This window comes from Homalodisca vitripennis, chromosome 2 (genome assembly GCF_021130785.1).
Source record: "Homalodisca vitripennis isolate AUS2020 chromosome 2, UT_GWSS_2.1, whole genome shotgun sequence".
Classification (NCBI taxonomy): Eukaryota; Metazoa; Arthropoda; class Insecta; order Hemiptera; family Cicadellidae; genus Homalodisca; species Homalodisca vitripennis.
In genome coordinates, this window is record NC_060208.1 from 84,055,520 (window position 1) to 84,199,698 (window position 144,179).

The 144,179-nt window shown below is 32.3% G+C and overlaps 2 protein-coding genes across 2 annotated transcripts; one reads left to right on the forward strand and one right to left on the reverse strand.

The window, feature by feature from the left end:
- Window positions 1-3,698: 3,698 nt before the first annotated feature.
- Window positions 3,699-102,816, reverse strand: LOC124355707 (neurogenic locus notch homolog protein 1-like). Its single transcript, XM_046806866.1, has 7 exons — window positions 102,751-102,816; window positions 98,946-99,134; window positions 98,005-98,203; window positions 97,518-97,700; window positions 96,246-96,434; window positions 95,509-95,697; window positions 3,699-3,937 (listed from the first exon to the last, which is right to left on the reverse strand). The coding sequence occupies exons 1-7, from the start codon at window positions 102,814-102,816 to the stop codon at window positions 3,699-3,701; spliced, it is 1,254 nt and encodes a 417-aa protein (XP_046662822.1).
- A 19,962-nt stretch (window positions 102,817-122,778) lies between these two features.
- LOC124356289 lies at window positions 122,779-131,286 on the forward strand. The gene is made up of 6 exons (XM_046807472.1): window positions 122,779-122,888; window positions 123,707-123,868; window positions 126,514-126,702; window positions 127,514-127,596; window positions 130,302-130,410; window positions 131,016-131,286. Exons 2-6 carry the CDS (start codon window positions 123,775-123,777, stop codon window positions 131,111-131,113), a joined length of 573 nt encoding a protein of 190 aa, XP_046663428.1. The 5' UTR covers window positions 122,779-122,888; window positions 123,707-123,774; the 3' UTR covers window positions 131,114-131,286.
- The last annotated feature ends 12,893 nt before the right edge of the window (window positions 131,287-144,179 follow it).

Consider the following 144,179-nt stretch of genomic DNA (forward strand, 5'->3'; position numbering starts at 1 on the left):
ATCAAATAATTTCATTCTGTAGTTCAGAAATAGATAATGCTTATTTATAAATTAAATCTGCTGCATATATTTCTTTTTATGCAGTCAAAGCGTTGTTGTGAATGTTGTAATACATCCAATCAAAAGAGCTGAACATGGAAGGCGAGTGCAAACAAAAGAGTTGGGGCAACTGTTGCTGCGATTGGTAGTGTGCCAACAAGTAGCCTAAGTAAAGAGATATTTTCATCTGCCCCTTGTACGGATTCATCCTCACAAAGTAAAATATAACTTTGATATTATGTGTTTCTCAAAAACATTATTTATGCTACAGCCGTATATAAGTTATGGTTCTATATATGAATAAAAACCAACACATATATATATATATATATATATATATATATATATATATATATATATATATATATATGTGTGTGTGTGTGTGTGTGTGTGTGTGAGTATTACCTATTATTGAGGTAGTATATATTATCCTCAATAGACGTAACAAATTTCTCTCAATTAAGATCTTTAAAATTATATTATAATATAGAATTCATAATTTTATCAAATAATCTGTAACTCAAAATTTACATTTTTAAGGTGAGAGCAGTTAATCGAGTGTTACGAGTCATTAGACAATTTGGTCTAAGTTTAATGAAAATCACACAACTAGAGTTTTCACCGTACTCAATCACCCTAAAATTCATTTAATTGATATTTTAGTAATCATTCCCATTACAATATTACAGCATATAATATTTATAAAACTAATGAATATTTATTCTATAATTGATTAAACTTTGTTTATTTGTTAAAGAAGTTTGTTCAATTCTATCTGGCTTAATAAAGCTACAAATATCCTTTAAACTTAATTATAATGGTTTTCAAGCAAATGTACATCCATTAAATTGTCATGAATGTATTAAGACCGTTGGCAGTGCAAATATCGTTATTATCCGAACCGAAATCAAGATGGCGACGACATGTGGGTGGCTCATTAACACAATACGAACCACCCCCACCCCTACTCACCCTCACACGTGCCGTACATCCGTATCTGTCTGGTAAGTAGGTATTAACCAAAATTCCACATTCTTACTTAAAATATGCAAGGGTTGTTTGTCGTAACCCGTAAAGCAAGAATTAAAATTTACTACAAATTGTATTAGAATTATTAGTTTCAATAATACTTCATATTAAAAGGTTAAGCATGAATTAAAAAGGAATATTATATTTTATAAATAAACCTACCCTCTATACTTTACAAGAGGGCAGATTGAATTGATATTAAATATTATATATATATATGTATATATATATATATATAATAATAATAAAATAATGTATTTTAGAAATAAATGTACTCTCTAATTTTTATATACTTTATCAATTTTGAAAACTTAATGTTCAAAACTATGAAAAATTGAGTTATTACACAATAAATAAGAAGACGGAACACTAACCTACTCATAACTAAAATCTGTAGACCAATATTACGAATTTTATGTATAATTTGTAATTTTATAGCATCAAAATCTGTTTTACTTTATATTTTACACAATATAAATACATCCAAAACAGGTACCGGTAACTTTTATTTTTTATTTCACCATGAATGGCATTACGAGTAAATTATTAATGGAACAATTTTATTTGATATTTGTTCTAAAATGTTTAGGAAATTAAAGAATTTGAGATACAACGATATTTTTTAGTCGATTATTTTACAGTCATAAAACATTCCCCTATACGTACGAGGGGATAGTAAAATTAGATAGAACGTACATTCGTGTTGGATAAAAGTACAGTATTGTATTCAAAAGCCGAAAAAGCTGTCATAGTGCCAGATGAGGTATGTTCAGAGGAAATTGGAGAGCATAAGTAAGTTATACCAGTAAATTGGGACTACGTAGATAAATGTGCTGTCAGGCAGTGAAAGCTTCATGTTTCCATACAATCATACTTGGTGATTTATTATTCTTGGTCTTGACGTACACCATCAGCGTTCCGTATTTACACTGTAATGGAATTTTCGGAATAATAGTAATATAATATATTTACATTACTACAAGTAGTTGATGTCACTAATTCACATAGTATGGTACAATTCCCAAATCCTTTAGGCTCATGTACATCGTACGAATTAACCACATACAGGTAATTATGTTAACATACATCACGCACTTGTTATGACGTGTATCATTCTCAGAACAATCCTTCATCTTCTCTGACAGCTTTAAGATATTTGTGTTCTTTTCTTACTTATTATGTTCAACTTCTCAAACAATTCAATAATAAAACCTATCTTCGACGGAAAGTACTTACGCATAAATTTACCGGCAATGACATGGTTTTTATCCTTCTGGTAAACATATATTTCGTGTCTCAGCTCAAACACCCTAGAAAGGGGGTTATCAAGAGACAACAAACATGAACATTAGAGATAGTAGAATAAAACATTAGAGATCAGATCCTATATTCTTGCACTATTTGTTCAAAAATTCCTACATTTTATTATGTTTTTAATACACTTGATTTGACTGATAACAATTTTAAGTATATCGTACAGTTCCTTAATAAGATGTGTAGTGGCTAATGCTTCACTAAGTGTGGAGTTAAAATGGAATAATATGATATGAAACGTATTAATTAATCTAACTATTGTATATAAATTGACGGGTTAGTAACGTCCTCGCTTTATTAAATTCTAAACTTTATAATAACTCCTATGAGAATTCCATAATAATGTAAGAGAATGAATAATTTGCTCGGTATGCACTGCAGTTAAAACTATTGTAACTGTGGATTAAAAGAGATTAGGCAGAATTTAACTGTGCTGAGAAAATCGAAGCCATTTAAGGTTAATCTTTTGAAAGAAGAAAGGAACACCCTCCGTTTAAAAGAAGACGATTCTAGAATAATTCTACCAGCACACGAATAAAATGTGACTGTAGTTATGGGGATATGTACTGGGTGCTTCAAAACAATGTATACACACTTTGAACTTCCATAGAAAATTTATTTACCGTTCTAAAAAGTAAACTTTCAGGAAATTAGAAAGCTTAAAGTCCAATGTAAAATGAAACGTAAATAACAAATGTTAATACTGTTCAAATTGGTGACCTGCAGCATCAACACAATTCCGAGTACGAAGTCACCACTGATTCTGTACATCGTATCAAAACGTCCAATGAGATTTCTCTACACACCGCTTGAATCTCATTCCAAAGAATGTCTAGGTTATGTGGTTTACGTTTGTACACCTCATCTTTTACTGTGCCCCATAAGAATAAATCCAGTGGTGTAAGGTCTGGAGAGCGTGCTGGAAAACTCGATTGGCCCCCTGCGTCCTATCCACTGGCCCGGCAAATTTTGATCCAGGTAAGCTCGTACGTCCCTGTGATAGTGCGGCGGGGCACCATCTTGTTGAAAATAAAAATTATCATTACCGTATAATGCACGAATGGCAGGAAATATGGAATCAGCAAGCATTGTTAGGTAATTAATACCAGATACAGTACCTTCAAATCGAAAAGGCCCAATGAGTCCCCTTGAAGACAAACCGCACCACACATTTACACCAGGCAAATATACAGCTTTTTCAATTGTAATGTGAGGATTGTCTTCAGCCCAGTAAACACAATTGTGCCTATTAACAGTTCCATTAAGTTTGAATTGGGCTTCATCCGACCAAATGATACTACCCATAAAATTCCGGTTCACGTATCACCATCTCCTCCACAAAATTGCAACCTTCGATCTGGATCGTCGTCACTTAGCTGTTGCACCAGCCTTGGAATGTAAACACGATACTTGCCTCTCATCAGAATGCGTAGCACGCTGCTAGAATTTACATCACTTTCACGTGCCCCTTGCCTCGAAGATTTGTTAGGAGAGCGTTGAAACAGTTCCAAGACTGCCGTTGAAGACTCATCAATTGTAGCTGTTCGAGGTCGACCTGAATGACCTTTATGCACATCACACACTGTTCCATGAACTTCGAATTTGTCTCGTATGGCGTGTAATTGTTAATCTTGAAGGTGGTTCTGTATCATAATCCCTTCTCCACTGTCTTTGAACTTCATTTACATTCTCAAACTTCCAGTACCACTTAATAACCTGCTTAAGTTCTTCAAAAACTCAAACGTACGTCCGCCATGTTGATATTACAAATTCCAACTAACAATATAACATAAAGGGATGATTATGCTGCCACCTGGCGAAGAAATATAACATTAGCCTTGTAGAGCGGGAAAACTACGATAGTTTAAAGTGCCTATACATTTTTTTGAAGCACCTGGTATTTACTAGTATTAATTAACCAAATTATTTAATATCTCTCTTAGACACCTAACGAACCGTATTATATCATTAATAAACGAACCGATCGGTTCCACTCAGAGATAGAAGTTACGGTTGTGATAAAGAAAATTTCGGTTAATTCTGAGCGAAAACCGCATCATCACACTGCTATTTGGGTTGCTTAATGTGCAATGTGCTTTTAATTAAGTCATCCAATCACACCTTCTGTTAGCTCTTTGGTTTATTAATATATAATGCTGGCAAATCCTTTTCCAAATTTTTCAGGTGCATTAAAATTATTAAAACTGTAAATGCGACGGAAATTATTTACTTGTCTCTTCTAACGTGAATCGCTTTTAAACGAATTGCCACCTCCGGAAACAATTCAAATATTAAGGAAACGACATTGGAATAAAGAGCGGAATTTAACTTATATAGGCCATTAATCAATTTATTTCTGTTTCTACTGTATTTTCTACTAGCGAACGGACAAAGCCACAAGAGGTTACCATTGTTACTTAAAATAGCATAATTATATAAGGAAAACTTTGAGAAGATGCTTCTGGAAGAAGCGCATAAGGAATTTACATAAGTGGTTCTCTAAGTAAGCTATGTATGGTCCGTTAGCCGTACGGTAAGATTTAACAAAGATGCAGAAGTTTGAAAAATAGGCTATTGCCATTATTAGGTCTAATGAAAACGAAGAATCTACACGTGTGGTTAAAATGGGTATAAAGGAAACCAAAATACGCTGTTAACTATATGAATACCCAATACCACGTTCATGACTCAGAACAAAAGATTGGATTTTAAATACGTCCATTAAACGTGTTATATTCCATAAAGGCAACTGAAATGAAGAGATGGAGATATAAAACAAGATAGGGCAGAATAATTGGTAGACCTGAACTACATGTATCAATAAAGCCTTTAAAATGAAAAAGGAAAGAGAAGTGTCAGAATGTAGTAAAGTTTATTAAGTTTAAACCAACATGAAAAAAGTTGTCTAGTTTCTTTAAACCTAAGGAAAACTGATTAATTAGGTAGGATATTATGAAGAGATAATATTTAAACCTTATTCAAAGCTACTCAACAATCAATACAAGTTTGAAGGTATAAGCAACAGAAATTATTATATTGCATTTACCAGAAGCATATATGATAATGTGTTCTAAATATATTTTATTCTTCAATTAGATTTTAAAATACTTTACATCATTTAGACTATGTCAGACTCTTTACGTTAAGATGAAGCAGAAAATTCTGTGTTTGTTTAGTTTAGTATTACTTTAAAAATGATAGACAATGAAGTTCATATAAATTTCAAACTGCATACCCAGTGATTGAACATCCTTTATATTAAAAAGAGCTGTTACTTGAAACTGAAATGCTCAGAAAAGTTTAGTCATCAACCACCTGACTCAAAAGAGGCTGAACATGCTTTTGCTGCTATTCTAAAATCTCCTAGCAAACCAAAATCGACTTGAAAAGTATCCTTGTGGACTATTGTACCTAATATAGTGCATAGAATAACCAAGAAGCATCATCTGAACTTTAACAACCAGAGTCCATACAGTACTTCTAGATAGCCCACACAGAATATTGGAGTTTTGTTCCATAGCGATTACGAAACTGAAAATGGCATCTTTGTTTAGAACTTCCAGTCAAGTCTACGTCTTGTAATGGTTCAGTAAATAGACAAAATATTAACTACTACAATACTGAAATCATGAGAGAACTTTACAGATTGGGTAGCTCTGCCTGCTAATGAAGTTCTGAGAGGACAATAACTGGACTTAGGTGCCATGAAGTGTTGTGCGTTTGCATTAATCCACATTTAACACTTTATGAAATGCAGACTTGCATATTTCAGCAGGATCGGACCGTTCCACACTATACTATAGAAGTAATAAATAATGTAATAAATACTCACTTAGTTGAACGTTGAATTAGAAGAAGAAACTAGTGTATGAATTGGCCATCTAAATCACCAGATATTTCGTGACTTTTTTATGAGGTTATCTAAAATAAAAAGTTTATTGCCACAAAATATAAACCGATGATAAACGAATTTCAAATTGAATAAATTATATTTGTAGGGAATGAAACGTTTATATCATAAAGCAGATTTCATAAGCCATTACTTCTATATTTTACTGAGGAAACTACAAAATAAAAATATTTATTAAAACCCCTAAAACTAAACTATTGCGGATCTCAACGTATATATTTTTAAACCAACCTTTGAATATGTTTCCAACGTTATTACACACTTACTGGGGTATATTCATTGTTTGCCTGTTCACAAAATGTCAACGTCTTATGGAACAGTATATGCTTTAACATTGGTCATTTATACTGTATATAAATTTATGAAGATGGCTATCACTTATACGATGTGTAAAACTGTCGTTATCTATTACTTCAAAAGTAAATTTTGGTAGTTTAGATGCTGCATTACACAGCATATACTAATATAGAACATAAAAATAAATAAGACGTATTTTGGAACGTGAATTTGCAGCCAGTATAATTTGGACGTTCTCATGTAAAAGTGAAACCACCAACTAACGTCTTAGAATGACGTTTTAGAATGAGTTTTCGTTTGGATAACTATAACTAAATAAATTAGATGTAAACAAATGTTTTCTGCTACAATTAGTAATAAGACCTAATGTATAGCATTCAGTGCCTACTCACGAGACGTAAAAGATGGAGACAACGGCCAGACTGTATCTTTGTGTGTCATTTCTTTTATAAAGTTGATGGACGACGAATGTTCTGAAGGGATAACAGGATTTCAAAATTTTTCCATTTTTATATGTTACAAAAATGCTCAGTGTTTCATAGCAATGGAAGACTTTCAAGGGATAACGGAATGAATCAACGTGTTTAGGATTCTAAAAATTTCGTAATTTAAACCGATGTTCGGTATTGAAATATAAGTAATATATTGTATTTATTACCGCTCTCCTGTACATATGGCGTTCTCAACACGCGTAGTAATGTATGTCCATAAAGACATGTCACACTTTTAATTGATTATAGCTACTCTACTACTGATCACAGATCTATGAAACATATATAAATTAAAATTCGTGTTTATAAAGTTTTTTTTTATCATATGAGTTATCCACTGATCTCATCTGTGGATAACATTTCATACAAAAACACCATAATGGCAACTTTGTAAAGAAAAGTTCAGTATATTTTGTTCAGCAAAGTTTTATACTGTGATTTCAGTTTAGTGCGAGTATCGTCGAATGTTTCATGAAATTCCCTTTGACAGACGCAGCATTTAGTAATGGGATGACGCTAGGGAACAGGCGGCTTATTAAACAAAACGTGGACAGGAAGCTATAAACAGAAGATCATACCGTATAAAACATTCAAATCCGTTTTGTAAGAAGCCAAAAAAAGTTTGAGAGGTAACGTGGACGTGTGTTGAATGTCCGTAAGTATATATGTCACAAAGTGTTCAAGACAATACTTATATTGAATTATTGTTACAAACCTCAGCTATAGCTTGCTTAGAGGGCAGATGACAAATTAAAGAGAAACTTTAGACATTGGTGTTATTATTCAGTATGAAAACGGACTGGATCCACATTATATAAACCGAATTGTTTTTAGTATTGAGGCTACATTTCACTTCACTGGAAATGTGCTTCGTCATAACGTTCGTATATTGAACACTTAAAGAACGAATCAGAGCTGCGATTGGATCAGTTATCCTAGATGTCCTGATCAAAATATGGAAGGAGAGTTCACTTGGACGTCTCCAGGACGATTCATGGTGCTCATTCTGAACTCAGATAAACGGACTTAAAACTGTTTAAAGTACTCTTTAATCGTATGTTATTCATTCTTGTGCTGTATATACTTTTGTAAATAAAGTTATTTATAAATGTGCACACTGTATTATATACTATTATATAACCAAATACTGATTTTATACGGCAAAGCATCTAGCAGACTGACTGTAAGCCTTTCAGAAAGTTTCCTATCTTGGATTCTTTGATCTTCCCTTTCATTTTCCAGCTACTAACCACCACCATTATTCAACACTGTTCACTTCAACGGCACACAACAGTCCTTTAAGCCGCCGGAAATAAGCTGCCTCTTTAACAATGACTCTCAATGGTATTTATATTACTGAAGAAATCTGAACTTTCGTAATAGTCAGTCGTTATGTAATTTAAGGTGGCGTCAACTAAGCCAGTTACTGCAATATTGTCAACAATGTTAGATCCGAAAGTTCTAGAAACATTAGACTTTGTTAATATAATCGAGTTATTCATGTGTACATTTATATCAATCTCACCTGCTGCAATATGAATACTTTTTAAGGTCTGCGTAACAATGACTTTTGTGCGTCCTAAATAGCTTAATTTGGCAGCTTAGACTTACCGTTGTTCTTTGAATGATCTATGCAAACCAGTCAACTTAAACTCATACCAGGCTCGAATGATGATCCTTGCTGGTGATTGTCAACCAAAGTGTATTCTAAACCTTACTTGCATTACAATTCCTAATTTTGTTTCATTGTACCATTCAACATATTGTGCATTCATAGTCGCTGCTTTATTGTATGTTATATTTTGAAGTTGAGGAGGTTTGAGGAACACCAATGTAACAGCTGATCTTTTCAATAAACACTAAAACCCTTTACAGAGACTACTGTAAAAATTTTTACGATTAAAATTATATAAAATTAACAGTCTAAAACACGGATGTTTTTAGTCACTGAAGCTGTTTAGGTTTTTATACCACGTTGTACTAGATTGATTTTATACTTTGTGATATCATTAATTTTATGTATGCTTGTTGCCAGTATTCTTTCTATTTCACTGTATTATAGTGACAACGTAAGTCCAGGATCAGAGGTATGATTTCTAAGTTGTACGAGCAAAAGTCGCAACATGCATGAACAACTTTGTAACATTATGTTTTCATTTCTTAATGTTCTATAAAAGTACGATCTTTTGTATTTGTTTTGAGCATTTTTCATTTACCTACTCATAAAAGTTATCAGATGGTTTTAAACATAGTTAAAAACTAAGAAGGACTGGCATAAGCTGAAGTCAATCATAATAAAATGTTTCTTTTAGTTTAAATAATGATAGGCTGATACTTTGTCTGGGCAGTTGTGTATCAATGGAGGTCCCGAGACTTTCTGGTGCACAGAAAAATCTCAAAATAGAATCTCCTCCTGTTCACAAGCCAAGTCCATGTTTACTTTAGGGTATATCAAATGGTAATAACATTGAGGCTACAAATATGTATATTTTAATGACTCCAAAGAATGTAAAGAAGTCTAAATCAAAATATCTTGGAATTGATTGATAGGTATAAATAATTAATTAAAATTATATTATCATATTTTTTACTTATGGTATTAGTTAGATTGATGATGAAACCTTTGGTTTTGAAAGGCCTCATCCAAAAAATAAACAATTTGGAAAAAATATTGTTTTCATTAACATTTAGCAATATTTAAAGAATGTTCCAATTGCTCCAAGAGGCTTAAAATTAGTTAAATTGGTTGCACTGCCTTTTACATTTCAAGAATTGGAAAAATAAAATAAAATGTTCCATATCATTTAACCTTGAGTATTTTTCTGTGTATCGAATATTGAAGTGGTTTTAGATCTTGAAGTCCCAATCCGGCTTAGATCGGGGTAGAGTGTGGTTTACCCTAGTAGTGAATACTAGGTTCCCTCGTAGTTGGAAGTAGGTCACACCAACTTCCACCCCGCAACCTACACTTTGGGACAACTGTATGTTAATATCAACTCCCTGCTGATGAACTCTGATGTGGTTTGCCTTCATGAATCATGGATCAATCATGAATGAACAGTTGTTGCTCACACTAGAATATTACAAGCTGATTCTTCCTTCAATACATTATATACAGCACAATTGTATTTTAGATCACACAAACATAAAAGCTGCAAAAGTTTGGTGCTAAATAAATTCATAGAAGAAGTTAAAAGGAGATAAGTTCAATAATTAACGGTTGGAATAAATACAAGATAAATACAATTTCCAATAGTTTTTCACGTAAAAAGTGTTTAAGCTAAAGCTTAAAACACTTACTCTCAGTACTGTAACGAAATTTAAAAAAAAAAACTATATTTATCAGTGGAAATGTTACTCCAAGAGGTAGGAAGTCATACGAAACTTCATAAACTTTCTGTAATTAACATGGATACCCAAAATCGTTTAATAAAACACTCATTCCATAGAAACCAATTGATTAGATCATAACACATAAAAAAACTCATATTTAGGTAAGATATTTTAATATAAAATTATACAAAACAATACATTTAATAACAAACTTCCTTATTTATTGTTAACTTAAGCTCTACACTTTAATTATTTAAAGACTTAAAGAATAGAGTATTTTTCCAAATTTATTCTGACAAATATATTTGTCAACCTTGACAATGAAAATCATAAATTCGTTAGAATGTACAATAGAACTTATAGAATTTATATTGCTTCTTAGAAACATTTGTATTTTGTAAAGAATCGTAAAGTTTTGAGAAAGATACTAAACTTTTCATGCATGGAAAATAAAAGAAACATGTAAGGTGAGGTTGATATGGACTTGTGCGAGATGTTCTTAAAACCCGTGGAATCAGTTTTTAAGAGGTGATGCATCTATTATCATTCATGACAAAAACTATAAAACATTTTTAATATTTATTTTATACATAAATATTCTTTGCTCAAAGTTTACTAAGGTGGATTGTTTGAAAGGATAGGAGGATTTAGGACATTTTCCATTGTTTTGTTACAAAAAATATAACACTTTAAAAAGTTTTTATGATTGAAATCCACAACTGTCAGAATCTAATACCAATAGGCTGAAAGTGGATTGCACATATAACTTAAGAAGTAAAAACCATGGCAATGGAATGCCACTCGAAGAACTACGTAATACCTGACTGGTACACCAAAAGCATGAACAGAATGAATAAGCTGGAGAGAATAAATTCAAGCGATGTCACTACACATGAGCAAGAGCACAATCTAAGAGTCACACACACAGAGGAAGACGGGTCTATTTTACACCTGAAGCAGTGGGTAAATTTCAATCCTCGAAACGGAATGTTATATTTTTTAACATTCAACGTTGGCAGATATCCATATTTTCATTTTAACAAGTTACAACATTTTTTTCCAAAATCCAAAATTTCCAAAGCTATTTATGAGACAACTTTAGTATCCAATTATTCGTTTTAAGTTTTATGAAGGAGGACCAAGCTTTCAGTCCTGAGGCAAACAATGGCCCCCAACGAAATTAACTTGAAGATTCTTTAAGAGCAATTAGGCCACCCAATAAATCAAGCCTGTTACTCAGTTAATGGATTCTGGAGTGGGTGACTAATTATGAAAAATGTATTTGCTTAGAGTTAAATTTTATTGAGTTAGTTTTATAATATTTGTAATAAAAGCACTATGGTAATGTGTAGTTGTATTACTATTTTTATAATATTAGATACTCGGTAGTATATACTGTATGTGAAATTTTGTTCTTTTAAAGCTACAAAAATAAATGAAGCGAAATTAAATCTTTCTAAATCTACAAATAAAGTAAATAAGATGTAATTACATTTTATGCTGGAAAAAATCCAGGTTTGAAGTTTAAGTAGATTACGTAAGTGGGAATTTGATCGAGAAGCTTATAATTACCAGGACTTGTGTCTTCGAAGCCGATCTTGACTCGCGATCAAGAATTGTTTGTCTAACAGATATTCGAAAGTCTGATGTGGCCGCCATGTAATTTAATAAAAAAATCGATAGCTAAAAATAATTCCGCGAACACAGCACGTGACTGCTAACATGTAAATAAATAAAAATTAACATATTTACACTTAGGGGTAATTAAAAATAGTCCCTAGATCCCGGAATTTGCAGAACAGATCTCCGATTTTTATGTTGTTAAAACATATTGTAGTAGTATTAAACCAATTTTGCAGCTTCAAAATCCTTTAGATTAACTTTTAAGTGCCAATAAACGCAAACATTTAGATATAATTTGTTTGGGTTTTTTGACGTGCTTTGCATGCTATGAAATGCACTATTGTTTTATGTTGTTTATCTTTAGTATAGTAGTTTTATCTGTAATATGACTGACAAGATCTGATGCATGTTTATGTCCTTGGTTATTAATAACCAATAATAAATAATAAAGTTATTCTATTCTATTCTATTCTAACATTTTCTGACTTTTTCTGTATTCGTTTTATGCTCATAGCTCGTAAAGGGTGGGTCTTTACGAAAAATTACTCATTTTAAAAGAAAATATGTATGAGAAAAATGTTTTCGTGTTCTAACCGCAACACCAAGCATAAAATTCAATTAGCTGACGATCAATTACTTTCTTAGGAAAAAATCCTTTACCTATTTAAAAACACCAGGTTGTATGCTTTTAGAGTCCATTTGGATTAAAATTATTCAAGATAAACTTAATGTTAGGGAACTAAAATAAAAGGTATCCCTCACTAGAAAGTGTATTTAAAGTGGTCACTTTAGGTTATTTTTGGCCAGGCCCAAAAGAAAGTGCTATGATATTTCTAGCAGTATGCATATCATTTTGCTTAAAGGATTGACATGTTTTAAAAAGAAACGTTACTTTAGGAAATTACACTTTTTATGTGAAGAGCATGGCATTCCTTTCAGCCGTATTTCGTATACAAACAGCGCACAATACATATTCTTACTTTCAGCCAACAAAACATTGCACTGCCTTCAAGATGGCTGAAATTAAACCTACAAAAGCAGTCTCAATGGAGTATATATAGATATTATGGGGCTTTCGATCAAAGTATTACACCAATTATAGTACTTTAAAACTATTGTGTGTTCGGCCTCTTATTTTACGTTTTCAGACCTTGAATTTCTTTAAGATATTGTTCTGTTAGGATACTGATCGATTGGAAAGATGTTGTCATGCATGAGAATGTCATAAATCGATCAAATAAAGCAGGGATTTAAAATAAGGTAGCCATTTGTACACTATTTCTAATAACAGTAAACCGCAGTTGAAAGTGACAGGCAAAATGTTATTGCAACTAGAATTGATGATCCTGGCGTTGTAAATACCAGCTACGATCCCACTGTTACAGACCTGCTATTGAAAGTCACGGGGGAGACATAGATTGCTGGCACCCTTATCAATATTCATCATCTGAATCAAGTTTCATTCGATTATTCTGTTTCACTATTGTTGCGTTTATTTTAAAACCACTCTCCATTCATTCAACAGATCCCTAGGGGATGTGAATAAATATTGCATCAAAAACTAGTCAAGACAACCTTTACTAACCACTGCCACGTAAATCTAATTGGATTAAATGTGCTAAGTCCCTAAATAAAGTGTACAATACAAAATATTGATTAACTTTTGTACCAAATGTTTGCTTTTTATTCAATTCGAATTAATGAGGAAATATCCAGGTATTATGGTACGTTGGTTCATCGAATTTACTGCATATTTTAATCCACATAGGGTTGAAACAAAGGTCCACCCGGATGACTCAGGCTTTAGCGGGTAAAAAATAGAATATCCGGAGTGTATATAGATCATGTAACACCACAGTGTACACAGTGTTTAAATAATCTAAATATTGGATATTATTTGGGTCATATACAATAATACAGCAATTTCCACTGACTATACTCCATTATAACTGTATTAAACTCAAAACCAACTAGTAATGACATCAGAAAAATGTAAGCAGAACACAATATTTCATCGAAAAATTTCTAGTATAAGTAGACATTAAATTGAATAAAAATATATATAAAACTTTTGACTCAGCCGCAATATTAAGTTATATTTCAGTCGTGGCTCAAAAGAGACCTACCGTTTAGAATCTTATCGGATAACGAACCAAACCTGCGAAATCTGTGGGCTTTGAGTGTACAACAAACAACCTCTTGGGCAAGCTAACCTCTACTTCCAATTTATATCGTGCAGCTATTATTCTATGTAGCCTCACGGAAGCCTTCAGTCTTTAGGAATATTTATGTATGTATTTAGGTGGTCTCTGCCCTTGAGAAAACTGGCCATATACTTGTGTTCAACCCACCAAACCTCTTCACCATCTTACTTAAGGTCTGTGATAACTTTCGGGCCTCAATGGTTCTCGACCACTCTCAAAAGAGTTCTCAGTCTCAGGAAACGTCCGAACTTCTGAAAGTTATTGCAATTCATCTTCGGAAGCAGTTCGGTCTGTGGAAACTTACAACTTCTTGGGGTTTTTAGCGTGTGCCCTTCCCAGTCACTAGAATCTCCCGCAGCATTCCAGCTTATATCCTCGGAGCTTCAAACTTTGGAAATTTTCACGCCCTAAGGCTTTTCCATATGAAAAAATTAAAGCCCTTTGAATTGAATATGTACGGCAATTTTTATTATCGAACTATTCATCCTTAACACACTTTTAGGAGAGTTGCATAAGAGAACATTTCTGAATCTGAAGCTCCTCGAAGAACAGGCCTTATAAAAACTCTAATTGATAAAACCCTTGTATTTTTTTTTTTAAACATTTACTTTCAAATCTAAAAAAATATGTTTATAAATCTATTTCAAAAAAATTTTTTCTTCATTTGAAGCAAGAATTAAATTTTAGATGTCAGAAAGGTTGTCGAATATTTTTCAATATTTAGAAAAAAAAACTATAGAAACATAAAACTCTCACTAATTATAAAAGCAACATCCAAAAACATTTCTGTTTAGCCATAAAGCAGTAACTATATGACTGATTATCTACTGCATTAAGTAATGTTAGTGTGGGGGCAAGGACGTATCGTTTTAGACGTATATTTTCAAGAGAAGGAACATTTAAATATATCTATACTAGCGGGCCCGGCGCGCTTTGCTGCGCATTTCAATAATTTTTTGCAAAAGTTGCCCGCGGCTTCGCACGCAATTTCCCGTTGAAAACAGTACACTATATTTACTTATTCTTTTTCTATCACATTCTAAACATTGCTGAGATAATTGATAGTCGTTCCATCGTGAGCCTCTTGGGCGTATTATGAAGGTATGTACCATATTCCTGCCTCTATCTAGCTGTTACCACGGCTTCGCACGCAAATCTTAAGAACCGAAGTCCTTATATTACTTAGTTTTTTTTTTTTTTTTACTATAATAAATTTTAGATTAAATTAGTTATATCTCCGATGCCACGATTGAGCTTGCTTTGTTGTCTCGATCGAGAGAATATGTACACACGGAGTTTTGAGAACCATACTTCTGTCAAAAAAAACAACTAAGGTTGATTTTATAACATTCTTTATATTTGTAGCCAACGTAAGATAGTAATTATGATATCTGCATTACTCTTCTGATCAAGCATGAGCATAAATAAATATTGCAGTTAAAGGTGAATTTTTACGTCAAATTTGAATTGTATTATCTGGATAGTAAAGTCTATGTTTAACAGTGATTGCAAAAACAGTTTAAAACAAAATTTGTCGTTTCTCTTAAGCTTACTCTATGCTTTAAAACTATAAGTGTAATATATGTTTACAAAGAACAGCTGATTAAAAATTTGAAAAGACGTTAACATATGTTTGCTGCAATGCATTTCTTATGGGTATTTCTGTAACCAGTGGGGCGGAATCCTGAATCGGGAAAGGGATGGGCATAGCTTATAAACCTTCTCCGTGGAAAAATACATATACGTACAAATTTTCATCATGATCGGTCCAATAGTTCACGATTCCATAAAGGACAAACATACAAACATTCATTTTTATATATATATAGATTAAAATATATATATATATATATATATATATATATATATATTTGCAAAATTAAAAAGCATTTTAATGCTGTAGAATGGTTGTGATTTTCGTCGTAACTTGAATCTTCAATATCAAGTTATGTGAATATAGACTTAGGGGTAAGTAATAAATGCCAAACGTTAAAATTACTGGGTATATTACATTATTCAGTACAAATTATTCATATTTTACTATACTAGGTCAAACATATAGGGCTTGCAAAAAGGATCTTTCAGACACAATTACTAGAGAGAAGAGAAGGAACATTTCGTAGGGATATAAATCGTTTATTGGCAATATCTGCAGAAAGGAAAGGCAATCTAATCGAGATAAATATCGTCATATTGTGCGATGATATATGGTTGCAAGAGGTTGTGCGTTTTGTCCAAATTTCAATCCTTAATATCAATTTGTTGTGCTATTATTTAATCATTAAATGGCTAACGTTAAATTTACAATACTTATAGAGTATCATTTTACTACATAAAGTAAGACATGGAGGGCTGGGGGCCAGATCGTTTCAGATACACTTTCCAAGAGATTTCACAGGATATATAACGTTTATTGGCAATATCTGCAGGAAGGAAAGGGTATCTAATCGAGATAAATGTTGTCAAATAGTGCTGTCGCAAGCTGCAAGATGGTTGTGCTTTCGTGCAAACTTGACGCTTCAATATCTCTATTTTCGAATACATGCTGAAGATTAAACAATAAATTGTAACAACAATCGGCATATTTTGGAAAGTGAATTATTCTACTACTTTTAATTTTAAAAATACTTTACTTATTTTACAGTCTGCTTCCAATATGCATTATCATTAATTAATAAACTGTTGTAATTGTCAAACTTCACTGAAACTTCATTGCCAACGTTTATCTATGCAGTGGCCAATATTGGGATTGAGATTGGCCCTTTGTAATTGACTGATTGGAACTGATTCCACCTGTCTGGTTTATACGTAATCAAATTTTGCTATGTAACTTTATTTAGAAAATCAGTAATTTCTTTGTAGAGTTTGTTTGGCTAAAACAAAATTTAATTTATACACACTCGCATATTGTAACCATATTTTGTATGAGGCAGGTTTGGTAAAAATTGAAAATCAAGTATATATGAGAAACTGGTTTTGAATTATTAGTGTATAGCTAAGTGTTTCATATGGATTCTAATATTAATTCACTTACAGATCCATATCAAGTTATGTGTTTTTAATATAATTAAGAGAATTTTAAAAATAATTTACGTAGTGCAGTATTAGAATGTGTTAGAAGAAATAATTTTTATTTTTAATTAAAGTTCAAATTTAAAAAATACAAAAATATTTTGGTGAGCTCTTTCTGTTTCCATTAACTATGCCGTTTATTACAGTAAATTTCTAATATTGGTTGTAAGGGTTTTAAGATATTTTATTACTAAATGTAGAATAAACCAAATCCTAAACTATGTTTATACTCATTTTTTATAACTCTAAAGTTTTATCCACACTTAAATATTTTAACTCTAGTATAAACGTGTTGGAAACTGCTGTGAATATATGATTAGGAAAACTTATTCATAAAAAGTATTACAATTTTTTTGGCAGCAGCATATCTTTAGCTGAAAACACATGATGTATTCACTCATATAGTTTGTTAGTGTGTTTAAATTTCAAATTAGGATAATATATTTTTCTATTTATACAAATGAAAGAGAGAGAAGATAATTTTAGTTGGAAAGGATTAGAAATACTTTTTCTTAAGAATTCTCTACCACTAAGGCTTGATAATACATGAAGAAAACTTTCTTATTTTCAAATATAATTTGAATTAATATGATACTAATGCTATTTTTATAATTTTAACTCAATGATAGGAAGCTCATATTTCAGTGAGTCATATTAAATTTACTCAAAAGCATTTGTTACTTTTTAATGTCTTAAAATGACATTGTGTTATTAGGTAAGGTTTTTATTCGTAGTTTATATTAGGGTATATCACTTTGAAATTATGGACTTAGAGCAACTTTAGAACTATTAAGTGAAGCTCCCAGTTACGTTGAAAGAAGTAGGCAGATTTTGTGATAGCTGAATTTTTATTTATTCCTTATGGGATTTACATGTAATCGATATCTTGAACATCGTTAGACAAACAGTTTAAGAATTATTAGCGAGCTGGCCAACTAACTAACTGTGCCAAAATATTGATAAGACAGTTTTTTACTTTTCAAATTATATGGGCTTTTGAGGAGGGTTGGTTTTGGTCTCTGAGGACCATGTTTGGTGAGGTTATGAAATTTTCGTTAATTGCTACCACGAGGACAGCTACAATAGGCTGATTCTGTATACAAAACTTATCTAACAATTCTATTCAACACATTCTGGATTTCTTAAAAGAGAAAGAAATTTTTAATGTTTAGCTTGTGAGAGTATTTTTAGCATAAATTATTTTCTAAACCAGGCAAATACAATTTTAAACTGCTAAAACCTTGAATTTTGCACATTTTAAAACCAATGGATACTAAACACAGACTCCAGATATTAAGATATCCATGGCAAATCTACATATAACAGGATGGTAGTATGGGCAGACTTGGCCTTTTTAGGCAGGCAGACGATTTATAAATTTTCTTCCAATATCATCTCCAACTGTTCAAGAGCTCTTGGCATTCAAGTCTCGCCTAAAAACTGTTTTACCTACTCAAGCGTTCTACGGTGTTGGAGAGTTCTTAACATATTTTTGAGGGTAGCCATTCCAACCAATGAATTTGAATTAGAGAGATATATATTGAATATAAACACTGTATTTTCGAATGTTAGTATGAAAGTTTACTTTATTTATCTTCAATGTGTTATTTATCAACGAAATTCATGTAATTTTCTGTTTTAATAAAACAATTATTTTCATTGTGTTTATTATCATTGTTATTTTTGTTGTTGTTGTATATGCATCAGACTACGAACAGCTACCTGCTCCTGTTATACGATCTAAAATACTTTAAAGACAATATGGCGTTTACATTTATGCTTAAACCATACACTGATGACGTTTCCATTCAAAATAGATTTCTTCAACCCATAAGTATTCCACCGTTGTTGGATGGTAGCAAAACAGTCAAGACGTTACTAGCAGTTATTCTTTTCAGTAGCCAATTTCTGTGGAAGGAAAAGGGCTAATCTTCTCTCTACAGTCTCCCCACCCCCTTTTCGATTACCTAGGGTATGTCTCTTTCGTCCCAGCCTCTCCAATCTCGGATACTGTGATTTTACGACTGATATCGACATTCCATAGTAACATTCAATGGGCTATATTTATATTTAACCTAGTAAAAACAAGTTTCTTAATTCCGTTAAGAATGTGTGATAAAGAAATAATATTTTGTACTTTCCTCAAAATTTATTTTGCTCTTCGATCAAAAAGTTTAGACATCAGTTTGAAAGTTAACCACAAACTAACAAGTTGATTTAATTTACAAAATCTGCTGAATTGAATTGATAGTAAAAATAATGTTTATAATAAATGTGTTTTACAAAATTACGCACCCAAGATAATTATGTACTTTAAGAACTGCATAATGTGACTAACGCATATGTTGAAACACCCACTCGATCAAGCATAGAATTTAACATAATTAAATAACTTTTTTTATATAAATCTAAAATATGAAAATTTCATATTCCGAAACAGTAAAAGTGTAGAAATTTTGTACAAAATTTGATCTTGATCAGATTACAATTTTCGGAGTCAATGATTCTTTCAAAGTTAAAGTTTAGTGAAAAAGTGTAAAAACCAACACCTGCTGTCGTGTTATCTACCAAAAACTGAAAGCTGGTTTTAAATGTTCGAACATATAAATTAACAAAATGACTTTTAATATAATCCCGTTATGAAGCTTCGCTGTTTAGTTTGTCGTGGACGTTCAATTTATTTTAATCCGAGAATAAAACTTAGAGAAACACAGAATGTACAGATTAAGAACAAATTGCATTACATTCTGAACAGTACCTTCCGTCGCATAGTCCAACAAAACTTGGTAGGGTGTACAGTTTTGTGTTTATGTTTGAAATTGCCCTTATATAACATTATAAAGCGATATACGAGTACACAAGACTTCCCCTCAACTCCTATGAATAGCCATTAAAAGATGCCACAAACTCAGTAAAGATGATACTAGCAGTAACTCGTTGGAGTCTGAGTAACCAATTAACGTCACGCTGTGGATGGAAAAGAGCTAATCTCCTCTCTCCAGTCACTCACTCCACCCCCACCCCCAGCGTCCCCATCCTTGTATCTATCATCTCCAGCCTCTCAAAGTTCAAATACTGCGTTCCTACGCCCGCTTCAGATATCGACATACTCCAGAAAATGTTTAGAGACGAATAAAAGTGAAGTTTAATTATAACAAGAGAAAAAAATAATAAAATATAACGTAGTTTAGGAGTTAGAGTCAATTCACATTGCATAAATACACAATCTGGGTTTTCTTGAATCGATAGAGTTATTTATCAGTAAGTGATCGTCTGCCAGCCGTACTAGCTTAGGGGAACCTCCAAATAAGAGGGAGTGAGGAGGTTAAAAATGTGAAATAATAACTTTGTCACAAATCATAAATTTCTTAATTTCACATACCTAATTAAAACCAACGTTGAAGCTACCAATTATCAAGTACCAAGGCATTGAAAGTTGCGTTTTTCAGTCTGTAGTAGGTGTCTGTTGGTTATATAGCTAATATAATTCTCTGACTGTTCAAGATAAGAAACGTATAATTTGAGAAAAATTCTCGTTTTATATTTTTAACCCTTTTGATACCCTCATATTTAGACTTCCACAAAACAAAGTACGGCCGACGATAAATTTCTTTCTAAAGATGAATTCCTCTATCGATTTAAAAAACCAAGGTTTGTTTATACGATTTAGACTAAATTGGCCCTCAACTCTCGGAGTATTATTACTTGCTAACATTAACTGTTTCTTATCTTGTAATTGATCATCCGTGTTTGATTACGGTAAAGAAGCTCCAACGTACAAATGGGACATTCAAGCAAAGGATATTCCGTTAACTTATTACTTCATCCAAAGTTCATTTATTCACCTCTGAAAGTATCCATGGTTACTGCGGATCAGTGTAGTTAGTACGGAAATTTTCATTTCTCATTTATCGTTCAGGATCCAATGCACATCAAACCTCTAAATCCGACAACGAAATATTAAGGGAAATCCTAATGAAATGTGCAAAGATTTAATATTACGAATATAAATAATAAGAATAAGAAATATTTTATTCCAAACTTTGTACAAATTTACAATAAATGAAATGGTGGAAATACTAGCCATCTGGACAAGTAGCGATGGCTAGTGCAAAAAGAAAACTTAACTAAGTGTTTTACACTGACAGTCAGTCCTACATAGCTATCTTCTTGTGTACCTGGTCGACACCACAGCACTCGCAATCTATGCTTGCTATTTCTAAAATAACTCTTTATACAAAAATAATATATACTTTAAAAACATAATAAACGTAAAATTAATTAAAGTATTACACCACAGAATTGTTTCATCTAAGTGAAAAAAAAGATTTTTACATACAAAATAAAGTGTGGAAAATAACTCAATCTAATGATACCTGTTTCTATCTATTCTATATCTATATCTATTCTACCTGTTTTTTTAATTGCAGCTTACGATAAAATCGTAAATAAATAACTTATGTCATCTTTAGCCAGTAACCATTTTCTAACTTTAGCCAAAAATTGTTTGCAGTTTTTATTGTTTATTTTAACGAAATTTGGCAATTGATTGTAAATTTTGGGGCCCAAAAAAATGAAACTCTTTTTAAAAAATCGATTTTTTTACTATTTAGGATGAGTGTAGAGCCCGCGAGCTACACTTCTAGTATTGTTATAGGCTCTGTCAATACCATAATTTCCACTTCTATTAAAAAAATATTTTTAAAACTTTGTAGACAAATAAATGACTTAAGGGAAGAATCTTTAAGTGGTTGTATAATGGAGGAGCAGAGGCACGTTTTTGGTTGGAAGGTAATTATACGCACAAAATAATTTTGCGTTACTATTAATGGATTAATGGACACTTTGTCTGTCCCTCCCCAGTTTTCAATTCCATAGTTTAGTCTTGACTCTATAAGTGAAAGATAAAGGTCCGCATAAGATTTAAATTTACAATATTTCTTAAAAAATAAAATTTCCTTATGTTTTTCCTGAGTTTTTATCTGTAATTGTGAAGTATGAGTTTTTCCATGAAAGTTTATCGTCTATGTAAACACCAAGATATTTTAATTGATTAACTTGCTCAATTTTAACACAATCGCAAGGTTGGATGCACTCATTAACGACGTGAAAATGTAAATCCGTATCGAAAGAAAACCCTCTAAGGTCAAAATTCACAATTTTGGTCTTGGAAACGTTAATTACCATTTTATTATTGTTGCACCAATTTCGAAGTGATTTGAGATCCTCAGTTATTTTGTGTCCAAATGGGAGCCCAATGTTTATTTGTGTAACGAAGTGAGACGTCGTCAGCAAAAGCACTGATTTTTTCCGTACATTGGGATATTTAATAGGCTGTTTATAAACACTAAGAATAAAGAGGCAGAGAGCACGGACCCCTGAGGTACGCCTTTTGTTATTATTTTTGGTGGACTTAAATTTTGCTGAATACGTACTTGCTGTGAGCGGCCAAATAGGTAGCTTCTGAACCACATCAAGGGAATGCCTCTTATCCCAGCTATTTCTAATTTTCTAAGTAAAATTTCGTGATCGACAAGGTCGAAGGCTTTAGAGAAGTCTACTGCTATTTACCATTGCAGTTTTAATATAATGACACGTCATTTATTTTCAGATAAACCTATTTCTGTTTCTAAAGCTCCTGTTTGTAAATATGATCATCTTTTTGGTATGACTCTTGTAGACCCCACAATAGCAGTGCCTTGTCATGTATATGATTAAAGTCCACCAAAGCTGTTGAAATTATAAACAGACCTGAAGCACTGGTTAATTGATAATGAAGCGGACGTTTTTTTAATTTCAATTGTGATGTCATTTTTTGTAAAAAAAGTACAAACTGATTATGTTTGTTATCAATTACTCTAGCAGTACGCAGAGTGAAAGATAGTAGAATTGCGTAATATCAAGACTTCCAATATCAAGACTAATTGAGTAACGTCCACTCACTCTCATTGTTTACTCGTGTTCGCAGATTCCTCGAGATTCTAAGTAACAATATATTGTACATGTCACTCTCAGGAATTGACAGCTATTAATCAACCATTCATGATTGGGATACACAATTGATAAATATCAATGTCTTTATTGATAAAAAGTACGTAATATCACTGTTGCTCTGGCCGATCAACTAATATAAGTTTTATAGTTATCCCTAAATGAACTATGTTATTCACTCAATAGCATTAATGATATCGAGTTTCTTTGCAAACTTTACAGATGAAGTTTGGAGTTCATAGAAGTTCCACCGTTGCTATAACATGACAACCTTACATTACGCCACGCCAAGTGTCACGTTTTTTGAGGTTTGCTTCTTTCTCCCATAAACTAAATTGATAATTCAAGTCTATATCCCATTGCAATCTTGAGATGTCCTGCGGCCATACAGACAGACGACAAACATACATAAAAGAAATGTTTTCATCCCTCCGGCAGACAAAAGAGAAATTGTGTCAGACTACTGAGATATAGGCTTCAATAACTCATTCTGGCCTGTGTAAAAAAAGTTTCGTGTTAAATTTAATGTCTACATATGCAATTTGTCTGAAGATACCCTTAAACGTGATACATTCATATTTTCTTCAATACTTTAGGTTCCACAGCAGTGTTTAATTAAATAATAAAAGTATACTCATTACGTCATTAAGTAATAATGTAACTGTTAGGGGTAATTAGCCTACATGACTTTTGTGTTCCTAGATAACACGTTAAAATTTCATGTAATTGTGCTTAGTTTGTTTATAAATGTATTTATTCTGCAATTTCCTCGTTTACATCATGGTTACCATAAGGCCAATATAAAGGTATGAGCTAACGCTCAGCCTAATCCCCTGGAGCGGCATTTACCATCATCAAATTTGGTGTTTCCTACATGGAAATGAACCTTCATGAAAAATTTATTTCAAGTCGAGTGTGGACAGGCACACAGACACAAAAAATACAGAAATGATTTTTTTTTCTTCCCTAACGCTCAGCCAATAATATTCAGGATTATTCAAATACCAGCAGAGCTATTGTCGAAAATGTGTGGATACCGAAGGAGCTGAGCCAGATGGACTGAAAGACGATTGGCTGGCGAAAATCGAACCTTTTCGTAGTGAAACGACTTGAAGTCTTGCAGGCAAACGCGAGAACAAAAATGGCTACCTACAAGCTGTAGTGGAATTGAATTCCATTTCTGAGGGTAACGCCTTTAAGACATGATGTAGGCGAAAGAGTTTATTATATTCATAAGATCATCCTTACCTTAGTGGCTACCGGATCAGACAAATCATGTACGGAAATATCTTAGCACATTTTTCCAAAGTGACAGGATGTTCAGGATTGTTTGGATTAAGGGGGTGCCGTCTATCTAATGATAAATCCACATTGAGGGCAATATACGAGGCACTGACCAATATATTGTCCATGTCACCCTGGAAGAAGGTATGACTAGTTTTGTCCAGCATGTTCCAGGAAGGGCGAAATTCCATAATTTTTAGGCTTTCAAACACATTTAATACTAACGGAGCCCCATCTACTTCCAGCAGTAAACTAACCCCATAAATAAATCCTCTTAGACCAATATATTGAAATTTGTAGTTATAGACGTACCACTCTTGGACATCCATGAGGTTTCCAAGTGGTTATCGGTTTTTTGGTGTAACCAGTGTAGATTCTGCAAGCAGGTATTAATTCTTCTGGAGTAATGCTACACGTTATTCTGTCTCCAATGTATCTACATAATCTCAAGGTCACTAATACACAACCATTAATAGTTTTCCCTCATTTTTCCATTAATAGTTAACTCAGAAAAACGCCAGTCTTTCTTCCCAGAGAGGAAATTTTAATTCAGAAAATAATAATTAAAATTAATCGTTGACGCGAATACAAGTATGCCTCGAACATTTGAGACTACACTTTATTTTCCAATACCCCATTCTGCATTTTATTTCTCCCATTAATATTCAACGGCATATGCGTAGTTGGTTAATTATTTAGTATGGTGATTTTCCTGAAAGAATCCCGAGATAGCTGGTATACAACCTGGCCATTAATAGTTAATCAACCATTCACAATTCAATGAGTGTTCGTGGTTTCCGTTTTGTGCTGAGAGAGAGTTTGTGCTGAATAAACAAGTTGGCGTGTGCCTCCCCCGGCTCTATAGGCAAGTTGAATTGTTACTGCATTTACCTGCACAAAACACCATTGTTTTGGCGTAGAAAATCATCAAGAATTAAATACAATATCTTGCTGTAGTATTCCACAATATTGTCTTGATAATAGCGGAACTTTTAAAAGATTGTTCATTATCTGTAAACAATCTTTCTTATTCATTTAAGTCTACTAACATAAAAATTAAAGGGTGTCGCGCTAACAAATATCCTTATTAAATATAAATTAGTGCAGATTGTAAAGGGTTTTACGAGGTAAAAGCAGCCTTAATTCTACAGCTTTATCATTTACATGTTTTCATCATCGAAATACTAATATAATGCATACACAAATCTGTTTATTGGCCTCGGAGAAATTTATTGACTTATAATAATCACTTTTCCTACCCCTACCTCTACTGAAGGTACTTCTTAACTTCCTTCCTCGTCCGATTCTCTGCTACACGGTGGTAACCCTAGCGTTATTGATCTAACAGAAGAATATTAGACACAACGCTGTGGTATACTATACTTAATTTCGTGATTATTAATAAGAGCAATTAATTACTTATTGACTAAGCGTTAGCAAAATTTATCACTCGAGGAGCTGGAAAAATTTCATTTCTGTCTGTCTCTCTGTCCGTACAAAATCTCTTAAAGGAGCATACCTCTTACCTTTCATATGACTTAACATGATGCAGGAAACTTCATTTCTATATTATCTATACTGATATTTGTTTCGTGATATTTGATATTTACCGCTAGCTTATATGTTTACATTGTTCTTATGGACAACCGACAACGATAAATAACGTGTGAAATTTTTAGAGTGTAAACTCAATGTTAAAAGTCAATAACAAGATTTCACTTAAGCGCACTCTTGCGTTATAATAACCTCCCTAGCTCTCCCGAACTTGTATTCAATGTTTAAAAGTCCGATAACAAGATTTCACTTAAGCGCACTCTTGCGTTATAATAACCTCCCTAGCTTTCTCCCGAACTTGTATTCAATGTTTAAAAGTCGATAAACCAGATTTCACTTAAGCGCACTCTTGCGTTATAATAACCTCCCTAGCTCTCCCGAACTTGTATTCAATGTTTTTAAAAGTCGATAACAAGATTTCACTTAAGCGCACTCTTGCGTTATAATAACCTCCCTAGCTCTCCCGAACTTGTATTCAATGTTTAAAAGTCGATAACAAGATTTCACTTAAGCGTACTCTTGCGTTATAATAACCTCCCTAGCTCTCCCGAACTTGTATTTAATGTTAAAAGTCGATAAACAAGATTTCACTTAAGCGCACTCTTGCGTTATAATAACCTCCCTAGCTCTCCCCGAACTTGTATTCAATGTTTAAAAGTCGATAATAAGATTTCACTTAAGCGCACTCTTGCGTTATAATAACCTCCCTAGCTCTCCGAACTTGTATTCAATGTTTAAAAAAGTCGATAACAAGATTTCACTTAAGCGTAAACTCTTGCGTTATAATAACCCCCCTAGCTCTCCCGAACTTGTATTCAATGTTTAAAAGTCGATAATAAGATTTCACTTAAGCGCACTCTTGCGTTATAATAAACCATCCCTAGCTCTCCCGAACTTGCATTCAATGTTTAAAAGTCGATAACAAGATTTCACTTAAGCGTACTCTTGCGTTATAATAACCCCCCTAGCTCTCCCGAACTTGTATTCAATGTTTTAAAAGTCGATAATAAGATTTCACCTTAAGCCGCAACTCTTGCGTTATAATAACCTCCCTAGCTCTCCCGAACTTGTATTCAATGTTTAAAAAGTCGATAACAAGATTTCACTTAAGCGCACTCTTGTGTTATAATAACCTCCCTAGCTCTCCCGAACTTGTATTCAATGTTTTAAAAGTCGATAACAAGATTTCACTTAAGCGCCACTCTTGCGTTATTAATAACCTCCCTAGCTCTCCCGAACTTGTATTCAATGTTTAAAAGTCGATAACCAAGATTTCACTTAAGCGCACTCTTGCGTTATAATAACCTCCCTAGCTCTCCCGAACTTGTATTCAATGTTTAAAAGTCGATAATAAGATTTCACTTAAGCGCACTTTGCGTTATAATAACCTCCCTAGCTCTCCCGAACTTGTATTTAATGTTTAAAAGTCGATAAATAAGATTTCACTTAAGCGCACTCTTGCGTTATAATAACCTCCCTAGCTCTCCCGAACTTGTATTCAATGTTTAAAAGTCGATAACCAAGATTTCACTTAAGCGCAACTCTTGTGTTATAATAACCTACCTAGCTCTCCCGAACTTGCATTTCAATGTTTAAAAGTCGATACACAAGATTTCACTTAAAGCGCACTCTTGCGTTATAATAATACCTCCCTAGCTCTCCCGATACTTGTATTCAATGTTTAAAAGTCGATAAACAAGATTTCACTTAAGCGCACATCTTGTGTTATAATAACCTCCCTAGCTCTCCCGAACTTGTATTCAATGTTTAAAAGTCGATAACAAATTTCACTACTTGCCCGTATTTCACTTAACGCACTCTTGCGTTATAATAACCTCCCTAGCTCTCCCGAACTTGTATGTATTATTTTAACACTGTCATGAAACCTAACTTGGTGAACAACATTTGAACGTATCATTTTGTAGGATTTCTAGAGAAAGAGTTCATATGTAGACTTTAAATTTTGCATCCAGCTTCTTTTTAGATGGCCAAGAATGAGTCCTTTGATGGTACATGTCCAAAAGTGGAATTTTGCTGAATGTTGTTGAAGCCTATGACTTAGTAGGCTGACACAATTTGGTTTTTGTCTGCCGTGCCGAGGGGATGTAAAAATTTATTTTCCGTATGATACCTACCTATTTGACCGCATGACATCCGCGAATAAAATGAGCCATATGATCGAACTATAGCCATAGGTATGCATTTTTTTTAAGCGGAACGTGATGTAGCATACTCGTACCTTGTTTATACAGAACAAATAATGATCAAATACATAGGATTTAAATATGAAAATTATGATTCATCAATAGCATACAGTGACATTATATTTTTATCAATAATAAAATACGAAATATACTATGGTAGTCCAAGTCCTGTATAATGTTGATTTAAAATTATTCTCAAACGCATTTCCACTCTGTGAAGAAACAATAACTGTAATTTAATTAATTTACACCTATTTTCTATGGCATTGGACTTGATCCAATTTTATGATAGGAAGCACAATTTATTATAAACGTACACCATATTATTGCTATTTCCAAAATTATATCTATAAGTGATTTAGTTTATTACAATAGCCAAAATTAATGGAAGGATTAAAACGAACTAGAATTTTGTAATATTAAATTAATTTTATATAATTCACACACACACACACACACACACACACACACACACACACACACACACACACACACACACATATATATATATATATATATATATATATATATATATATATATATATATAATTTAAATTATTAAAACCCATGCATGCTGTACAGCTGCACAGAGTATCCTTGAATTGAATAGACTCGTAGTGGGCGTTATTTATTAAGAAAAACGCTATAAAACCCAACAACATTTAACCTTGTTTAGCCTTTGCATATCTGTTTTGCTTATTGATTTAAAATTCATAATTATTGAAGTCACTGTGTTATCATTGTTCAATGTTCACTGCTATTAAATTTCTTGACACCTAATTAAGAGCAAAAAATATTTTCACTGGTTAAGGTAACAGCCATTTTAATCAAGTATCATATTTCATGAAAGATGCATAAAAACAAAACTTTTTAAATATTTAGAATGGATCCCGAAAACAAAAATATTAGAGATGTATGGTAATTGAGAAAATGCCTTTTACTGTTCCAAAGTTTCAAATTTTATTTTAAATTATTTAACATAAAATCCACGTTATTAAAGAGAAAATATCTTTTTCAAATAAAACATTGTAACAAATTTAGATATCACAAAAATTACGCCATTTCGATATGTAACTTCAGCAACCTTCTTTTTTTATTATTTTTCATAACATTTGTACGTAAAGGATGTTTTTTTATGCTTCGAAATCTAAGGTACATATTTAAGTTTCTGACTCAATTAGATATTAATAAGATCAATTTAAATACAAATCTGTCATAAATTGCTACTTAAACAATTTACTTATTAAAACTTGTTATTAATAAAAAAAATAGCAGCTGAGAAATCAAAGTAGAACGTGTGTGTGCAGAGCTACATTTTTTTCTATCTAAGTTTTAAGACAAAATTTGATTAAATTTGTCTGTACTGTTCAAGAATATCCAACACTTCCAAGCATAATAAAGCATCAGCGAATCAAGTTGTAAAGCTCGGAGAAAATCTGAAGTAATCCGTATCTGTATCCTCACCGACCTAGAAATGTTTCTTCCTCATAAACTTTCTCTAACTAAATGGAGAGAAGAGTCTGTTTTATTTTAATAAGGAGATAGAGTAAAAGATTTTCTTTTATAAATCAATGTTTGTTTTATCTCCATTTGGATAAATTTATATTTAAATTGACTTAGGAAAATTCCGAACACTTTATTTAATTTACAGTAGCCTAAAAACCACTGCCCTTTCTGCTAAAACATAAAACGTTCTTTTTTAATCATGTTGTAGCTTTATGATATTAATAACTATAAAACACTTATAAATATAATCTAATTTGAAATTTTATTCAAATTTTAAATCTTGATGGTCTTATTACAATTTACAAAAAACTCCTAGTTAAACTTTATTTCTATCATAGTTATTTTCCATTTTTCTCCTCATATGACAGATATCGGTGTTAATTTTCCCACCAATGAGTGTTGTAACAGGACGAAAAGGTGCATCATCTTATTACAATTAATAAAGAAATTGAAATCTACATTATCTTTTTAATAAACAAAGGTTGAATATTTATTAATACAAATTTTAGTGGATACTTTTAAATGGGAAATACCATTACTACTATTAATTCTACTAAAATAATATTAATAGCATTCACGAAAACAAAACTGGCCTCTACATTGTGTACTGACTAGCTCCAACACCTCTGAACGGCCTCTATAAAATGGGTTAGGAGGTACCCCATAAAATCAACATAAAAATGGTGATTTTTACGGATTTTCTTAATTAGGCTGGGCTTCAATCTTGTGTAGGATACACGTGGATCATCACTCTTGAAGATCACCATGATTATTCAAAAGGATGAGGTATTTGTATTCCTACATCCACTCGGTTTTGAATCCACAGACAAATCCACTTTGGCCATCCACCAATGTGACTCTACTATATTTTCTGTACCCAGTCATCATGCAGGAAGTTCCGTTCAGAAACACCGGTCTTCATGTCATCCTTTGGTGTTTTCTTCGATTTTGATCCTCTGTCTTGAATCTCTCAAGAAAATCTCTTGAGATATTTTCACCAAACTTATGACGCCAAGTACTTTCAATCTCTATTAGGCTTCAAATGCATCTATTTTGTCTTTTGCATTTAATAGGCTAATGTATTTTATATAACTCAGCTAATACTGCAATTTTGGCAAATCAATCAACAACCGTGTAAAAGATATTGCCCTTCTCTGAGAGCTACAATGTTGTTGTTATTATAAACCATTTTTTCATTGTACATCCTTTACGTATAGTAATTGTATTTCAATTCATTCATTGGAGTTTGAGATTTAATTATCCAAAGTAATTTAAAAATCAATAACTATACAGCATTTTATTTAATTCTGTTCTTTTAAAGATTGCATTAAATTAGAAGTTAATTTAGTCAAGTTATTATCACTTCCTACACCATATGTAATAGATCATTTCACATAAAATATAATCTTTTTATCCATTTATTGCATAAAAGAACCAGCATGCCTTTCCTTCTCGCTTACACTTACACAATTGGCTGAATGTAGTTAGTGCGGTTAACCGCAACGCCCGCGCCGTGGTTTGTTTCCTGTCGTTTATCATCTGGATTTATCATCACTCACCATTAGAATGTCTGTTCTACACAGAATCTATATATATAAAAATGAATGTTTGTATGTTTGTCCTTTATGGAATCGTGAACTATTGGACCGATCATGATGAAAATTTGTACGTATATGTATTTTTCCACGGAGAAGGTTTATAAGCTATGCCCATCCCTTTCCCGATTCAGGATTCCGCCCCACTGGTTACAGAAATACCCATAAGAAATGCATTGCAGCAAACATATGTTAACGTCTTTTCAAATTTTTAATCAGCTGTTCTTTGTAAACATATATTACACTTATAGTTTTAAAGCATAGAGTAAGCTTAAGAGAAACGACAAATTTTGTTTAAACTGTTTTTGCAATCACTGTTAAACATAGACTTTACTATCCAGATAATACAATTCAAATTTGACGTAAAAATTCACCTTTAACTGCAATATTTATTTAATATAAACCATGCTCATGCTTGATCAGAAGAGTAATGCAGATATCATAATTACTATCTTACGTTGGCTACAAATATAAAGAATGTTATAAAATCAACCTTAGTTGTTTTTTTTGACAGAAGTATGGTTCTCAAAACTCCGTGTGTACATATTCTCTCGATCGAGACAACAAAGCAAGCTCAATCGTGGCATCGGAGATATAACTAATTTAATCTAAAATTTATTATAGTAAAAAAAAAAATTTATTAAGTAATATAAGGACTTCGGTTCTTAAGATTTGCGTGCGAAGCCGTGGGTAACAGCTAGATAGAGGCAGGAATATGGTACATACCTTCATAATACGCCCAAAAGGCTCACGATGGAACGACTATCAATTATCTCAGCAATGTTTAGAATGTGATAGAAAAAGAATAAGTGAATATAGTGTACTGTTTTCAACGGGAAATTGCGTGCGAAGCCGCGGGCAACTTTTGCAAAAAATTATTGAAATGCGCAGCAAAGCGCGCCGGGCCCGCTAGTAATATTATAAAACTCTGATATCATTAGGAAAACCTAAATCGATACTGAGCAGACTCTTGTACGTATAATCTCATTGAAGGAATCAATTACGTTTCTTGATATCAGATCTTTTTTCAATTCCATTAGTAACTAGTTGTCTGACAGAGTCACACGTTGTAAACTTTTGAACAATTTAAGTTCCTCCGAAAAAGGTGTAAAAGTGAGCTCCGCTTTTTAATAAGGGTAGTTTTATTTATTAATAGACCAATCTTCCTAAAAATCTGTAAACGTCAGTTCTAGTAAAACTATAAAAAGTAGTAGTCTACATTATGTTGTCAACTGCGTTTTGCGTATAAACTGTGTTGCCTTTTGTACATTTTAAACCGCATTTTTTAGATATATGTAGCCTATCCCATTGTATTAAATACAACACACTACAATCAGTATAGATTTTAACCAAACAGAAAATTGTGTTTTAACGTGGTTTTATGTTAAAAATAGATATTTTAAAACGAGAAAAACGTAGCTCAGAAAATCAAGCCATGCCAAGAAAATTTGGTTGAAATTAATATGAAACTAATTTTTAGCCTCCCAATACTTCATCTTTCTCTTATACAAACAAAATTTAAAACTAAACAAACACGACCATTTTTCTTAAAAGCAGGGCGTTTTATAAAATTATGGAGATTACGAGTTCTAATCTCAGAAGTAATCACGCCACATTTCGTTTTCCTCACTCGAGAAGTTTCTCTTTCAATTAATTTGCTAAACCAATTTTAAATTCTTATTCATTTATATGTTCCTCTTATCAGTTCAAGTACGTATTTGGTCATACATTTACTTTATTAAACTCCATACATTTAAATACTATTGACATACAAAGTAGTTGAGGATTCCAATGTAATATTCCAGAGCAAGATCGTTTTGTTTATAATTAATAATTGTTAATAAAACGGACACTTTTACTATATATTTGTGTTATTACGTTAATCTTTAGTTAATTTGAAAATGTTATTTCATAAATAGTGAATTGTTTTGATTAAGTTTTTCAAAACTTCAAGGGTAATCATAAATTTTACTTGTATAAGTTATATTATCAAAATGTGGAAATGTTATCAAGTATATTGAAAATAATTAATTGACATTTTGAAAACCTTAAACTATAAAAACAAATAGCTATTGCTACGCTTTGAAAATGTGTAGAAAAGTAGTGCATCTTGTTTCAAGACTAGTTTTTTTTGTTGGGCCAAAGCAACAGATACATTTAAATATACTTACATATAATTTAATATATGTAAGTATATATATATATATATATATATATATATATATATATATATATATATATATATATATACACTGATTTAAAAATCATGTTAATGTATTTTTTCTGTTTTATTAGCCATATTATTTTATTATATCAGCCATATTGTTTTGAGTTTTACTGAGCCAAAAGCGTTAAACTATTGTGAATATTTGGGGAAGATTCACCCAAATCTACAACAAATATGCACTTCTCAAAAACAGAAAACAAACGGGACATTAAAAAATAATCCGTATACAGATTACATAAATTAAATATTATTAGTGGTGGTATTAAAAATAACACTTTGATAGGACAATATAACGTCTAGCAGTAACTTTCCGAAATAAATATGAAGTTATTATACAAAGAATGACCAGCGGGTATAAATGGTTTTATAGACGAAAGGGACTGAACAATATTCTGGACGGACCGATGGATTGTGGTGGGGTGGAAATGTTGCAGCGGTTAGAGCGGTTCCAGAAAGTTTCATTACTAACCGTTGCGGTAAATAACACGTATTGGCTATTGGAACTTTGCTGGTACCCTGACACTCTTCGGTATCATTACATATCAGAACTCATAGCTGGAAGACTAATGTGAAAGTAATGGGTACACCAATAATTTTATATAAAATGATTTAACAGGATAATGGTTTTTGGCGTAGTAGACAGAAAGTTTAGTGCCGTCGTGGACAAGTCGGCGATTTCTATAATATCCAAACCCATCTAACAATTGATATAAAGATGTATTTATAAACCTATTATTAACTATTAAAAAACTACATTTGATGTAGAAGATTTTAGTAAACTTGACATAATAAATAGGGCGAAATGTATATAAACTAATTGTTAGACTATTACAATATACAAATTGTAGAAACGTTTTAAACCATATAGAAAGTTGTGAAAGATGCTGTCCATCTTCAATAATATATTTTGCACGCATCCTTTATTCCTGTTGTTTCCTGTACTTATAACGGAGTTTTGGCATTCTCTTTTTCCAAGGTGAAATGATTATGATATAGATCCCACAATCCTTCCTCGTGGATCTCGACAGGAGGCGACCCCCTACCCTAACCGTACCCATCCTGAATATGTTGTCACTCCGGAAGAAAGCGTAAAGGTGATTTAAAGACTGTGCAATGAAACGTTACTCAGCTTCTTCTGCTAATAAAACAATAAAGCGTGCCCTCTTAACCATAATTATTATTTTCATTATATTCCATATCACTAGTTCTAACTGGTATGATCATTGTCAATATCTTAATAATATGAATTTAACTAATATTTCTCAGTTGTATTACAGTCATTATCACTAGTTCACACTTCTATTGTACTATAAATCATTAAATGTTGTTATTTTCTTGAGGATCATCAAAACCTTTTTTATCATATTATTTATTTCTTTAGTTATCAATACGAGCTTATAACCATTATTATGGTCTTTCGTTTTTTAACTCCTTCAACTTGAATAAATGTTCATGTAAACTATTCTTGTTTGTTAAAATTGTCAAAAGGGTGAGTGGCTGTATTTTGTATAATTTTGAGGTGGAAACATACTTTATTAAAGATTTAGTTATACTGTAAGACATATGTAATTATTAGTAAAATAAAATTCATAGAATCGATGTACAGATAGTTGCTAGAATGAAATTATTCTATAAGAGAATATAAAACAAATATGAAGGGAGTTGAGCAATAATAAAATATTCAAGAATAAAATATACAATATTTCTAACTAACATCACTGTGCACTCACTGCCTTGTAGTAAAATTTGAAGAGAGTGAAAAGTATCTTCGCAATACTTTCATAATATATGAGGGTAAAAAGCTACTACATAGTCACGCAAGAATCGCTTTAAAGAATAGGTATTATACTCCAGGAGTTGAGAGACCGGTTAACTTGATTACGGTTTGAATGATTCATTATAACGTTATATAACCTTGAGATTCACTGAAGTAAGTCTAACAGAAATAAAAATGTATATAAAAATCTCGATGTTGTGTCGGAAAACAATAGAGAATAAAGACATAAAAGATTTAGAAAATTAAAACGCCTGACTTTGTATTTTAATGTGAAGTTTAGTGTAATTTAGTGATTAAGTGATAGGTTACACGTACCAAAGATATTGGCATAGATAATCCCAATACACAGGACACTAACACAGCACACACGACACGACACGAGCAGAGCCTGTAAACCCACGGTAACCGTACTTAGACTGGCTAGTAAGACTTGACCGTGACTCTGGTATGTCTCCCAGGCAGATAAGTTTTCTGCTAACTCAACTAACTTCCCACGCTATACTAAACCGACTGTGCTGTGACTATGACTAGGGGGCAATACAATAATAATCATATCGGCTAACAATATTAATATAATAAACTTGAGAATACATAAAGAAATTATAAATTATCCTGAGTAGTAGTTGACTTAAAATATTCCCTAGTAGCTGACATTTTTCTCATATCCCTAGTTTTGTGATTTTTAAATACAATAAAACTAGATCTTAATTAAAGTTATTTTTTATTACACAACTAACAAAATCTGGCATAATCATGAATTGAATCTTACTTAAGTAAACTACAACAAGTTTATGAATTTTGTCACTATGGTTACGGAACATATATCACAGAAAGCTTCTCATTCGTGTAGTAAAGACATGCATGCTTTCTAAATTTTAATGAAATCCCTCAAATTTATTTCATAATATCACGTAAGAGACAGACAAACATGACTTAAGACTTCGCTTATAAGTGTCCAACTGCTTGTTATAACCTAATCATTGCTTTAACGAGTATTAACGTCCGAATAACACATAATACATAATATTCAGTATATATAGGATACCATATAACAGTTACAATATATAACGTTACTCAGTAGTGACGGATCATTACAGTATGGTGGAAAGCCCCTCTTCACTCTTTGCAGCCCCTCTTTGAGTCAATCCTTTGTTCTTTGATCTTCCCGCCCCCAGAAGGTAATTCTGACCCACATACGAAAATATACTCAGGATGAGACAATGTAATCTGACAGTTTACAATGAAGTGTCTGTGCTACTATAGTGTTGGTTTCGCACATCCCTGTTTAATCTTAATATATAACAATGAATCAGAATTTTACACATAAATATTTTAACCTAAATAAATACCTCGAATCATAAAAAACGGACTCGCTGAATTGGTATTGTTAGTTGACAATTTTATAGTCCTCAGAAGGTTCCAGATAACATGTAGCCCACAACAGTGAATAGATTCTACAGAGAGGCTTGTTAAAAGATAACCAGAGAACCGACCGCGAGCTTTTGTGGCGAACCGCGGCTAATGACTATCCATTTGTGGGGTTTGACGTAGGCAAGATAGCGGCTGTATATGGGTGGCATTGTATCCACAGTACACACAATGGTGCAGAAGTAAACCTGAGTGTTCAAATCAGTAGTAAATTAAAACGCCTTAAAACATACCTCGGGTTAACTCGTACTCAATTTAATCAGCGTTAATCATATAATTAACACAATATTTGTACATTTATAATGGAATTTCACTGTGACAAAAAATTTAATCTGAAAGTCATTGAAAATAAAAATCATAGTTATAATATATATTTTTCATTTAAGGAAAAGCCTTTATCTAAACCTTACTCTGCCCGTCCTCATGGACCACTGGCCTGTGCGAGGATCTTATCAAACAGAATAAGGGGAAGAGTCGAAACAGTAGAAGGTCGATGATACTGATAAAAAATGCAAGGGTCATAGACAGGATTCGAACCAGCGCTATCTCTAACTCAGACTCTAAGTCCAACGTCTTAGACCACTCGGTTATCGGCACTGCTATCGAATAATATCGGTACTATATAGTATAAAGAAAGAATGGATGGAAATTTGAGTCTACAGATAATTAATTATAATAACAAATTCAATTAAGTTAAACATAGTATGAAAATAGAATGGGTGTGTGTATGAGTCTATGCTAGAAATGACGAATATAATGAAAATTAAAGCTTAACATAGGCATTGATGAACGACCATATAATTCGAAGCTAGAAATAATGTGTACCTAATGGACAAAACACGTGGAGATCTCTGAGGTGGTAATAATAAATGCTCGGTATTGGAAAGTTTTACTTAAGAGTTTAATTATGGCAATAAATCTTACAAGCACCACTGTTAGATGTTAAAAAATAACTACTTATCGAGTAATAATGAACTAAAATGATATCTCCGAGGGTGGGCTTGGAGATCTCAATGCTGTTTGGAAATTTTGCCTAGGAACTTGAGCACTTAATAAAAACTTGAAAGTGACTGTCCTTCACGTTGATGTCGGACTTACACACGCGGTGTCAGCATCTTGGCTTTAACATAGTAGTACAAAAGGAAGATTGAGTCAAAGTAGTTCTCAAAGAAGAATCATTCTAGGACCCAGGAGCTCGATGATGAATTCAATGTTGAACTCAGAGTTGGACTTAAAGATGTATTCAAAGCACTTGGTCTCGCTTAAAACAAAATCGCGACGGTATTATCCATTTATACACAAAACTTATAATCACGACAACGTTGGTCTCGTCAGAGTTACAATCGCTACAACTGGTATCTCTATTAAACTGGTAAATAAAACATCATCATAGGTAAGTTACTTCACTATTTACAAACTTACTTTATAATATATTCAAAATAGTAGTTTAGTTTCGCATGAAAAGGCTGATTTTATAATACAAAAATGTAACTTTAAACTTACCGACAAGGTGCGCGACAAGTTCAAGAGGGAAAACCTTATTAAGGGTGCTAATTAGGTTATTATTCCATCAAGAATTTGGTTCCAAGAACAGGGAGAAAAATTTGTATTATTTAATTAGTAATTAAATTAGTATTATTTAATAATACGACCAAGTAATATACATAAGTATAAAGTAATATAAGTATATATACTTACATTAATTAAATTTGTATGGATGGCAATAGCCGAATTAAATTTTTTTATAAACAAGTATATATATATATACAAATTTAATGAATGTAACAAAAGTCGTTTGCTAGGTATTTGGTCTTCCGATCATATGTTAGTTTGGTTATTTAAAGCGCATATGTGACAGATACGGCCAAATACAAAATAATTGAATCGTAAAAAGGGCTCTGTGGTGTAATAGTAGCACATTCACCCCGCAAGTGAGAGATTCGAGTTCGAGTCCCAGCGGAGCAAGTACTTTTGTGATTCAATGTTTATTAAAAAATTAAATTCGGTTATTTATATATATAAATATATATATATATATATATATATATATATAAATATATATATATATATATATCCTTTATATATTTGTATATATATATATATACTATATACATATATATATATATATATATATATATATATATATAGATATATCTTATATATATAAAAATCTTGAGTCCACGATGTATGTTGCCAATTAAACTCCAAACGACTGAACCAATTTAAATCAAATTTCACATGTATAATCCGTTATTTAGTCTAACTTAGAAGATAGGATAGTTTATTATCTGAATATTCGCTTATGTCGTGAATATAAACGAATAAAATGAAGAAAAGTTTTCAAAGCGCCTGCACATTATAACCTGCAATTACGAGATAGATAACGTTATATTAAACAGTGAAACACTATTTGAAGGCGCTAAGTTATGATGTATAATTGTCTAAACTAAATTTTGGTTGAACTTAAAGGTTGAGTGGTAGACCACTTTGTAATAAAATACATTATGCATGTACAATACATTTTTGACATATTTTCTTGATCGTGACATCAAGGTAAAATCTACATCGGGGTTGGAAATATAATTTACTTCAACCAGAAAATGCTCATACGCGGGCAAAACTTACGAAAAAGCGTGTGAAGCCGCGGGAAACAGCTACTATATATATATATATATATATATATATGTGTATATATATATATATATATATATATATATATATATATATATATAGTGTAACTAAATAACGGTGCTGTACAAATGAATATAATTAAGATATAAATATTTGTTAAATATTATAGTATGGACGGTCATATTAGTCAAGCTAAAGATAATAAATTACAAAAGCTATAGTTAACTATAATATTAAGAAAGTACTTACGGCTATACAAGTCTTAGCTAGAGACAATGAATAAATAAAAATTATATTATATTTAAACCTATACGAAATTGCTTTGGGTGGTCATATGAGTATAAAATATGTTTATACAGTAATAATGTTTCGATACGAACTTGTTTGTAGTGGGCTTGGTGTGAGTGGTCAAAGTTGATAATCCAAGCATTGTTGACAAAGTTTGCGGTTTCACACTGACTAGTCCTATCAGGCACAGTTTATCTTGTTTACCGAGAACTAGGACTAGATACTAATTTAAACGAATCTTAGACTGTGTTGATGCAAGCAAAGGTTTAATTTATAAAATATAAAACAACTTACAAAACGTTTTCTAAAAAATACTGTTATTTTTTTAAATTGATTTCGGGTGTTTGCCATCGTTATATGTTATAAAATGTATAACACAACATTTTGAAAATTGGAATTTATCCTCTTCGTCAGGTGGAGGAGGTATTAATACGTAAAAAAGTTAAAAAAGAAAGAAGTAAAAGGGAAAGATACGGGTTTAAATATACCCAAAAGCTGCAGTGACAACGCCTGGACTGGACTCCAAACAGCTAATTTCTACCTTCGTTAGAGGAGTAGCTTGTTTTCCTTTTGAACTCACCAATATATACTTACTAGCGTTCTGTTACTGCTTCATTACAGCGATGGGTAATAATCAGAGAGTCAAAGACAGATCATCTAAATGTGAAAGATGATCTTCGATTATCTCCACATGTGCAGTTCCTGTCGTTTTTAAAACATTTGCCACTTTAGTTTGCTTCCTGCTATAGTTTTATTATTAAACTATTGGGGATTTTAATCTAATTGATCGTTTAGGTTTAAAATGTTCGAACACCAAATAGAGCATTCTCAAATATCGCAGAATAAAACATCATAATACATTTTAAAGTGATTGCTTGTAAGCTATTAAGGATCACTTCGGGACGCATGTACTTAAATTCAGCAACTTTTTGGTGTTTACAGGAGTAAGCCAAACCACGCGTCGTAACCGGCATCGCTGAGGTTTCGTGCAAAATTTCAAATTTATAGCACATTTCATTCTCGAGAAGCCCTGTGGACAGATAAACAAAGAGACAGTCATACAAAAAAAGAAGTTGACACAAAAAATGAGCATCATACACTCATTCTTGTAGAAATTAAGTTTAATGCAAAATTGAAAGTCTACATGAAATCTGCACGAGTATCTTGCCACATAACGCGTTTAAATCGTTGCTCATTAAATTGGGTTTCATATCAGTGTTTAAATAATGAAAATATACACACCAACCCACTGTAAAATAATGCATGTGTTCAGATCGCTACACTGGATGTGTTAATGTCCCTTGTGTGTATTGAATCTCATAAATGTATTGAACTCGTTTACAAACTCATTTATTGTTATATTTTTCCCTTGTCATCATGGCTACCCATAATGACAATGTAAAAAATATTCGATAAAGCTCTGCCTTCTCCTATGGAGTGACATGCACCATCATTGAACTCAGTGTTCCTCATATAGAAATTAAGTTTCATTCACAAATTCAAGTCTAAAGGTCAGTTCGTTTTCTATATATCGCGTGTACAGACAGACAGATATGAAATTGTTTCACCCCACGAGTGAGTATGATTAAACTCAGCAAGTAGTAAACACACATGAGAGATCGTAACTTGAGGGTATATATAAGAGGACAACCATAATAAAGCATTTTCCCTATGGCAATTTGCTAGTGTGTGATTTTTGCATGAAAATTATTTAAGGTGTTTTGCTTGGAAGATAGCTAGTTCAGGAGGACTATACGAAGGTAATACCAAACCAATTTCAAAAACTTACGTAACGGTGAAGGTAACAACACAGTAATGAGTTAATTTATAGAGTTGTATGTTTGTGAAAGATTTCTCCCTCTGACAAGGTTTTTTAAATATTTGTGTTTGTATGTGCAAATGATTTTTTACATTTTCGTGCTCTTACACATTTCAAATTGCTCAACGCAAAGACTTTTATAGTATTTTTAGATTATGATTATTTATATAAATTTAATGGTTACATAACTGAAAGACATAGGATAAACTTCTTTTTGGATTAACATTAAATGTTGACCAAAAGTAAAACGCTATATAGGGTTCCTCTAGCATCAATAAAAAGAGAGTGTTATTAGAGTTTTTATAATGTCTACGCAAAATTTTACTTGTATATTTATTTTTTACGAAGAATAAGTTCACAAATGTATTTTGATATTCTCATTTACTTAGAGTAATTTGTTTTATAGCATTCAAAACGAATGCTGAGTTGATTATAAAGCATCCATTTAATTTTTGTATTGATAGCTGACGTGTCAATTCTCTTCAGAGATTCATAAAGTAATATAATAGTCGATGATCATCAATAGTTTACATTGTTAAAGTACGGCTTATCCCTGTATTTATAATTGCATTACCAATTCGCTTAGATTACATTTCGTTATAATTTTGTTCCGAATCGATGTCTATGTAGCTTGTGCCACCCAGTATTGAATACAAAAGCAGGATTAAACAGTGCACGGTACAGCAGATGTTAGTCGACTGATTATCTCGTACAACAAACCTGTCACCAGTAACACGACAAGTGGATCAGTTATAATTTTGTTCCGAATCGATGTCTATGTAGCTTGTGCCACCCAGTATTGAATACAAAAGCAGGATTAAACAGTGCACGGTACAGCAGATGTTAGTCGACTGATTATCTCGTACAACAAACCTGTCACCAGTAACACGACAAGTGGATCAGTGCTGATCAGTGATAATTTTGTTCCGAATCGATGTCTATGTAGCTTGTGCCACCCAGTATTGAATACAAAAGCAGGATTAAACAGTGCACGGTACAGCAGATGTTAGTCGACTGATTATCTCGTACAACAAACCTGTCACCAGTAACACGACAAGTGGATCAGTGCTGATCAGTGATAATTTTGTTCCGAATCGATGTCTATGTAGCTTGTGCCACCCAGTATTGAATACAAAAGCAGGATTAAACAGTGCACGGTACAGCAGATGTTAGTCGACTGATTATCTCGTACAACAAACCTGTCACCAGTAACACGACAAGTGGATCAGTGCTGATCAGTGATAATTTTGTTCCGAATCGATGTCTATGTAGCTTGTGCCACCCAGTATTGAATACAAAAGCAGGATTAAACAGTGCACGGTACAGCAGATGTTAGTCGACTGATTATCTCGTACAACAAACCTGTCACCAGTAACACGACAAGTGGATCAGTGATAATTTTGTTCCGAATCGATGTCTATGTAGCTTGTGCCACCCAGTATTGAATACAAAAGCAGGATTAAACAGTGCACGGTACAGCAGATGTTAGTCGACTGATTATCTCGTACAACAAACCTGTCACCAGTAACACGACAAGTGGATCAGTGATAATTTTGTTCCGAATCGATGTCTATGTAGCTTGTGCCACCCAGTATTGAATACAAAAGCAGGATTAAACAGTGCACGGTACAGCAGATGTTAGTCGACTGATTATCTCGTACAACAAACCTGTCACCAGTAACACGACAAGTGGATCAGTGCTGATCAGTGATAATTTTGTTCCGAATCGATGTCTATGTAGCTTGTGCCACCCAGTATTGAATACAAAAGCAGGATTAAACAGTGCACGGTACAGCAGATGTTAGTCGACTGATTATCTCGTACAACAAACCTGTCACCAGTAACACGACAAGTGGATCAGTGCTGATCAGTGATAATTTTGTTCCGAATCGATGTCTATGTAGCTTGTGCCACCCAGTATTGAATACAAAAGCAGGATTAAACAGTGCACGGTACAGCAGATGTTAGTCGACTGATTATCTCGTACAACAAACTTGTCACCAGTAAACACGACAAGTGGATCAGTTATAATTTTGTTCCGAATCGATGTCTATGTAGCTTGTGCCACCCAGTATTGAATACAAAAGCAGGATTAAACAGTGCACGGTACAGCAGATGTTAGTCGACTGATTATCTCGTACAACAAACCTGTCACCAGTAACACGACAAGTGGATCAGTGCTGATCAGTGATAATTTTGTTCCGAATCGATGTCTATGTAGCTTGTGCCACCCAGTATTGAATACAAAAGCAGGATTAAACAGTGCACGGTACAGCAGATGTTAGTCGACTGATTATCTCGTACAACAAACTTGTCACCAGTAACACGACAAGTGGATCAGTTATAATTTTGTTCCGAATCGATGTCTATGTAGCTTGTGCCACCCAGTATTGAATACAAAAGCAGGATTAAACAGTGCACAGTACAGCAGATGTTAGTCGACTGATTATCTCGTACAACAAACTTGTCACCAGTAACACGACAAGTGGATCAGTTATAATTTTGTTCCGAATCGATGTCTATGTAGCTTGTGCCACCCAGTATTGAATACAAAAGCAGGATTAAACAGTGTACGGTACAGCAGATGTTAGTCGACTGATTATCTCGTACAACAAACCTGTCACCAGTAACACGACAAGTGGATCAGTTATAATTTTGTTCCGAATCGATGTCTATGTAGCTTGTGCCACCCAGTATTGAATACAAAAGCAGGATTAAACAGTGTACGGTACAGCAGATGTTAGTCGACTGATTATCTCGTACAACAAACTTGTCACCAGTAACACGATAAGTGGATCAGTTATAATTTTGTTCCGAATCGATGTCTATGTAGCTTGTGCCACCCAGTATTGAATACAAAAGCAGGATTAAACAGTGCACGGTACAGCAGATGTTAGTCGACTGATTATCTCGTACAACAAACCTGTCACCAGTAACACGACAAGTGGATCAGTGCTGATCAGTGATAATTTTGTTCCGAATCGATGTCTATGTAGCTTGTGCCACCCAGTATTGAATACAAAAGCAGGATTAAACAGTGCACGGTACAGCAGATGTTAGTCGACTGATTATCTCGTACAACAAACCTGTCACCAGTAACACGACAAGTGGATCAGTGCTGATCAGTGATAATTTTGTTCCGAATCGATGTCTATGTAGCTTGTGCCACCCAGTATTGAATACAAAACCAGGATTAAACAGTGCACGGTACAGCAGATGTTAGTCGACTGATTATCTCGTACAACAAACCTGTCACCAGTAACACGACAAGTGGATCAGTGCTGATCAGTGATAATTTTGTTCCGAATCGATGTCTATGTAGCTTGTCCCACCCAGTATTGAATACAAAACCAGGATTAAACAGTGCACGGTACAGCAGATGTTAGTCGACTGATTATCTCGTACAACAAACCTGTCACCAGTAACACGACAAGTGGATCAGTGCTGATCAGTGATAATTTTGTTCCGAATCGATGTCTATGTAGCTTGTGCCACCCAGTATTGAATACAAAAGCAGGATTAAACAGTGCACGGTACAGCAGATGTTAGTCGACTGATTATCTCGTACAACAAACTTGTCACCAGTAACACGACAAGTGGATCAGTTATAATTTTGTTCCGAATCGATGTCTATGTAGCTTGTGCCACCCAGTATTGAATACAAAAGCAGGATTAAACAGTGCACGGTACAGCAGATGTTAGTCGACTGATTATCTCGTACAACAAACCTGTCACCAGTAACACGACAAGTGGATCAGTTATAATTTTGTGATAATTTTGTTCCGAATCGATGTCTATGTAGCTTGTGCCACCCAGTATTGAATACAAAAGCAGGATTAAACAGTGCACGGTACAGCAGATGTTAGTCGACTGATTATCTCGTACAACAAACCTGTCACCAGTAACACGACAAGTGGATCAGTGCTGATCAGTGATAATTTTGTTCCGAATCGATGTCTATGTAGCTTGTGCCACCCAGTATTGAATACAAAACCAGGATTAAACAGTGCACGGTACAGCAGATGTTAGTCGACTGATTATCTCGTACAACAAACCTGTCACCAGTAACACGACAAGTGGATCAGTGCTGATCAGTGATAATTTTGTTCCGAATCGATGTCTATGTAGCTTGTGCCACCCAGTATTGAATACAAAACCAGGATTAAACAGTGCACGGTACAGCAGATGTTAGTCGACTGATTATCTCGTACAACAAACCTGTCACCAGTAACACGACAAGTGGATCAGTGCTGATCAGTGATAATTTTGTTCCGAATCGATGTCTATGTAGCTTGTCCCACCCAGTATTGAATACAAAACCAGGATTAAACAGTGCACGGTACAGCAGATGTTAGTCGACTGATTATCTCGTACAACAAACCTGTCACCAGTAACACGACAAGTGGATCAGTGCTGATCAGTGATAATTTTGTTCCGAATCGATGTCTATGTAGCTTGTGCCACCCAGTATTGAATACAAAAGCAGGATTAAACAGTGCACGGTACAGCAGATGTTAGTCGACTGATTATCTCGTACAACAAACCTGTCACCAGTAACACGACAAGTGGATCAGTGCTGATCAGTGATAATTTTAGTTCTTCCCGGTGAATTGTTTCTGATTTGGTGATAGTTGACACAGAGTATTTGAGAAATTAATGATTTGGAATTTGGTCCTTGAATCATAAAAAGTAAAATACTCCTATAGTTTTTTATTTTATAAGCTTATGAACATGAAAATTTGATTGACAATGCGAAACAAATGTGTTAAAGGATGGTAATAGGAGGGATCATGAGCTAATACCTGAATGACCCTTTGAAATTTACCCAATTACCGACCTCTTTAGTTCACATAACTGTCATTACTGTTAATTCTCTTAACTCCACCCTTTTTATACACCCAATTACCATCTCTTTTAACTAACCCAACTTCCGTCTCTTTTAATTTATCCAAATATCTGCCCTTTTAATTCACTTAATTCTCATCACTTTTAATTCACCCAATCCCTACCCTTCCTGATTCACCCAGCTCCTACTCCTATTAATTCAACCAACTCCCACATGTGCGTGGGATGGGCGGATTACCTGAATAAGGTATTCTATCATAACTCTGGCCACCACCTATCCTATTTAAAAAAATTCATATGGATGCCTCGAAACAGTCTATGAGTAATTCCCTCAAGTAGAAGACTTGAAAACCAAATTTATTAAGTATTCTGCCCCCTTAGAGGAACAAATACCGCGTTAAAATGATCTGTCACTATGAAAATACGATACGATCACTGCCAGTCTTGTACATTCAAGACGGAACCAGCATCAATAACTGGTTCCGAAACACTACTTCTTAAGACATTAGTGGTTATTTCCTTTCCCAGGAGGACCTATTACACGACGTGCAAGTCAAAACTCTTAAAAGTAAACATTTTTAACAATTAAGTTTCATTTTTAAAATCTTGACAAAATAAAATCCCGATATGACACTTTTTGGAAGATGACTACTTCATAATCATATCGTTCTGCAAGTGCCAAGCATAATAATGATTTTTAAAATCGTCTTAAATTGACTATGAGAACTAAAAATGATGTCTCTGGGTAGGATTTCATGACATTAGTTTATCTTCAAAAATATTGTCTCCAATTTTCGTTGGTTCTCACAGAAACTAATAGAGACAATATAGATTTTTCAAATAATAATATATAAGATCACTATTTATGTATTTCTGCAATATTGTTTGTCAATAAATTAAAAATAATACAACGTAACAGTAATTTTACAACACATACCATTGGGTACTACGAAATAGTTTGCTTTTAAGGTAGTAAAATTTTAAATGATTAGTTGAAACATATTTATTTGAAGAACGTGTATGGTATACATCCAGTAAATTAATACATAGAAATTATTTTGATGCAGAAACTAAAAATACTCTATGGATCAAAAGTTTGTCATTGATCAATTTATTCATTAACCGAATAAACTATGTTTTAATTAAAAACTGTTACTTTATTTTTATATTTTAGTCCATCAGATCCATGACTTATGTATTCGAGGTTTTTTAAGCATCCTGATCACATTGCTGGGGAATATATTAGAACCTGTTAGAAATAGTCTATGTTATGAATATGTATATTAGCATTTTCACATCTGTTTTCAAGGTCAAGAAAATGTTTTCCTTGAAAGTCGTTTTTAATTTCATTTTCCGATTAATCTTTCCATTAACATACATATACTTAAACTGTTAAATACATTTCTTAATGTCATTTAAGAAATATATTTCAGTAATATTTACTTAATATAAGTTTTAAGTCTGATCCTATTGTTTTATATTCATTTCAAAACGTCTATTGTCATCACGTTTTGTGGAAGAAACTCATGATGATATTTAAATGAAGCCAATATCATTAACTACTGCATTCTCCAGAATGATGACGTTCTCCTCTAACCGATACTGCGAACAAGACACGACGACGGTTAAACTAAAACAACTGCAAAGTGGATTGCCACCAACTCCTACACTCCAATAATTAGTTTTACACTTCTTGTAGAGCAAATGTTGGACTAACAGCAACCAATCCATCCTCTTTCCGCTCCCTGTTTCAGCAGTAGGTCGAACGCGTTTGCCATTAAGCTGTATTACTTGCTTTGCACTCTAGTAGCAGTCTAAAAACAACATTACGCGATGCAACATTCCTTTGCTCGTGCTTTACATAATTTTAATGCTTGATTATTTAACAATTAAGAGTTTTTCAAACACTTCCTTTGTTCGTTACACATTTCATAGCAAGCATTACAGGTTTTTATAATGAAAACCTTGTTATTAAAAAAATTCTGATTTAATACCTTAATACAAAATGCTTAAGTAGTTAAGTACTTTTGTTCGTGGTTAGGGCACAGAACGTGAGTATCAGTAAGCTCGTATTTATACAAATAAAAGAGTGGCTTTGTGCATAAAAAGTCTTTTTGTACAACCAACAAGAAAGATTTTTTATTTTTATTTTGTCTCAAAATAAAGAGTTTCTAAACAAAATAATCTATTTACTTCTAAAACGTAATGCTAAGTATGTTTAATGGTGTAAAATGTCATATTATTATTACCGTCTCAGTAAGTTCCAAGGCTGTCTCTGTGTGCTCTGTAACTGTCTCTTGAGATGACACCGTAATTCGCAAGGTGACGTGACGCTCGAAACATAGTCAACTCCTTGGCATCCGGAATTCATTAACAGAGTTTTCCACGTACTGCAAAAAGGTTAAGCCTATTGGAAAATGTTACGAAATCTATAACATAAATGGAAGAACCTCTGTGGCAAAATTTATTTTTCTGTTTTTTTTTTTTCAAATTATAAACAATTTTTTGTAAACTATACAATCATAAAATTTCATCAGTGGACACAGAAAAATATTTTCTTTATAGTGACAAAATTACTGTACAGAACATCTACTTAACTTTGAAAATGAAAATACTCAGGTAGTCATACTGTAGACAATAACATTTTATGAATTTAGAAATGTTAACTTTTAAAATCGGTTGGATAGTTCAATACGAATCCTTTATTCAGTTTATTTCGGTTATTTATTCTTTGCCATCTATGCGCCACCTCTGTCACGCGATACTTGACTCTCACGTAGCACGACTTCATCAATTACCAATCTTTACTGGTACGTATTAACCTTCTATGTCGACGACAGCAACCAATAGCATTGAGAAATAAATACTGGAAATAACGAAAAAAAGGATTCGGATAAGAACTGTTCAACCGATTTTAAAAGTGAATTTCAAAATTCATAATACAGTATTTCATCGAAACTTACTACCTGCAAATTGTCATTTTAAAATTATATATGAGAATATATATTTTTATTAACTCTGTATATATGTTACCGGCAATGTGTACAATTCAGGCATTGTATGGAATACCTAGGCATTGTATACATTGCCGAGTGAATCCAGGCAAAGTATAAAATAAACTCATTTCTTAACAATTGTACAAACTTTGCCTAGGCATTGTGTATAATGCCTAGGCATTATATAGAATGTCAAAAGTTTTGCAGGCAAAGTATAAAATGAACAACATTGTTAAAAATTGTTTTATTGCAAATAACAAACATGAAATGTATTAAACATAGGAGATCTGAAAATCCTCATATTTTACTAGAGTAAAATTTAAAAGTGAAATATTAATTTAAGAAATTACTTGTTACAGCAGGAAAGAGAACTATGGCACTTCGAGTTGCATTTTCGATTGTTTTTAACACAAGCACATTGTTTGGTTTTGACATTTAGTTTTGCAAGTGCATCTCACAAATCCTTGGCCGCTTCCTGTTGACTGAGCTGTTGCAACGGTACGAAGTCCTGTTTCTTGATCAGGCACGTCTTCTACTCGAACTAGGCTTTTTTGGCAAACTGTAAACTGTGACCTTGCGTACAGTTGTTTTCAAAACTCCGTTGGCGGTCCCTAATTTGTAAAACCCATCTTCTGTCGTATCCATGACCACTGCTAGAATATTTCTCAAGTCACCTCTTTCCTTTGTCAACGTCAGGAATTGGAACACGACGAACAGTGACTCCTTTGATGACGGGGGAAACTTTTTATCGGAATTAGCTTTCCATTTTCTTAGCTTGTTTTTCAAGACAAGCTTTTTGACCTCTTCCTCTCTTTATCAATATTTTTCCGAATTAAAACAAGGGACACACAACAGGGTTTTTTTCAGTATCATCACACCCCTGAATTGAATGGCCACATGAAATATGTATGTCCGCTAAACATTTTGTGCAGTTTTGTTTCTCATTAGTTTGCTGCAAACAAACGCTACACATTTGTAGAAGGCTAGAACTGACCGAGACATCAACGATTTCCTCATTAAACTTCTGAAGTGTTATGATCGGTTTGGAGTGGAGGTTCTAGACTTGACATTGTTTGTGTTTTCTGTTGTGTTTCATGTTATTAACTACTCTTTCCAAATCTTCTTCGCTGTTAATGGAATCCAAAATGTCTCGAGGCAGAGAAGATGTTGTAAGACCGACCTTTACTTTACAGCCGAAGAGAGCGTCATAGGGCGTTCTTTTGATTCCTGAATGTAAAGCTCTATTTTTCATAAGTTGCACAAATCTCAATCCCTCACTCCAACGGTCAGTTTTTTTCATCTTGCATCCAAGTCGAAATCATGTTTTCGATATCTTGGTTTGCTCGTTCTACACTACCCTGACTTTGAGAATGACGTGGTTTCCCATGAACGATTTTTAAACGTAGGCCAATAATCTTTTAAATTGTAAACTATTTTGTTTGCAAACTCCCTTCTCCATTGTTTGACTGCAATATACTTGGTGCTCAAATGAGAGTAAAAATATCAACTAGGTGATATGCTACTTCCTCAGCGGTTTTTAGTTTTGAGAGGCTTAAGAATCACAAATTTTGTCAAATGATCCTGATAGACCATTATGAACTTAAACTCCCTGTCGGGCTGTGACTGGAAATCAATTAAATCTACTTGACAAAGAGAATTAAATATCTGATGAAATCAGGGGCTTTACTACCACCTCCAACACCAGCTTCATTATAGTCGTCTTCAGTAAAAAAAAAAAACTATTTTTAGCACTTGCATTCCGAATTTTTACAAGTTCGGCACTTAAAACGAAGTTTCATTAGCGATAAACGATCACTAAGAACTACTGATACTACTGTTTCACTTGTGACATTTTCAAGCAACAATACAGTGGCACGACAGAACAGAACTGAAGCGTAGGCCTAGCACAATACTGTGGCGTGACGGAACAGAACTGAGAGCAGCGTTATAGCGGGGAAGGGCGGGGGGAGTAGGTGAGGCAAGCACGTTGTAACTTGAAAACAATGGAACAGACAGATTTTTAACTCTGCCTGAACTCCAGCAGGCATTCTATAAGAATGCCTAGGCAAAGTATGAAATGTTTAAAATTTCACACTTTGCCTGCTTACTTTTGGCAATGTATAGAATGCCTAGGTATTCTATACAATGCCTGATTTTACACTTTTTGCCGGTAAACATATATATATTATATATAGCATATATATATATATATATATATATATATATATATATACAGGGTGATTCATGAAGTTCTCCCCCCACTTCTACAGCACATTGTACTAGTTAAAATAATGAAAAAATGTTATATAAACATAGGTCCGAAAACGCTTCGTTAGCGAGTTACAGCTAGCGAAAGATTTCGCTTGAATTCCTGGGTAAAGAGTAAAATAAAAGCCATACTGAACTTTTGGAAAGGTTAATTAAGTAAGAAATATCGTGGATTCTTATGTATTTTTACCTGATAAAGCTAATAAAATAGGTTTCAGAAAACTGTACCTGTAGTGGTTTTTGAGGGATTCAGGGTTAAATGCAAAAAATTTGGGGCACGAAACAATGTTTTTTTTAAGTTTGATGTACAATAACTTTGTTAAATTGGTAATAAATACATAAAATCAACAAACATTAATTATAGAGAATTTACTTTTTGAGAAAATTTGATATAATCAAAGTCTAAAATCAAACAGAAATAAGTACCAATAAAATTGATTTTATTCAGTATAATAACATTACTAGTTTTAAGCAAAATTAATCAGGTTGAGGCCAACCGTACGCACCTTCTTTTATAATAGATGTTCGAAAATGAGGCCATCATTAATTCAAATACAATTTTGCAGCACGTTTGTGTATTGCTTTTGTTTGCGTTTCTTAATTTTTCAGGAGTTTTCTTTTTCTTGCCCTGTATCTGCACAGCGCCGAAATCCATAATACGGGCAAATTAATTCTATCACGAGAATTCACTTTTGTCATTGGGTATTATCAATGTCTTTCATCCATCCCCAGATGCAATAATCTCAATGGAGATAGATCTGGTGGATCTTAGGTGGCCAAGGGGTGATGGCCCTCCACGACCAATCCAGTGTCCAGGAAATTGATGATTTTAAGTAAGCAGAAGAAACTCGGCACGTGAAAAGTGGGGAGGTGCTCCGTCATGCTGGAAGTACAAATTTTGTACTGAGATGTAAAGGACCATTCTCTAACAGCTGCGGCAACTCTTCTTGAAGGAAATGCAAATAGAACTCAGCATTTAGAGGCGTCCCAGGTAATATGAAAGGTCCCAATCAGCCGATCTTGTGCAAAACGGCCCACACCAGACATTGTACGCTAAAAGATCGGTGTTGGAAAGTTCTGTTCCACCCTACCTTCATGTGGAATTTTTCTTCTGCCCATGAGTGTTCATTGTGCAAGTTATTGACACCATCCCGATGTTGAATTGTGCCTCATCCGTACAACCAAAATACGCTTTGTAGAGGCTTTGATTATTAATATTCTGCAAAGGTTGCAAAACTCCAAGCGAAGCGGACCATCCCCTAGCTGTTAGATGTTGAACCTTTTGTTTATGAAACGGAACCTTTTGTTTAGAATACGTCCGTTTGTACTTACACCTGGACAGGTGGCTCGATGAACAGCAATTAATAAACAATAATCCATCATCAAGTTGGACAGCTCGTTCATACACAATTGAGGATCTTGAGTATCTTGGTAGTGACTCCTGATTCCCGAAGGAGTACGAAAAGCTTTCCTACTGAAATTATTTGGTATCTGTGAATCCTCCTATATAGGGTAACGTAGGTCATATTCTTCTTCTAAGCAGCAAGCTCTAGCATTACCATTACAGTAACCCAAAATAAAAACCATTATCAGCGTTATTCCTCTGATGAGTAAATAAGTAAGTAAGCATTTTTTCGCTGCAATAATACAATCGAATTATTACTCACGAAAGAAACATTTGCATTTAATAACAACGATTCACAGAACCCGATCTCCTAGGCTGTAGCTTTGAAAAACAACCACTAATAAACAAAGGTCTTCTAAACGTATCAGTACAGAATACCATTTGTTAGATCAGCTGTTACTCTCGTGCGTTAGCCAGCTTTAGAGAATTAATTTAAACAAAATAACTAACTTGCCATTTCGAATGATTAGTAAAAAATATATTGGGAAAATGTTTTGCTTCAGTTTATTTTTCGAAACATTTGATGTAAATTTTAATATTAGAAAAGAAAAAATACAACGTAATAAAACATGATATTTTTTTATTATTACAAACAACATTTATTTAAACAGTTCTAAATCCTGTTTTCTTTCTCAATTTATATTCATCATTAAGGAAACAAAAGCATTTTGTTTTATGTTTTATTTTAAACTAAATACCGTACGGTACTTTAACAGCTGAGTAATGTATGTATACTGAAATTAAAATAGATTTTTTGTGTAATTTTACTTTTCTTGTTGTTATTTTAGACTTTGATTATATACAATTTTCTCAAGAATTAAATTTCTCCTACAATTAATGATTATGTTGCGATATTATGTTATTTTATTAACCAATTTAAACAAAGTTCTTTTTTTATTGTACATTTAAAAACCCCTTAAAAGAACCATATGTTTTCGTGACCCCAATTTGTTGCATTGTAACCCTGAATCCCTCAAAAACTACACTTACAGGTAGCACGCTTCTGAAACCTATTTTATTAGCTTTATCAGGTATAAAATACCATAAGAATCCACGATATTTTTCTTACTTAAATAACGCCTTTCCAAAAGTCCCAGTATGGCTTATTATTTCACCTCTTTTACCCAGGAATTCAGGGCGAAATCCTTTCGCGCTAGGCTGTAACTCGCGCTAACGAAGCGTTTTTTTCCGGACCTATTGGTCTTTAAATAACATTTTTTCATTAATTGTCTTATTTTTGGTTGCTTTTTACTCGAGTAACAGGAAGTGCTGCTGGTAGAAAGTGGGGGGGAGAAACTTCATGAATCACCCTGTATATATATATACTATATATACGGTTACCTGTATTTAAATAAATAGATATTATATAATAATATATATATATACGTAAAACAGTTTCCGTAACAAGTAATTTTTTTACCATAAATAAAAAGAAAAAAATATATTTCTATACATACAAACTAAAAAATTATATAATTTTACTAATCAGTTTATTTATTTAAATTTAAAACTGTTGACACAATCTAATGAGGAAAAACTGAAAACTAAATTTGCTTTATTTTATGCGGTGCTGCTCCGTGGTGGCTCAGTTAGGATCTAATTTTGGCACCTAACTATTAAGAACAGTCATTTTAAGTGAGATCCCATTCATCAACATTCATTAAAGCCCCTAATTTATTTTCCTCTTTCTGCCCCTTAATATCGAGAGTAAATGGTCTAGAAAAAAACGTGATATAACGTGTAATGAGTATTATACTTTCAGTTCCCTATCGGCTAAGCATTAGCGTAAGGCACATCCCACTCGAGGTGGCTGTGAAAAAATGTCATATCTATCTGTCTATGTGATGAGCTGTCCTCTGTCGTGGTCTCCCACGCGATAGTCTCTAAAACGAACTGGCCTTATAGACTTTCCCCCCCCCACCCCCCCCCCCCCCCACCCCCCCCCCCCCCCACCCCCCCCCCCCCCCACCCCCCCCCCCCCCCACCCCCCCCCCCCCCCACCCCCCCCCAAGTGACAGATACTTAAAAAATATTCGGAGATTAAGTATTGCTTGAGATAATTGTTAATTTCATTGTTGTTATTTTTATTAATCGCTGTGGTGAATAAAAACATTGCAATGCTGCAGTAAAGCTTTGTATAATCAGCTAGTATGTAAAATTTGTAAATATCATTATCTTGGTTATATTTTTTATCTCTATAATTCTTGTTCATTGTGTTTCATTGCAGTGAATTTCGGTCAAATACCTATAAACAGTACATTTGGTGTTTTTTGTATTAAACCCAAGAGCTATAGTGTGATGCCAGAGAGTTTGCCATGTTGCAAGCCCTTTTATAATAATTTGTAATAAAACATAGTAAATATTTGTAAAATGCCAGAATTAGTCAAAAATAGTAGAAACATAAACATATTTTCTAAAAAAATTAGAGTATGGTTGATCGGTCAAAATGATATTGAGTATTTGTTTAAGATAATACATTAGTGTATGGTTAGTCTTGTCTGCTAAGTTATAATAATATTTAAATAGACACGTTAGTGCATTATAAAATAATTATTTATAATAATATTTAATGTTACATGTGTAAAGCCTAATATTTGAATTGTAAATCATGCACAAATCCTTTTTGTTTAATACAGCACACTAGTTATACTAAATTTAAACTTTGAAACGTAAGAGTACATTATTTACTACACAAGCTACAACAACTCATTTTTGTCATTTCATTCTTGCTCGATTCCGCTATTTTTATTTTTTTATCCTTTTTGTATATAGTATCCCCAACACAAGCACAGCCTCTTATGGGGTACCTAAATTTCCCTTATTTTGTAAATCTATTAGCCTAATTATTAGTTTAAAAAAAGAAAGAAAAAAAAGGATGTAACCTACTTTTTATATTTTATTACTCTAAGTACATAAGTTTGAAATAAATTAAGTTGAAAACATTTTTTTTATTTGATATTCCCTGCTATTGTAAATACGTTATGTCATAGTATTATTTACTATTAAGCACTGGCAATAATATTTATTTGTAATATTCAGTTTTGTTATTATGGGGAAATAAATGATTTATTATTATTTATTTTTAACATGAGTTTTTTCTTGCTTGAAAATCTTATTGTAAATAAAATATTTTTATTTTTACTTTATTATATTGAAGTGCAAAGAATAAAAAAATAAAAATGTCATAGAAACATTCTAAATATGACCCTAACAAAATACCGGAATAAATGTATCAAGTAACTTCAATAGATACATCAAAGAAAAATAGATTTTCGCGCAAATAATTACATGCTTGTTATTTTTTAATTAATGAAAAATGTTTATAGATTTTTCATAATTCGAATTTAGTTGTTTAAAATCACTTAAGGTACAACATGGTTTTCAAATTTGTTGTAATAAGAAAATATGCACAATAAGAAAATATGACTAGTTTACTCTAAGGTAAGAAAATGTAATACTTTTAATAATAAATATGATTTTGTACGCGAACACAGGATGTAGAGTTAGTAGGCTATACTAAATAATTCACTAAAATAGAACGTGTAGACTACTTAAATAGTTTTAAAAAAGAAGAACACAACAGTAAACACAAATATGATGCCGCTCGTAGACCGCACCGTGCCCGTCAAAATTCAAACTAAACATATCGGTGACGGTGCGGGCACGGTGCGGCCACGACGGTCTGGTGTCGGTGCGGACATGTGTGGACTTGCAGGTTGAAAACTGCGCTGCAATTCTTTCACCGTATGACGGCCAGCATACGGCCGACTGCCCGTTCGGGCGGGGTGCGGTTATGTTTTCCCAAACCCTTAAAGGGAAACCCGCGTAGTCTCTCAGACTATTTTAAAGGGAAAAAATTAATAAAAATTTTTTAAAAAAATTTAAAAATTTTAAAATTAAATTTTATTTACAAATGCCCCAATTATTTCATCTTAGGGGTATTTTTCCCCTGATTTTTTTTTGATTTCAGTTTTTTTTGGAACATTTTAAAACACACAGAAATTTCCTCTTTTCCCCAAGCAAAAAAGCTTATAACATTTTGTGCACTGAAATCGATTTAATTCTCCTTTTTTTTCGCTGGCAAATTTGCCAAATCTTTCTTGTCCCTGCTTCCCCAATAACATTTTGACCCTCAGATGTTGGGGGGGGGGGGCCAACGACATCTTCAATGTTGCTTTGAGTTTCCTTGAAAAATTTTTGGCAGTTTTTTTTCTTCCTAATGTGCGGAGTTTTTTTTTTTCAACACATTTTTTCTTACAAATGCCCTTCTTGTCTTTGGTTTAATTTTTTTGAAAAGGGCCTGATGGACATAAATAACAAATGATTTGATCAAAATGATAAAAAAAAACTTTTCATAATGATCAATTTCTTGTTCATCCACAACCCAACTTGTTAAAGTTCAATAGTATTTCTCTTATTTCAAAACTAGTGTTCAGGGGGGGAATCAGCCAGGGTTTTAGTTGACCATCCACGAAAAAAAATTAAAAACAAAAACTAACACTAAAATTCGTTTTTTTTCATTATTTTACTCAGGAAAAAAAAAGTAACTTTAAACGGTAAGGGCGTAGTCTACCAATTTACTAGGGGTTCACGAAATTAACAAAGTGAATGAAAAAAAAAAGAAACCCTAACCAGCATTGCCCTTTGGGCTGGCAGGGGGAAGGTTTTGGATTGGGGGGGCCCTTTTTACGTCATGCACCTGCCACCTGGCCCTTTTTTTAATACCATGGCGGGGTCTGGGGAGACTACACTTTTCCCCATTCTGGGGTTTAAAACTTTGAAGGCAAAAAAACGGTTTTTTTTATAAGCAATTAAAAATATATGCTCAAATTTACTAAATTCCTCTTTTTTAATTGGGAAGGGAATTTTTAAATTGCCAAAACAAAAATTAAAGTTTTTGTTTGGGTTGAGTCCCATCTCAAATAGTGTAAATTTCTGTTTTTAATTTAAGCTTTATACTTCAAAAAGATGTTTTGATCTCTCACTGAAAAAAATCACCACGAGCTTTCCACGGGGCTATCGATAACTCGTTTAAGTGAAACGTTTTCCCAAACTTCAAAAGTAAACAAGCTTTTTAACAAATAAAATTTTGAAAATTTTTAAAATGTTTAATGATTGAAATTTTCAACAACTCAGATTATATTTTTACACCCCCTTTTTAAAGCCAAAAAGGGTATTTCATATGCAGTAAAATTTTTTCTTCATTCCCAGGAAAACCCAAGTTTACCCGTGAGTGCTTAGCTTTTAAAAATAAAAAAATAAAACCATTTAAAAGAGAAATTTTTCCAGAACGGTTTTTAAAAAGCCCCTCCTTAGGTGCTTGTGTACGACAAGTAGTTTTTTTTTTTCAACCTTTTAAAATTGCAGGCCAAAAAAGGAACAAAGAGAAAAAAAGGGAAAAAGGGGAAGAAAGGGGAAAAGGGAAAATTTAATAATATGCAGAATGGGGTTTACCTGAAAAAACCTTAATAATCGTCTCTAGAAGAATGTTAGAGGAGTACAAATGCTACAAAATGCCCCTAAAAAATTTATATTTATAAAAGTCTAAAATTTTTATAAACGCCCTGTTTCTTCTAATTTAAACCCCTTTACGCATAAACAAACACGGGGGACAAACATTGTTTTGGGTTTATAAAGATAATATCATATAGTTTCCACTTTAAATTTTGAGGGGGTTAAATTTTTAAATTTATTTTCATAAAAAATTTTAGTAGAATCCATTCTCTAAAATTTTTACGTAAAATATCTTTTGTAAAATAATCTGAAATGTCCCATTTTTAATTGAAAATTTAAAATATTCTTTGTTTTTTACGCTTTTTTGGGTTTTCCCACACAAAATTAGTTACCAACATTTTTTGCTTGCTATTTTTGAATTCAAAAAATTTCAAAAAAAAAAATTATTTAAAACGAAAAATAAAAAATAAATAACTTTGTTGAAACCCAAAATTTTAAAAATAAGAAAAAAAAATCCTTTTGGGTGTAGAAATTAAAATGTGCTTTCAAATTACGAGAAAAAATTTTGTTTAAACTCGATTGAATCGACATTTACATGCAAAATTCCTTTTCTTTTTTCAGTAGATTTTACTTTTTTAATTTATATTTTTCTAAACTTTTTGTTTATAAAACAAAATAAACAGAAATTTTCAAAAAAAAAATTAAATCAGGGTAAAATTATAATTGGGTTTTCCCAAAAGGGTTTTTTTAAGGAATAAACAATAAAATGTAATGTCCCTCCTTTAAATAAACCTTTGCAGAGTTCTTTTTCTGGGGGTTTTTGCACTTGAGGATTCGCTAAAACCGGGCTACAAAAATTAGTCACCCAAAAAATTTTGGGTTTAATTCCCTTTTGGGTTTTTCATCCTTTTTAATTTATATTTTTTCGACCCTTTTTAAATTACTTGAAATTTAGAATTATCTCATTCTTTTACCGGGGAGGAAAACTAAGTTTTCACTAGTAACGAGACTATAAATCTTAGGGTGATCAAAAAATTTTTAATTTTAAACCGATTGATAAGGGGGGGAAAAAATTTTGCTAACCAAGTAAACGCCCCTCTATTAACAGGTAACATTTTTATTTTTTTAAAAAAGAAATGTAATTCAAAAACCCCTAATTTTTTTTTTCCCTTTTAACATTAAAAAGTAAAAAAAGGGGAATGGGTTTTTATCTATTTGAAAAAAATATTAATGGGAATTGAATTATAATCACCTGAATTGTTTTCTGTTATCTAATTCACAATATTTAGATATTTAAAATTTTGCCACCAAAATAAATGCCCCCCGAATACCGTTCAAAAAAAACTACAGAACAGGGACAATTTTGTTTCGATACGGTGTGTTTAAAAAAAAAGGGTTTTTGGGGCCGTTACAAACTTTTCATTCCAGTAAAAAGGGGTCCACCCCTTCCCGAAGTGGGAAAATTGCAAAGTTAAAAAATAAAACCCTTAAAATGAAAATTTTTAATTACTTTTTTTTCTACGTTATCAAAAAAAACGATGAAAAAACCCCTGTTACGTCCCCTTTTTTAAACGGCCCTTTTAAATTGAAAAAAGGGGGAAAACTTTTTTTCCTTATAAATTTCTTTTTAAAAAAAATCGTTTATAATTAAAATTGCTTTTCCAATTTATAAATTTTAAAATTTTTATATATTTAAATTTTATATGTCCCAAAATTTAAAAGGGTAAAAAAGGAAAGGGTATTTTAAAAAGATTTTCGCAAAATTTGGGAATATACACATTCAAAAGTGTAAAAAACTTTTTAAAAAATAAAGGGAACACAGAATATAAAAAAACCGTGTAATTTTTTTTTAAATGTTAGATTTAGAAATAAAAAAAATTTTTACAAAAAAAAAGAAGCAAGCCCCTTTTGGGTTTTTGAAAATATTTAAAAAAATCAATTTTATGCATAATTTATATTCAAGATTTATAAAAAAAATTTTTATGTAGTTATTTAGGGTTTTCCCCATTACTTTTAAAAATATTTTTTTCCAATTTTAAAATAGTAAACTCGATATTTGAAATCTTTTTTAATTGTATCTTTGTATCCCAGGGATTATGCAAATTTTTTTTAAATTTTATGAGGAATTTCATATTTGAGCTGGGGAATTTAAAATGGTTTCTAAGGTAAATCTTTAAATCACGCGAAAAAAGGTCATGTGTATAAAATAAACCCCTAAAGACGGAAAAAATTTGTTACTTGCTGAAACCCAAGACCCAAACCCAAATCCCTTCTACAAATTATTCCTAGGTAGCGCCGGGAGCATTTTAAAAAAACGCTATAGAAATTACCACCCCACGCGACAGGGGAAAGCCACAAACCATCTTTTTAAACCCCTGCAAAACCAGCCATTAAAACCACGACGCTATAAAAATTTAAACCAGCCCCGCCGACGGTGGTAAGCCTTCCTACCATCCCCTTAAACCTGCATACCCGGGCCAAATTAAAACCACGGGACGCTATAGAAATTATCACCCCGCCGCCCAAGGTAAGCCTATTACCATTTTTTTAAACCTCCCATATCCGGACTTTGCCCCACAGACGCTATAGAAATTACCACCCAAAGGGCCGACAGGGGGTTAAGCCTAGAACCTCTTTTTAAAACCTGAATATCTGGCCCTTTAAAAACCAAAGACGCTATAAAAAATTCCCCAGCCACCCGACAGTGTTCAGACTACTACCATCTTCTTAACCTGTATTTTGGGCCCTTAGACCACAGACGCTATAGAAATTATCGGGCCCCACGCCCAAAAGGGGGGCCCAGACAAAGCTCCCAAAACTTCTTAACCCTGCATATCCGGACACCCCCACCACAGACGCTTTTAGAAATTACGAGCCACGCCGCCCGTGGAAACCCAAGCAAACCACCCTTTTTAAAAACCTAATATCGGGCCCAAAAAACCCAAAAGGGACGCTTAAAAAATTTAAACCAGCCACCCGACAGTGTAACCCTATTTCCCAAACTTCTTAACCTGCATACCCGGGCCCATTAAAACCACGGGACCCCTTTTGAAATTACCAGCCACTCCGACAGTGGTAAGCCTAGCTAGCATTTCTTTCAAGTTTTTTTTTAAATCACTTTTTTGCGTTGTTTTTAACAATTTACAAAAAAAAAAAACTATAAAATGTCTTGTAACCGAAAAAGCTAGTGAACCTTTTGAAAAAAATTTTAAATTTTTATGAAACCTTATTGCCCCCTTTCGCCAGGAAAAACCTTTTTGAATGCCAATTTTGGGAAAATTTGCCCCTCAAAAACCCAAATCACAAGAAAATAAAATTCAATTATTTTAAATTTTATTCAAATATAGGGTTTTAAATTTAAAACTTTTTGTTTTTTTTCCCTGATTTCTCTTGCATAGTTTGCATAATCGGTTTTAATAGTGGTAAAGGTTTACTCAGGGTCTTTTTATTAATTTTCGAGAGACGTAAAATAAAAAAAAATATGCCCCAATATAGCAAAATCCCAATATGGAAATATCTAATTTTTAAATTTTTTTCTGTCTTTTCCGTAAATCGGGAACAAAAAAATATGGGGGTTCTCGGACTTTCACTTTCCATTTTTCAAAGTCATAATAGACTCTATTACAAAAAAAATTAAAAATTTTTTAAAATTTTTTTTTTTTTTTGGTTTTAAGATTTCTTTTATTAATGAGAACAAAATTTTTTGGGGTTTTTGCTATTAATTATAAAATTTAAACATTACCCTTTTTTGAATGTGGTGGAATTAATAAACAAAAACTAAAAAATCTGGCCTTTTTAAAATTTTATTACAATAATATAAAAATAATGCACAGAATTTTTTGGAAAAGCACGTAGTGGGAAACCCAACCGCTAAAAACCCCTTACATTAGAAGAGTTTAATATTAAAAATGGTTGCGTTTTGTAATAATTGTGTTTTTTCTTAAACTGCCCACGAGTTTAAAATTTAAACAAAAGTTTTTCCCCTTGCACCCTCAGGGTTTTTTTGCACCAGTCATAGATCATTTTGTTTTAATCGGGGGACATTAAAAACAGTACTTTTGTGTGGATCCCTTCCCTAGAAATTAACCTCAAAATTTTGAAAAAAAAAATTAAATTTAAATACGAAGAATAAATAAGTTAGATAAAAACATTCCCATTTTAATGGTTTTTTGAAATAGTCGAAATAAAAACGCTGAAACAATAACAAAAAAATTTTTGAAACGTTTCAAAGCTGGGTTGTTCGAGTTAGTGGGTCCTTTGACAATCCTTTAAATAATCCATTCTTTCCTTTTGGAAATTAATTCTGAAATAAGGGAAAATCGATAAGAAAAAGACTTCATACGGTTTTCCCAAATCACGGGATTTTCCCTTTCTAAATCTTTTGGTTCTCACCGGGGCTCCCCCAGGGGGGGGGTTAAAAGTAATCTAGGGAACTCGGTGAGTTAGACAAATGAAAAGGTGGGTCAGCATTACTTGCAGCTATTCCCCAAAATGCTCAAAAGGAAATTTTGGGTTTCTTGAGAGTTCTTGCACCTGCAGGGAAAAATTCAGTGTATTTAATACTATTAGTTTTAATTTAGAACCCTAAAGAAAAAAAAAAAGGGGGACAGACAATTTTGGGGGTATTGTTGTAAATGCCTAAACATTGCCACTTCATGCTTTAATAAAAATATTGAAAGAAAAAATATATTGAATGTGTAAAAATTTTTTCCTTTAAACCCATGGTTATTTATTTAACTAAAATAGCTTCTTTGTAATGCTTTTTTTGAAAAACGATCCTGGGGGGTTAGGCGTATAACACTAATATACGGGAAGATATAAAAAAAAAATTTTAAAGAAAAAGGGAAAACCAAATTTAAAGGGATGCAATGATACCTGCTTTTAAATTTTGAAATTTATCAACAAATTTTAAAAAGACTTGTATCCCCCCGCTTTTGGGTAAAATTTTAAAAATGATTTTTGGACCCCTATTCTCCGGATTTTAGGACAGAGAGCTGAAAATTTTTAAACTGGCAAGATACCCAAATAAAATCAAGGGGGGTGTAATTCCAAAACTACATTCAGGTTAACAGGCAATCGACATAAACGGGTGTTTCCCTAAACCAAAGGCAGGTTTCCCCAAGACATAGGTGTTGAGTTTTAAAAATCAAATCAAATTTTCAAAACTAAAACCCATTAAAAAGTAATAAAAAAATTAAAGTTAAAAATTGTGAATCGAGGGTAAAAATTTTTAAAATTTTTGGGAAATTTTTTCAAAGGTTGACGTGCCCAGATTTTCACTAAAAAAAACTTATATTTTGCCCAAAATTTGTGGGCCCCGTCACCCTAGTTTCTTTATACACAAGAGATTTTTGAGGTAGAAAATACAAATGTTTTTCGCCGTGTGCTTTAAATTAAACTTTTATTTGTAAATTTCATAAATATTTGGTAGCGGAGTTTTTTCCATGGGGTCTACAGTTATACACCTTTGCCCAAAAAGCACCTGAAATGTGCACTTTTCTCACAGTATTTTTAATTGTTTAAGGCAGAGGAAGCAAGAAAAATGAAAACGCTTCCCTTGCATCACCGTCCCATTTAAAAGTGAACTAGAAAGCTTTAATTTTTTAAATAAAACTCTTAAACTGTGTCAAAACAAAAAGTAAAAAAAGAAAACTTTTTTTTAATTTGGGCATATTTTTTTGGTTAATTTTGGGCATTATTTTAAATTTTTAAGAGTAATTTTGCTTTGACTAAGCTAAAAAGCGTAATTTTTTAATTAAAAAAACCAAAAACCTTTTTGTTTTGAAATACTAAAACCCAAATTATTTGCACATTTGTTAAAATTCCCTTTTGTGCCTAAAAAATTTTTGGTTTTTTAAAAATAAAAAACCGGATCATTGAAGAAATTTTTTTGAAAAGGGTTTTTTTTCTGTTTTTGTTTATTTTAAGAATTGGGTTTGTTTTTGCAGTTAGAACATTTTGAAAAAGTAAGTTGTAAGTTAGAAAAGGGAAAACAAATAGTTTCTGTAGTGACCCTGAAAGATTATTTATACCTGTAAAATATACTTGCAAAATAAAATTAAATTACATTTTTTTCCCTATTTTTTTTTAAGTCCAAGGGGACCTTGTTTAAAGTGCTGAGGTTCCCTTTTTGGGCCCAGTGTTTTTGGTGTCTCATTCTGGGGTTTTAATACTGAAAGTAAAATAATTATTTAGGTTTAATTAAGGTTTGTTTAATTCTTTTCTTTTTTTAAAATTTTGGGAAAAGGGTTACGACAGGGAAAAAAAACTTCCTTTTTTAAATGTATACAAAGGCCCCAAGTTTCCTATCAAAAGAATTTTTTTTTTAAATTTTCCTACATTTTTTTAAATCTTTTAAGTTTGACCTTCATTCCCGCGAACACGATGTCCTTTGCCTCTGTCAGTTTTCTTTCCCTTTTTCTTATTACTTCTGTAAACTTTTTAAAATTTTTTGGTGTGTTGAAGCTTTTGTGTGTTTGAATTTAAATTGTGAGAAATTTAAATGGGAGTTCCCAAATTTTTTCCCCGGTCTTGGTTTTTACCATTTAAACTTAAAAAGGGAAAGACTTTCATTCAACTTTTACTTCTTTTAATTTTCGGAGGCATTTTTATACCACTAAAGGAATATATTTTAGAAGAAAAGTTTAGTACTAAACCAGAAAATTTCATAAAATTTTGAACTTTAAAATCTTAAACTACTATCCTATTATAAAAAATTGAAACATCTTTTTAAGTTCCGTGAAGGCTTTTTTTTTTTTCCAGGGGTTTTAAACATTTAAGGGAAAAAAAGAAATTTTTTGAATAAAACAGACTAAACTTCGTTTTAAAACCAAGTCCCAAAATTTAAAAAATTTTTCAAGGCAAGCTTGACTTAAGGGGGTGTGTCAAAGGACAAATATTATGTTTTAAAGTGCCTTTAAAGGTTGTTAATTTTTCTATATTTTCTGAATACATAATAACTTTTATCTTCAGTACTGCTTGTTTTCCAGGAAAAAACCCGGGGACTTTTAGTTTCGTGGGTAAGTTTTAAACTCCCTTTTATACATTGTATATTTCCAGCAGATAAATAAAAAAACCAGATGCAAGCTATTTACCCCTTTTTAAATTTTATTTTTTAAAGAAAAATTTTTTATTTTAAATTTTTTTTACATGTCAAATTTATTTAAAAATTTAAATACTAAATGTAATTTTAAAAAAAAAATTTTGGTAAGTTGTTTTTGAAATATAAATTTCTAATTATTTTTTAAAAGAAATTTTTCCCATTTCTTTCTTGAAAAATTTTTTTGGACTTTTTTTGCGAAAAATTGGGAAAAATCTCCGGTGCAGTATCCTCCACGTTCTTTTCGATGTAAGTGAGTATAAAAAAAATAAACATTGAAAAAAACAGGTAACAATTGAAATTTTTAAAGCATGAAATAAAAGGGAGATGAAAAAAGGGGTTTTTAAATATTTTAAAACATTGTAAAACTTTTTAAAAATTTTTTTAATTTAAAGTATTTGTCTCCCCTACATTGAGGGAATTTAGGAAGGTTTTTGATAATACAGATAATTCTCCCCCTTTTGGGAAATTTTATGAGTGAAGGGTTTTCACTCGGTGATAAAATCTATTTAAAGGAATGGGGATGAAATTTTGCTGATGTTCTGTACAAGCCTTTGTTGCCAACACAATTTATTAAAAACCTATCTTACCCCTTTTTATGGGACAAATGTCTCGGGCGGTGCACACGTTTTGCCCAAAAAAGAATGAAGAATTTAAAATAAAGCGAATTTTCGGGTAAAGTGTCCATTTTAAAAATTATTTCATAGTTTCACTAAAAAAAAACTAATATGAGAAGTATAAAATTAGGGTTAATTAAGGATCCACTGTGTGTAAACCCGTTTTAATCTTTTTTTTTCCCAAATTTTTCCTGATATTTTTACATTTGTAGGTGGGGTTTCAATCATAATCTTTGAAAACACACTGCGAAAAGTCAAACTGCCCAATCCCTAACCACCGAAAACTTTTCTTTGATACACTTATAAAAAATTTAAGTTCAAAGAAAAACATTGCACAAAAAGGAATTAGATTTTTAAAAAATTAAAAAAATTATCAAAATTTTTAAAAACCAATTTATTTTGAAAACTTTTCATAAAAAAACTAGCAATCCTTGAAATTAAATTACTTTCCATAATTTATTTGGGTAAAAACTCATTTTTTAATTTAAAAATCAATAAAATTTTTTTTAAAAAAAATTTTCATTTTTCTACACTGACTTTTAAAGAACACCGAAAAGCTACATAGAAAAATCCGGCTGTGTTTGGCGGCCATATTGTTTTTTTAACATCAATTTTTTTTATGCCTCAAACGCTTCCTATATCCCCTTTAAATTGTAAAAAAACGTCATTATAGGAGTGTCACATTTAAAGGTCTATTTTAAAAGACACCCTATCCCATTTTTTTTTAAAATTAAAAAAAAGGGTCCTTTTTAATTTTCTTCGATTCCCCATCACAGTTTTGGATCACCCCACCCAAACCTTCTCCTTTACGTCATTGATTATTTTAAAAAATGGGGAATTAAATTTTTAAATTTTTAAAAAGATTTTATTTTTTTTTGTTAAATCAAAAAAATTTTTTAAAGCATTTTGCATTCCTTTTGGACTTTCTTCGACAAACATGATTATGTTTTCATACAAGTAATTTCAAAATTTGATTAATATTTAAAAGGGAAAAAAGGGAAATTTTAAATCCCAATAAGAAAGGGTTTTTAAAACGAGAAAAGTCGTTTTAAAACACAGCAAGGCAAATAAATAATAAAAAAATATCACTGCCCCATTCTCCTAGCCCGTAAGTCGGTGAAAATTTAACCCATTTTACGACAAAAAATAAACGTAATATTTAAGGAATTTTTTTTTTAAAATTTTTTGATAAAATCTTCCCCCTTTTTCCCCCTTAGAGCAAAGCGGCTTGTTAAGCAGAGCCTGTGTCCCAAAAAAAAATTTTTTGGGTTTTCCCAGGAACCCATCGACGAAATTGTGGGGGCCTAACTTTAAACCTTTAATTACCCCCCCCCAAAACCCCCCCCCTCAAAACCATCTCTCACTCACCCCCGCCAATATCCTCTCCCACCATAAAACTTTTTAAAAAACCTATACGCATTGTACCCTCACTGCGTCGGGGTTTCGTATCCGAAATACTTTCTTTTCCAGAAATTGTAAAAATTTTTTATTAATTTTATGTAAAATTTTAAATGTGGAAAAAATTATAAAATTTTTTTTATTTTTAAAATTGTATACTACTTATATTCCAGTCCCAATTTAACATGCTTTTTAAAGGGGACTAAATTTTTGGGTTTGGAATTAATATTTTTTTTAAAGGACGTCTTTATAGTTTTTACTTTTTAAATTTAAAAATTTTTCACTATTTTTTAAAACACTCTTATATTTTTCGGATTTATGGGGCCCTAAAACCCCAAATTTTAAGCCAAATCCTCGTAAAATAGCCCCACAGTACAACAATCAAGTTTGAAATTATTTGATAGGAAAAATAAATTTTAAAAACCCAGGGCGGACAAAAAAGGGAAAGGCCGAAAAAAAATATGTTCTTTTACCTTTAAAATTTTTTAAATTAAAAAATTTGCAAACTTTTTTCCCTTATAACAAGATATAAGGGGAAAACTTCACTCCCCGTACCAACCACCAAATTTATTTAAAAAAATGGAAGCAAAAGTTTAAAAAATATAAAATTTACGGATACTTCAATAAACTTATGAAAAAATTTAAAAATGGTATGTTAGTGAAACCTTTTTCCCAGAAAAATAATATAAATTTTTTTAAAATGTTTATTATTATGTCCCGGGTATTTTCCAAGGAGTATTAGATGTTATGTATAAGAATCATTCCTCTTTAAATTATAAAAATAGGGAAAATTAACAAAAAAAAGTTTAATAATGCTTTAATACTTTTAATTAAGGGAAAATAATAGCTGTGAACCCAAAAAACTAAAAACCCCTATTTTAAACCCCTTTTTAAATATTTTGGTAAAACAAATAATGGATACTTTGAGAAAAAATTTTTTAATTTATGAAATTTTTGGGTTTAAATTTTTTTTTTAAAAATCTAAAATTTATACAAAAAAATTTGGGACTTTGTTTTTCCCTCAAATTTTTTAGTTTTGAAAGTATGATCTTTTAAACAACCTAAGGAATGAAAAAAAATTCAAGGGGTTGAGAACAAAACGATTTAAATTTTTGTGAACTAGAAATTTTTTTTAAATTCATAATTACTAAAAAAATTTTGGTCCAACAAAAAAATTTATACTGTGGTTAATGACGATTGGGGTTCCATCACCAAGAGGTAAACCGTAATATTTTCATCCAGACGAAAAAAATTAAAAAATATATATAAAAAAATATATGAATATGAAACCTTCCAATGCAGAAAAAGTATAATCATGAATATATCGTTTAGGTTTTTTGTGTATAAAAAATCGTGCGTTTTTAAAAATTCCAATATAAATTTTAAATCGAAATTTTACCTTACTTTTTGGGATTTTAAAAGGTTTAATTTTTTTTTCAGCTTAAATAGAAATCTTTTTTTAAATTTTATACAATGTGGGGAGCATTCATTTTTATTGTTTTTATTACTTTATTCCACTTTATTTTTTATTTAAATAGGGTTTGGTGATCAGATACTAATGAATACAGTTAAATTGGGAGAAGGGAAAAAAAATTGCTCGTTATCAAAAACATTTCTATCTCCAGTTTTTGGGATTTTAAAGGATCCAAAAACCCCAAAATAATTCCAAAAGCAAAAAAATATAGTGAAAAATTTAAAATTTTTAAAATTTTTTTACTGCGTGTTAATATTTTTAACACCCCCTGCAATCAAATTATTTATTGGTTTACCATGTGGATTTACAATTTTTTTTGCTGCTAGACTTACAAGAAATTTTTAGAAATCCCCGGGACATCACTTTTCGTCGCCCCCAGTCTGTCACGAAGGAATTTAAAGTTAAAAAGCCCCCTTTTGCCAGTCGGCACATATAAATATTCCCCTTTTCTTATTGTTTCCCTACACTCTGGTAAAAAATGTAAGGGTCTTTTAATTTTATAATTTTCCAAACCTACTTATGGGGAAAATTTTGACCCTGTTATAAGCAAAAAAATGGTTTTAGATGATACTTCAATACCCCATGAAATATCAGATTTAAAAAAATTTAAAGTTTGTTAAACTACCAAAATATAATCGTCTTGGATTATATATTTGGTGTGGGGGTTCCCTTTTTATGTAACTTGTTTTTTTTTCCCACCCCTTTGGGCCGTTTTTTCGTAACTTTCCCCGTGATGAGCACTTCGGTTAAAGTGCATTAAAATTTAAAACCGCCGAGGGTACATTTTTCCCCCTGTTGAACGATCAAGAAAAATTTTGTAAACCCAATGTACATTTTTTACCCAAATTGTATACGTACATGTATTTTTTTTAAAAAAGGGGGTCAAAACACTCAAGCTTTAAAGTTCAACCAAAAAATGTTTTTTTAAAGCCCAAAAATACACCCAAACTTAGCGCCTTCAAACTCTTTGGGAAATTTTTAATAAACAAAAAACTGTTTTGGGAAATTTGGGCGGTGTATAATGTGCAGGCGCTTTGAAAACTTTCATCTTTTCCCAGCGCCACCTAGTGGCAGTTAAAACAAGGGGCATAGATATAAAAAACCCCTTCCCTGCGTTAAGAATACAAAACAAAACAAATTTTCAAAATTTCCCGGGTTAAAAAATTTTTATGTTTCCTTTTAATTTAAAAATACAGAAAAAACATTCATTTATATACGACAATATAAAAAATTTGGATATATGGGACAGTTTTATATAAGTATGATATATATATATAAAATTATTTTATATATAAAAAAAAGTAAAAATACAGACAATTCAAAAGATTTGTCATCTACACTTAGAAACTTTCCCGCATGCGCTATTTGGGGAAAATAACAGCTTAGAAATTTGGGTTAAAGAGTTATGTTTAAAAATTCCCAAAAATTTCCATCTTAAAAGAAGAGAAAAAAGGGCATTACAGCTCTAAGGAAAAGTTTTAAAGGTTCTTTTTCTAACTACGTCGGGAAGGTCCTCAGAATTTAGCTAATACACATTTATAATTTTTTGGCTTATCTTTAAAGCATATTTGGGTCAAATTTACTACTAAAAAAATAAAGCCCAAAAATTCCCTTTTAAGTATTTTGGGACTAAAGAAAAACAGGAAAAAAAAATTCTAGCTGCTCACAAAACCACAAATCCCCATCTTTTTTATTTGCTCCCAAAACAGCTTGTTGTCATAAACCCATACAATATGTTTTTTGAGTCTTTAAATTGGGTAAAAATCTTTACAATTTTTTTTTATTTTTCGTTAAAATTTCCGATCGGTATTGTAATTTACTTTTCTATGCGGGCCCTTATTTTCTTCATGTAACCCTTTAACATTAGTTCCCGGGTTAGAAACAACAGCTATTGTAGAGGAATGACTTTTTATAAGCATTTTCTATGCAATTTGTCATTTTATTTTTTGGCGTTTTCAGAGAAACCCAAAAAGATTTTTCTGTTTAATAAAAATTAAAGATAATGAAAAAGGACAACGGAAATTTCCTTGAAAAAAATGTTATTATTAAGAAAAAAAAAACCAAAAAAAGCTTTGGTTCTAAGTAAAGGGAAAAAGAATTTTTTTTTAAATCGGGAAATGGCTTTAAAAAATACTTCGCAAGGCGTAATGGGGTTTTTTAAAAATAAATTATCTAATTTTAAAGGGTTAGAAATTTAAATTGAAAGAAATACCATAAAAATTTAGGGGTTCTTTTTTCCCCCGGGAAAAAATCTGTTTTTTCCCAGAGCTTGTCTTTCTATAAGCTCGATCAATGGGGAAACACCACATTTTCCCCACTATTTGTAAAATTAATTTTTCTATCGAATTTCAAACCATTTTTTCCAGTTACGAAAGAAACAAAGTAAAGGGGGGCACACGAGGTCAATTATGACTCTTTGGGGGTTTAAAATTTGTTTAAATTATTTTTTCGAATCAAATAAAAATGTTTTCTGAGGAAAATACGAATTTTTCGATATTTTTTTTTTTGTGGTGAAGTAAATATATTCCCAAGATTTTGGGGACAAATCAGTATAAATATGATCTTTTTTTGTAGTTGTTTTCATAAAAATTTAAAGTGTACTCTCATTCTTACCAAGGGGTTACTGTCCCCAAAAAAAAAAATTTTCCGCCAAAAATCCTTTTGCCTGAAAAACGGTGCCCGAGGTTAAATGCTAAAGGGCCCAATTACTTTTTTTTTGGGAAAAGAAAGTGGCATTTTATCGGACTTATCTCCCTTCCCTTTTCCCCCCGAACCCAATAAACGAAAAAAAAATCCCAACCCTACCCTTTTTCCCTTAAATAAAAAACACCTTTTCTCCCAAAACCCTAAAATACTGTTATATAAATTGCTTATTATTTCAAATACTAATTATATTTATAAATTTAATTGCCTGAGTAAGAATTTTTAATCAAACAGAATCTTATATAATATATAATTTTAATTTTTATTTTAAATTAAAAATGTATGAATCTTTTTATTTTTTCATGCAAAAAAATAATCCTTTAAAAATTTTCTATATTGAAAAATTTTTAAAGTATTTTAACTAGTTTTAATCTAAGTTATTTTAGCTGTTTTATTTTTAAATTTTTTAAAACACGAAAAAAAAAACTGCTTTTACAATTAGGGATTATTACAAAAAACCCAAAAAGTGATTTTTGGGTTGCCATTAAAATTTTGTTGAAAATTTGAGACTTTTAGCCCATAGTTTCTAACAAAAAAACTAAATTTTAAATTTGGATTTCAAATAGGGGTTTTAAAAGGGACTAATATGCCCAATTTTCCATCAAAAATTATGGTAAAAATTTTTAAAAAAACCTTTAGGGGTCGTTGGGAAATTATATTTTTTTTTTGTAGAAGTGAAAATATCATATTATAACTCCGAATGTAATTACCTCTTTTCCATATAATTAAAAAATAAATTTTAAAAAAATCGATTTTAGCTTTTTTTCCGGAAATTTAAACAATTCATTCAAAATTTGGGTCTCTTTGGGGGTTTTTTTTTTTTTTTGGTTTTTTAAATAACGGGGGGGGCTTAAAATAATGTATACCATTTTTAAAACAAACGTATTTTTCCCGTTTACAAGGCTAATGTTATTTTTCTTCCCCCAGGTGGCAGCAAAAATCGTCCCTTTATGTTATTTTTGTTTTTTGGGAAATTTTTGGAAATATCAACATGGCGGACTTTACTTTTGAGTTTTAAAGAACGTAAGCATGTTTTTTAAAATGGTACTGGAAGTTTGGGGAATGAAAAATGAAGTTAAAAAGAAAAGGGGAAAAGGGGGATTATGTACAAACCACCTTCAAGATTAACAATTCCCACGCATACAAAGGCAAATTCGAAGTTAAAGGAACGGGGTGTGTGATGTGCAAAAAAGGGTTTTAATTAAGGTCAAACCTCGAACAGCTATAAGTGATAGCCCTTTAAAGGGCCCAGTTTGAACGGGGTTTCAACGCTCTCCTAAAAATTTTTCAAGGCAAGGGGACGTGAAAGTGATTTTAATTTTGCTAGCAGCGTGTACGCATTCTAAGAGGGGCAAGTTTTCGGGGTTTACTTTCCCAAAGGGCCCTGGTGAAACAAAAGTGACGACGACCAGATTAAAGGGTTTCCCAATTTTGTAAATGGGTCAGGAATGGTAAACTTAAACCCGGGAAAATTTAGGGGTAGCTAAATTTGGTCGGATAAAGCCCAATTAAAATTTAATGGAACTGTCAATAGGCACAATTGTTTTTACTGGGCTGAAGAAATCCTCCCATTAAAATTTTAAAAAAGCTGAAAAATTTGCCTGGTGAAAAATTTTGGTGGGGGTTTTGCCCTTAAAAGGGGATCATTGGACCTTTTCGATTTGAAGGTACTAAACGGGAAAAAAATTTAAAACCAAAAAATGCTTAAAAAACCCCATATTTCCTCCAAATTTCGTGCATTAAAAGGGAAAAGAAAAATTTTTTTTTTTCCAACAAGTTGGTCCCCCGCCGCACTATCACGGGGAGGGAACGAGTTTACCTGGATAAAAATTTCCCCGGGCCTTTGGATGGGACGCGGGGGGCCCAAATCGAGTTTCCAGCACGCTCTCCAGACCTTACACCACTGGATTTCTTCTTTGGGGCACAGTAAAAATGGGGGTGTAAAAACGAAAACCCAAACGTAACCGACTTCATTGGAATGAGATTCAAGCGTGTGTAGAGAAACCCTCATTGGTTTTTTTATGATACGATTACGATCATTTGGTGACTCGTACTGGGAATTGTTTTGATGCTGCGGTCACCAATTTGAACATTATTAACATTTGAAAATTTCTTTTTCTTTTAAAATTTTTGGACTTTAATTTTTCTAATTTCCTAAAAATTTTATTTTGAAAAAACGGAAAAAAATTTTTTCTATGGAAGTTCAAAGTGTTTTAAAACATTTTTTGAAGCACCCAAAATTATTAGCACAGTCTAAATTAACTTTGAAGATGGGTTTGAAATTTCGAGTCTAAATTTAAAACTATCTACCATCTACCTTTTCTACCCATCTGTAGTTAATGTACCATCTGAAATGCCCCCCCCTTTTGCGGGTTTGGAACCAGTAATTTACCCCCTGCTTCGTTTTTTTTTCCCGGCTTTTAGTCTTTATTTTTTCCTATCGTTTTTTTTTTTTTTTGGGTTACAAAAATATCAGCAAAATTTGAAAAAATTTTAAATTTTAGGATATTTTTTTTTATGAAAGCCTGATAAATTTAAAAATTTTTTTTTAAACAAAAAAATTTTTTTCCCCGAAAACTCTCAAACCTGAACTTTGAGGCCTGATAAGTTGTTCTTGGTATAGTTCATTTATAAATTTTTTTAAATCTCTTGTGAATCAATTTAAAACCGATGTAAAAAGTTTTACTTTTTGCTTTTGGGGAAAAACCCCACGGGTATTAGATAATTGTATTCGTGAATATAGGTCCTATATATCAATACACCATTCCAAAAACTTTACAAATTTTCGAAAAAATCTAGGGGAAAATTTCAGGGTTTTTGCACCCAAAATCCCAAAATTGGATAATTTAAAATTTAAGGTAAAAAAAAAAAAACTGTTAAACAAATGTTAAATTTTTAAAAAATAAACGTTTTAAAAATTTGTATAATATAGGGAAAGGGAGTATTTAAAAGTGAACATTCTCAACTAAAAGTGTTTAAAGGAAATAAGTCGATAAACCCCGGCTTTCCCCGTTGAAAAAAAATTTGAAAATTTGTTACAGAAAACCCATTTGAGTGATTTTTTTCCCTACGTGAGTTATTTAAATGAAAAAAAATTTCGGGGGAATATTTGGGATTGATAAATTTTAAAAGGGTGTTTGATGGTTGGTCGAGGCGAAAAAGGGAAATTTTTTTTTTTTTTATTTTAACGAAACCCACGCCCGCCCAAATCCTTTTTTAAAAATTTTGGTTTGTTTGTGTATTTACCAAAATTTGATACTTCTTAGCGCTGTTTGGGTTTTTCTTCATCTGGCACGTTTTGGGCAGAGTTTTGTATCAAGTATTTAAACAGAGGGTTAGGCCTGTTGGGGTTTTATCTGGCCCCGGCCTTTGGGCAGAGTCTGTATCAAGTATGTGACGAGGATTTTAGGCGCTGTTTGGGTTTTTCCTTTTTTTTTTTCCCCATTGCTTCATCAAAAAACTGATGGGGCCCCCTATAAGAGGGATCTTTTTATTGGATACGGGGAAGTTTTTATCTCTTAGTGAGATTTTCAAAACCCTTCGTTTCTATAACGACTTGGATTGTAGATATTAATATTCCAAGGTATTAATTTTTTAAATTTTATCAATGAGACTCCAAGCCCGTTATAAAATTTTTTTTTTGTTTGGGTAACCCCCAATTAAAAATTTTCCAGTACAATTTATTACAAAATTTGGGTTAACTTTTAAAAATATATCTGGTTTGTTTTAAAATAAAAACCCAGTTCAAAATAAAACAATGGTTTTTAATTTTAAACTGGCAAATAAATAAGTTCAACTTTTTCAGAATTTTTATCATTTTTTATTTTTCAAAAAAGAATTGAAAAACCTTTTAGAAAAATTTAAAATTTTCCTTTGGCAAAAAATTTAAAAATTTTAAAATTCAAATATAAAAAAACTAAAAATCAGAGCTCTCTTCTAAAAAAAAATAAAAAAAGTTTTAAAAAAAAAATAAAAATACAAACGGGGAAAATAAAAAAAAAAAATTTTTCTTTTAATTTCCCCTAAAAATTTTCAAAATAAAAATTTAAACTTCTCTGTCCACAAATTGAACCTTAGCTTACAAGTCCTGCAATTCAGATTACAACTCTCCCAAAAAAAATTAAAAATTTTTCCCAATTAATTTCCAATTAAAATTTAAAAAATAAAACATTTCCCCATTAAATTTTAAATTAAAAATTACTACTTTCCAAATCTCAAAAAGTTTTTAACAAAGTTAAATTTTAAATTTCCCATTTCCATTGCAAACATAAACCCAAAATTTAATTTTTATGTTTTTCTATTATGCTCAAATTTTTCCCTCGGAATAAATTATTCAGGTTGCCCTGTATTTTTCAAACAAATTTTTTAATTTTTTTTCCTATAAAAAAAACAAAAAAATTTAAATTTTTATTACCAATTGGTAGACTATTTGAATAAAACGTAAAATACTTTTTGGTGCTTCCCTCAAAAATCCCTCGCGGAAAAAAAATTTAAGAAACCCCGGCGAAAACTGTAAAAAACTTAATCCCCAAAAAATAACCAAAAAAGGGTGAAAAATTAGGAGGGCGCTTAAATATTTTCCCTTTTCCCAAAATTAACTTTGAAGGACACCCGGTGTTCTCCCCTTTTTTTTTCAGCTTTATCAAACCAGGAAAAACAATACTCGAAAACAAACAATTTCAAAATCAATTCAGGCAGTCAAAAAAAACCTCCCTTCCCCTAAAAATTTTAAAAAACTACCATACAAATTTTCCCAAAAGGGATTACATTTTCCCTTTTTACCCAAAATTCACAATCTAAGTTTAATTTTTAAAATTTCCCCAATATTTTTCCGATCCGAAAGTTTAAATTTTCAAAAATAAATCAATTTAGTTTTAAAAAACGCTACATTTTCCCTTTCCCTTTGGCAAAAACGAAAGACGACAGAAACCCTCTTCGGGGGCGGATTTGGGCGTTTCGGACTCTGAGCCTATTCCCTAAACCCCTTTGGTATAACCTCAAGATCTTTCCCCGGGGTTTTTAGTGAAAGAAAATTTTTTTAAACTATTTAAGGATTTATTTCTTTCCAAACCAAAAAGGGTTCCATTACAATTTTACTTGTATACATTTTAGGAACCCCAGGGGCGCTTTGGAAAAAATAATAATTTTTTTTTTTTAAATTTACGCCCCATTGCAAAACCTTCAGGTAAAATAAAAATAAATTCGTATTTTAAAAACAAAACTTTAATTTTATTTGAACTTTTGTAAACTACCCTTCAAAAAATATTAAAAATATATTTACTTTTATAATCTTATTTTAAGCGGGGTTTTTTTCATAAATATTTCAATTTTTGGGTAAATTTTAAAATTAGGAAGTAAAATAAAGCATATTTGCACAAACCCCCGGGCTTGAGTAAAAGTAGGCAATAACTTTGTATTTCCAAAAAAAAAAATTTCTCTCAAGAAATAGGGGCCCCGCCCCTTGGATATAAAAATTAAAACAAGCCCCTGAATACAAAAAGTAGAAACAAATTGTATAGCCGGAAATTTAAAAAGAGGTTTCCTAGAAAAACAATACAGTAAAAGTTTTTTTGAACTCAAAAAAACACAGCGTTGATTTTTTTATCCCCCGCGGGGGATGTTCGTTTGCCCTAAAAACTCTGCTTTTAAAATTTAAAATGAAATTTTAGTCCCTACAAACTTACTTATGTCAACTAATCCTTGTTTATAAAAATGGTATACTGTCCTTTTTGGGCCCCACGGAAAAAAGATTTTTTTTATTGTGGAACTTTTTCCACAGTTACAATTGTCTTTAGATACATGAAAATTACATTTTTCGAAAAAAAGAACCCCATGATACCTCATCATGTTTAATTTTTAAAAAAAGTCGGTCAAAAAAATTTGGGAATGTGGCAATTTAGTTTTTAAAATTTTTTCCTGGAAGGGGAAGCTTTTTAAAAACTTTTTTACAGAAATTTTATCATCACATTAAAATGAATTTGTTTGTGTGATAGATTGGTTAAGCGAGAACTTTTTTGGTAAAAAACTTTTTTTTTAAATTTTTCCCTTTAAGTCTAAAAAAAATTGCAAAACCTCACAAAAACTTTTTTTTTCCTTTTTCCCTATTTGTAAAATTTCGAACACGATATTGAAGAAACCCAAAAACGGGTGTGTGTACACATAAACACACATATACACAAACACAGTTGTGTGCTGGCAGGCCCAGCGTTCAAGACGTGTTTTCTTTTCCCTCTACATAACATCGAAAACCCCCCCCGCATGGGTTATTGTCCCAAGGGCCCCAAAAGATTTTGCCATGGTTCTGTATGTTTATTTAAATTGTCCCTTTGGGAAAGTGCTGCATTATAAATCAAATGGAACCGAAGTGGCAGGCTAGGCGTGACTCTTGGAATGAAGAGTTGTAAAAGTAAAAAAGGGAAAATACCTAAAGGGCCCGATAAAATCAAATACATGCCCAGTTTTTTTTTAAAAAAAAATAGAAAAAACAAACCCAAAAAAAAATTTTCCCTTTTTGGAAAAATTTTAGTGGAAAAATGTTTTCAAAATTTTTTGAATCCCAACTGTTCCCAAAAAAAATTTGTTATTGAAGAGTATGGGAAAAATGAATTCGCAGCTACCCTAAAAAAAATTTTGGAAAAATCACACAGTAAAAAAATTTTTAACTGAAAATTTTAATTTCCCCCAAAAAAAAAAATCTCTGAGTTTAAGGGAAAAGCAAGCTATTGAATAATTCCAAGGGAAAAAGTAAAAGGGCTAAAAACTTAAAAAATTTAATTTCCTTCTCAAAACCGCAAGACCCTGATCTGCTTTAAAGGGCTTTTAAAAAAAACTGAATTGAATCGAAATGCATTTGTGGGGGTATGCGGACAACTAAGTGTAAATTTAAAAAAACATCTCATGCAGGGCAAACAAAGGTATTTTATACCCGATTAAAAAGGGGTAAGGGAAATTTCAAAACTTTTTGGGGTAAAGGGGAAAAAAAATTTGTTAGGAAAAACCCCAACAGGAAAAAAAAAATCGTAAATCTTCTCTTGAAGATTAATCAGCCTTGGGTAATGGAAGACTAATAAAGTTAATGTTTTCAGCTGAGGGAAATTTTTCCGACCCTTGAATGGAAGCAGAAATTTCTGTAATCTTTGGTAGTTTAGGGATTTTTCCCTTTAAAAATTTTTTTAGCTTTTTTATGTAATTTAAATTCACTTGTGATTTATTTTTAAAGTTTTTTAAGTGTAGAAGAGGTGAATTTTATTTTTTTTTAGGCTACAACTCATAAAATATACATAAAGCTAAATTTTATTTTTTGATGAGAAAAAAACATTTACGGGTTTCATCAGCCAAAGTTTATGGAAAAAGTAATAAATTTTAGTATGACAAAAAAATATAATGGGGTTTTGCAATTAAAATTCCAAATAATTTCCCAAATTGGGGTTTCAAATTTTAGGGGAAAAATGTTTTCCTTAAATAATACGAATTGACAAAAATAAAATAAATAGCCCGTTTTTTAAAAAAAAAAGCTTGTTTGGAAATAAAAAAAGAAAAAAAAACTTTAAAAGAGAATTGTTTTTGTGGGTTAAAGGGTAGGAAATGTTATGCCAGTTACTTTAACCCTTTTTTACTAGCACACAAAAGTTTTCGAGTTAAACGGGAAAAATAAGAACATATAATATAAAAATTGTTGCAGGAAAGTTTCAAAAATTTAGGGTTATTGGGGGGCACTAAAATTTTGGGTGGGACAGGGCACGACGAAAGGAATATTTGGGGAAAATTTGGGGCTGTCTATTTACAAGTTTGTTTTCAGTTATGAACACGCACAAGGGAAAAAAAATTTTCCCGACCTTTTGGGTAGATTTATTCACATTTTCACTCTTAAATTAAAGTTTTCTCTGTTTTAATACATTATTTTCCCAAATTTGCAAAGAAAAACGTCGATAAGCAAACAAAATTTCAAATTTCCGTCTTTCTACCTGTTTTATCTGCCCCGATATTTAGAAAAAAATTGACCGAAATTTTGTATGAAGCTTTGTGTCCCAAAAAACACTTAAAAAGATGTTTATGGTAGGGGAATCATCACCCATGGGGGCACTTACCGTTAACGAGAAAAATGCCGATGGCGGGTCACCAAAGGATCTTTTTAACGTTTTGACTTTGGGGCTATGTTAGAGATAGGGCAGTACGAAATGAAAATCCCCCCCCCCTTATTTTTTGCTTTGGGCAAAATCCTCACAGAGGCCCGTAGCCCATGAGGGGGGGGCAAAAATACGACTTAAAAGGGGAGAGGCCCCTTATTTGGAAAACCCGATGGCAACGAAAAATAGCAAAATTTAAAAAAATTTTTTAAAACAAAGTGAGAACAATTGTTCTAAATTTTAAAAGGGGATAAATTTTTTTTCATAAAGCAAATAAAATAATAGAGTATTAATTCAATGCATAAAAGTCCTGTTACCAAAATTTTATTAAATGCACTCTTTCGAGGGAAAATAACCCTTTTATAATTCACCAGGGAAATATTTTATTTAATCACTGCTATAAAAACGTAAAATTAATAAAAAAAAATTTTTTAATGAACCATGTGGCCCCAAAATATCTCAGAAAAAGGGTACATCATTTTTTTTTTTAAAACATTTTCTTTTCAAATGTTCCCAACATTTAAAAAATATAATTTAAAATGACAAAACAAAAAGGTTTCCCGGAACTAATGAAACCCCGGACTTCTGAAGTTTTAAACCCGTTTAATTTTAAACCCTTTTGCCCCACTACGCTAATGTTTGACTGATTGTATGGGCCATCTGTTTTACATGACATCTTTGGGAAAAAAATTAAGGACATTTTTGAAAAATTTTGCACCATTTAAGCCTGTTTTCCGCGAAAGTGGTGTCCCCTACCCTAAACCCAAAATTTGGGGAAAAAGATTCTTAAAAAATTCAAGAAAAAAAAAAAAGAAATTTTAATTTCCCGACCCCCAAAAAACTTCTTTTAAAAAAATGGGATTTAGAATTTCCCCAATTTTCCCCCGAAAGGCCCTTTGGTTATGCCCCTTTCCCCCTAACGGTAAAAATTTTAATCTATACATGTGTGGGTTTTTCCATTTCTTTGGGTTCTGAGGGCACTTGATAAAATTTATCTTTTTAACATTTTTTATATAAAAATCTTTCTATCGAAGAAAAAACCTGGAATAATGTAAATACTAAAAAGTGCTGTTACGGGCTTTTTGGAAAAAATGCCACCCAAATTTGTTGAATACCAGCCTTTCATTTACTCAGAAATGTTCCCCCCGTTTGGGCATTTCAAAATTGGGTGCAACCCCTACAAATCTATTATTGAAAATTTTATAATTTCTTCAAGACCTTTAACCTGTCCCTTTAAAACTGTTTGAAAAAACTCCCCACCCCTTACCCTTTCCCCCCCGTTAAATATCTCTAAATTTTTAATTTCAAAAAATTGGGAATTTTTTCAAATAAAAATAATTAACCTTGGATATATCAAGTAAATCTTCTGTTTTAAACAGCCTCCAAATTGGAAATTTTCCCCCTTTATAGTCCCCTTTAAAAAATAACAAGGACCAAACAAAATTAAAGGGGATAGTATTCTAGCTAGATGAGGTTTTTCTACTATTTCCCCCTTTTTATGAAAAGTGTTTTGTAGTGGGGAAAAATCAATTAAGGGAAACCAAAAATTTTAGTTTTTTTATTGAAGAGAGAGAAAAAGGGTAAGTCATTTATTGGATTTTAAACATTTCCCAAATCAAGGTAAAACATTGCTTTAGAAATTTTTTATTACATGAACTGCGTTTTTAATATAGTCCCCAAATAGTAAAATTTATTTTTTTTAAATTCTTTAAAGATTCCTTAATTTACGGAAATTTTTAATATACGCATTTAAAATGAAAAAGGGAAACTGTAAAGAATTTTTAAAAGTATTTCTAAAAAGGACCACAAATTTATATTGGTTTTGGGAAGGTTTTGATGCCAATTATATACTGTGTTTAAACATAAAAATGGAACAAAAGTAAAAATTTATTTTCTCTCGTTTTTTGATAGAGCAAAGAGCTTTTGGCAGATAATTTATGGGTAAAAAAAAAGGGAAATTTTAGAAAGTTTAATGTAACCCCCAGCGCATGAAAACTCTTAATCAAATTTTAAAGAAAATGTAAACAAACCAGAAATACCATTTTCCCGTATCAGTCAAAAAAATTTTGTGATCAATTTTTTGGGTTTTTGTAAATCCTTATGTGGGCCCGGGTTTTTTGGAGAAAAATTTTCAAAATTAAAAAACCCAAATTTTAAAAAGCACAAGACTTTAGGGCAAAAAACAAAAAAAACTATTGCCACAGGGTTCCAAAAAAGATGTTTTGATTATAAAAAAAGTAAATGGCAATAGGGGAAAAACATAGGTGAAAAAAAAAGGCCATTAAAGGGAAAGGGAAAAAAAAACAAAAAGGGAAAAAAAACGAGAAAAAGGGGTAACACAAAAGTAAAAAATTGACATCTTTTTTGCTCCGACCATCGTAAGAATTTTGGGGTGAAGATAGATAGTACATTTGAGAAAACCCCCTTTTACCATAGTAAATTAAAAAGAGTTCATAAAATTAAACCGGCAAACCCAAAACCCATTTGGGCGACATTAAGTGGAAATCCCGGCCGCTCTAGTTGATAATTCTGAAAATTTAACCAAAATAAAAAAAAAACCAAAAGTACAAAAAAAGAAAAAAAAAATTAGGAATAAACCAATAAGGAGTTTACAGAAAGGTTTTAAAAAGTTCATCTACAATGAACCCAAAGATCAAAAGCTCAATCTCCCCCCCGCCCTCTAGATTCCTCTGTGACGAAGGAAAAAATTTTCTTTGGCCTCTCTTTAGTTCAAAAAGGTGGTTGTTTCAGTGCAGAAACCAAAACGTTTAAACCCATTCTGTAGTTTTGGGTTTTTATAACTGTTTTGGGTTTGTTGGTTTTTAAGGGCATTTTTTTAAAGTTTTGTTTGGGATTTTTTAGATACACAACCTGACTGTTTCAAGTCCTTTGGGTCATGCTTTTCAAAACGCCCCTGGGATAATTTTTTTTTTACAAAAATTTTAAAAAAACTGTAAATAAAACCATTATTTTTTCAAGCTGTTTTTCCCTTTTTAAACATCCCTTTTTAAAATTTTTAAAAATTAAATAGTAAATTTGTAGAACAAAAAAAAATAAAAGTCCCCAAAAAAAATTAAATGTATACTTTTTAAAAATCCTGCCCTACAAACAGTTACGTTCACGACCTTTTTTATTAAAAACTAATCCTTTCGCAGATAAAAAATTTTAAATTTTTTCACTATCCAGTATTTGTAAAATTTAAAATTAACCTAAATAAAAAAGTAATTTGCAGGGAAATTTTGGTTTTTTTTGGGGTTTACGGTTACGGGACCCCCCCACACTTGAAACCCCAATATTATTAAAAAGTATGTTTGAAAGGGGGGGGGTTTTTTAAAAACCCTAATTAGGGAAAAAAAAAAATTTTTTATTTAACCTATTAAACATAATTTTACCCAAAATAGGATTATTTTAGAAAATTAAAAAAATAAATTTGGTTTTTTAAAAAACAATGTTATGGGGCCCCCCAAAAAACCTTTAAAAAATTTTTTCCCCTTTTTTCTTGGAAAGTTGGCTTTTCTTTAAAACCCTTTGGGTGCATAATTTTTCCCCCCTTTCAGGCCCCCCCCTTTTCTTTTAAAAAAGAATTCCCCCCGCTTCCCCCCCCCCATCCTCCTGTTAAGCCCCCTTTTTTTGGGTTTTTTTTTTTTTTAAAAATTTTTTTTTTTTTTTTTTTTTTGGTTTTTTTTTTTTTTTTTTGTTTTTTTTTTTTTGGGGGGTTTTTTTTTAAATTTTTTTTTTTTTTGGGTTTTTTTTTTTTTTTTTTTTTTTTTTTTTTTTTTTTTTTTTTTTTTTTTTTTTTGGGGTTAGGGTTTTTTTTTTTTTTTTTTTTTCTTTGGGTTTTTTTTTTTTTTGGTTTAAAAATTTTTTTTTTTCGGTTTTTTTTGGGTTTGTTTTTTTTTTTTTTTTTAAATTTTTTTGGGGGGTTTTTTTTTTTTAAAATTTTTTCCTTTTTTTTGGGGGTTTTTTTTTTTTTTTTTTGTTTTTTTTTTTTTTTTATTTTTTTTGGTTTTAAAATTTTTTTTTTTTTTTTTTGTTTTTTGGGTTTTTTTAGGTTTTGAATTTTCTTTTTTGTTTTTTGGAAATTTTGGGTTTTTCGGGTTTGGGGAGTTTTTTTGGGTTTGTTCCCGGGTTTGGGAGTTGGAAATTGTTTTTGCGTTTTTCCCCCGGTTTTTGGGTTTTGGGTTGGTGGTTTTTTTTAAAATTTTTTGTGTTTTTTTGTTAAAGTTTTTTTTGGGGTTGGTTTTTTTTTGGGGTTTTTTTCGTTTGGTTTTTTTGGGGGTTTTTGAAGGAAAAAAGGGGGGCCCCTTGTTTTTTGGGGGTTTTTTTTGGGCGGTTTTGGTTTTTTTTTCTTGATTTAAAATTTTTATTTTTGTTTTTTTGTTTTTTGCTTCGTTTTTTGGGTTTTGGTTGCTTGAGTTTTGTTTTCCGTTTCCTTAGGTTTTTTGGCCTTTTTTAAAATTTTCCCTTTTTTTGGGTTTTGGTCCCAAAAATATTTCAAAATAAAAAAAAAATTTATTTCAATTTCTTAAAAATTTTAATAAAAATGGGTATTTTTTAAAAATTAAATAAAAATTTTTTGGTAAAGAGGGCCAATTTTAATTTCTTTTTTTTAAGGGAAAATTTTTGATAACCCCCCTTCAAAATTTTAAAAAACCCAATTATGGATTTTTTAAAAAAAAATATATCCTTGCTGGAAAATTTAACCCTTTCAAATTTTTAAGTTTAACAATTAAATTTTTTATTTTAAATAAAAACTTTTAAAAATTAAAATAAATTTTCCTTTTCCTTTTTTGGGGTTTTTTTAAAAATTAATTTACAAAAAAAAATTTTAAACCCATTATTTAAAATTAAAGGAAGTTTAAAAAACCCTTTAAAAACTTTATAAATTTTTCTTTTGGAATATTTTTCCCTTTAAATAAAAATTCGATTTTCATAAATTTAAAAATTTTTTTTGATAAAAAATTTCCACAAAAATTAATTTTATTATTACAAAAAATTTTTTCCCACAACAAGTTTTCAAAATCAATTCAAGCCTGTTTTTTTAAATTTTTAAAAAATTCATAAAAAGGTTCCCTTCCATAAATTTTTAACCTTTTTTGGGATACAATTTGGGGGAAACTTATTACAGTTTTCTTGGTTTAAAACAACCCCTTTAAACAATTTGGGTTTAATTTAAAAAAAAAATAAAAAAAAATGCAAAATGCCCTTCCAAGCTTTTTTTAAAAAAAATTTTTTTCCCCCGGGTTTAAAACTTTTCAAATTTTTTTGTTTTTTATGTTAACAGTTTATGTCCGCAAGAAAAAACATTAAACCCGAATTTTAAAAATTTTTTCCAAAATAAATTTTTTCCCCCTATGATTTTTTAAAAAATTTTCTAAATTAAGAAACCCCCGAAAATTTTTCGAATATAATAGAGTTTCCTTTGAAACTTTTTTTTGGGCCCCAACATTTTTTAAAAAAAATTAAACTTTTTTTGTTCATTTTGTTTTTTTTTAGCCAACCGTAAAAATTCAATTCAAAGAAAATCAAAGGAAAACCTCCAAGTTTTTATTATAAATAAGGTCAAAATTTTTAATTTTTTTTTTCAAAAAAACATATGCAAATATTTAAAAACATTGATTGGGTTTTTAAAAAACCCGGGGTTAAAAAGAATGGGGTAAAAGTTGCCCTTTTATTTCTGAATTCCCTACTGTTAAGACTGTGCTTAAAAATTAATGGGGTTTAAAATACGGAAAACACAAAATTTTTAAATCTTTTGGGCCCTTCCAAAATGAAACATAAAGGGGGCTTTAAAAGCCACCAAAACCCCGTTAAGCCAATTTTCCTTTGAATAAGGTAAAAAGTAAAAAATTTTTTTTTAAATTTTAAAAATTTTTTTCGGAAAAGATTTTTCTAAAACCCCCCGTTGAAATATTCCCAAAATTTTTAGCTTAAAGGGAAAATTTTTAAAATTCTAAGTTTCCCCATCAGTTCTTTAAAAATGGGGGTTGCACAAATTTAAGGTTTAATTTAAAAAACAAAAATTTATTTAAGGAAATGGGTTTTATTATTTGAATATTTTCATAAAAACCCAGAAAAATACCGAAAACCCCGGGCCCCCACAAAAAATTTTTATTTAAAAATTAAATTGGGGTTTGTTGGTTTAAAAAAATTTGGAAAGTTGAAAAATTTTTAATTTAATTTTTAAGATTGGGTAAAGCAAAATTATGTTAAAATAAAATTTTTTTTAAAATTTATTTTAAATTTTCTAAATTTTTTTAAAAAAAAACAAACTTCCTTTTTCGCAAAGAAAAGTCTAAAAAAAAATTTCATACATTAAATTTTAAAATTTATTTCCGAAAAAAATCGCCGTTTTTATTTAAATTTAAAAATATAAATTTATTAAAAATTTTATTAAAACCCGTTTTTTTTCACCCAATTGGCCTTTTAACATAAAAATGGAGTGCCTGGTTTTAAAGGGTTTTTAAAAGGGGGGGAAAAATTTGGGTTTTAACCTTTTAAATTTTTCCCAAAAAAAAGAAAGGGGAGGCCCAAAATTTTTTGGGGTAAAAAGAAAATTGGGATTTGGGAAAAAGGTGGTTGGTGGGGAAAACAATTTTAAATTTTGATTAAAATAAAACAAAAAAAAAAAAATTTAAATTAAAAATTTTGGGGAAAAAAAATTTTTCCCAAAAACCTTTTTTAAATTTTCCCCTAAAAAAACAAAGGTTTCCCAAAAAAAGAAAAAGAAACCAACCCTTTTTTTAATAATCTTTTTAGGCGGAAAAATGGGGGTTTTTTTTTAAAAAAATTTTTTGTCCTTTTTTAAAATTTTTAAATTAATAATTTTTTATTTAAAAAGCATTAAAAATTCCCTTGTTTTACTTTTAATCATGGGGTTTAAATTTTAAAAGGGCACCAAGTCCTTTCCGTTTTTAATTTTCTTTAAAAATTTATAAAAAATTGGGGCCCTTTTATTTTTTAATTCAAAAATAAACTTCCCCCTGGATTTTCCGGAAAAAAAATTGCCCATTAAAAATTTTTCCCCTCAGGCAAAAAATTTTGGGCCTTTTAAAAAAACTTTCCAATTTTTTTTAAAATTTTTTAAAATTTTTTTTTGAAAACTTAAATTTTCCAATAATAAAATTTAAATTTAAAAATTTTGTTTTTTAATTAATTTTTTAAAAAAAATTTTTAAACCCTCCCTAAATTTTTTCCCTTTGCCCAAACGGGCAACATTTTTTTTAAAAATTTTTTTCTACCATTTAAAAAAAAAATATAAAAGTTTTTGGAAAATTTTTTTAAGAAAATTTAACCCCCTAAAAATATTTCAAAAAAAACATTAACATGGCAATTTTTTTTAAAAAGTTCATTTAATGGAAAAATTTTTTAAAAAATGGGCCAAAATTTTTTTTTCCTTTAGTGTTTTTTCGGAATTTTTATATGGCAAAACAATTTAAGATTTTTTTAATTAAAAAAAATTGTTTTCTTAAAAAACCCCCCCCACCCCCCCCCCCCCCCCCCCCCCCCCCCCCCCCACCTTTTTAAAAAAATTTTTTCCCCGGATTCTTCTGGCCCAAAAATTTCCCCCTATTTAAAATTTTTCGTGCCGCAAAAAAAATTTTTCCCCAAAAAATTTTTATTTTTTACTTCCCCAATTTTTTAAAAGAAAAAATTATTTAATAATTTTTAAAACATTTCAAAATAATCTAAAATAATGGTTTTTTCTAAAAATTTTTTTTTTAGTTTAAATTTTTTTAAAAAAAACTTAAGTGGGTTTTTTATTTCGTTTTTTTTAAAAAACAAAAAAATTAAAAACTAAGATCTTTTCCATTAAAATTTTCAAGGTTTTTTTTATTTTTTTTAAAAAACCAATTTTTCCAAATTTTTAAATAAAGATGAGTTTTTGCCATTAACTTTCCCCATTTCTGGGCCCAAAAAGACAAATTTGGGTTAAGGATAAAATTTGGGAAAAAATTTTTTAACCCCTTTTTTAAAAAAATTTTCCTTTAAAATTAAAAGGGAGGTTAAAAAACCCCAAAAACTTTTCCGGCCCTTTTCCTTTTAAAGTAAAAGTTTTTTTTAAATTTTTTTGGGTTTTTTCCCAAAATTTTAAAATTGGTTTTGCCCGCGGGGCCAATTTTTTTAAAAATTGTGGCTGAAATTCCCGGTTTTTAACAAATTTTTTAAAAAAGTAATACCGAAAAAAAACCCCGCAAAAGATTTTTCAAACCTTTATTTGGTTTCTTTGGAAAGGTTTCCAAAAATAAACAAAGAAATTGGGCCCTTTTGCCCCAAAAAAAAACCCCCCTTTTCAAAAGGTGTTTCGGGGAACAACCTTTAAAAAAAAGGGGAAAAAAAATATTAAAATTTTCCCGGGTGTCCAAACGGGGGGGGGGGATTTTCTTAAAAAAAAAAAACCCAAAAAAAAAAAACTCAAAATCAAAAAGTTGGTAAAAAAAAAAAATTGTTTTTTTTTTGGAAAACCTTTTCCTCTCACCAAAAAAAAACCCCAAAAACCTTTTCCAAAAAAAACGAGAAATAAAATTTCTATTTTGTTTTTTTGGTTTTTTAAAAAACACCTTTTTTCTCATTTTTGTCCTTTTTAAGTAACCAACCCCAAAAAAACTGGAAAATTTTGTTCCTAAGGAAAAATTTTTTCCATTTAACCGAGGTTTTTTAAAAAGCCAAAATTGTTGTTTTTTTTTTTTTTGCAAAAAAAAAAAACCCCAACCGGGGAATAATGGGACAAGGAAATCCTGTTTTTCCCTTTTTTTTTGGGAAAACCAAAAAAATAAAAAACCCCACAAACACTTTGAAAAATTTAATAAAATAAACCTTTTTTTTCCAAAAGTCTTTTTTTGGATTCAAAAATTAAAAATTTTGTTTAATTTTTGTCCTTTTGGGGGGTGCCAATTAAAAAATAAAAAAGGGGCCAAAAAATTTTTTTCAAGCTTTTTTTTGGGTTTTTAATTTGTCATTTTTTTCTCATTTATTCTTGAAAAATTTAATTTGGTAATTCCCCCTTAAAAATTTGGTTTAATCTGGTTTTAAAAAAAATTTAAAAACAATTGAAAATGGCCCAAAAAAACAATTTTTTTAAAGGGAAAAAATTTTGGGGAAATAATTTCCTTTTTTTAAAAAAAATTCCATTCCAAAATTAAAAGGGGTTTTGTTTTTAAAAAATTTCCCTTAATTTTTGGGAACCCAACCCAAAAAACGGGACCCGATGCCCTTTTTTTCCCAAAGATTCGAAGGGTTCTTTAAAGGGGGGACAACCCCAAATTTGGGCCTTTTTAAAAACCTTTTTTTTTATGTAAATTACGCCGGGGGGGGGGGGGGTAAAGGGGGGGGAAACCCCCTTTTTAAAAAAAACCCCGGAAAAGCCCTCTTTTCCGGGCCCAAAAAATTTTTTTAAGGAATGGGAAAATTGTCTTTTTTAAAAAAAAGGAAAGGAAAAATCCGTTCCAAAAAAAAAAACTTTTTCCTTTTATCCAAATTTTTAAAAAATTAAATTTTTCCCCCAGGAACCCCCCTTACTTTTTTCGGTTTTGGGTTTTTTGTTTTCCAATTTTCTTTTGGAAAGTTTTTGGAAAAAAATTTAGGGGTTTTCCCCCCCGACCAAAAGGGCAAACCTGGCCCAAACCTTGGCCAAAAAGATTTTTTTCCAAAAATTTTATTAAAAAAAAAAAAAAAACACCAAATAATTTTTTAAGAGGGGGGAAAGAAAAAAAAAAAAAACAAAGTTGGGAAAAATTTCCAAAAAGGAAAAAAACACACTGGAAAAACTCCCCGATTAGAACGGATCGTACTATTTGGGAAAAAGAATATGTAAACGGGATAAAGCTAAACGGAACCGATCACAAATAAGGTGTGGTCATAAATCTTAATATTGCCCGGCAGAAAGAAATTCATAGTTTACAAACGGAATGGCGTGAATTAACATTGGAGGCTTTGTGTTGTAGAGCAGCCAGGTTTGGCCCCTCAATTAGGGACGTCCGTGCTACGGCGCGTTTAAATTTGTTGTCTCCATGTGGGGCCCGGCCCGCACTGATATGTGTTTAAAACTAGCTAATTTATTAAATAGTACGTTTTTATTACTAGTCTCCCCGAAAGTTATGTTTCTGCGGGATGAGATTTGTATTTAAGGGGAAATAGCTTCGGATCCCCCGCCCACACAGAATGGTTTAACACAAATATTGGAAAAAGATTGTACGTTGTATCAATATGCAAAAAAAGCATATGAAATCGTTTTTTAAATAAAATTAATCTTATATTTTCCAGAGTATAGTAGGGTTTTTTTTTTTTCATAATGAAAAGTAACTCTATTTTATTATTTAAAACTTGGCGTTTAAAAAACCCAACCCCCGATTGAACATACGACTATAAAAACAAATAACGGAATCCTCACTGATTTTGTTTATACAGAGAAATTAGACGCTTAAAATAGCTAAAAGGTGGTTGTTTACATCGGGTAAGTAATTATTTATAAAAAAGTGAAATCAAAAGGACCCCTTTTAAGCTATAAAATATGATTTTTTGCAGGTCTCAGAGATAATGTTATAGTAGCACTTTACCACACATAGTGGTTTAAAAAAACACTATAGTTAAAAAGCTAATAAACCCAGAGGATTCTGTCTAATAAAAAAGTTTGTTTTTGATGCCTATAATCAAAACAGTATAGAGTCCCCCAAATGATGTCCAATAGCATATATCCGCAAATTACCAATATGACACAGAGTCCAAAAAAACTATGGTACATGGAGACCAAATCCATAAAGTTTTCAATTTTATCAAAAAATTATATACTACCTGGAACAACTTTAAGAGTTTGTAAACTTATCCTAAAATTTGGGAGATACCTTTTTTTTCCGAATCAAAAAACTCCCAAATTTCAATTGTCTTGCTCAGGCATTATTTAAATAACTCAGGGATATATGATATGTGCTTTAATGTAAAATAAACTTGGTAACAAATGGTATAGCCTAATGCATAACAATTGCGACCATCCCCCAAAAACATCCTTTCTGGCAATTACAAATTTTATGAGGTTTTATATAATTTTTTTGTGGATCAATATCGATTTTCACATGTTCTAGACAAAAGCAATTAATTTTGTTTTTTATCCCAGGTTACCCCTTAACTTGGGTTTAGGTAAGTACTTAATTTCTGAGTATAAAAGTTACGGTGTTAAACGATTCCAGAAATAGACTTACTATATCATTATTATATGCTTTTTGGTTGGTTTTTGCTACCCCAAATTGAAATTTTCGTAAACGTTTAAAATTACAGAAAGGGGAAAAAACTTAAGAACCTGTACTATTCCCACAAACTGTTTCACTCTGTACAACAGTGGGGTTTTCCCCTTTCTTTACAGTTCATTTAATACAGTATAAAACCGGAAAAATTCCCCCCTTTGTTTAGTTGAATTTGGGCAATACTGGATTGTCTATAAGAAATTTTTTTTTTTGTAAAATTTAATGTGATTAGAAGATACCTATTATCTTTTCAGCCAACTGATGGGGTTGCCAGTGGATCCCATGAAGGCAGGTACAGTACGGGTACATGATCATGGAAACCCCTCGAGGTAGCATTGTCGCTGCAAAAGAGCAGAACATGGGACCTTTTAACATTTTCCGGTGACACATGCCATCAGCTTTGTCACAGTTTTATTGTTGTTAATACACTAATCCCCAAAAATGACCCTGAAAACAGATTAATATAACATGTTTATTTACGTTATACCACTGCATTCCCAGTAGGGTTTCACCCTTTCGCCGTTTTGATACTGCCGTAGAATCTATATTGGGGAAAACAGGCGCGAAAAATGTGTTACTTAAATCTTGCCGTACTCCAATTGATATCCGGGGAGCGACGACATAACTAACCTACGAAACGTCGAATATTTGTTCGATGTGTCCTATGTTATTGAGGAGGAAGTCTATTGAAGTGCTGGTGGTTGATGAAATCATCGGTCCACCGGGGCCCAGCACGATCATTAGCTACTTTTCCCCCTGATAAACTGCTATACCCCTTTTAAACCCCAAAAATTAAAAAACGTTTTTAAAAATTCAAATGATCCATGGGGTTTGAACATATGTTTAAAATTTGTGGTCAATTGACATATTTACTTTCATTTTTTTTGGGCCCTTTTCACCTAAGGAAAGTACGGAAAAAATATGGATGGATCTGAAATTGTACATTGTTCAAATTTTATAAAATTGCACAAGTGTTCACATGGGTTTTTCTTGTTTGTTTTTAAATGGATACCCTTTTGTGGACCGAAACTTTACAGGTTTTAGTATAATTCTTCTCGTTGGGGAAATTTTTTAATATTTTTGATTAGTATATCAAATTGCCTTCATCAATAACTACTATTAATTCAGTAATTTGTAATATTAGCCCAACGAGGGTTTTTTCCATTTAAACCCCAATAACAATTTATTAATAAGCAGAAATAATTGTTATCCACTTAATATTATATATGCAAAAGTTGGAATGTTTGGGATATTTGGATGTTTAGATGTTTGGAGGTTTGTCCCCTTTGAATCACGCTGAACACTGCTATACTGCTATTTGGAACAGTGTATAGCCTTTTTGGTCTGCATTAACATTTAGAGTGGGGCTTTTTACCACCCACTAACCAACACTCTTTTCACCAAAATAAAGGGGTCGAATTTCAAATTTAAAAAATTTTTGTTTGTTTACATTCCGAATGGTTATAGACAATTTCATTCTTTCCCTGTCTAACAGTCCAAAAAGCAAAAGTTTAAAACGCAAAAATTCAAATTTTTTGGAGAAAAAAAAAAAAAAAAAAAAAATAACCCCACCAAATAAAACCCCCACAAAAAAACCACAAATTTTTACAAAAAGATTTTCCAAACAATACTAACAAAAAATTTTTCCAACATAATCCCATACAACATAATAAAAAATAAGGAACAAAAAAATCCAGGGAAAAATTTAAACCACCCCCCCCACCCACTAATAAGAGAATAAATAAATTAAAAGAAACCTTAATAAACGATTTGATTTGGGAATGTTGCTTTTCCTTAGTTTACCTTAGGATTCCCCCCTTATACACAGAAGTACATAGAAAGTAGGCTAGGGACTTCCCTAGGTCGTAATAGAATTTTTCTAGTCCTAGCAAACAACTCAACTATGCCAAAAAAAAAACAAAAAAAAACTCCCGGATTTTGACAAATAGATTTCCGGAGAAAAACTATTATAATCGATTTTATATTAGTATTTTTAATCGAGGAAAATATGGCAGCTAACTGTGACATAGTAGGTATGATCTAAACGTCTTATGTAGGCTACTAGGTTCCTTAGACTAGCATCTCGGTCCTATGTCAGTATATATATTTTCTTCGTCATAACCAAAGGCTCACTCTATTATGGAATCTGGAAATATTTCTTAGACCTGAAATAAATGACAAGGACTGGAAATATACGCTTTTTGACCAAAGTTAAGTTAACAAGTAAACTTAACGTTTTAAAATGTTTGTAGGACGCCCCCATTACATGACATCATAATTGCTTTTTATAAGGACTTGGGTTCTAAAAATAGCGTACAAAGCCGTGGGGTAAGAGCTAGTATATTATATGTAGAATACACTTTATGTGAAGAATATTTTCACTATCGTACTCCGAAATGAAGCAAACGTAAATCATTAATTTATGTTAGAATTGTAATATGTTTTGCCGTTCTTGTTTTGTGTATGAAGTGTTCTCAGAAGAAGAAATGTTAAATTAATTTGGAGTTTGGATTTTACTTTTCAATTATTATTTGTTTATTTTTAAGGAAAAATAAATTAAAGTCAATAAAATATTGCCACATAAAGAATTATATCCTCACAACTTGATAAGATACTATTTTGACGCGCATTCGGTCACCCGGTTTGATGTTAGAACGGTTGAATGTATCTTTGCTTTGTAATTTTTATTATATACAAAAGTTTTTCTTACATCTGTTCTGGTATGTATATATATATATATGTGTGTGTGTGTGTGTGTGTGTGTGTGTGTGTGTGTGTGTGTGTGTGTGTGTGTGTGTTCTTTCAAATATATATAAATTACCGATTTTAGGTTTATACTTGACCGTGTGTGATATGAGGTGAGTGGTAGAGAAGATTTCAGTCTCAATCCCTTTTCATACTGCAAACCACCGGCCGTAATTGATAGTGATCTTTTGGATGATATTTATCACGTTCATAAGAAAAACTGAAGTGAAATAATCAAATTAAAAACTCTTTGCCTTGCACATATTTGTAATGTAGTGTAGATTTGATCTTACCAAGGTGTTTTGACAGAATATTTGACCCAATATATCCTCACAAAAACAACTTGAAAGTTTTTACATGTTTTTTTTATGGGACTTGAATTGCTGAATTTATCTGGTATATATTGTCTTGATAAATCCCACAAACTTCCGACCAATATTTGGTCAATATCAAGGAATATTGTACGATTAATACGGGAGGATCCTAAGGGCTACAGGAGAGAGAAAGAGTATCGCACCAACATTGGCAGGTATGCAGTTCTAGCATTACAAATTGGAGTGATAGTGGGAGTAGCCCATATAACTGCAAATGTAATTTATATCTTAGATTGATATCTCATCACATAGTCTACTGAATATACAAAAGTAAAGTAAAGTTAAATAAGTAAGTAAGTAATATATCTTGGTATTATTTCGTCAGACATTAATGCCTACGATAAAATACCGATTCATTGTATTTAAATATATTAAATGTCAACAGTTCTAATAAAAATGCATTCCAATTTCATGTTGTCTGGTAAAATAACACAAAAATGGTTTTCTATAATGACTCAAAAATACTGTTTCTTCTATGTTTTAATAGCATCGTGTCTCTCCAAGTTTCATTTGCTTTGTAACGTATTCGTGAGAATCACTTAAATTATAGTACATATTATAAAAGACCATATTATATGAAAGCTAAATTCTGAAAATTTAATATATCATGATGCAGCACCGATTAAACACATTTGCTGTTGTTAGATCGTACTGTTATAAGAGTAATTGTGGTTCAGCTAGTGCTTGTTCATCCTCAGGATATTACACGATCTTCTTGTAATAATACAAGATCTTCTCTCTATCTTTTTAATTAAATATTCCTCTCGTATACTCTGTACAACTGATAGACATACTAATATAAATGTGATTTGGTACATACGTTGTCCTTTGTATTATATTTATTGTGAATAAGAAAGAAACAACCTTGACTTGTTAGAAGTTGCATCAGAAATTATGTTGTCAGAGAAACCTATTTATACACATAATCAAAAAGCGTTTAACATGTTATTTTTAATTTCTAACAAGGTAGCTCTTTTTTATTTCCAATTGTTTAAGCTTGTATTTGAGTAATTATTTGCTTCCATTATACAGTTTATTTATGTAGGTTAAGCCGTCTATAAAGACTTATTTCTTAGTATTAAAGTCACACACACAATTATTAGTATTAGAAAATATTTACTTAATTAATAAATAATCTCTTCTTCAGTTACCTTGTCCTTGACAGCCAGTAAAAGGGTTGCCAGAGAAGCCAGGCTTGCAGTCACAGTACGGTACATGGTCCCGGACCTCGCAGGTTGTATTGCCCTGGCAGGGACCAGGACATGGGTCCTGACATTTTCCATCGATACATGCCAGTAGGTTATCACAAGGAGTGTTATTATTACAATGATTAACGGGGACTGCAACAGTATAAAAATAACTATCAGATGTTTCTTAGAGGAGACAACGGATTTTCCCAGCGATATATACAGGTATAATACTATATTATATAAGATATCATTTTAATTTTCAAGAATGGCTCATTTATTTTATTTATAAATTTATATTGGTTATTTTATATAAGAATATACAATTTAGTTGAAAACTTCATGTACACGTCTAATCTTATAATGGAACAATGGTGTCCTTCGTTCCTTCGTTTATTTTGTTTTAAAGATTCATCTTAAGTTATATCAACGAACTTTTTATTTCGAAATAAAACTGTTTCATGTAGTTACATATAAATAATGATCTGTTACTTTTGAAACAAGAGCTGATTTCAGTTTAATAATTAATCAATTTTACAAACGGTCTTATTAAATTTAATGAAACATGGTTGTGAAAGCATTGGTTTTGCATTAAAAGGAAAGATGACCAATAGTATTTACTATTGATGACTATTTTCAAAGTAATTTCTCATGCGTAAAAAAAAGGATATTGGAAGCAGATTTATTTCTTCTTCAGTTACCTTGCTCTTGACAGCCAGTGAAAGGGTTGCCAGAGAAGCCAGGCTTGCAGGCACAGTACGGTACATGGTCGTGGACTTCGCAGATCGTATTTCCGTGGCAGGGACCAGGACATGGGTCCTGACATTTTCCATCAATACATACCAGTAGAGTATCACAAGAAGTGTTATTATTACATTGATTAACGGGGACTGCAACAGTATAAAAATAACTATCATATGTTTCTTAGAGGAGACAACAGATATACCAGCGATATACATATATATATATATATATATATATATATATATATATATATATATATATATATATATATATATATATATTGAAAATTTTCAGATGTAAAGGTATGTTGAGTTATACCTCATTTTAAAGGTATTTATTTACTGGTTATTTTGATACACAAAGTTTGATCCTATCCTGCCGCTTATGTACAGGGGACACCAAAACGTTAAAAAATCAGGGGTTTGTGGGTAAACATATTGTAACTACCTGCGCAAATGTAGAGAGACGATATTTTGATTCAAATCTAATAATGAGACGGCTTCTCGAAAAATATCATCAAATGCCACCCTACCCCAAAATTTACACATTTTAAAAATACATAGGATTTTTAAATACTTAAAAGCCCCAATCTAAAAAAATCAAATAGCCACCTAGGTTGTGTTGTACATAATTAAAAAGGTCTTTAAAAAATAAACATTTTCGACATTTAAAGTTTGTCTCTATCTCCAATGGTTTCAAAACTGTAGTACAAAAATAAATTTTGTACTAATATTACTCAATGTATTAATTATAAAAGTCATTCTTTATACATTTTTTTTGAAAACTTCATGTACACGTTTGTTCTAATATTATAATAGAACAATGATATACTTCGTTTATTCTGTTTTAAATTTTCATCTTAAGTTATATCAATTAAATTTATATTTAGGAATTATATTTTTTATTTAGTTACATGAAAAATTATCTTTTACTTAAGAAATTAGAGCTAATTTCAGTTTACAATTTAATTAAAGGTACACACGGTATTATTAAATTTAAAGAAACTCGGTTGTGAAAGGATTGGTTTTGCATTATAAGGAAAGATGAGAAATAGTTATTTTATTTTATTATGTGATAAAACTTATTATTTATGTATTCTGGTTGAAATTAAAATTTCTTTTATTTTAATATCCGGTTCTAAACAATCCTACTATTGCAATATTTTCAAAGTAATTTCTTGTGCGTAACAAAAATAAGATTGGGAGTAGATTTATGTCATCTTCAGTTACCTTGCTCTTGGCAGCCAGTGAAAGGGTTGCCAGAGAAGCCAGGCTTGCAGACACAGTACGGTACATGGTCGTGGACTTCGCAGATCGTATTTCCGTGGCAGGGACCAGGACATGGGTCCTGACATTTTCCATCGATACATGCCAGTAGATCATCACAATAATTGTTATTATTACACTGATTAACTGCAACAAGATAATAATAACTATCAAGTGTTTCTTAGGACAGACAACGGATTTGCTAATGATATGTATGTTCGGTTTAATTTAATTAACATGACTATATCGATACAATGAGTACTTTGTAATTTTGAAATAAAAAGATTTATTATTATTATATTTGTCAGCAACTGTTTCTATTCTTTAAAGTTAAAAGCATTAACCCTTGCCTTTGGAAAACCTAATTCTAGTTCAAAACTATATTATCGTTTGTTTTAAATTGCTGCTATAAAAAGAATATTGGGAATATATTTGTTCCATCTTCAGTTACCTTTATCTTCACAGCCAGTGTAAGGGTTGCCAGAGAAGCCAGGGTTGCAGCTACAGAACGGTACATGTTCGAGGACCACGCAGAACGTATTTCCGTAGCAGGGACCAGGACATGGATTTTGACATATTCCAGCGATACATGACAGTTCCTTAATGCATCCATGGTTATCAGCACAAGCTTCATCTGCAACTGCAAACACCTAAAACAAGGATTACTTTATATTCCTTTACTAGCTGTTACCCGTGGTGTTGCACGCAATTTTTAAAACTGAAGTCCGTATCCTATTTAGGTAATAAAGCACTTATCATATAATATGATGGTACTTTGTAGCATGTTTTCAAACAAAAGTAAACACACATTATGTATCACGATCAAGAAAATATTTACGTATAATGATCTCAGAAACCTACATCTCATATACTAACCCTATAAACAGGAGTACTCTGTATTATTATTAAATCATACAGTTTTAAGGGAACTTGTGGATCAGCTAGTGCTCATTAACCTCAGGATATTAGCCCTTTAAAGAACTCAATCTTGTTAGTAATTATTCCTCTCGTATACTCTTTACAACTGATAGACATACTAATATAAATGTGATTTGGTACATACGTTGTCCTTTGTCTTATATTTATTGTGAATAAGAAAGAAACAACTGCCTTGTTAGAAGTTACATCATAAACTATATTGCTTCAGCAACCGATTTATACAAAAATATAAGAAGCATTTAACACGTGTGTTACTTTCTGTCCAGGTGCCTCTTCTTTTATTTCCAATTGTATAAGCTTGTACCCGGGTAATTATTGATATTCTATTATGCAGGTTATTTATGTAGGTTAAGCCGTCTTTAAAGACTTATTTCTTAGTATTAAAGTCACACATAAAATTATTCGTATAAGAAAATATTTACTTATTTAATAAATAATCTCTTCTTCAGTTACCTTGTCCTTGACAACCTGTGGCAGGGTTGCCAGAGAAGCCAGGCTTGCAGACACAGTGCGGTACATGGTCCCGGACCTCGCAGGTTGTATTGCCCTGGCAGGGACCAGGACATGGGTCCTGACATTTTCCATCGATACATGCCAGTAGATTATCACATGGAGTGTTATTATTACATTGATTAACGGGGACTGCAACAGGACAGAAAAAATTATAAAATTTATTATTATATAACATATTAATTTAATTTTTCAAGAATGGCTCATTTATTTATTTCGTAAAGTTATATTGGTTTTATATATATATATATATATATATATATATATATATATACATATACATTTTTGTTGAAAACTTCATGTACACGTTTGAGTAATCTTATAATGGAACAATGATGTACTTCGTTTATTTTTTTTTAAGTTTTCATATTAAGTTATATCAATTAACTTTTTATTTCGAAATAATTTTTTTAAATTTATTTACATACAAAATGATCTTTTACTTTTAAAATTAGAGCTGATTTCAGTTTAAAATTTAATTAGCTACACGCGGTATTTTTGAATTTGGAGACACAAGGCTGTGAAAGCATTGGTTTTGCATTAAATGAAAGATGACTAATATTAATTTAATTTTTAAATGTGATTAAATTTATTATTTATGAATTCTGGTTTGGAATTTAAATTTATTTTGTTTTAATACACAGTTCTAAACTACTATCCTACTATTGCACTATTTTCAAAGTAATTTCCCGTGAGTTACTTTGGGATTAGATTTATTTCATCTTCAGTACCTTCTTACCTTGCCAGTACATGCCAGTTACATGCCAGTAGATTATCACAATATTTGTTATTATTACACTGATTAACCGACACTATAACAGGATAATACAGGGTGGTTATAAATTATTGTACACATTTTAAGATTGAATAAATAAATAACCAATCAACTTAAAAACATGGGAATTGTTTTATTAAATTGTAAATTTAAAAGAGTTTTATATACTGACTGAAAATTAATAATTGTACACCTTACAATAGTTATAAAAAGTAGTTATAAAAAGAAAATAAAAATGTCACAAACTGTGGGTGTAAGGTATGATTCTTCTTAATGACTTGTGTTGTGACATAGTCAGCTGGTCAAAAATGGATCTTCCCACACCAGCTGTTAATTACAGTTGACTAAACAAACACTAAACTAACCTCAGTATCAAAATGGCTAGTGTGCAAGAAAAAGCAAGTTGTGTTCTTTGGTTTCATGAAAGCAGATCTGTAATAACTGTTCAAAGAAGGTTTCGTTTAGAGTATGGCCGCAATCCTCCGAGTAACAATTCTATAAAACGCTGGTATAGGCAGTTTGAACAGACGGGAAGTGTCCAACATAGAAAAGGTGATGGTAGACCTCCAGTTTCTGAAGCTATTGTTGATCAAGTAAGAGAATTGTTTAAGAGGAGCTCTGGTAAGTCTACTCGGCGTGCAAGTTTGGAATTAGGATTACCTCGATCAACAGTCTTAAAAATTTTGCACAAACACCTTAAGTTCCATCCATACAAAATTCAGTTATTACATGAACTAACACCTAACGATAAACCTCGACGCTACGATTTTGCTGTTAGATTACTTGACCTCGAAGAACAAACAATAAGCATTGGAGAAAGCAATTTCTTGAAAAAAGTAATTTTTTCTGATGAAGCAACCTTTCATGTTTCTGGTAAGGTGAATAGACACAATTGTAGGATTTGGGGTACTGAAAATCTCATAATGTTCGAGAACAAGAAAGAGACAGCCCTAAAATAAACGTTTGGTGTGCATGGGCTATAGATGAAGTGATAGGACCCTTTTTCTTCGCAGAACCGACAGTCACTAAAAAGGTATACCTCGACATGCTTGAACTTTTTGCAATACCGCAAATTGAGCTTAGACAACCAAATGCTTACTGGCAGCAAGATGGTGCCCCTCCACACTGGGGTAAGATAGTACGTGACTACCTAAATGACACGTTTCCTGGTCGTTGGATTGGACGGGGATGGTCCAATTCCTTGGCCTCCACGTTCCCCAGACATTACACCCTTAGACTTTTTTTTTGGGGCTATGTCAAGGACAGAGTCTTCGCCAAGAAAGTTCAAGATATTGAGGAACTCAATAATAGAGTTCGAGAGGTTATTGGAAGCATAACTCCAGCAATGCTCAGAAACACATGGTGTGAGGTTGAATTTAGACTACAAAATTTGCGTGAAAACCTCGGAGAGCACGTGGAATTAGTTTAGTTTCCTTGTAAAAGTATGAGTAACAGTAATATTTTTGTCCTTCATTGGTAATAAAACTGTATTAAATTTGCTATTTAATAAAACAATTTCCATGTTTTTAAGTTGATTGGTTATTTATTTATTCAATCTTAAAATGTGTACAATAATTTATAACCACCCTGTATTATTATCCGGCGTTTCTTAGGACAAACAACTGATTTGCAAATGATATATACTCAGTTTAATTTAATTAACATGACTATTGCAATACAATGATTACTTTATAATATTGAAATAAAGAGATTTATTATTATTAATTTTTCTTTTGCTTTATTTATTTATTAACGCGTTCTTTGCCCTTGCTTAACTAGCTATTGATATAAATAAATAAACGTTTGATTTACAAATTATTATTGAGTTTATTTGTCACATGTATGATACAGGGTTTCGTGAATTATACTGCCATGGGCAGATCAAAACATTAAATCCAACATAGAAAAGGTTTTAGTGCATGTTAGGTTTGACTTTATACAAACATAATTTTGAAAGATTTGGAACCATAAATTGGGTAAATATTACTTGAGTTCAAATCCAGTTTTACTTTACCAGTGTGTTTCATTGACACTTATTCATCTTCCAAACATTCTTGTCGGTTTAGTGTGGATTTAATACTGGCAATTATAATCCTTTAAGATCTCAGAGTTCTGGTTGCCATCCATTTCCATTGAATATGAGTGGTCACCATCAAGCAAATATGTCTATGCTGTTCTTTTACAAAAATCTAGATTCACCAATTTAACACAAATAATAATATGTATGACTGTATTTAATAACTCAAATGTTGATTAACTTTGTGTATTTTTAACTGTGTATAAACAAATTACTTGACGAAAAAATTTTCTTCTCAGTCTCATGTTAAGTCATGATTCTAAACAATAAATTAACTTTATAACTCAAGGTGTTGTATACTTACTTTGCATAACAATCTCCTTGTTCTTGATATTACCATTTAATGTATTCTGTGGTATTTGGTCTAAATAAATTACTTTATTTTGTCTGATGATACCATTTTACAATAGTGTATATATTTCTATCTTATATGTATGATAATTTGTTTTATGTTAATTTTAACTCTAAAATAGGTTGCTAGTTTATCTTAGTTATAAAATCTATTGACTTATATATTTTTATTGTAAGTTATAAGAATTGTACGTATGGGTGTATGTATGGATTCCTCTGTGTGTGTGTGTTTGTTTGTGTGTGTGTGTGCGCGCGCGCGTGCGCGTGCGTGCGTGCGTGCGCATGTGTGTGTGTGTGTGTGTGTGTGTGTGTGTGTGTGTGTGTGTGTGTGTGTGTGTTTATAAACTCTTTTAGTTAGGACTAACTATTAACTTTTCAAGACAAAACTGTAATATTATATTTGTCAGCAACTGTCTCCATTCTTTAAATTCAAAAGCATTATCCTTTTGAAAACCTAATTCTAGTTTAAAAACTATACTATCGTTTGTTATAAATTGCTATTATAAAAATAATATTGGGAGTATATTTGTTCCATCTTCAGTTACCTTCCTCTTGACAGCCAGTGACAGGGTTGCCAGAGAAGCCAGGCTTGCAGCTACAGGACGGTACATGTTCGAGTACATCGCAGATCGTATTTCCGTAGCAGGGACCAGGACACGGATTCAGACATATTCCTTCGATACATGCCAGTTGCTTAATACATCCATCGTTATCAGCACAAACTTCATCTGCAACTGCAACACAGAAAACAAGGATTATTTTATATTCCTTTACTAGCTTTTACCCGTGGTTTTACGCGCAATTTTTAAAACTAAAGTCCGTAGCCTAATACAGAAAATACAGAAGCTCTTAAAGCCCAGAAACGAGACAATAATGAGAGATTAAATAAAGTAATAGAAACTCTGGTGACAGAAAATAATCGGCTAAAAAAGAAGGTGAACGAGTTGGAAATGCGAGTGGAGGACATGGAGCAATACTCCAGAAGTAACTGTCTGGAGATCCAAGGCATCCCTGTAACTCCTGCGGAAGATGTCCTAGGGATTGTCAAGGAAGTCGGCAAGGCTCTGGACGTGTTGATCTCGGACGCTATGGTGGACGCTTGCCACAGGCTTGGAAGGCAAACCGGAGACAACTCACCGGGAATCATTGTAAAATTTGTGCGAAGGTTTGACAGGGAGGAACTCCTGAAGAAGAGGCGCGTGAAGAGGACATTGTCAACTAGACACAACGGAAGGAGCGACGATCGGCCGATTTACGTGAACGAGTCCCTGTCCCCTACCCGACGGAGGTTACGCCATGGCGAGAAGGATCCAGAAGGAGAAGGACTTCAAGTTCCAGTGGGTAATGAACGGGAAAATCTTTCTCAGGAAGGAAGAGAAGTCGCCTGTCAAAGTCATCACCTGCCAAGACGACCTTCAATGAACTATAAACAACGTATGTGCAAGTTCACTTTTGTTACTTTTGTGTTTTTTTTTAGATTTAAAATGGTTATGATGACGTATAATTTTAAATTCTTCATATTAGGTAATATAAAAAATTGGCTACTACATTATATTTCAACAATACAAGTATTAATCATTTAGGCAATATACATATATATTTTTTCTTTTCAAAATTTGAATATTGACTAACGTGGATAAAATATTCAATTTAGTAATACTACATCAAAATATACGTAGTATGAGATCAAATTTTGATTTTTTTTATTGCAGAATTAAAACAGTATGTATTTATTTCCTGAAATAATTATACTGCCAGAAATATGGATAAATGACAAAGACGAGCTTAATTATTACTATATACAAAACTACATAAACTTTACAAATTCAATGACGATTAAAGGGCAGGCGGGGTTGCAATATTCGTAAAGTCGAATATAGAATAATTTCCTGTGAACCAATTAACCTTCGATCAGCCGATATATTAGCATTGGATTTTAAGTTTAAATCTTTGATGTTTTGTTTGTATGCCATTTACAGGTTACATAGTTATAGTAAACGATTTTTCTTGAACGAATTAAATACTCCTTTTTACAGTAATAATAATTTTTATGCAAAAAAGAATTTCCTTTTTATCAGAGACGCCAACTTGAATTTGCTTGAAGTTAATACTGCTGTAGATCAATATAATTCAATTCTTTCTCCAATCGGATTCGAGTGTTTGTTAAACGAGCCAACTAGAGCAACAGCTGACTCTTCTACTTGTATAGATCATGTTTATGCAAGGCTAGCAAACAAAGACAGAACGCTACCTCACGTTGATGTTATAGACGCCAACATAACGGATCACAGGTTAATTATTGTGAACATGCGTGTTCGTGTGGGAGCAGAGGACAGTCATGGAACAGCTGATTCTGCCAACCCCTCCCCACCGGCATACCGCTTAGACTACAACAATCTGCTAGCGCGGCTCGATTCACTCGACTGGGCGGAGGTTTATAATGACCAAAACACTTCGACCGCTTTTGAGACGTTTCATAATATTATTCAAAGATCAATTTCAGAAAGTAAAATCCAAACGTCCGAAAATCGTAAAGTTTATTCTAAAATTAAACCATGGACGAATGACTACATTTGCAGAAAAATTATACATAAAAATAAACTGTATCAATTAGTAAAGAATCATCCAAATAATGAAAAGCTGAAATTGTTTTTTTAAAAATACCGAAATAAATTACAAATGAAATAAGAATTATAAAAAACTATTATTACGAAAATATTTTTAGGAAATACAGTGGTAATTCCAAAGCTACATGGAAAGCTTTAAATGAGGTGACAGGACAGAAGGCTAAAAGAACTCCCATACAAAATCTACAATATAGCTATGGTAAAGATAAAAATAGCTATAATAACTAGACACTAATTGCAATTTTGCCAACAATTGAAATAATCTTTAAATATTATATCGTGGGTCTTCTAAACAAATACTATTAAAGGAAAAAAAAAAAAGCACTCTGAATCTCAACCAGTACGGATTTCAAATAGGTAAACAAAGTTAAAGTGCATTAGAGTAGTTTTTAATTCAAATAAACGAATCTACTTGCCTTATTTATAGATTTTGTCAAAGCCTTCTACAAAATCGAACATAAAAATATGACTGAACTCACTTGAAAGTTGGGGATTAAAGAATAATATTTACGTTTGTTTGAATCGTATTTAGCAAACAGAAAATATCTCGTAAGATTAAATAATGAAATTAATGGTACCAAGAGCATTAACTTAGGAGTACCTCAAGGCAGTTTACTTGGACCTATAATGTTTTTAATGAAATATTTAAACACAAACAAATATACAATAATGTCATATGCTGATAATATAGTTCCTATAAGTGGCAACAAATATTTGGATGTAGCAACAAAGCATTTAAAAAATGAAGATTTTAAAAATGTATCCTAGTGGGCCCATGACAAAAAGTTAATTATTATTAGATCAAATATAGCAATGCTGGATTGCTGCTCCCAGAATATGTCAGTAAATAGTGAATTGATACTGAAACTGCATAATTGTGATTCTTTCACAGCTCTGTCACTGTTTACAATCCATTTAATGGTTGTATTTTTAATTGCATTGCATTAATTTAAATACATTTTAATACTTAGGACTAACTATGGACGAAAATATTATATTTAATGAACATGTTTATGAACTGCACAAAAAACTGGATTCATGTATTAATGTGACAATTAAATTAATTGTTTAACTGGAAACTTGAATTTAATCCAGCATTAGAAATGTCATAGGCTTTTGGGATGTAACAGCAGCTTCGCATTTGAATGTTATTAACATCTTACAGGGTAGGCGTTTCAAAATACATTTTAACCAGAGAATATAAAACCAAATTGACTTAAGAGATAATGGGATACCAAAAAAACGTAATGACACCAAGATAAATGTACATTTACAAAAAAGAATAAAAATTGTAACACTCGGTCTAGCATTAAATACATAATTCCTAGGACTCTTGCCAAGTATGGAGAGAAATTGCCAGAGCATTATATCCCCTATTGTTAAAATATAATTAAAGATCAAATTAAAAATACAATTAATTGGGAATGTTTAAAAAGCTGTGCAAGAATGGCTTACAATTCAAAACTATGGATAGTTTTTATAAATGACTAAAAGGAAAACTACTATTCAATTTTGATCATTTTGCGGTGCCTCAATATTTTTTTTAATATCCACAAAGTGATTTTCCAGTTATCTTTTAAAATCACTTAAACAGTCAAACAGTGTAATATTAAGGGGAGCATTGCGCCCTATGCTTTGCGATGTTATCATATTTTCCTTTTTTTCAGTATCTATTTGAGATAATAATTTGCTTCGGTTCTGAGATAATTTGAAGAAAAAGGCGTGTTATTTATATTAACTTAACGTGTTACATCCTATAGAGCATAATATTTAACTCATCTGAACCTCAACGTTAATGAAGATGTTACATATAATATAAACACACCATTAAGAAGAATAAGACAAGACTCCAAAATTTAATTGGAAACAATTAAATAGCTATTGGAGTAAAGGACATTTTACATCAGTCAAGGAAGCTACCTGTTATTTAATGTATTGAATACGTTTCTTTATTTCAAACATCAAATATCTTAGGGTATCACAAAGTAGTATATGTTAGTACTTCCTCTACTTGGTACTTTCTACCGATTATGGCATGTACTACACAGTTTAGGATATTATAATATAATATACGAATACCATATACTCTATATACTAATCAGTAATGGATAATTGTAATGACACTTCACTGAAACACGCCCAGATTAAATGGATAGGGCTCACAAACTGTTTTTTATAGTAATTATAATTTCGCCATTTCTTTAGAATCACCTAGACGTTGCGTTAATGATCGCGACATATTTTTCAAAACTGTTTTCAACCCTGTGTTTGAAGTTTTTTTTGGACGTTGGGAAGATTTTGAAAGAAACGGTATTTTTTCGAATCAGAAACACCCGTTATAAATTCTGTTTTCAACCCCTATCGTTAAAATTTAAGGGAACAAAATCATGAGAAAGTTGTATACGTTTGTATTAGAGCATTAGTTTTTCTAAAAGATTTTAAAACTACTGTTAAATTTTACTTGAAATGTATATTAGCTACAAACCTAGAATTTAATTAATTTACAAAAATTTTATAAAACTTTGAAAATTCTATAACCCTGAAAATACGTTATATTGGTTTATAGTGTGTATTATTCAATGTAAGTTATACATTATGCGTAAAACTGTCTTCTCCGCAGATTTGTATTCCATAATAGTAATGAATAAAACATTTTTAATACGGTTCTGTCAGTGAACATGTAGTTATGTAAAATTATACTAAAGGTCTTACGAGTATGATATAAAATTGTATATTATACTTAGTTTTATTTGTATTTTATTTTATTTTATTATAACCTACCACAATAACCATCGATCAGTACTTACAAATAAAACCTGGATCCTCGAAAAGCATGTAGTCTAAGTTGACTAGTAAAACGCAGCACAGCAGTATTATCTTTTCTGTCAGAAATCCCATGGCTGTTTGCGACAAGTGTTTTCCGTCCGAATGTATGCTTTCGGATTATTTCAGGTTATTCCTAACCACTATTAACATCTGCAAAACCAGATTAGAAGTCAGTTAAAATATATGTTTTTAAATTCAAACCAACTACTGTACATTAGACTTATAATAGTCCAAACCTTAGTTTATTTGCTTTAGTCAAATTCCTCTTCTTCATTGTACCTAGACTATTCTTTATTTCGGTATTAAAGGCTTCTCATTAAACTTCATTATAGGTAAAAAGACCAATATATTTAATTGGGTTGCATGGAAGTTTTAAGAAAAATGTGGTTACAATCGAGAGACCAACGTTTAACAAACACAAGAATAAAAATATGTACAGAATGATTGAATCTGCTTCCTCCAAAAATTTATTTAACATGAGGTACCAAGTTGTTTATGATCAGGTTGTTTATGATCAATATGTTCCAATCCCATAGAATCAGAAAATTGCAGTAGTTTTTGTAGCAAAAAAAATGTATTTTTAGATGTGTTGGTACTTAAGTTGATATTATTTTTCATGGACACTTTTTGTACTTTAATAAATTTAAAGGTAAGCTAGTCATAATAAAGTAAATGAATGAGGCAAATATAAATCAAACTGTAGCTTAATGTAGAAACATATTATAGCTATGTTCTTTATTCTGTCAGAATTATTCAAATATCATATTATTTAGAAAGGAAAAAGCAGAGTAAAATATAGAATGTATTATTTTGCCGGGCCAAGTTTGGGTTAAGAGAGGGCCTAACTGAACGTGAGGCAAGCGTGAATAAGTCTAACATAATAATGATGTACAGGTATGAGAAATTATTTTTGGATACAAGAATATGAATATGCGATGAATAGATTAAATTTTACTACCATAAGATTTAATATTTTATATATATATATATATATATATATATTATATATATTTTATAAAAAATATACATTATTTTAAATAATAAATCTCTAATCAACAAACAAAGTACGTGTTTTTTTAATTTTAACATGTTACACAAAGATACTGCACAACCGAGGAATTTCAAAGGGTGTATTACGGTTATACTCTGTGTATTATACACTGTAATCTTGAGTATTACGGCTAATAATATTACTGTTCTTCTCTAAAGACATATCGAAACTATAAGCACGAAAGGAGTAATAAAGACCACGTGTAACTTAAGAAGTATCACTAATATTGAATATAAAACCTATAACCTATAAAGCCCTGCGGACAGAGAGCTGATCAATGAGAAAAAGAACTTTACAACCCCCAGGCATGCAAAGAGTGATATATTAGCATATGAGTGATAGGCTACAATGGGTCAGCTAATTTTCATGGAGGGAAATAACCACCTGACTATAAATGACATCACTTCAATCGTATTAATTCATTATTGAGTGTCCAGCGGAAAAACACACAGGGATAGAGTTATATGACAATATAGAAATGGGGTTTTTTCAAAGTGCTTAGTGATAGCTAAGCAAAGTATACACAATTTAAAGTTTATAGTTCAATTTATATTTTCAAGATATCATCCTGAATCATAGGATTTACACACGTTTAGCTAAATCTCATGAAGGAAATGATCCATCATTTAAATCTATCTTATCTTTAGACAAATAAGTTGTAAGCATGTGGAATATCGAAGCACCGGAAGAGAGTTACGAAAATTTTAATTTACTTAGTCTATTTACAAATGTATTCATTCTATGATTTTTCCGTTGCCAGTCTATAGTCTATAAGTCTATAATGGGACAAATTTCTTATTGAAATATCGTGTGGACATACGGACAGTCCAGTTCTTCAAGTTGTAAGGTTTAATATAATGCTTAGGTAATAATACAGAAATGTATCGCACACTTTTTCACGGAACATACACAGGGCCAATAACTTTATATTGAGCGTTTGTAAACAACATTATTATTTAAATTACATTAAAAACATAAAACCAATATTTAATACATTTTATTGTTTTGTGAGGCCTTTCGATATCCAAGATATCTTCTTCAGACACATCACAAAATTATTAAATACACAAAATACACAGGATATCGAAAGGCCTCACAAAACAATAAAATGTATTAAATATTGGTTTTAGGTTTTTAATGTAATTTAACAGTGACCAATATAAGCTCCATCTACAGCATTTCAACATTATTATTGATTACTTTAGGTTTCTAATTTTAAGACCCCAAATAATTCAATGTACTTTTTTAAGCATAACATTAAATTATATTTCCAAATCATATGTGCAAGATCAGTGAAAATATTATACAATTAAGTGACACTAAAAATAAAGAAATAGAGTTCAGTATATAAACAGCGTAACAGAAATAAGGTTATGTATGCAATATTGCATGTTGTTACAATCCTAAATTGATAGTTGATTAAAGTTATTTCTTTAGTTAATAAATTATTTTATGTACTATTTGATAAAGGGCCTTATTTTAAAATAATATGTTGAAAGATGAATGTTAACAACCACTCACAGATGTGATGCGAATACTGCCGCTACACAGATATTCTCTGCTTGCCGACGAAAGTATATTCGAGTAATGCAGATAACTTTTGAGAACCTATTGACCTTTTATAGATTACGTTGAACGCCATCGCAAGAAACGTGAGATATTTTTATCACATTGCCTTCATGATAACATAGATGCTATTAATGAACAATGTGTAACAAATATAAAAATGTATAACACCACAAAACAAGTTATAGTGATGATCTATCATTGTCATGAGACAATGAGAACTATATCTTGTAATCTAGGTGTCTCTGATGTTGAAGCGATGTAACATTCTTTTAAGCTTCTTGTCGTCGAAATTATTTATCTTTTTAGGTGAACGTTGCTCCAGATTCCAGGAGTCAAGTCTGTAACAGTTCAGATTCCAGGCGCTGCATTACGAAGAAGTTGGACGGAGCTAAACTCAACATTCATAATACAATCGTATTGGTAATTTTAAAATGTGGTTTAAGAAACTCATGACAAAATACGTTGTGCTCTAAAGAAGTGTTAGAAATTTCTGAAATTGGCCTTAAGTATACCTCTCTTGATAAACAGGGTGAAATTATTAAAAAATTCTAATTGACATGTTTTTAGATTTGTTATTTCAATTAAGTTGGGTTTAAGTTTTATTAATGCTATATTGTATTAATATTACTTAAAAACCAAAAACATAAGCTATCTATCAATGTTCCAAAGGTTTTATTCTTAATATTTTAGTTTTGCATGATAGTTGTTTTATGCTTATCCCTTAAATTTTCAGATTTTTTTCATACTCTTCCGGAGGTGAGAAGGTACTATCCAACAAGATACAACAAAAACGTTTTCCTCTACACCTTTTTTCACTTTTGTAAGTTGTTCAACATAAATATGTAACAGTTTAGAGAGATCATCTGTGTTTTAAAATAATTATATTACTTTTATGACAAATTATAAATTTTTTCGATGTTAATATATTTCATTCATCACTCAAACACTATAAAACCTATCAAGTTTTAATGTACAATGAACTTAGTTAAAACACAAAAATAAAATGTGGTCGACTTACGTTTCAAAATTGTTATGTCACTTCGTTGCTCTAGTACTTATTAGTTTATAAGGATAATTTTTAATTTCTCAAAAAGTTTTAAAGTTTTATATGTACAGTATTTAATAGTACTGTGTACCACTTGTACAGTGTACGTGTCAATGCCATAAGTATTATCTAACTTTACGTTTATTATTCGCTTAAATATTCATACATTTTCCATTTTCAGAAAATCTAGGATATAATGTTTTTTCTTTCTAACCTTTATCGATGTTCGCTGACTTTATGTCACTACACACAGGTCATCAATTCTTTAATTACTTCAGTTCAATATAAGAAATACTTTTCTGTAAATAGAGCACAAAAATATAATCATACAACTTGGAGACGATACCGATTGACCAGAAAACGTATTTACTTTTCTTAAAGGACACTCTGTGATATCAGAATAACTTCTTTATAATTTAACTAGGACTATAATCAACGCTATGTTACTTACTCTACAATTCCGAAGACCACTGAACATAAATCTTTCATTTACTGTAACAGAGTTAGTCAATCCTGCAACTGCTCAGTTACTAGCCAAAATTCTTTATATTTCAAAAAACAGATGTAAAAAGAATTATTGAACACATTTTATACACTGGAATAGATAACAATAAAATAAAAACAATATTATCACAGAAAAAGAACCATAAAAATAATTCTTCTCAAACTACTGCCTTAATTGGAACAATTTTACTATTGAAGCTAGAAATCTATAAAATAAAAGTACCATATAATAAATAAACATCCACATAACCTAATTACTTATTATCGGAACAAGAGTGGAATAGACGTATTAAGGACAGCAACAAAAGTAAAGCAAAGCTCCAGACTGATTTCAGTATATAAGATTTGGATGTTCAGGATGTGGTTTCTAAGCCATGAAGGATCAGTTTGTGATTTCACCAATAAAATCTGCAATAAGTATAATTCAATTGAACTTATTTTAAAGGTTTGTTCACCCAAGACCAAGGCGAGATCTAACTATCAGATGGGAAATTTACAGTGTTAAAATGGAAGATGTAACGGATGATAATTCTATATTCGTGTACTAAGTAGGGCGAAGAAAGGCTGAATAACAAAATATATAACAATTGAGAAGAACTGTTCATGCAAAAATAGGAAGTATGCCTTATCAATTCATGTTTTGTCGAAATTTAAGGATTATCTTTTAATTACTAGATGAAAAGCCTTTTGACATTTTTGGAAAAGATTAAAAGGTTACACGTGCATTTGAAATTGTACAATCAGTACTAGAACAAAGATACTCCAAAATCACGTGTAAAATGCACGTAAATTTTAATGCTTGTAAAGTTTAAGTGGAAATAATTTAAATATTGTTTGAAAACATGATTAGTTATCACCCCATATTGTAATATTTTCTTGGATTTCGAGATTTAAAATTAATTCAGAAAGTAACTTTCTTATTTTAAGTAATGTTATACCAATAACCATACCATTACCATATAATGTATACCATTAATACGATAAATGAAATATATATCCATGAAAGTTAGATAGGAAGAAATTAAATTTTTTTAACTATAAGATAATATTTAAGTCTTTTCATATTTTACAACAATTAGAAATTAAGGCAACAAGAATTATCTGGAGTCTATATATAATATAGCTTGATCAATCATATCATGTTTTGTGGAAAGACTGAACACAAGCTAAGGTTATTTACCCCAATCCCACGGTGTGAAGCGACCCGTGCCTAAGGGATGCATGGCGCAGGGGTTGTGCGTCGTAAACGGAGCCCTTGGGGGTTGGGCGCCCCCCCAAGCGTAAATAGCCTTACCTGGTCATGCGGGGCTCTGGCTGGGTGGACCGTTATTTCCTCGGTACTCGTGGGACCTTTTATGGAGTCTTTTAACAAAAAACAAAAAACACCAACAGATTTAGATCTGGAAGAACTGCAACGGGCAGTTGCATCCGGCACCCAGGCCTTGGATGTATCTGCCTGTTCTTCTAGCGCTACCACCATCGACGACGATGTAGTACTCGATGATGCTAGCGGAAGGGTTGAGTCCATGGACACAGACACTGGAGCATGTGTAATGGACTACAACCTTAAGCTCCCCTTTAAACTGCGCAAGCGTTGGGCGATGGAGCAGTAAAAGGCCGACGGCACCTGGCTTCCGGACAGTCAATGGAGGAGGCAAACGGGCAAGATGTCGGCCAATGAAAAAAGAAAGATGAAAAACAGAGGGAGGCAGCACCGGAGGCAACTGCAGGTGCGGTCTCTACTCCTATTGGGAAGAGAGGGCGCTCGGGCGGTTCTTCGGCGGAAAAAAACCCCTGCCGAAGAGGCGCCCGACCGCACCTCCTGAGCAAGCAGCGCATGCGACGAGTACCAATCCCTCAACGGAGGAGGGGTTGGGAGAATCATTCAGGGAAGTTCTGACGGGACATAAGCTAGTCTTGGTCCCTGCGAACTTTCCTGAGAGGCGCCTCTCAGAGGAGGAGGCTATGGAAATTCGGGGGCGCATTCTCGACGAGGTACTCTCAGCAGAGGGTGTGTGCCTGCAGTTCAAAAGGTGTTTCCCGGAAAGGGGGGCTCTCGTCATGCTCTGTGGCAGTGACGAGACCAGGGATTGGCTGCGGGGTCTGGCTCCGGGGCTGGGGATCGGTGGCCCTGGGGGAATAGGGGTGATCTGTGGGGACTTCAAAGACCTCATAAGATCTACCAAGGTCTTCCAAAGGGTTGATGGTCCCATGGCCGAGAAGGACTCTGCGACCATTCTCAAGGTCATTAACAAACAGAATGCTGGGATCTCTGTGTCGGACTGGAGGGTTGTTGGAGATGTCCACACGGGAGATTCCAGAACTCTTGTAATTTTAATGGATGAACAATCTTCAACCACTCTTAAGGGGAGGGGCTGGAGGGTGTTCATTGGTGTGGAGCAGGTCCAGCTGAGGGCGCGGGGTGGGGCGGTTGATCATGGGGATCAAGGTTCTTCAGATCAACCTGCAGCACAATAAGGCTGCCTCGGCTGTATTCTGCAGACGCTTCCTGTCGGAAGATTTCCACGTGGCTCTGATACAGGAACCTTGGATCAGCAAGGGAAAAATATCAGGGCTTTCAATGACAGGGGTGAAAATAGTTAGTGCCCAGGTTGAAAATGCCAGGACATGTATTGTTGTAAGCAACAAGGTGGACAGCATTCCTGTTCTGGAATTTTGTTGCAGGGATCTCGCCACAGTCAGGCTGATGGTGGCTGGTACTGGACGAGCCCTGCTAGTTGCATCATCATATCTACCGTATGATGATGCGGAGTCCACGCCCTCCAGGGAACTGGCTGCCTTGGTGGACCATGTTGGGAGGAGTGGAGCGGAACTGGTGGTGGGATGCGACGCCAACTCGCACAACGAGGCGTGGGGCATCACCAACACCAATAACAGAGGTAAGTTACTTCTAGAATACACAATGTCCCGTAGTCTAATGATTTCAAATGTGGGAAATGTGCCCACGTTTCGCACGAGGACAAGAAGGGAGGTGCTAGATGTGACCATGATGTCGGAGGGTATGGCTGGTCGGATGCATGGCTGGCATGTGTCTGACGAGCCTTCCCTCTCTGATCATGCTCACATCTGTTTTAAGATCGGTGAACAGATGCTGGAAAAAATTTCAGTATAGGAATCCGAGGAACACAAACTGGGTATAATACAAGGAAAACCTCAGGGCACGGCTGGATTCTGATTCCACTAATGGGAAACGGATTCACAGCGCGGCGCAGCTTGACGAATCTGCTGACGGTCTAACTTCTGCGATTGTCGGCTCCTTCGATCTCAGCTGCCCGATTATTAACAAAAACAGATCTAAGGTAGCCTGGTGGAGCTCTGAACTGGCCTCTTTGAGGAAGAGGGTCAGGGCTCTATTCAGGAGAGCCAAAACTTGGGGCACTTGGGACACCTACCATGAGGCTCTTGCACTGTACAACCGCAAGGTTCGTACGGCTAAGAGGTTAGCCTGGAAGAAGCTCTGCACCGATATTGACAATGTGCAGGGCAGTGCAAGGCTGCAAAAGCTATTGGCAAAGAATCCCATCTCGCCGCTTGGTAGTCTCAAGGACGATCTAGGTGTTTACATTACTGAGCCGGAAGGAGTTCTGAAAGTCATGATGGGAACACACTTCCCGGACTGTATTGTTCATGAGGGTGAACAACCACCCGAAAGTGAGGGGAGACATGCGGGTCGCGCCACTCATTCGCAGTGGAGTCTGGCGCACCGTATTGTTACCTTCAGTAGGATTGAGTGGGCTATTAACTCATTCAGTCCTTACAAGGCTCCTGGGGGCGACGGGGTGAGACCGGTTTGCTTGCAGCGGGGATTGGACATTCTCGTTCCACAGCTGTGCAGACTGTTCAGAGCCTCCGTGGCTCTCAGGTACATCCCACTACCCTGGAGAGTGTCCAGAGTGGTGTTCATACCGAAGCAGGGGAGGGCGGGCATGGATCGGCCGAAGTCTTTCAGGCCAATATGCCTGTCCTCCTTCCTTCTCAAAACCATGGAGAAAATGGTTGCCAGGTTTGTTTGGGAGGGAGCTCTTCTGGAGCGACCTTTGCATCCTAACCAGCATGCCTACACTCCAGGAAAGTCATGCGACTCGGCCCTGCATCAATTGGTATGCAGGATTGAGAAGACGCTGGCGGCAAAAGAGGTAGCTATAGGAGTCTTTTTAGACATTGAAGGTGCCTTTGATAATACAGCCACTCAGGTGATTATCAATGCGGTCTCGGGACGTGGCGTTGATGGTCAGGTGTGTGACTGGATAGGGGCCTTGCTCACGGACAGGGTTGTTGTTTCAACCCTCATGGGAGCAAGTGTTAGTGCGAAGGCTACGAGGGGCTGTCCGCAGGGCGGCGTCCTCTCTCCTCTTCTGTGGAACCTGGTTGTTGATGACCTGCTAAATTCTTTGAATAGCAGCGGTGTCTTTGCACAAGGGTACGCAGATGATATTGTGATTCTTGTGAGTGGCAAGTTCAACACAACAATCACGGAACTGACCAATGCTGCTCTGAACATGGTGGGAAACTGGTGTGATAAGGTTGGCCTCACCGTCAACCCCACCAAGGCTGCCGTGGTTGCCTTTACCAGGAGGCGACAGATGGAGGGCATTGGTCCTTTTCTATTTAAAGGCTCACCCGTTGAGCTGAAGCCTGAGGTCAAGTACCTGGGCGTGATCCTAGATAGGGTTCTAAACTGGGGACCTCATCTAGAAAGGGTCATTGCCAGGGGTAAGTGGTCTCTAATGCAATGCAGACGTGTGATAGGCGGGCCCTGGGGACTGAAGCCGAGGCTCTTGTACTGGCTTTATGTTTCCGTGGTCAGACCTGCACTAATGTACGGAGCTGTCGTATGGTGGCCAAAAACGGAAGCCAAGACGGTGGTAGCACGTCTGGCAGGTATCCAAAGGATGGCCTGCCTCGCTATCACAGGGGCCTTTCCTAGTGCGCCAGGCGCGGCTCTGGACTGTTGTCTTAATCTCGCCCCCCTGGACATTGTCATTCGAGCTATGGCCAGGAAGAGTGCCTACTGTCCTCAGCAGACGGGATTCTGGTCGGGCTGCAACGGTGGGCACTGCAGAATTGGCACTCTGATACAGGAGGATGTTTTGCATATGATCTCTGATCAGATGCCACAAAAGTTTTCCTTTGACAAACCCTTTAGGATTATTTTGCCCTCAAGGGATGATTGGTCAGAGGGGAAGCAACCTCTTCCACCAGCGGAGCTCGAATGGTACACAGACGGCTCTAAAACAAAAAGCGGCACAGGCGCTGGAATTCTGGGAGTGAGACCATGTAGGGAGCTGGTGGTTCCATGGGTCCGTATCCGACAGTCTTTCAAGCGGAGGTCGCAGCCATTATGGAATGTGCTCGTGAGAATCTTCGTCTGCGATATAGGGGCAAGACGATTAACATTTTCACGGACAGTCAGGCAGCGCTGATGGCGCTGGATTCTTGCGCAATCAAATCCAAACTGGTTTGGGATTGCTATTAGACCGTTTCCTCCCTTGCCAGAATCAACAATGTAACCGTTTGTTGGGTTCCTGGTCATGAGGGGATTCCTGGGAACGAAAGAGCTGATGCCCTGGCCAACCAGGGTTCAGCAACAATTATGACGGGCCCTCAACCATTCTGCGGTGTTCCAAGGTGTGAATCCTCTAGGGTTGTCTCGAAATGGATTCGCGCGGAGCATGGGAGAAGGTGGAGGTTGCATCCGGGTTTGAGAGTGAGTAGAATGGTATTACAGTCACCTTCCTCCCAGGTGGCCACGGACCTTCTCTCATTAAACAGATCAATGTCTTCCAAGGTCATTGGTCTCATTACGGGGCATGGTCACCTGAAGAAGCATCTACACAGAGTTGGTATCCTTCAGGAGGATCCGCTCTGTGGAAGGTGTAATGAGCAGGAGGAGACTGCTGAGCACCTGCTCTTTGATTGCCCAGCAATAGCAAGAGAGCGGTATGCCATCTTTGGTAGCTTGAACAGGGGTGGCGAGTTTTCCCAGGAGGACTTGATAGGTTGTTTTCGGCGGTTTGTTGAACTGCTGAAGTTGTAGACTGGTAGTCCTCATGGTGTTTCCGGGGTGCGCAAAAGGCCCTTGAGGCTTAAGTGCATGGCAGTAGGCCGCCCCAGAAAAAAAAAGGTTATTTTCATCAGTTATAACTTGCAGTTAAAAGTATACGCAATGGCAGGGGGACGCTTACTTCGGCAGAGGGGCGCTCTCTGCAAATTCCATACGTATTATTAACTCAGGGGGAGTCTGAGACTGCTTCTGAGAAGGATCTACGGTCAGCCTACTCAGAATCATAATTTTCGAAGTTAAAAGTAATCAAAATACTTTGTTTATTATTTTTTGGAATATCAAGCCAAATTTTAACTGCAGAACACTTTCAGATTTTCTTGCAGAACTTTTTGATAATTATGTGCGTGCAATAAAATTTTGATAAGTACAAATAATTATTATTTTTCATTAAGAATATTTTTATTACATTTTAGTTGTAAAATGTAAGATAATCTTTAGTTTTAAGTATTATAAACAAAGTTTACTGTCGTGATTTAAGAAACAGCACAGGCTGCAAACGTTTAAAAAGATAATGAAGAGTAGATAGGAATTTAATGGCTATGATTTAAAATGCTTCCGCCTAATACAGTGTCTGGAATCAGACACAGACTACAAGACTATAATACCAAGTGTAATCTACGTGGAAGTGTTCTCATCGTTCCACCAGGGTCACAACTTAGTTTATTACAGTATTTTACACAGCGATCTAAAAGCACGGTGGAACTGAGCTTTCTACACATAACGCAGCAATGATTGGAGGGGTTGACTCAATGTCGATGTTAACTCCAGACTACAGGAGTCAAGGCTGATGGCGTCGATTCTCATCATTCACATTAACATATGATTGAATCAAAGTGCATGAAAGTTATCATTAAATTTAATTTCTATGTTTATAGAAGTAATTAATAACAAGTTAAAATTGTAATTTATATTTTCATACATTACATAATTATTTAGTAAGTCTGTTACTATCCACCACTTGGTTCCTTTTATTATTTATATATAATAAACTCTCTATTATTAAAATTTGCATCGGCAATTTATCTATGGATTGCTTTCTTGAATAGCATTCAGAGCATATATTTGATCACGTACGTGTTAAGTTCATCAAATAATATTTTTTTTTTATTTTAACTAATAATACTTTAGACTAAAAACTGCATCATAACTTTGGACAGTGGTTATTAAATATCTCTCCCTAAAATTTCTCTAACAATTTCTTTTTGAAATACACACCATCGCTGCTCTCTTTTGGAATAATAGCTTGGGGTGGTGCATACAAAACAATAATTTAACCATTCAACTTATAACCTACTTTAACCTACTGACACTCTATAAAGAGAAACTGAAATACCATAAAACAACTTTATATCAAGAATCTCCTACTTTATATATTTACAAAAATTCCAGTAACCTCTTTTCTCCAGTTTACATTCGCATAATACCCGCGATTCCAACAGTACTGAGTTTGATCCCTCAGATTGAATAAATCGATCTCAACTAGTAATTGCTACTACATCTCCCAAAATTTATATCTAAATATTTCTTCAAATTTAAGCAATATTAATTTTTTTCTGCGCCTTAAGTTTCTATTTTTTTAACTCATAAATAACATAACTTTTGATTTAACTGTATCGAAGGCCGAGTCACTGATAGCGACCAACTATGGACGGTTTTGACCGCTACCTCTCCACCCCGCCCCCGTCACAATGGGCACACTACGTCACATGAGTCAATACGTACATTGGCATTGGCTGTATAATATAGTTAGGGTCGTGGCTTTAATCGATTAAACCGAGCAATAATAATTCAGACTCATTGTTGCAATTATTGTTTTTACTTGAACAACTCGGGTCTACGCACATGCCACATTGCCCATGTAGACCCATTTCCTTAGAGCAACCTTTTCTCAGATAGATAAGTTATGTACTTATTATAAGAAACCTGTTTAGTTACTTTTATTTGATCGTTTAGATTAATTATAATTAATATGTGTATGTTTTCTGTTCCTGTGTATATTGTAAAGTCTTGATGGAAATAAACTAATTCATTCATTCATATCATTGAAGTCATAAGAGATAACCAGGTATCAACGTTTGAGAACATCTTTTTGGATACGGTTCAGTTCATCAGTGCCGATTGTGCCGTTTTGCAAGAGTCGTTTCAATAGTACTTTGCTTCACCAGACTATTTTCTTTCATTATAATCAATAGCAACATCATATTGTGTTATGATACCTACATATTATCAAGTGACATCAACAGCAAGCACAAACAAAACAATGGAAAAGATACATCTACACACCAGTTTACTAATGTCTTGCTCCCAATAAGTGGAGGGATAAAATAAAATTACTTAGTTTTACACACAACTCTAACATCAGAGAACGCACCTCTATAGATAGTGATTTGAGCAATGTAGGAGTAGACATTTGAAGCTAAATGATTGGTCAAGAGTTGCAACTTGTCTGCAGTCACTTGGAAAGTGCGAGAGTAAGTTCACGAATGTTTTCTTCTAACGTCGCTGGCCTGCAATTTGTTCTGAGGGTTCTATGTTAAAACTTTTCGGTTCCAAAATATCCAAGATTTTTAGTTAAATACATTTTAGTAAACACAGATAATTATTTACGTAGTAGAAACATTATATAAAGATTTATTAAGCTTTATTAAACTGAAAAAAAAAACAGTGTACACAAATCTTTTACAAATTAAATAACTAAATTGAAACTAAATGTTAATAGTCTGTCTTATATAACCAGCTGAATGTGACAGAATCAGGTTGTATCACAGCATTTTTAAAATAGCTTAAGTTCATACAAAATTTAACATTGAGTAGTTTAGCTAGAGCAGCCCGCACCAAAATAATCCAATAACGTTTGAGGCGTTGTTGCCGTATCGCTGCTAACCACCAGTTGTTTCTGACATGATGTGGATTCCATCATAAACTCTATCTGCTTCATTTACATAGTGTATAAAACACAAATAAATGTACTCATATATGTTTACTATAATAGCTGATGTAGTTTATACGTGTAAGTAATATCACATACACGTAAAACTAGCTTCAAGGTTGGGCGTCAGGGTGTAGAGGGAGATTGGAGAACCTCTGACTAGCAAGACTGGATAGCCACTGAATGCAGGAACGCCCTGACATAAAAATGGCCACGATAGTCCCACCCCTAGCGGCTGCAGACCGAAACTTAGTCTGCTTTATGGATAGTTCTATTAGTAATAATACAATTAACCTCAGGATTCAGATACACCAGCAACCCTCGTACTATTTTCGTGCGGGCTGCTGTAATCCAGTATTGCTATTTATCGTTGTGTACTTTAGTCAGTCCAGTATTATTGTACAGCACTTTGAACCCAGGAGTCTATGTTACTTTGTAGTAAGTGCAATCATCATTAGAGCGAATCTTCATCTAGGATTTATTTTTGAACATCATCGGTTTCGTAGAGCTTGGCCTACGAACGCAAATATCCATAAATCTAAGTGTTCAAATGCATCATACAAGTAAAATAATGTTTTTATTTACCGCTGGATAATAACTCATTTCCGACTACGAATTGACAATAGGTTTCTGATCACAACAAAACTTGTATTCACTCGACCAGAGAGATTTTAACTTTGCCCCTCGCCTACATTACAAGTCCTATCTAAAAAACAACAATTAAATAAAATTATCCCTGATAATATAAGAAATCGGAGAGAGTTGTCCCCAACATTAGAGAACGATTTAAATCTTTACACGTAATAAAGGATACACAGCTCGTAAAAACGTATAAGGGAAACAAATTATCCCTACATTTTTCCCTATAGTTTTAGTACTATTTTAAGTTTAAACTACCTCTGGCATATGTTCTAAAATATATTAAAATGTTAAGCAGAAGCAAAAATTTATTTCATATAATTTATGTTTTAATACTTTACAACAACATTGGAAAATATAAAGTTTTAATCTCGTAAAACCACGTAAAATGACGGACTTTTAATGTTTACCTTCCCTGTTTACATAATTTTATTTTGTAAATACACACTTAAACCACTATTATAAAATAACAAGGAGCGACAATAATCTCTTACTAGAATGGTTGGATAGCCACTAAACGGAGAAATGCCCTGACATCAAAATGGCAGAGATAGTCCCGCCCCTAGCGGCCACAGACCGAAACGTAGTCTACTTTCTGGATAGTCCTCGTAGTAATAATAAAATTAATCTCATATTAATACATAACAAATCTCAAAAATGTATAAATTTCCAATTAGTGGAGATCCTAAAAACTGTAGTTAAGGCCGTATTAAGTAAAATCCTCTTTATAATACCTTATTTGTTTTACCTAAATTGCATTATTAAAAATCTTTTAAATTCTAAGACGTATGTTAGTATTAAAACAGCTATATTAGGTATTATTAAAGCTATTATAATTATTAGCTATATTAAATCTCTCAAAATGTATTCTAGTAACTATAATTATTCTCTTTTTTATAAGCTCCTAAAATAATACTACAATTTTTATACTTTGAATCTTTATAACCAATTTCGAACTTTGGACAGATTTCACTAATAATGAAACACATTAAATTCATACATTTCACAAAATTAGATGAACTTTATACGCAAAACACCAGATATTATTTAGTACTTCCTTAGCTCATCACATATCTAGTCTAATGGTTACCAGACCACATTTTAATGTTTTAAATTACATTTTTTGTGCTGCTAGAAATTTTTAAAACTGTTATAAATCTTCCGTAATATTTAGAGCATTATATGATATTGGAGGAAGTACGGTACAATTTGCTCACGTTTCTGCGACTGCTCTAGACATCAGAAAGATTAAAAGTTCAAAAGGTCAATTATAGATAACTTTTATCAGAGCTACTTCCACCAGCGACCAAAAATCACCGCAGTAGCAGTTAATATAATATCAGTGAGTAAGTGTTAACACTCCTCTATTACAAGTGATTGCATCTTAATATAAACTATCATATACAAGGTAAGAGTACACCACACCACGTGTTGCGTAACCAGCTTCGGTGAGGTTGAATGCAAAGTTTTAAGTTTACAGCTCATTTCATTCTCGAGCTGTCCTGTAAACAGACATACAGACATAAATTTGTGCTGAAAAGAAATTTGTACGTTCCTATGATATATAAAGAGACAAACTGTGTCATCTTATATAGTCATAAACTTAAATTACGCTCATTTTAATTCCATGGTGGACATGCACCATCGTAGAAATCATGTTTTGTATGTTGAAATGAACTTTCATGCCAAACTTAAAGTTATCAGATTAAATCTTTCGCGAAATATAGTTCTACATGAAATAAAGATTCAATTTTTTCATGAAGTTAAGTTCCATATAAATGTTTAAATTATATCATTGATTTTCAGCAATATAGAAAAGTAAAATATTACCACAATATTACGTATGTGATTGCACTGGGTTTTTTTATGAAATGTATATCTTCTGCTATTTTATCGTTGCCATGAATATTACCTATAATAACAATGTAAAACATATTTACTAACGCTCAGCAAATTCCCATAGTGACTTACACTATTATTGAGCTCCGTGTTGGCTATGTAGAAATTAAGCTTCAAGCAAAATGTTAAGTCCATAGGGCAGTTCGTTTTTCGACATAACGTGCAGACAGACGATATGTCGAAAAAACTTATAATGTTATATTCCTTATTATAATATTCGTTATTCGTTCTAATACATTCGTTAGTTATGAATCTTTCAGAAAAATATTTTTTCAGTCCTAAAGACAGACTTTAACCTTATTACAGAATTTAAATCTTTTTTTGCAGCTGTTAATATCGGTTCAGGAAAACCTGAGAGCAGACATTCGGACAGAATACACATCCTCTGTGGAGCCATGGGAAGTCATACACAGGAGATAGTACAACTGCTGTGGTGCCTTTTACTTTTCAACATTGACTACATTCATTGTGAAACACCAAATGTCGTTAGTAAGTATTGCTAAATTATTCTGATGGGTTTTAATATAAAATAAAACTTTCTATTACTCTTATATGAATTTCAGTATGCTTTTACTTTTAATTACGCTAATCAATGATCCTGACCACACCCTGTTAAAAATGTTTTATTCGTTAGTTAATACCCAATGGTTTTGGTAGGTAAACAATTTAAGAGGGTTGTTTTACATATTCAGATGTAAGAAAGACAAAAGCGAAAAAGGCAATAAATAGAAAAATGAAAATAAGTAGAATAGCCCTAAAACGAGAACTCAATAGTTTTCCTAAATACACTGAGCGTAGAACCACCAGTACGATATGTGCTCGAATATACATCACCATACGAGCATTGTTTACATGAGTAAAAAAAAACAAGAAAAATAGTTATACATAATATATAAGTCTGAGTATAAAATTCCATTACATAGTGAGGTAGTAAAAGTATTAATTACATTCACAAAATGTATTGAACATTTTAAAATACTGTGACTATAACCATGAATAACATTCACGAACAAAATCAAACATTTTGCTCAGAGTTTCAAATATATATATATATATATATATATATATATATATATATATATATATGTGTGTGTGTGTGTGTGTGTGTGTGTGTGTGTGTGTGTGTGTGTGTGTGTGTGTGTGTGTGTGTGTGTGTGTGTGTGTGTGTGTGTGTGTGTGTGTGTGTGTGTGTGTGTGTGTGTGGTGTGTGTGTGTGTGTGTGTGTGTGTGTTAAATAATAGCTTTAAACCAAATTAAAACTAGTGAAGATTTGAATGTAAATTTAGTGAAGAGTTTTAATAATAATAAACAACTAAGTGCTAGGCTACTTTATTAAATTTCGATGTACTACCAAATTTTATTTTGAAACTAGGACGAGTACCAAATCCTTAAACTGTAATTTTCATCATGAAAAATAAACGAAAACCCTGCTCTTATGAAATGTTCTTGGTATTTTATATAAATATAACTGATGCAACTGAAATATTTTTAGTTCAAGAAATATAAAACGTGAACGTTGGAGATTTCTTTTCGTAGAAATAGTTAGACTTAAATGATTTTTTAAAGTAATCAAAGGAAAAAAAAGCGTCATACACTCCAGCCCAGCACGTAATTCCATAACTTAGCCTTGAAGCAACAAGAACATAAAAAATATTTCAAAATTGTGCTAAGACAAAACTGAAAAACTAAGTATAATTTCCTTAATCTACTCTACTTTTTCAGCTTATTCGTATGTTCTTTTCAAATTAACTTATAATCAACTACTAAGCCCGAGTATTATTTTCGCTCTACCTATATGTAAGCAGTCGCACTTTAAAACATTATCTAAACATTTGGATTGGTGTAATATTAATTGCAAATGAAAATTGCACTAATTTGATTGATATCATAAGCAAAGGTGCAAAAAATTTAATTCTTCACTTATCTCTATATATAAAGGTATCATAGATCTCATAGATTTTTTATAAACAGGAACTGTATTATATGCAAATTATATTAATATTCATTGATTTTCTTACCTTATTTGTCATTTTTCCACCCTATTGAATCTTCCTCATTCTGTTTGATAAGATCATAGTAACACGGTATGGACAAAATACAAAAATTTACTTTTGTAAATCAATATAATTTTTTAATTCCGTGTCGTAAAAAGGTACGTTTTACAATCTAAAATGTGTAAACATGTGTCTTTATATGTGTATTTCCTACAATTTTCTGGGAAGGATTTCTAGAACGCCTTACATTGGGTATTCTATAAACCCCAGATTCTTATTTGCGACCCCTCCTTTAATGCTAAATCCGCCCCTGAACCGAGCATAGGGTGGCACCAATTGATAGGAGGCATCACTAAATAAGGGGTTAAGTTTCCGAACGGGATTAACTGAATTTTCAAGTTTTGATTTGATAGTTTAGGTTAGAGCAGAACTACTTCTCAGGGTACTTCCTTCTGTTGACAGTTGACAATGACAGCATTTGAGGATGAGACAGCATTAATAGCATGCACTTAAGAGGGCATTCGCCGCACATCTGAAGCTCTAGTTTTTGCATGAAGCTAAAGATTAGAATTACATTGAAATAGAAACTTGTCTCAACTATTCATAACTATTTCACTTCAGAGAACTATATTTACTGTCACGGTGCTAATGAATTTAAAAAAAATGCATCCATCTGTTTTGTTTATAATTTATATTCCGTTTATTTTTTCACATCTAGAATTCCCTTATGAATGTAAATTTAAAAATTGATCATTATCTAATAATCGTATTTCTAACAATTCATTAGCATTGAGACATCAAACCCAAAAAATTCTTCTGACATCAGAAGTGAAAAATTTATGTATTTGGAACGAGTTCCTATTTAAATTTCAATTTTGAACTTTAGGCTTATGTTAAAAGCATAGGCTCAGGTGCTAACTACATGGCACCTTATAACACAGAGCCCAATAAGTCTGTATTAGATTCATCTAATAAACGATTAATAAATTTTAATTACGAGTATGATTCCAAATTAGAATTGAAGTTTTTAAAAGGCAAAAAGGACACTTTTAAATAAATGTGCATAACATTGAAAAATTGTGTTTTTGTTTAATACAAAAGCAATTACAAACATACAATAATCATATTTATCTGTTGCAGTCGTGGGTGCAGATTGTAATAATAATAATGACTGCAATAAAGTACTAACATGTATTGACCAAAAATGTAAGTATCCGTGTCCTGGCCCATGCCAGGGCAATACGACCTGCGAAGTCCACGATCATGTACCGTACTGTGCCTGCAAGCCTGGCTTCTCTGGCAACCCTTTCACTGGCTGTCAAGAGCAAGGTAACTGATGAAGAAATACAAGTACTTAAAACACACTTTTTAACTAACTTTTAGATACATTCGAAGATAAGGGAAATCAAAGCAATTTTGGAAGTTTCATCTCATACTAAAATCTACTGTAAACAAAACCATTATCTTAAAAGTAAATACAATAACTTCATATAATATATAAGCTTGATATAATAAATTTATGTCTTAATAACAGCACGTTTTACCTTTATGACTGTCTTATAAATAAATCATTATATAGTTAATTAATATCTCAAATAGTTTCTGTTCCAGACTTAATAAAAACTTGGTTGCAGTTATTATAATACTTTACTTCCTTCATTAATCAATTATTCAAAAACCAGTTACAAAGACAATTATTGTAGTGTTTCGGATAAGGATAGCCTAATAAACTTCGGTTAAGTGAGGGAGGCTTCACGTTCAGCCAAAACGGACAACATCCTAGCCATGATTGACTCCCAATGATTACCACTTGTTTTTTATATAGTTGTACAGTAGGAATTTAAACTGATTTTCAGCCCTCTAAGTGACACTATTCAATGGTTATCGCATAAATGCTATCATAAATGGGGGTTAATCAAATGGCGGGAGAAGCTTTACTTAACAGTCAGAACATTGAAGTAACTATTTTAAAAGCATCTGTATTGAATAGTTACATGTCTACATGAACAATAACAAGCAGTCACATCAATTTTATTACAGTGTAAAATATTATACTAAATTTAATTTAATTGATTTTAAATTAACATATCTCAAAAATCAAATATTATCAGGAATATCTTAGAAATGTATTTTGTTCCAGCGCCAACTCCTCAAAGTTGTTCTTTATTAACAAACAGAAGACCTTCAGGAAATAAGGTCTACAGAGTGGAAAACTTCATAAAGGTATAACAAACTACTATAAGTCAACAGTTTGAACAGTCCTGATAAACCAACCATTATTTTAATAATAATATAACATGTATTTTATTGCTCACAACTTTTTGAATTGTGTGTATGTTTATTGATTCACGAGGGGATTTTAGAAAGCTTTTTGTATCGCTAGCAGTTACCTGTAACTTCGCACGGAATTTCGAAGGTCTGGTTCAAGTAAATTAAATTTACGATGCCTATGTTAAATTTGCCTTGTTGCCACAACCAATAAAATCCGTCAAAAAGTGTGCATTTTATGGGCATTTTAATTAACTTCGGTCTTAGGATTTTTGTTCCGTAGTTTTTCAACTCTTAAACTACGAGGGCTATCCAGTAAGTAACAGACGTTTTTGAATGGTGCAGCAATGGACGGGGCTACAGCCGCCATGTTGGTGTCTAAATACTCTGGCGTTCAGTACGCATCGAGCTGTAGTCGCGAGCGGTTTGTATCTCACTGTCATTGAAAGGTGTGGTAGTATTGAAAATCCCGCCATATTTGAAGTGCGTTCAGTGACAACGTTTTTGCTGACAAAAAAATCAATCTTTGTTCTCGAAGACTTGCTGCAATCGTTAATTTTCCTTGATGCAAACGACAAACATGGTAACGAACTTTTCGTTCGATTCATTACTGGTGATAAAATATGTGTGAAGCATGTCAATTGCGAAAAAGAAATGCAGTCTATTGAATTGGGACACAGACATTGTCCAAAAAAAAGAAAAATGTCTCAAAACCCTGTGAGCGAGAAAGATTTAATATCGCTACTGGTTTTTTTTTTATGTTAAGGGTGTGATCCTGGTTGATTTCCTTGAATGAAGATCAACAATCAACGCAGTGAGGTACTGTTAAACATTGTAAAAGATACGACGGACTATATAAAACAAGCGTAAGGAAAAGTTAGCTCAATAATTTTGATTTTCCAAACATTGGCACGCACCCACACAGCTAATTGTACACAACAAGTCTTGGATGATCTTGATTTGCCTTAGGGCCACAATCAAGAAAATATGTCAAAAAGTGCTTATTTGTGCTCTTTCATTTACTCCAATCTTTGAATTTTTATGCCATAGTTAATTTTGCCTTGTTTTCCCTAGGATAAAAAAAGAAATAAAAAAAGACAACTAAGGTGAATTTTATAATGGTCTTTAAATGTATAGTAAAAATTAGATACTAAAGTTGTCTTTTATATGTTCATTACAGTAGTGAGCGTACTTAATATTGGTTAAAATATACACTGAACATTATTATTTTACACAAAATTTTGATTTCTTTTCTGGATATTTTCTAACTTTTGTGTCAACAGTGGTTGTAAAAAGATTAAAATAAGAAATGGTGTTACTATCAAGCATACTCTATGCTTTCACCTTACAAACTTAAAGAAATTGAACATTAAGGTTAAATTATTAAACTGGTAAACATATCTAGTATTTCTTATAGCGAACCCCTTTGAATTTTTTTTATTAATTTCAATCTATGTTTCTTGCGATAAACCACCATTTTTTCTAAGTGGTAATTTATTAGCGATATTTAATCAATGTCTTCGGTATTAAGGACTTAGATCGCTCTTATTAACTGTTATTTTTCAAATTTTCTCGATTCTTTAAGTTTTGTATGTTTATTTTTTCTCAAGTATAAATTTGATTTTCTATTGCTCAGTTTTTAAAATTCTGTCTTCTATTTTTTTCGTTAATTTTCTTACAGTTATAATATCGAGTATGGATTTTCACTCAAATATCTCTATTGCAATAAGAATAATTAATGTTTTCCATCCCCCTTTTAAATTGGGGAAAGTTTTACTACATGGAAAATAATTTTTATTTTAAATTTAATTTTTAATAAAAATTTGATAATTCTCTCAAAGTTCGTAAGCTTTTCGAAAGGATTTGTTAAATTTGAATAATTTTTCATAGTCTTTTCAAAATTAACTTTTTTAATTTTATAAAATGTCACTGCTATTTACAGATTTTTCCATTATTTGATTTTTAAATTTTATTGTATTACTAAATTTGTTAATGGTTCTGAAACTTTTTCTGTTTTATTTTTAAGACTAATTTTTGGAAATCATATATAGATTATTCATTCATTTTTATGGCTCCATAAAAGTCATTGGAAAATTTAGTACATGATTTTATTCATCTTATGGTATTTTATACAGTGTTTATTTGATTTCATTTTTAGGAACCTTATTATCTAATCTACTTGTGTGTATATAAATATATACAACATAAAGCAGTATATATATAAATTCATACCGAGTCCCAATTTGGTATGGTTTGCTTGTATGGGGTCGGCTGCTGAGTGCCTTTTGAAGAGAGCATTCCAACAACAAAAGCAAACTGTCCGCATTTTAATGGGATTGCCTGCGCTCGCCTAGTCGAGCCGCATTTAAACATATAATCTGTTCACACTTAAATCGCTGTACATTTATAAGAGATATTAATGCTCGATTCAGCAGTGAATGTGTGACTGTTGACGCTTTGATTGTATTAGCTGCATTTAATAAGTTTTTATTATTAAAAAATATACAATAAAGAATTTTAGCTTTTACAAATAGCTTTAAAATATATCTTAAATATAATTTATTGAAAATTAATTCTTTTAATAATTACCATGAATACATGGGATTTTCTTAACAGTAACAAAATTAAAATAGTAGGGTAAAATTTTGCTGTCTGTGCAGGTTAACTTTTTCGCCGCATTTCATCACTGCATGGCCCATGGCGGAAGATTGGCATCTATCGAGTCTGAAAATGATAATACTCAGATCAAAGCAGCAATCATGAAATTAGGTAAGACTTACTCTCCCTCCGAACACTTACTCCTCACATCCCTTCCTTCTTTTTATACCTACTTATCTATTCACCTTCCACATCTCTTACTCTTTTAGTAGCAGCGTTAGACATTCAGATAGCAAGCGTATCGTGAGTTCGTTTAGTGACGTATACAGTTATAATATTTGTATACGTTTTATTATGAAGTGTAATAAATTTACTTTGTTCTCCTAATTCTTTCCTTTCACAATATTACTTAATTAAAAGTGTTACGAATTTTGCTTACTACTCATGTTGTTTATTTAAACTGTAATATAATTCATGTGTAACTTATAAATATTCTTTATTTTAGCAACTCATGTTCCACATTGACTACCTAATCATTATTGTAAGTTGTAAACAAACTGAACTCAATCATACAACATATCATTTGACATAATAAAACATATGAAAATGTTAATCTGTTAAATTTGAATGTAAGATTTTTGTCGGATTCGGGCCGTCCTTCGATAGTTCATTGTATTGTTGTACAGATTTTGTTATTGCATTGCTGAAGAAACTGTTACTTAATCGATTAAATTTAATCTTTTTGTTCACTAAAACAATTCTCAATATTTTTGCAGGCATACGGAACGGCGAATTTTGGACAGCCGGGACTAACTTAGCGCAGGATTACTGGTTCTGGATGGTTTTCTGGGGAACCACTGCCACAGTACAGTGACTGGAATCCCGGAGAGCCCAACCATGGGCTGAATGAGCACTGCATAGTTTTTTACGAGTTTGAAAACAAAGGCTACAGGTGGAGTGACGAAAACTGTATGACGAAATTATTCCCGATATGTGAATATTTTGAATAGGTTTGTATATTTTTTTAATAAATTCAATTGAAACTTCTCACGTAACTTTTATTTCAGAGTAATTTTTCTATACAATACAAGTCCCCAATATATTAATAATATATTAAAAAATTCAATTAATAATACTCATATATTAATAATTAAATCAGGAACCACAGTTCAGAATTATGCAAAACCTAGCCACTAAGGATGCATTTTCATAGCAACTCTTGTAATAGTGCGTAGTAGGTAACCAAGAAATTATTCCTGAAGCGTCTCTAGAGACATTAGATCGATGATAGTAGCTAAGTTATACTAAACAGAAAATTATCCATGTGAAACGTTTGTGATCGGTCAACGATAATAGCTGAATTATATTAATGAATCATTATTATCTAACCAGAACATTGTCCCTGAATCAACTCGAATGATGGGTTGGCGATAATAGCTGAGCGATTTCAAAGAAGTATTGTTATCAAATCAGACCATTGTCCCTGAAGTAACTCGTGAGATGGGTCATCTATAATAATAATGCGATTTCAACCAAGCATTGTTATCTAATCAGAAACATTATCCCTGAAGCAACTCGTGTGATGGGTTGGCGATAATTTTGAGCGAGTTCAAAAAAGTATTGTTTTCTAATCAAACTATTGTCCCTGAAGCAACTCGTGTGGTGGGTCATCTATAACAATAATACGAAATAAACGAAGCATTGTTATATAACCAGAACATTGTCCCCGAAACAAATGTATGATGGGTCAGCGATAATAACTAAGTGATTTCAACCAAGAATTATTATTAAATCAGACCATTGTCCCTGAAGCAACTCGTGTGGTGGGTCACTTATAACAGTAATGCGATTTCAACCAAGCATTATTATCTAATCAGAATATTGTTTCTGAAGCAACTTGTGAGATGGATCAGTGATAATAACTAAGCGATTTAAACCAAGCATTATTATCAAACCATAACATTGTCCCTGAAGCGACTCTGAAGATAGTATTAGAGAGAGATATAGATCGGCGATAATAGCTGAGAGATATTTAACTAAGCATTACTCATATTATCATTTAATCAGAACATTGTCCCTGAAGCGACTCTGAAGATAGTAGATCGGCGATAATAGCTGAGCGATATTAACTAAGCATTACTCATATTAGCTAATCACAACATTGTCCCTGAAGCGATTATTCTGGAACAATTCTGTTGATTTGTTTGTTAACTTGCGTGTGACACAGTTCGAGACAGAAGTTATTGTTCCGTTTTGATTGAGAATATTGATTACCTAAAAACATTACTTAAGCCTAGGCTGGCACATGTTATTCTTGCACCCTACGTAAAATACCATTTTGCCACACCCCACAACCAAACTCGATGGATCCTCGTCTAGCCCACACAGAAATTTTACAACATAACTTCTTCCATGGCATGATTTTAAACGCAATGATATTGTAATTACCCATATAACAGGATATTCCACGTCTGTTTATTTTAGCTACTTTTATAAATTTTGAAATAAGTAATCACAAAAGATAATTATTTTGCACCTAAATTAGTAGAATGGCTTATTTACATAATTCTTCATAGGATTTTTCATTTCATGTTTTAAAATATTATATGAGTTTACTTAAATTTAAGGTTTTAGCCTAGTTTTTATTTTATTAGTATGGTGGATAGTCCTTGATATCTTATTGATCATTGGCGAACGAAATGTAAGTTTTAATTTCTTATTTTACACCACTTAGTAATTGAGGACACATGCAGACCACATTGGCACAGTAACTGGAGTGAATACACACTACTAATTGGTATAAAGGTAGAGATGACACGGCAAAACCAAGCTATTGGTATTTCCAAGACTTCCTAATGGGTTCGGTCAGACAAAACAAAAAACTAATAAATGCTGTGTTAATCATAGTTTGATGATGTTTTGTTGAGTCTTGTAATGACTTGCTTTATGCTTTTGTGCCTGCATTAGTTCTCAAAATAACTAATGAGTGAATGTTTTATTTGACTTACAATAACTTTAAATGTAATTTTAAACTGTGAATGTCCATGTAAAATTCCAGTGTCACCGGTTAATTAGATTATCCGTGAAATCAAAACAAAGGCACTTTTGGATTTATAATAATATTATTATTATTTAACAACATTGTGTATAATTATACACATAATAAAACTAGTCTTAAAACCAAGGACTGGAAAATAATTATGGAATTTGCGATCCAATATATTTAGTATGCCAACTCTTTAAAGCTGCATTGGTTCTTAGACGCTCAAGTTGTGTGTTAAACAGTAGCCCATCTACATGAAGCAAAGCTGAAGTGGGCTTCATCAAATATTCCATCACCGAGCATGGGCAATCCTTTGTATCCTGAAAGCCGCAGCTTACTTTAACCTCTCCAGTATCTGTGGTAAGCCTGTACTACTTTCCTGTCACGTGAATGCAATACTTTCATCACCATAGAGGAAGTAATAAAGAAAATACTAATAATTTCTATAATGCATTCTGTGAGAAACTCTTTCGCAAGAAAGTCGATATGTGGAAACAATTGCATTGCTTTCAGGAATTAATACTATTCACTTTTTATTCATTGATATTTTTTGCCAATGCACATATACTTTATCACATCTATAATTGTCTTATTCTTAGAAACCTTTATTCTTGATAACTTTATTTATTCCTAAAAATATAATGGAATGTGTAGCTTACTATGAATTACATGTATAATAGATTCGTTTTCTGTAGTTTTTACTTCAAGTAGCGTCAAACTCAAATGCCATTCCCGTACCTTTTTGTTTATCACTTTGGAAACAATTAGGTACAGATTAAAACTATGTTATACTTATAGAACTAAATACTTCTCTATTTGAAAATTTGCTATTATACTTCTTAGGCGGTCGACTTCTTTTAGCTTCAAAGCTGCGTAGATAGTGTATCAATAAATCTACACACATTACGTAAAATAACTCTTCCGGCTTAGTTGGATGAATTAGGTAGATTTTTCTATGGATGAAATATTATTCACTTGTTTCTCATGAGCTCTAAACATACTCAATACATTTATCTTTCATCATCTCGAGAATGAAGTGGGCTTTATAAATGTTTCTGCAACTTCAGAGAAGTATGTTACGTAAAAATGTGGTCACGTAACACATTGTTTAGATCAGCTAAATTTTTATTGATAAGAAACACCATATGGAAGAAGAGCAATTAAAATTCTGTTTAAAACTTACCTCCAAAAAGTTAAAAATGTCTGTGTATAATAAGGGTTTATATACGACACCATTCAAACTATGTTAAACTACGGTAAATGTATTATTAACTATATAAAAATAAAAATCTGTATATATTTAAAAAAATATTGTTTCTTTTTTTATCAAAATTTTATTATACTTTTCATTGTTGAATTACAGACATAACAATATAAAAGTTAAATTTGTATTTAATTTTATCTCTAATAGTATTATCACTAAAATGTAACTTATGCCCTCCAAAATATCATACTAATAATCCCATAAAACCAACAAAATTTAGATCACTATAGTAGATTATACATTTTATATTTTGATATTGGTAAATATTGGTATTTTATTATTTGGGAGGCAAACTTGTAGATTAGTATCTTCTTACAACATTTTACATCTTTATTTTATGTGTATTTCCTTTTTGACCTCTTAAGTGTTATTAGAATTTATTTTTCTCTGCAAATTTACAACTACAAATCATACTTATCTTTAACGCCAAAGCAACTTGGATTAAAACGACTAAAGGTTGCCAAGTTTTCTTGTACTCCGATATTCAAAGAGTGATCTTGACCGCCTGTAAAAAGTGGAAAACAAACAATATAATACCTCCACTTCACTATTGTGGTCTTGATTACCAATATATGTAGCATATAGAACTAGCACTTATAACGGGAAAATAAATATAATATATATAGTGTAAGACTATGTTGAAATGCCTATAATTTGTTGTTTATTAAGTCGTACCGTACTTTTATTAAGAAAAGGCTATTTCTTGCAGAAGGTTGTTTACCGTTATTTATCAGTTGTATTTCATATAGTACATATTTTTCCCAACAACCCTGTTACTCGTTACTGGTTAATATAGTAGGACATCCGATGTTCTTGGAACTAAATTCTTTTCTAGCGGATTAATAACCTAATTGGCACGCGTATAACTTTTTATTTCGAGAACTTTGTAGCTGACTATCTTGCTTGCTGACGGCTAAACGTCACGCGCGCCTTTTTCCGTACATTTTCGAATTTATAAATAGCCCTTTCCAAAACTGCGAGAAATCTAATTTTCGATGTAATGTAAAGTAAATTTTGAAATAACAAAGTAACTTACATTGGTTGATGTTTTATTTGGCCAGATTTAATATTGATAACGGCGTAGGTGATGTCCTTATGACGAGACCATGTTGTCATGAATCTTAAATTGTCTCGATAAATGGCTAATACCGTCGTGATTATGTTTTTAGGTGAGTTCAACCGAGTCTCTGATTTCAACTCTCGATTCACTTATTACAACTTCGAGTGCTTTTAGACTTAGTTTACTAATATTCACTTTTTCTTACTACAGCTGCAATGTCGAGCTAAGATGCTGACGCCCGTGCTTATGAGTCGACATCAACGTGAAGAAGGGAAGTCAATTTTAAAATCTTTTTATAATTATTAAGTTTCGTATGCAAACATCCCATTGAACATTGGAAAATTAGACACCTACCCTACGATATCATTTAGTCCATTATGACTTTATTTGGCACCAACGTGGCAATACTTTATTTATTGTTTACATGTAGATGTGGTGATTTTATGTTTATTTAGTAAAATCTAACATTAAAAAGTAAACTTTTGAAAATTGAGTATTCATTACTACAACCTCAGCGGTATCTAACCCCGTGTGTTTGGTCTATTTGGTGCAAGGGGGAAAATATAGAACGGGGTGATTATACGGGGAAGACGCCACTTCCATTAGCAGAGGGCCCTCATCATTGTGGGGAGCTGTTTAGATGATACGAAGAAATTGACGGTGGCGGTAATGGATCTATTTATGGAGTCAGTCACTTCATACTAAATGGACAATAGAGGCAAACATGTGATTATTTTAATAAATCCACATCAAGTTATTGTTTACAAATACTGTCTAAGTTATCCAGTTGTGTAGTATAAGCTAGTGAATAAAAAGTATAGTAAATAACATTAATTTATTTGTGAATATCTATGCTTTATTTCATGTTCTACTTAAAACAGTATATCTGATTAATAACGAACCAGAGTCTAAGATTTTCTAATAATACTATATTAATTTTCCTCCGATTGTTCCTAATAACTTCATAAACTACTAAGAGTACCACACCTTACACATTTTTTATATCACTTTACGCTCTGTTCAGAAGAATATTATGGTCGCTGAAGGTAAGGTAGAGTCGTCGCGTGCCCAAAACTATTTCCTACAAAAATGCATTAGCCAACTTTTATTTTGTGATGTGGAATGTGGGCGCTAGATCACGCTGAAACCACGGTGATGTTGCAATGTTGCAGTTCTGTAAAAATATTAAAATACTGCAATCAAAAACAATCCCACAATCTAAAACATATTTCTCTGAATAAATAAATTAGTCTTATATATACCATGATAGAGTAGATTAAAATTTGTATAAGAGGTGTTTTTAATATTTAATCTTCTCATAACGGTGGATGAGGTAAACAAGTGATGAAGAATGTTAGTACCATAATGCACTGGTGATGGTCAGTGAAATAAATCTCGTATATAGACCACCACTCTCAAGTAGTTTATCCGTCTGGAAAAGAAGGAAGGTGTTAGGTAAAAAAGATAAATTTTATCATATAATATAGTATAGATATATGATATTGAAGAACTACTTGATTACATGTATCGAGGTAGAGCACTAAGGCTTTACTCAAAAAGTTCTGTTTGGCTTGTTTTGACGACAACCGTCCATAGATACAAAGTGGATATCTTAATGGTCACAGGCTGACGATTTAAGATGGGGATATCAGAGACTGTGCACTGTACGGGTACATTTATATATAATATATAATTATTTATATATAATATTTAAGTTTGTTTTTGATCCCTGAATAATATTTGAAAAGGTTTGTAGAGACTTTTGGGACGACTTGTATATATACGTACAACGTATATTCTATTTCTATAAATATTATAGGATGCTTCCTATAATTTATGAATTATTTGTAGGAATATTTTTATTTTTAATTAAGAGAAACTGTAAACTTATAAAAATAGTTGATATTGTAAGATTGTGAGCCTTCCAGCAGTGCTGAATTTCTTGTCAATTCGGGTCTTCAAGGAATGCTAGAAGCTTCCTTTTGTATGTAAATATTGAGGCAACAGGTTACATGTCTGGGTTGGATAGGTACCATTCAACACAGACATTGTTTTGCTCAATTTTGATTGGCCAATGTTAGCTTGATTAGAATGGTGGGAGGGACTTCTAGATCCTTTCCGGTGGCTTCAACGAATTTTCAGGGGATCTTTCGCTGTGTGCTCAGGAGAGTGTAGACGTATTAAGGTTTTGCCTACTCTTGCCGTTTTGATTTTTCGGAAGAAGTTGAGTTTGTTTGAGTTGTAAGATTTAAATTTCTTTTCAAAATTTAAAGTACTGGTTTCAATTAAGTAATATATAATAAGCCATTTCGGTTACTTTGGTGAAGTCTTCTGGAGAAGTGCGAATGTACTGTGAAATTTTAGGATTTAATATTGAAATAGAAAATTTACTTGATGATATATTTCCCTGTTCAATTTGGTTTAATCAGGAATAATCTACTGAAAAAGAAAATTTATTTAATCTTCTGAGATTCTATATATATTTAACTAGTTGCCATAAATTTAACATTCAAAGTCAAGCGAACAATTCTGGATAATTCAATGATTTGCAATCTGTGGAAACTTACAGAAAATAAGTTGTTTGAAATTGATATAAATACTTTTTGACTTTAAATGGTTGGACATTGTCATGTTTGGTTCATATATTATATATTTTGTAATATTATACCTTAATTTGTTTAATTTTTATTTTGAGTAAGAAGTATTTTTAAATTATTTATATCATTTTATATTTGAAGAAGATTATTTTATTTTGAAGTTTAATGAAGAATTTTAATTTTGAGTTTCTGTAGAAAACAATAGCAGCACTGAGAACTAGAAGGATACCATTGTTGAATGACTGACTGATTGTTAATTTTAAGACAAACTAGGACTTGTAAAGTTTTGAATGAGTTATAAACTAAGATTTAAATTGAGAATGATAAGTAAAAGTATAGAAAGATAGCTGGCGTTGCTGTATTATTGATTTCAAATTTTAATTAAAAAATCACTGTTTAATTTATACTGAGGTTAATTATTGAATTCCATTGATCTCTCTTATACTAAAAACAAAAATAGTTGTAATTAGTTATAGTAATAAGCTTACTATAGACTTACTTTCTATAAATATATTAATCACTTAGGTAATAATGTGTGGTGAACATGCATAAAATAATAATAATACTCGGAATGTTCAGTCCTTTCATTTCGAGCGAAGAGGAAAATAAGAGATAGGAAACTTAAAAAACGGAACTGGAAATAACGGAAACAGGATTAGATGTAGAGGTAAGTAGCCATCATAGTCTCATTGTTATAATAAATTCTCTCTATTTATTCTCCACTAACCACCAAACGCTCCAAGCTTTATCAATCAACAAACTCCTCTGGAATCATTTTGAAAGTAATAACGCACGTAAAAACAGACCACTAAAAGGTCATTTGTAACAGAATGGATGTATTTTTATGAGCATGTCCGCGTTTTATTAGTGTGCGTCCCCATCAAACACATTTTCATAGAAAAATATACTTTTAATTAATTTCATCTACGAATGGAACAATATGTTTCGATTTACTGTTTAACCTTAATCGGTTAAACATTCAAATGCATCTTTAAGCTTAATGTTTAGCTAAACATCTAATTCAAGTAAAGTTAAATTTCATCATAAGTTTATCAACAGAGCTATTGTAAAGTGTTGCAACTGTATATTTTCCTATAATTACTTACATATAGTAATATACTTGTATAGATATAACCCGGAACTTAATCAGCACGAATAGGCAAACTAGAGCGTACAGTTACCCAGAGACAAAAGCTTTTTATATAGTTTTACATCTTAATCACATGAGTTATTTCTTCCTCCGCTCTTCCAAGAATACACCTTATCAGCCGTTTACGCCACATCTAATCTGTTTTCCAAATTCTATTCTCACATTCCTTCAACTCTTAAATATTAAATGTTAATTACAAGTTTAACCTTTTCTTTACATAATTATGCTTTCCCTTCTTTCTTTTCAACAATTTTTTTTCACGAATTGGGAACGAATTATTCTATTCTCGGAGAGAATAAGATTTCATCTAAGTCTTGTCAACCTTTTTCCCTGGCCTATTTTCCCGTTCTCGCTTCCACAATAGACAGAACAAGTGCGATCTGATTCTTATGCTACCTAGAATTTCCAAGAGAAATAATTTTTTCCTAATAATACACTTCCACATCTATATTGTAGTGTCTTTATTATTGACGTGACAACGTCTTAAATTAGGTTGCGGCTCAGAGTCACTCATGGAAAAAAGTGTAACGCCCGGTAACGTTACGATGCCCGTGACCAGTTGGGTCCCCGCACGGGATCCGCACGGGATAAAGCAGATAACTGTGGGTCCGCCGCACGGATAAAGCAGATAACTATGTTTATTCGTGAAAATGTGGAGTGCTTAGATTCGTCATTTACAACAACTACAACAATAAAGGTAAATAATTGTACACTTGATATTTCATTATCGTAAATTATGAATGAATTGATTAAATTGTTAGATTGACACAAAAAGTTGAGAAACTTGAGTTTATAGGTTTATGTCATACTATTGACAAATGTTGATAGTTGTTAAGTAAATTATTAGTTTTTAAATCACTCTGCAATCAATCGTAATTCAGTCGATTGAGAAGAAACAGCGCGTATTGCTAGTCAACATTTAAAATAACAAATGTATAACCTCTAACCTGTCATAACAGTGCGACCAAACAAACGAACTAACCGACCAATCACCCACGACGCGGGAATTAGAATTTAACTGTGTTTAGCAAGAATTTCAAATTCCAATTTTAGTATAAATGTTTTATTCAACTTTACCATTTACAATAACAAATTTTTTTAATTAATTTCAAATTATGTACAATGTTTTTAGTAAACAAAATAAATATTCTTCTATAGTTAAAATTTGTGCAATTCTTTCTTATTTTCATTCAATTCCTTGTTCCTTATTGTGCAATTTAATAATATTCATATCAATAAATATTCCTACCGAAAAAAGACGATTGTCACGTAAAATCTTCGCCCGTAAAACCCGACTTTACAGGCAACCATAATTTTTTTTGTACTGTTATCAATCACGTTTTGTAAGTTATAAATCCACCATTTTTTCTTATTACCAATATTAACATATTACTAGTTTTACTTTACTCCACCAATTTTACCTAGTTGTATCCACCACAGTTATCATATGCATGAGTTTTTACCTTGGTAAAATATAAATTTTTCATCTTTTTAATGGAAAGTTATTTTATAGAAATTTGTTTTCATTTGTGTAAATTAAAGAAATATATTCCAAAATACCTTTCATGCTCTTTTTAAAATCTTATTCTATTTAAAAGTTTTAGAAAAATATGTTAGTGTTTCATAATAACTCTGTACCATGTACCTTTCTTTTCTAAGCACAAAATCCGCAATTATCCAATCCGATATGGAAATAAAATAATTTATAACCTATGATAAGGGAGCTTTGCTGTCGTGTTATCCGTTTAATATATCTACATATATGATAAGAAACGCAATCAAACACTTATTGCAAAAGACGATCAGATTACACATGGACTGCATTTTTAAATTGTGATCCCCAAAACTAATACCTTTCCCTTCTTGCACCAAAAGCCTGTGTACTAAGTTTAAAGCCCCTATAACCTAGGCCTGAATATAAATTTTAGAAGACTGGAGTTTCTGATATGTAACGTCACGAGATACCGTCCGTCCGCTCTGCTTCATTAAATATGCCTCATAATTGTTAAATATTATTTTATAGTTTTTTGTTTCGTTATCAAAAATAATATACTAACTGTACTTACTAGACAACACTGTACTGGTGGCCCTTGAGGCTAAGGAATATCCAAGAGGTTTGGAAGCTGGCAAAAGCTGGGAGCTCCATAAGTCATGTCAGATGTCGATATCTGTCTGAATCAGGGAGCTTTTAATGACTAAAATGCTTAGAAACTTCCTGGCCAACCAGGAGCTTCTGAGGTCCTTAAAAAATACAGTGGAAGGGGAACTTCCAGAAAATACCACATGCTTGGAACTTCCAGAGAATTGAGATCTATAAGGGGATAATGAAATCTAAACTTAATAATGCCGAGTACTGTAAAATCACTAAACCTTTTTGAGGCCGAAATCCTACAGACTGGGCGCTACAGCAGGTAGTTGCAATATGTTTTGAATTCTGCCAGGGGCCCGGAGCTCCTAGTTCCTGACGGATCTCCTGATAGAAGTCTGTGATCTACTATGTACAACTCCCATAGTTCAAATACTTCTAGAGATTGGTAGCTGTCAGTGGTCAGGGGCTCCTAGTGCATGAGAGATTTCGCTCCAGTCTTGAAGCTTCAAATAACCTGGGAGCTTTCAGAGGCTAAATTGTTCTCCACAGACGATTTTTAATACACAAACTTTTGGGGTTTTAAGAAATCACTGGGTTGAGTGGTGTACGTTTGAATGGGGCTGGTGTTCACGAACTGCAACGAAGACGTACCTGAATCCAGTGAAACCTAAACGTATTTACGTATTTGCTAATGTATTCCTGGATGTTGTTATTTAATATTGTAAAAAAGATGTATGGTGAATTTAGATATTATATAGTTTAAATTTTTTTGTTAGTAAGATTAGCAAAAAAAAAAATTGTTGAAGATTGGCGCGACTTATGTTTAAAGTTATGTTATACAGTGACGCTATTTTATGTTATAATCATTTTACTTACTTAAAAATCACTCCTTTCTCGTCTATTGTTTTAATTTTTGAATAAAGCTGCTCTATTAATGTAGGTTCCTTCTTCCCTATTTAAATATCACCATTTCTAATTATTCTCTATATTTGGAATCAACAATTAACAATAAAATATGATGTAGGAACGTTTATTTCTGAATTTATAACTATAGTCTTCGTTTTTATTAAATGTGTGAAAAAGATATAGTAACACAGTAGTTTTTATTCAAAATATTCGCATATTGGTAAACCTCCTGTACGCAGCTTTTGTCATTCCACATGTAACCCGTTGTTATTCATACTCAATAAAACTCCAAGCAAGTGCTCGTTTCCTGCCCAGGATTGGTTAGTCTCTAGAATATTCCAATCGCTGAACTCTGGCATAGTTACTCTCTCCAGAAGACATCCAGAGCCAGTCTCCCCCCTAAGTTAGTCCCGGATGTCCAGAATTTCGTAATTGCGTATCCTGCTGGGAAAAATATTGATAATGCTTTTGATGAAAACAACTTTAAATTTAATCGGAATAAAGTAAGAAATTTACTCAATAACCTAAATAATAAAGTCAATACAACGGAGTAGAGAAATAACGGACAGAATGTTAACAAAATGCTTACAATCCAATTCAAACTAAGTAACTAAATCACATATGTTTATCATAATACCTAATTTATAAATCTCATATTATTGTACTTAGTTTGTTGCAAATGTGATAAATCCTGACGGATTAACTTGTTACCACATCACGGTTTACTCATAATACCAATGTAGGAAGTTATATTTCAAGTAAGACTTTCATTTTTATCATTAATTTTGACCTTTTTAACTCCAAAATACTAACAGTTGTGCAAAGACCGACTATATTACCAATGTTCAAGGACCTTTATTTCAAGAGTTATCGCGTAATATGGATTGGACAGACATAAGGTAGAAAGAGACAAACGAACGGAAACACAACCACTCGATTTTAAGTAGGATCCTATTAGGGTCAAGAGTAATGGTGGTGATTTATCGTAATAGTTAAAACTAATCCTTGTTACAAATGTCGCATTAAGTAATTATTAGTTACTTGCACAATAACCAATGACTAATAAATAGCAGTTCTTATTTTTACATACAGTCACGATACGGATGCATGACAAGTCTAATCTTAACACATGGGATGCGATCCTGAAGTCCAGTTTCAAAGTATAAACTATATTCCAATACTTCAGCATTTAATAGAGGACCTAAACACATTTAGATTCTGAGATAATCTAAGGAGTAAGGAGTCAATGGATTTCAGTAAGACAGGAAATTGATTCCCACCTTTAAAAATTTTTACCAACTTAAGGAATAATACTATAAAGTCTGCTGTAAATAGTCTTTTAATTTTACACACAACTATTTCCTCCTTGAGTTACACTTAAGTTTTGAAGGATGAAATTGTTGCTAGCATCTTCAAAATACAGTTTCTTTAGAAATTATCCAGGTTGGGTTTGAAAAGTTTCTCAGCAACGCAAAACAGGAGATGGCGTTAGTATATTAATTAAATCAATCATAAGGTAGGCGTTTAGAACCTACATGAATAGATTCAAGAGTAAAGGTCACCCCAGTCCGGTAATGTCGGAAAGGGGGCGGCTTCTCTCACTTACGGCCTTCATGAATCAAATTAACTCACATCGCCGCAATTGTTGATAGTTTTGTTCTAATACGCGGTTATGTTTTTTAGTTTACGTATCTTAGCATACAACAAATATATTGTTTTGTTTCCATATTGAAACTGGCTTAAATGTGGTTTTTAAGTATTAATCACTTTTAAATGCAATAATAAAATATTCCATTATTACATCTTACTGTATTTTTATCCCAAAGTTTAT

What these genes read in the sequence shown, in the direction of transcription:
- LOC124355707 (XM_046806866.1), bottom strand. Translation starts at nt 102,816, where the DNA reads ATGTACCGTCCTGTAGCTGCAAGCCTGGCTTCTCTGGCAACCCTGTCA. An exon ending in CACTGGCTGTGAAGATAAAG is followed by an intron (nt 97,701 to 98,004) that starts GTAACTGAAGAT and finishes ATCTTGTTGCAG; the next exon opens with TTAATCAGTGTAATAATAAC. An exon ending in CACTGGCTGCCAAGAGCAAG is followed by an intron (nt 96,435 to 97,517) that starts GTAACTGAAGAT and finishes ATACTGTTGCAG; the next exon opens with TCCCCGTTAATCAATGTAAT.
- LOC124356289 (XM_046807472.1), top strand. Translation starts at nt 123,775, where the DNA reads ATGGGAAGTCATACACAGGAGATAGTACAACTGCTGTGGTGCCTTTTA. An exon ending in GAGTGGAAAACTTCATAAAG is followed by an intron (nt 127,597 to 130,301) that starts GTATAACAAACT and finishes CTGTCTGTGCAG; the next exon opens with GTTAACTTTTTCGCCGCATT. An exon ending in AGCAGCAATCATGAAATTAG is followed by an intron (nt 130,411 to 131,015) that starts GTAAGACTTACT and finishes ATATTTTTGCAG; the next exon opens with GCATACGGAACGGCGAATTT.